Consider the following 144,179-nt stretch of genomic DNA (forward strand, 5'->3'; position numbering starts at 1 on the left):
CTTTAATTAATCTTCAAATATGTAAAGCGACAGAAAATGTCAACTTGCTCATTCCAATTACAAAGCCTGGAAAGTGTCTGGTTTTGTTATTTTTCATCCCTACCACCCGTAGTCGGGATTGGGTAATTTGAACACTTGCTGCCTTCCTTGGATGTGGTAGCCATTTCTCAGGCTCACACTCCGGACTCTGACTACTACTCCGGTCTCAAACCCTGATTCCCCGTTACCCATGGTCACCACAGTGGAAATCCAAACATCCTACAGGAAACAAACTTTATTTCTTGAATCAAGCTTTCAACTTGATCAAATCTTCTTACATATTTCCATTTTAACACACACACACTCCTACATTTAAAAAGATTTCACTTTATTAAAAAAGGCAGCATAATTTACATGTCCTTTTAAAAAAAAAATTGCATTCATTTAGGCTAAAAGCTTAACAGAGCCACTTTAATTCTTCTTCAAAGTTGTTAAGCGACAGGAAAGGTCAACTTGCTCATTCCAATTACAGAGCCTGAAAAGAGCCCCGTATTGTTATTTTTCATCCCTACCACCCGGAGTCAGGAGTGGGTAATTTGAACGCCTGGTGCCTTCCTTGGATGTGGTAGCCGTTTCTCAGGCTCCCTCTCCGGACTCCGACTCCCACTCCAGACTCAAACCCTGATTCCCCGTAACCCGTGGTCACCACAGTGGAAATCCAAGCATCCTACAGGAAACAGAATTTATTTCTTGTACCAAGTTGTCAACTTGATCAAATCTTCTTACATATTTCCATTTTCAAAAACACACACACCTACATTTTAAAAGATTTCACTTTTTCAAAACAGACAGCATAATTTACATGTCCTTTTAAAAAAAAATGTTGCATTCATTTAGGCTAAAAAGCTTAACAGAGCCACTTTAATTCTTCTTCAAAGTTGTTAAGCGACAGAAAAGGTCAACTTGCTCATTCCAATTACAGAGCCTGGAAAGATTGCCCAGTATTGTTATTTTTCATCCCTACCACCCGGAGGCGGGAGTGGGTAATTTGAGCACTTGCTGCCTTCCTTGTATGTGGTAGACGTTTCTCAGGCTCCCACGCCGGACTCCGACTCCCACTCCGGACTCGAACCCTGATTCCCCATTACGTGTGGTCCCCACAGTGGAAATCCAAACATCCTACAGGAAACAGACTTTATTTCTTGTACCAAGTTGTCAACTTGATCAAATTTTCTTACATATTTCCATGTTGACACACACAAACACCTACATTTAAAAATATTTCACTTTTTTTAAAACAGGCATAATAATTTACATGTCCTTTTTAAAAAAAAATTGCATTCATTTAGGGTAAAAAGATTAACAGAGCCACTTTAATTCTTCTTCAAAGATGTTAAGTGACAGGAAAGGTCAACTTGCTCTTTCCAATTACAGAGCCTGGAATGAGCCAGATATTGTTATTTTTCATCTCTAAATCAAGTTCAAGAATTTATATAGCGCACTACTCACCTTGAGGGTCTCAAGGCGCTTGGGGAGGGGGTTCATTATTTATCTACCACCCGGAGTCAGGAGTGGGTAATATGCACACTTGCTGCCTTCTTTGGATGTGGTAGCCGTTTCTCAGGCTCCCACTCCGGAATCATACTCCCACTCCGGACTCGAACCCTGATTCCACGTTACCCGTGGTCACCACGGTGGAAATCCAAACATCCTACATGAAACAAACTTTATTTCTTGTACCAAGCTGTCAACTTGATCAAATCTTCTTACATATTTCCATTTTGACACACACAAAAAACCCTGAATTTAAAAAGATTTCACTTTTTTAAAAAGGCAGCATCATTTACACGTCCTTTTTTACATTTTTTAAGAATTCATTTAGGCTAAAAAGCCGAACTGATCCACTTTAATTCTTATTCAGAGTTGTTAAGCGACAGAAAAGGTCAACTTGCTCATTCCAATTACAGAGCCTGGAAAGAGCCCGGTATTGTTATTTTTCATCCCTACCACCCGGAGTCAGGAGTGGGTAATTTGAGCAATTGCTGCCTTCCTTGTATGTAGTAGTCATTTCTCAGGCTCCCACTCAGGACTCCGACTCCCACTCCTGACTCGAACCCTGATTGCCCGTTAGCCGTGGTCACCACAGTGGAAATCCAAACATCCTACAGGAAACAGACTTTATTTCTTGTACCAAGTTGTCAACTTGATCAAATCTTCTTACATATTTCCATTTTAACACACACACACTCCTACATTTGAAAAGATTTCACTTTATTAAAAAAGGCAGCATAATTTACATGTCCTTTTTAAAAACAAATTGCATTCATTTAGGCTAAAAAGCTTAACAGACTCACTTTAATTCTTCTTCAAAGTTGTTAAGCAACAGGAAAAGTCAATTTGATCAATCCAATTACAGAGCCTAGAAAGAGCCCGGTATTGTTATTTTTCATCCCTACCACCCGGAGCCGGGAGTGGGTAAATTGCGCGCTTGCTGTCTTCCTTGTATGTGGTAGCCATTTCTCAGGCTCCCACTCCGGACTCCGATTCCCATTCCGGACTCGAACCCTGATTACCCGTTACCCGTGGTCACCACTGTCGAAATCCAAACATCCTACTGGAAACAGACTTTATTTCTTGTACCATGTTGTTAACCTGATCAAATCTTTTTACATAATTCCATTTTGACACACACACACCTACATTTAAAAAGATGTAACTTTTTTTAAACAGGCGGCATAATTTACATGTCCTTTTTAAAAAACATGTTGTATTCATTTAGGCTAAAAAGCTTAACAAAGACACTTTAATTATTCTTCAAAGATGTTAAGCGACAGAAAATGTCAACTTGCTCAGTCCAATTACAAAGCCTGGAAAGTGTCTGGTTTTGTTATTTTTCATCCCTACCACCCGTAGTCCGGATTGGGTAATTTGAACACTTGCTGCCTTCCTTGGATGTGGTAGCCATTTCTTAGGCTCCCACTCCGGACTCTGACTACCACTCCGGACTCGAACCCTGATTCCCCGTTACCCATGGTCACCACAGTGGAAATCCAAACATCCTACAGGAAACAAACTTTATTTCTTGTATCAAGCTTTCAACTTGGTCAAATCTTCTTACATATTTCCATTTTAACACACACACACTCCTACATTTAAAAAGATTTAACTTTATTAAAAAAGGCAGCATAATTTACATGTCCTTTTTAAAAAAAATTGCATTCATTTAGAATAAAAAGCTTAACAGAGCCACTTTAATTCTTCTTCAAAGTTGTTAAGCGACAGGAAAGGTCAGCTTGCTCATCCAATTACAGAGCCTGGAAAGAGCCCAGTATTGTTATTTTTCATCCCTACCACCCGGAGTTGGGAGTGGGTACTTTGAGCACTTGCTGCCTTCCTTGTATGTGGTAGACGTTTCTCAGGCTCCCACGCCGGACTCCGACACCCACTCCGGACTCGAACCCTGATTCCCCGTTACGCGTGTTCCCAACAGTGGAAATCCAAACATCCTACAGGAAACAGACTTTATTTCTTGTACCAAGTTGTCAACTTGATCAAATCTTCTTACATATTTCAATTTTGACACACACAAAGACCTACATTTAAAAATATTTCACTTTTTTTTAAAACAGGCATCATAATTTACATGTCCTTTTAAAAAAAAAATGGCATTCATTTACGCTAAAAAGATTAACAGAGCCACTTTAATTCTTCTTCAAAGTTGTTAAGCGACAGGAAAGGTCAACTTGCTCATTCCAATTACAGAGCCTGAAAAGAGCCCGATATTGTTATTTTTCATCTCTACCACCCGGAGTCAGGAGTGGGTAATTTGCAAACTTGCTGCCTTCCTTGGATGTGGTAGCCATTTCTCAGGCTCCCACTCCGGACTCATACTCCCACTCTGGACTCGAACCCTGATTCCACGTTACCCGTGGTCACCACGGTGGAAATCCAAACATCCTACAGGAAACAAACTTTATTTCTTGCACCAAGCTGTCAACTTGATCAAATCTTCTTACATGTTTCCATTTTGACACACACAAACAACCCTGAATTTAAAAAGATTCACTTTTTTAAAAAAGGCAGCATCATTTCACAACCTTTTTTACATTTTTTTGCATTCATTTAGGCTAAAAAGCCTAACTGAGCCACTTTAATTCTTATTCGAAGTTGTTATGCGACAGAAAAGGTCAACTTGCTCATTCCAATTACAGAGCCTGGAAAGATCCCGGTATTGTTATTTTTCATCCCTACCACTTGGAGTCGGGAGTGGGTAATTTGAGCACTTGCTGCCTTCCATGTATGTAGTAGTCGTTTCTCAGGCTCCCATTTAGGACTCCGACACCCACTCCTGACTCGAACCCTGATTCCCCGTTAGCCGTCATCACCACTGTGGAAATCCAAACATCCTACAGGAAACAGACTTTATTTCTTGTACCAAGTTGTCAACTTGATCAAATCTTCTTACATATTTCCATTTTGACACACACACACACCTACATTTAAACATATTTCACTTTTTTTAAAACAGGCACCATAATATACATGTCCTTTTTTACATTTTTTAGCATTCATGGAGGCTAAAAAGCATAACTGACCCACTTTAATTCTTCTTCAAAGTTGTTAAGCAACAGGAAAAGTCAACATGCTCAATCCAATTACAGAGACTGGAAAGAGCCCGGTATTGGTATTTTTCATCCCTACCACCCGGATTCGGGAGTGGGTAATTTGCGTGCTTGCTGTCTTCCTTGTATCTGGTAGCCATTTCTCCGGCTCCCCCTCCGGACTCCGATTCCCATTCCGGACTTGAACCCTGATTACCCATTACCCGTGGTCACCACAGTGGAAATCCAAACATCCTACTGGAAACAGACTTTATTTCTTGGGCCATGTTGTTAACTTGATCACATTTTTTTACATAATTCCATTTTGACACACACACACACCTACATTTAAAAAGATTTAACTTTTTTTAAACAGGCGGCATAATTTACATGTCCTTTTTAAAAAAAAGTTTGTATTCATTTAGGCTAAAAAGCTTAACAAAGCCGCTTTAATTATTCTTAAAAGATGTTAAGCGACATAAAATGTCAACTTGCTCATTCCAATTACAAAGCCTGGAAAGTGTCTGGTTTTGTTATTTTTCATCCCTGCCACCCGTAGTCGGGATTGGGTAATTTGAACACTTGCTGCCTTCCTTGGATGTGGTAGCCATTTCTCAGGCTCCCACTCCGGACTCTGACTAACACTCCGGACTCGAACCCTGATTCCCCATTACCCATGGTCACCACAGTGGAAATCCAAACATCCTACAGGAAACAAACTTTATTTCTTGTACCAAGTTGTCAACTTGATCAAATCTTGTTACATATTTCCATTTTCAAAAACACACACATCTACATTTTAAAAGATTTCACTTTTTTAAAACAGGCAGCATAATTTACATGTCCTTTTTAAAAAAATGTTGCATTCATTTAGGCTAAAAAGCTTAACAGAGCCACTTTAATTCTTCTTCAAAGTTGTTAAGCGACAGAAAAGGTCAACTTGCTCATTCCAATCACAGAGCCTGGAAAGAGCCCAGTATTGTTATTTTTCATCCCTATTACCCGAAGGCGGGAGTGGGTAATTTGAGCACTTGCTGCCTTCCTTGTATGTGGTAGACGTTTCTCAGGCTCCCACGCCAGACTCCGACTCCCACTCTGGACTCGAACCCTGATCCCCCATTACGCGTGGTCCCCACAGTAGAAATCCAAACATCCTACAGGAAACAGACTTTATTTCTTGTACCAAGTTGTCAACTTGATCAAATCTTCTTACATATTTCCATGTTGACACACACAAACACCTACATTTAAAAATATTTCACTTTTTTTAAAACAGGCATAATAATTTACATGTCCTTTTTAAAAAAAAATTGCATTAATTTAGGGTAAAAAGATTAACAGAGCCACTTTAATTCTTCTTCAAAGATGTTAAGTGACAGGAAAGGTCAACTTGCTCTTTCCAATTACAGAGCCTGGAAAGAGCCAGATATTGTTATTTTTTCATCTCTAAATCAAGTTCAAGTTCAAGAATTTATATAGCGCACTACTCACCTTGAGGGTCTCAAGGCGCTTGGGGAGGGGGTTCATTATTTATCTACCACCCGGAGTCAGGAGTGGGTAATATGCACACTTGCTGCCTTCTTTGGATGTGGTAGCCGTTTCTCAGGCTCCCACTCCGGACTCATACTCCCACTCCGGACTCGAACCCTGATTCCACGTTACCCGTGGTCACCACGGTGGAAATCCAAACATCCTACAGGAAACAAACTTTATTTCTTGCACCAAGCTGTCAACTTGATCAAATCTTCTTACATATTTCCATTTTGACACACACAAAAAACCCTGAATTTAAAAAGATTTCACTTTTTTAAAAAGGCAGCATCATTTACACGTCCTTTTTTACATTTTTTCGGTTTCATTTAGGCTAAAAAGCCTAACTGATCCACTTTAATTCTTATTCAGAGTTGTTAAGCGACAGAAAAGGTCAACTTGCTCATTCCAATTACAGAGCCTGGAAAGAGCCCGGTATTGTTATTTTTCATCCCTACCACCCGGAGTCAGGAGTGGGTAATTTGAGCAATTGCTGCCTTCCTTGTATGTAGTAGTCATTTCTCAGGCTCCCACTCAGGACTCCGACTCCCACTCCTGACTCGAACCCTGATTGCCCGTTAGCCGTGGTCACCACAGTGGAAATCCAAACATCCTACAGGAAACAGACTTTATTGCTTGTACCAAGTTGTCAACTTGATCAAATCTTCTTACATATTTCCATTTTAACTCACACACACTCCTACATTTGAAAAGATTTCACTTTATTAAAAAAGGCAGCATAATTTACATGTCCTTTTTAAAAACAAATTGAATTCATTTAGGCTAAAAAGCTTAACAGACTCACTTTAATTCTTCTTCAAAGTTGTTAAGCAACAGGAAAAGTCAATTTGATCAATCCAATTACAGAGCCTAGAAAGAGCCCGGTATTGTTATTTTTCAACCCTACCACCCGGAGCCGGGAGTGGGTAAATTGCGCGCTTGCTGTCTTCCTTGTATGTGGTAGCCATTTCTCAGGCTCCCACTCCGGACTTCGATTCCCATTCCGGACTCGAACCCTGATTACCCGTTACCCGTGGTCACCACTGTCGAAATCCAAACATCCTACTGGAAACAGACTTTATTTCTTGTACCATGTTGTTAACCTGATCAAATCTTTTTACATAATTCCATTTTGACACACACACACCTACATTTAAAAAGATGTAACTTTTTTTAAACAGGCGGCATAATTTACATGTCCTTTTTAAAAAACATGTTGTATTCATTTAGGCTAAAAAGCTTAACAAAGACACTTTAATTATTCTTCAAAGATGTTAAGCGACAGAAAATGTCAACTTGCTCATTCCAATTACAAAGCCTGGAAAGTGTCTGATTTTGTTATTTTTCATCCCTACCACCCGTAGTCCGGATTGGGTAATTTGAACACTTGCTGCCTTCCTTGGATGTGGTAGCCATTTCTCAGGCTCCCACTCCAGACTCTGACTACCACTCCGGACTCGAACCCTGATTCCCCGTTACCCATGGTCACCACAGTGGAAATCCAAACATCCTACAGGAAACAAACTGTATTTCTTGTATCAAGCTTTCAACTTGGTCAAATCTTCTTACATATTTCCATTTTAACACACACACACTCCTACATTTAAAAAGATTTAACTTTATTAAAAAAGGCAGCATAATTTACATGTCCTTTTTAAAAAAAATTGCATTCATTTAGAATAAAAAGCTTAACAGAGCCACTTTAATTCTTCTTCAAAGTTGTTAAGCGACAGGAAAGGTCAACTTGCTCAATCCAATTACAGAGCCTGGAAAGAGCCCAGTATTGTTATTTTTCATCCCTACCACCCGGAGTTGGGAGTGGGTACTTTGAGCACTTGCTGCCTTCCTTGTATGTGGTAGACGTTTCTCAGGCTCCCACGCCGGACTCCGACACCCACTCCGGACTCGAACCCTGATTCCCCGTTACGCGTGTTCCCAACAGTGGAAATCCAAACATCCTACAGGAAACAGACTTTATTTCTTGTACCAAGTTGTCAACTTGATCAAATCTTCTTACATATTTCAATTTTGACACACACAAAGACCTACATTTAAAAATATTTCACTTTTTTTTAAAACAGGCATCATAATTTACATGTCCTTTAAAAAAAAAAATGGCATTCATTTACGCTAAAAAGATTAACAGAGCCACTTTAATTCTTCTTCAAAGTTGTTAAGCGACAGGAAAGGTCAACTTGCTCATTCCAATTACAGAGCCTGAAAAGAGCCCGATATTGTTATTTTTCATCTCTACCACCCGGAGTCAGGAGTGGGTAATTTGCAAACTTGCTGCCTTCCTTGGATGTGGTAGCCATTTCTCAGGCTCCCACTCCGGACTCATACTCCCACTCTGGACTCGAACCCTGTTTCCACGTTACCCGTGGTCACCACGGTGGAAATCCAAACATCCTACAGGAAACAAACTTTATTTCTTGCACCAAGCTGTCAACTTGATCAAATCTTCTTACATATTTCCATTTTGACACACACAAACAACCCTGAATTTAAAAAGATTCACTTTTTTAAAAAAGGCAGCATAATTTCACGTCCTTTTTTACATTTTTTTGCATTCATTTAGGCTAAAAAGCCTAACTGAGCCACTTTAATTCTTATTCGAAGTTGTTATGCGACAGAAAAGGTCAACTTGCTCATTCCAATTACAGAGCCTGGAAAGATCCCGGTATTGTTATTTTTCATCCCTACCACTTGGAGTCGGGAGTGGGTAATTTGAGCACTTGCTGCCTTCCATGTATGTAGTAGTCGTTTCTCAGGCTCCCATTTAGGACTCCGACACCCACTCCTGACTCGAACCCTGATTCCCCGTTAGCCGTCATCACCACTGTGGAAATCAAAACATCCTACAGGAAACAGACTTTATTTCTTGTACCAAGTTGTCAACTTGATCAAATCTTCTTACATATTTCCATTTTGACACACACACACACCTACATTTAAACATATTTCACTTTTTTTAAAACAGGCACCATAATATACATGTCCTTTTTTACATTTTTTAGCATTCATGGAGGCTAAAAAGCATAACAGACCCACTTTAATTCTTCTTCAAAGTTGTTAAGCAACAGGAAACGTCAACATGCTCAATCCAATTACAGAGACTGGAAAGAGCCCGGTATTGGTATTTTTCATCCCTACCACCCGGATTCGGGAGTGGGTAATTTGCGTGCTTGCTGTCTTCCTTGTATCTGGTAGCCATTTCTCCGGCTCCCCCTCCGGACTCCGATTCCCATTCCGGACTTGAACCCTGATTACCCATTACCCGTGGTCACCACAGTGGAAATCCAAACATCCTACTGGAAACAGACTTTATTTCTTGGGCCATGTTGTTAACTTGATCACATTTTTTTACATAATTCCATTTTGACACACACACATACCTACTTTTAAAAAGATTTAACTTTTTTTAAACAGGCGGCATAATTTACATGTCCTTTTTAAAAAAAAGTTTGTATTCATTTAGGCTAAAAAGCTTAACAAAGCCGCTTTAATTATTCTTAAAAGATGTTAAGCGACATAAAATGTCAACTTGCTCATTCCAATTACAAAGCCTGGAAAGTGTCTGGTTTTGTTATTTTTCATCCCTGCCACCCGTAGTCGGGATTGGGTAATTTGAACACTTGCTGCCTTCCTTGGATGTGGTAGCCATTTCTCAGGCTCCCACTCCGGACTCTGACTAACACTCCGGACTCGAACCCTGATTCCCCATTACCCATGGTCACCACAGTGGAAATCCAAACATCCTACAGGAAACAAACTTTATTTCTTGTACCAAGTTGTCAACTTGATCAAATCTTGTTACATATTTCCATTTTCAAAAACACACACATCTACATTTTAAAAGATTTCACTTTTTTAAAACAGGCAGCATAATTTACATGTCCTTTTTAAAAAAATGTTGCATTCATTTAGGCTAAAAAGCTTAACAGAGCCACTTTAATTCTTCTTCAAAGTTGTTAAGCGACAGAAAAGGTCAACTTGCTCATTCCAATCACAGAGCCTGGAAAGAGCCCAGTATTGTTATTTTTCATCCCTATTACCCGAAGGCGGGAGTGGGTAATTTGAGCACTTGCTGCCTTCCTTGTATGTGGTAGACGTTTCTCAGGCTCCCACGCCAGACTCCGACTCCCACTCTGGACTCGAACCCTGATCCCCCATTACGCGTGGTCCCCACAGTAGAAATCCAAACATCCTACAGGAAACAGACTTTATTTCTTGTACCAAGTTGTCAACTTGATCAAATCTTCTTACATATGTCCATGTTGACACACACAAACACCTACATTTAAAAATATTTCACTTTTTTTAAAACAGGCATAATAATTTACATGTCCTTTTTAAAAAAAAATTGCATTCATTTAGGGTAAAAAGATTAACAGAGCCACTTTAATTCTTCTTCAAAGATGTTAAGTGACAGGAAAGGTCAACTTGCTCTTTCCAATTACAGAGCCTGGAAAGAGCCAGATATTGTTATTTTTTCATCTCTAAATCAAGTTCAAGTTCAAGAATTTATATAGCGCACTACCCACCTTGAGGGTCTCAAGGCGCTTGGGGAGGGGGTTCATTATTTATCTACCACCCGGAGTCAGGAGTGGGTAATATGCACACTTGCTGCCTTCTTTGGATGTGGTAGCCGTTTCTCAGGCTCCCACTCCGGACTCATACTCCCACTCCGGACTCGAACCCTGATTCCACGTTACCCGTGGTCACCACGGTGGAAATCCAAACATCCTACAGGAAACAAACTTTATTTCTTGCACCAAGCTGTCAACTTGATCAAATCTTCTTACATATTTCCATTTTGACACACACAAAAAACCCTGAATTTAAAAAGATTTCACTTTTTTAAAAAGGCAGCATCATTTACACGTCCTTTTTTACATTTTTTCGGTTTCATTTAGGCTAAAAAGCCTAACTGATCCACTTTAATTCTTATTCAGAGTTGTTAAGCGACAGAAAAGGTCAACTTGCTCATTCCAATTACAGAGCCTGGAAAGAGCCCGGTATTGTTATTTTTCATCCCTACCACCCGGAGTCAGGAGTGGGTAATTTGAGCAATTGCTGCCTTCCTTGTATGTAGTAGTCATTTCTCAGGCTCCCACTCAGGACTCCGACTCCCACTCCTGACTCGAACCCTGATTGCCCGTTAGCCGTGGTCACCACAGTGGAAATCCAAACATCCTACAGGAAACAGACTTTATTGCTTGTACCAAGTTGTCAACTTGATCAAATCTTCTTACATATTTCCATTTTAACACACACACACTCCTACATTTGAAAAGATTTCACTTTATTAAAAAAGGCAGCATAATTTACATGTCCTTTTTAAAAACAAATTGAATTCATTTAGGCTAAAAAGCTTAACAGACTCACTTTAATTCTTCTTCAAAGTTGTTAAGCAACAGGAAAAGTCAATTTGATCAATCCAATTACAGAGCCTAGAAAGAGCCCGGTATTGTTATTTTTCAACCCTACCACCCGGAGCCGGGAGTGGGTAAATTGCGCGCTTGCTGTCTTCCTTGTATGTGGTAGCCATTTCTCAGGCTCCCACTCCGGACTCCGATTCCCATTCCGGACTCGAACCCTGATTACCCGTTACCCGTGGTCACCACAGTGGAAATCCAAACATCCAATTTGAAAAAGACTTTATTTCTTGTACCATGTTGTTAACCTGATCAAATCTTTTTACATAATTCCATTTTGAAACACACACACACCTACATTTAAAAAGATTTCACTTTTTTTAAACAGGGGGCATAATTTACATGTCCTTTTTAAAAAAAAAATTGGTATTCATTTAGGCTAAAAAGCTTAACAAAGCCACTTTAATTATTCTTCAAAGATGGTAAGCAACAGAAAATGTCAACTTGCTCATTCCAGTTACAAAGCCTGGAAAGTGTCTGGTTTTGTTATTTTTCATCCCTACCACCCGCAGTCGGGATTGGGTAATTTGAACACTTGCTGCCTTCCTTGGATGTGGTAGCCATTTCTCAGGCTCCCACTCCGGACTCTGACTACCACTCCGGACTCGAACCCTGATTCCCCATTACCCATGGTCACCACAGTGGAAATTTAAACATCCTACAGGAAACAAACTTTATTTCTTGTATCAAGCTTTCAACTTGATCAACTCTTCTTACATATTTCTATTTTAACACACACACACTCCTACATTTAAAAAGATTTGACTTTATTAAAAAAGGCAGCATAATTTACATGTCCTTTTAAAAAAAAAATTGCATTCATTTAGGATAAAAAGCTTAACAGACCCACTTTAATTCTTCTTCAAAGTTGTTAAGCAACAGGAAAAGTCAACTTGATCAATCCAATTACAGAGACTAGAAAGAGCCCGGTGTTGATATTTTTCATCCCTACCACCCGGAGTCGGGAGTGGGTAATTTTGCGCGCTTGCTGTCTTCCTTGTATGTGGTAGCCATTTCTCAGGCTCCCACTCCGGACTCCGATTCCTATTCTGGACTCGAACCCTGATTACCCGTTACCCGTGGTCACCACTGTGGAAATCCAAACATCCTACTGGAAACAGATTTTATTTCTTGTACTATGTTGTTAACTTGATCAAATCTTTTTACATAATTCCATTTTGACACACACACACCTACATTTAAAAAGATGTAACTTTTATTAAACAGGCAGCATAATTTACATGTCCTTTTTAAAAAAATGTTTGTATTCATTTAGGCTAAAAAGCTTAACAAAGCCACTTTAATTATTCTTCAAAGATGTTAAGCGACAGAATATGTCAACTTGCTCATTCCAATTACAAAGCCTTGAAAGTGTCTGGTTTTGTTATTTTTCATCCCTACCACCCGTAGTCCGGATTGGGTAATTTGAACACTTGCTGCCTTCCTCTGGATGTGGTAGCCATTTCTCAGGCTCCCACTCCGGACTCTGACTACCACTCCGGACTCGAACCCTGATTCCCCGTTACCCATGGTCACCACAGTGGAAATCCAAACATCCTTCAGGAAACAAACTTTATTTCTTGTATCAAGCTTTCAACTTGGTCAAATCTTCTTACATATTTCCATTTTAACAAACACACACTCCTACATTTAAAATGAATTCACTTTATTAAAAAGGGCAGCATAATTTACATGTCCGTTTTGAAAAGAATTTGCATTTGTTTAGGCTAAAAAGCTTAACAGAGCAACTTTAATTCTTCTTCAAAGTTGTTAAGCGACAGGAAATGTCAACTTACTCATTCCAATTACAGAGCCTGGAAAGAGCCCAGTATTGTTATTTTTCATCCCTACCACCCGGAGTCGGGAGTGGGTAATATGAGCACTTGCTGTCCTCCATGTATGTAGTAGTCATTTCTCAGGCTCCCACTCAGGACTCTGACACCCACTCCTGACTCGAACCCTGATTCCCCGTTACACGTGTTCCCCACAGTGGAAATCCAAACATCCTACAGGAAACAGACTTTATTTCTTGTACCAAGTTGTCAACTTGATCAAATCTTCTTACATATTTCCACTTTGACACACACAAACACCTACATTTAAACATATTTCACTTTTTTTAAAACAGGCACCATAATATACATGTCCTTTTTAAAATTTTGTAGCATTCATGTAGGCTAAAAAGCTTAACAGACCCACTTTAATTCTTCTTCAAAGTTGTTAAGCAACAGGAAAAGTCAATTTGCTCAATCCAATTACAGAGTCTGAAAAGAGCCTGGTATTGGTATTTTTCATCCCTACCACCCGGAGTCGGGAGTGGGTAATTTGCGTGCTTGCTGTCTTCCTTGTATGTGGTAGCCATTTCTCAGGCTCCCACTCCGGACTCCGATTCCCATTCCGGACTCGAATGCTGATTACCCGTTACCCGTGGTCACCACAGTGGAAATCCAAACATCCTACTGGAAACAGACTTTATTTCTTGTACCATGTTGTTAACTTGATCAACTTTTTTTACATAATTCCATTTTGACACACACACACACCTACATTTAAAAAGATTTCACTTTTTTTAAACAGGCGGCATAATTTACAAGTCCTTTTTAAAAAAATGTTTGCATTCATTTAGGCTAAAAAGCTTAACAAAGCCACTTTAATTATTCTTAAAAGATGTTAAGCGACAGAAAATGTCAACTTGCTCATTCCAATTCCAAAGCCTGGAAAGTGTCTGCTTTTGTTATTTTTCATCCCTGCCACCCGTAGTCGGGATTGGGTAATTTGAACACTTGCTGCCTTCCTTGGATGTGGCAGCCATTTCTCAGGCTCCCACTCCAGAATCTGACTACCACTCCGGACTCGAACCCTGATTCCCTATTACCCATGGTCACCACAGTGGAAATCCAAACATCCTACAGGAAACAATCTTCATTTCTTGTACCAAATTGTCAACTTGATCAAATCTTCTTACATATTTCCATTTTCAAAAATACACACACCTACATTTTAAAAGATTTCACTTTTTTAAAACAGGCAGCATAATTTACATGTCCTTTTTTAAAAAAATTGTTGCATTCATCTAGGATAAAAAGCTTAATAGAGCCACTTTAATTCTTCTTCAAAGTTGGTAAGCGACAGAAAAGGTCAACTTGCTCATTCCAATTACAGAGCCTGGAAAGAGACCAGTATTGTTATTTTTCATTCCTACCACCCGGAGGCGGGAGTGGGTAATTTGAGAACTTGCTGCCTTCCTTGTATGTGGTAGACGTTTCTCAGGCTCCCACGCCGGACTCCGACTCCCACTCCGGACTCGAACCCTGATTCCCCATTACGCGTGGTCCCCACAGTGGAAATCCAAACATCCTACAGAAAACAGACTTTATTTCTTGTACCAAGTTGTCAACTTGATCAAATCTTCTTACATATTTCCATTTTGACAAACACAAACACCTACATTTAAAAATATTTCACTTTTTTTAAAACAGGCATCATAATTTATGTGTCCTTTTTAAAAAAAAAATTGCATTCATTTAGGCTAAAAAGATTAACAGAGCCACTTTAATTCTTCTTCAAAGATGTTAAGCAACAGGAAAGGTCAACTTGCTCATTCCAATTACAGAGCCTGGAAAGAACCCGATATTGTTATTTTTCATCTCTAGTTCAAGTTCAAGTTCAAGAATTTATATAGCGCACTACTCACCCAGAGGGTCTCAAGGCGCTTGAGGAGGGGGTTCATTATTTATCTACCACCCGGAGTCAGGAGTCGGTAATTTGCACACTTGCTGCCTTCTTTGGATGTGGTAGACGTTTCTCAGGCTCCCACTCCGGACTCATTCTCCCACTCCGGACTCGAACCCTGATTCCACGTTACCCGTGGTCACCACGGTGGAAATCCAAACATCCTACAGGAAACAAACTTTATTTCTTGTACCAAGCTGTCAACTTGAGTCAAGTCAAGTCAAGTCAAAGAATTTATATAGCGCGCTACATACCCAGAGGGTCTCAAGGCGCTTGAGGAGGGGTGGGGAATTACTTGTCAAATATCCACCTTTTAAGTTGCTTTCTGAATGCTAGGTGGTTCTGGGTAAGGCAAAGGTAAGTGGGAAGTGAGTTCCAGGTTTTAGCTGCCAGGTAGGAGAAGGATCTGCCTCCCATGGTGGTTTTGTTGATGCGAGGTACAGTGGCGAGGGCTTGGTTGGATGATCGTAGCTGGCGGGAGGGGGTGTAGAAGGACAATGGTGTGTTGAGGCATTCTGGTCCAATTTCGTAGAGTGCTTTGTGTGCGTGGGTTAGGAGCCGGAAAGTGATCCTCTTATTGACGGGAAGCCAGTGGAGGTTTTTCAGGTGACCAGAGATATGTTCTTTACGTGGGATGTCTAATATGAGCCTGGCTGAGGCGTTTTGGATTCGTTGGAGTTTTTTCTGGAGTTTAGCGGTAGTACCGGCGTAGAGGGTGTTTCCATAGTCCAGTCGGCTCGTGACCAGAGCGTGGGTGACCGTTTTCCTGGTTTCGGTGGGGATCCAACGAAATGTTTTTTTGAGCATGCGAAGAATGTTGAAGCAGGATGAAGAGACGGCGTTGATTTGTCTGTTCATCGAAAGTGAGGAATCCAGGATGACGCCCAGGTTCCGTGCGTGGTCTGTCGGGATGGGTGCTTTTCCGAGGGCTTCTGGCCACCACGAGTCGTCCCATGCAGAGGGGGAGGTACCTAAGATGAGGACTTCTGTTTTATCTGAGTTCAGTTTCAGACGGCTGTGTTTCATCCATTCGGCTACTTCTTTCATTCCTTCGTGTAGGTTAGTTTTGGCGGTGCTAGGGTCATTGGTGAGTGATAGGATCAGTTGAGTGTCATCCGCGTAGGAGATGATGTTGAGGTTGTGTTGGCGTGCGATGGCCGCGAGGGGGCTCATGGATACGTTGAAAAGGGTGGGGCTGAGTGAAGATCCTTGTGGTACGCCGCAGATGACTTCAGTGGCCTCTGACTTGAATGGTGGAAGGCGGACTCTCTGGGTTCTTCCGGTGAGGAACGAGGTGATCCATTCTAGTGCTTTTCCTTGGATTCCGATGTTTCTGAGGCGCTGTAGAAGGGTGCTGTGGCAGACTGTGTCGAAGGCTGCGGAGAGGTCGAGGAGGATGAGGGCGACTGTGTCTCCATTGTCCAGTAGAGTTCGAATGTCGTCTGTTGCTGCGATGAGGGCGGTCTCCGTGCTGTGTTTTGCTCGGAAGCCGGACTGTGAGGAGTCGAGGGATTTGTTGGCTTCGAGGAAGGCGGTGAGCTGGTTGTTGACAGCTTTCTCAATGACTTTGGCCGGGAATGGAAGGAGCGAGATGGGACGGTAGTTTTTGAGTTCGGTGGGGTCCGCTGTGGATTTTTTCAGAAGGGCGCTGAGTTCAGCGTGTTTCCAGCTTTCCGGGAAGGTGGCGGAGTTGAGGGAGCAGTTGATGACGTCTCGGAGGTGCGGTGCTATGATGGAGTCTGCTTTGTTGAAGATGTGGTGAGGGCATGGGTCTGTGGGGGATCCTGAGTGGATGGAGTTCATCAGGCGGATGGTGTCCTCAGTGGAGATTGGGTTCCAGTTGTTAAGGATGTTCGAGGGGGGTGAAGGTCCAGCATGCGGTTGGGTGGGTTGGTCTCCGGGTTGGTTGTCGAAGCTGTTGTGGATGTCTGCAATTTTGTTGTGGAAGAATGAGGCTAGGGAGTCGCAGAGGGCTTGAGAGTGGGTGATGTCGTTAGAGTTGGCCGAGGGATTGGTAAATTCCTTGACGATGTTGAAAAGTTCCTTGCTGTTGTGGGCGTTGCTAACTAGTCGGTCCTTGAAGGCGGTTTTCTTGGCCTTTGGGATCAGTTGGTGGTGTATGCGGGTGGCGTTTTTGAAGGCGTCCTTGGTGCTGGTGGTTGGGTCTTTTTTCCAGGCCTTCTCAAGGGAGCGGCAGAGTTTCTTGGATTTCTTAAGATCATCGTTGAACCAGGAGGCCTTCTTGCTGCCAAGTTTGATTTGTCGTTTTTTCAGTGGTGCTAGGATGTCGGCGCTGTTGGATAACCATAGTGTGAGGTTGGTGGCGGCTTGGTCGGGGTTTGAGGAGTGGGCTGGGGGGTTTAGAAGAAGCGATGAGGAGATCTGGTCGATGGTGATTTTGTTCCAGTTTCTTTTCAGAGTTGGTTGGGGGTGGTTGTTGGGTTTGGGCTTGTTGTAGGTAAAGTGAACGCAGCTGTGGTCGGTCCAGAGGAGAGCCGTAGTGTGGCTGAAGGAGACATGATTGCTGGAGGTGAAAATTGGGTCGAGTGTGTGACCTGCGATGTGGGTGGGGGAAGTGACCAGTTGTTTAAGTCCGAGGTTGGCGAGGTTGTCCAGAAGGGTGGTGGAGTTGTGGTCGTTGTTCTTTTCAAGGTGAAAATTGAGGTCTCCCAGAAGGATGTAATCTTTGGAGGGGAGCGCGTGAGGAGTGATGAAGTCCGTGATGTCCTCACTAAATTGTGCGCGGGGTCCTGGATCTTCTTACATATTTCCATTTTGACACACACAAAAAACCCTGAATTTAAAAAGATTTCACATTTTTAAAAAAGGCAGCATCATTTACACGTCCTTTTTTACATTTTTTCTGATTCATTTAGGCTAAAAAGCCTAACTGAGCCACTTTAATTCTTATTCAAAGTTGTTAAGCGACAGAAAAGGTCAACTTGCTCATTCCAATTACAGAGCCTGGAAAGAGCCCGGTATTGTTATTTTTCATCCCTACCACCCAGAGTCGGAGTGGGTAATTTGAGCAATTGCTGCCTTCCTTGTATGTAGTAGTCGTTTCTCAGGCTCCCACTCAGGACTCAGACTCCCACTCCTGACTCGAACCCTGATTGCCCGTTAGCCGTGGTCACCACAGTGGAAATCCAAACATCCTACAGGAAACGGACTTTATTTCTTGTACCAAGTTGTCACCTTGATCAAATCTTCTTACAAATTTCAGTTTTGACCCCCACAAACACCTACATTTAAAAATATTTCACTTTTTTTTAAAGCAGGTAGCATAATTTACATGTCCTTTTTTAAAATTTTTAGCATTCATGTAGGCTAAAAAGCTTAACAGACACACTTTAATTATTTTTCAAAGTTGTTAAGCAAAAGGAAAAGTCAACTTGCTCAATCCAATTACAGAGACTGGAAAGAGCCCGGTATTGTTATTTTTCATCCCTACCACCCGGAGTCGGGAGTGGGTAATTTGCACGCTTGCTGTCTTCCTTGTATCTGGTAGCCATTTCTCCGGCTCCCAATCCGGACTCCGATTCCCATTCCGGACTCGAACCCTGATTACCCGTTACCCGTGGTCACCACAGTTGAAATCCAAACATCCTACTGGAAATAGACTTTATTTCTTGTACCATGTTGTTAACTTGATCAAATCTTTTTACATAATTCCATTTTGACACACACACACCTACATTTAAAAAGATGTAACTTTTTAAACAGGCGGCATAATTTACATGTCCTTTTTAAAAAAATGTTTGTATTCATTTAGGCTAAAAAGCTTAACAAAGCCGCTTCAATTATTCTTAAAAGATGTTAAGCGACAGAAAATGTCAACTTGCTCATTCCAATTACAAAGTCTGGAAAGTGTCTGGTTTTGTTATTTTTCATCCCTACCACCCGTAGTCGGGATTGGGTCATTTGAACACTTGCAGCCTTCTTTGGATGTGGTAGCCATTTCTCAGGCTCCCACTCTGGACTCTAACTACCACTCCGGACTCGAACCTTGATTCCCCGTTACCCATGGTCACCACAGTGTAAATCCAAACATCCTACAGGAAACAAACTTTATTTCTTGTATCAAGCTTTCAACTTGATCAAATCTTCTTACATATTTCCATTTTAACACACACACACTCCTACATTAAAAAAGATTTCACTTTATAAAAAAAGGCAGCATCATTTACATGTCCTTTTTTTAAAAAAATCGCATTAATTTAGGCTAAAAAGCTTAACATAGCCACTTTAATTCTTCTTCAAAGTTGTTAAGCGACAGGAAAGGTCAACTTGCTCATTCCAATTACAGAGCCTGGAAAGAGCCCTGTATTGTTATTTTTCATCCCTACCACCCGGAGTCAGGAGTGGGTAATTTGCACGCTTGCTGCCTTCCTTGGATGTGGTAGCCGTTTCTCAAATAGCCAAAGGGCAAAGCTGAAGCTGATGAATCTTCGATTTGGAAATAGCCACTCTTCAGGACGAGGTAGTTTCTAGAATCCTCATCATTAATTGTGAGGAGTCTGTCTCGGCCTCTACCGTCAAAGGAGAGCCACACAATTGCTGCCCACTGCTCCTGAGAGATCTGCTGTACTCTGCAGGCCCTCTCAAGTGCAGTCATCCATTTTTAGATGTCATCCCCAGCTTTGTTGGGGGGCACAATCTTACTCAGGTTTCTATTGTCATAGGACCGGTCTTTATCCTTAGGGATAATGCTGCCACCAGTGGATCCTAATCCACTCTCCCTAGGCTGTCTTGCTCTAGCAAGTTTCTCTTGGGCCAGGGCAACTTCTAATTCTCGCTTCTGGATCCTAAGCTCAGCCTCTCTCATGTTGGCCTCATGTTCCCTCCTCTGAGGGGATGTCATTCTCCTACTGGAGTGACCATGAGTACCTCTAGAAGCTTGGGATGTGTTGGATTCACCTGAGTGATTCCTCCTCCTCCTTTGCTCCTGGTTAAGTCCACTTGGGGGTCTGAATGGGTTTAACACTTACTCAGTCCCAAGTAGGCTTAAGTTAGCCTGACTCTGCCCTCTGGCTGGCACCTGACTATTTCTGCCAACATCGGAATAACTCCTCTCCCCTCTGTCTACTCTTCTTCCTCCTCCTCCTCAGGTTGAGTATCTCCAGTGACTTGGTCTTCCTCATCTATCTGGACAACAGGGACAGGGGGGTCAGTATTATCATCTTCAGTGGGAGAGCCTCCTTCAACATTCCCTGTGGGGTCTGCTTTAGAGGTCTTTAGAGCTTCAGACTGGTCTAAAAGCTCTCTGAGGTGGTCTGTGGTAGGGGTTGGACCCGTCTTGAGACCTCTTAAGGTACAGAGTTGCCTCAGTTCTTTAAGGTTTAACATAGCAAATTTAGATGGTGCCTTTGGAGGGTCACTCTCAACAGGGGCAGGTCCAGTGGACCCCTCTGCTCCAGACATTGCTCTAGTGTGGGTGGATGTGTTGAAATCTACCTACCCTGGTGTTTACCTACTAAACCTATCTAGTAGTTGTAGTCAGGGTGTGCTACTCCCTATCCTCTACAACAACTAAGTCCAGTAGAACTTAAGTACACTAGTCTTGTTTTATATGTACCTAGCAGGTACCTGTATGATCTTTCAAATGATACTCTCAAAGATTGTAATGGTAAAACAACAGCAAGCTCAAATCCCAACCGCTGCTTACCAATGTGAGAAGTTGTCCTGGTAAATGATGCTCACTAGTTCTAGTGATCACCTTGTACCATGCCAAGCAACCCTTATGATGATTGGTTGTAAGTCAACCTTATAGACCAGCTATCCTAGTAGCGTGGACAAAGCAGTCTTAAGCTAAACTTTGTAAAGGCATGTGAAGCAAGCAGTTTTACCATACACAATCCCCTTGAATACCAAATGAAAGGACACCACACAGATATATATTGAAAATATATATATATTTATTTACTACAAATATCCCCTATACTCTTTATGATCACAGAAGCAAATGCGTTAAAACAAAACACTGTTTAAATATACAAAAGTTGCACAATATGGATGAGCCCTAGGGGCCACCTAAACCATTTACTAAAATAGTGGTATAAGTATCACCAATCAAAAAGGAAGTAGGCCTAGGGCCTGGGGAATTTCTGGAGCTGTTCGGGATTAGCAGTGACTAAGGCCCGCGGGACTCGGGTGCAGCGCTTAAAGCACACGCATGCACCAATACAAAGTCAATGGTGCGTAAAAATTACAAAGTTACTGAAAAGGGAACCTTCCGGATGACCTAGAACCTAGCAACTTGGAACATAGACACTAGAGGTGTATTGCTACACAGGAGCACCAGAGTGCCAGGGTTACCTCACCCACAGGAAGCTGTTGCATATGTCTCAACGTTTGTCGGGTTTCGTTGCGCTTTTCTATTGATCCTGAAGATGAAGATGCTGCAGGCGGGCCGTCGAGGAGAGTTCCGGTGGATCCAAGGGTGGATCTGGAGAGGTGAAGACCTGAAAGCAGAGGGGACAATGTTCAAAGCCACTAGCCAGTGACAACCGTGGAACCAGGAGGGAACCAGGCGATGTCAGGTGCAAACAGGCGAAGAAGGGAAGATTGTCTCTGCAGCCACGTGGACACGAAGAGGTCGAAAACGTCCAGTCGTCTATCATGAGCTGTCCCACAAAGGCTCTAGCTGATGGCGGTATTGGCTTCTTGATTGAAGCAAACAGGCCTTGGCTAATGCAAGCCACGCAGGAAACAATGCAAGCTACTCACTCGGACCAAAAAGGTCAGAGGAGGTGCTCCTTTTTACAGGAGCAAGGGCCCGTCTGAAGCAACCAGAACAGCAGTGTTGATTTCAGATTGCTGGGGGGCTGATCTTCGGTGCAGATGCTGCTCGGTGGTGGGGCTTCTCAAACCCCAAAGCACAGTGTCGAGGGTGCCTCGGGTGCTGCGCAGTCAGCTTCTCGTGAGTCTTTCAAGATGGCCGGTCCCTCGTCTCTCTGTGCCTCCACGGGTCTCTTCTTTTCAGGGACTGTGGATCGGCTCTGAGATATCTGGGAGTCTGGGTCTTGTTGGGCGCTGGGCTCCGGCGGGAGGCAGCGGCAAAGCAGACGTCGAGTTGCTGGATGGTGCCTGTATTCACAGGGTGGTCACTCCTTGGCCACAAGGGAGATGCTCTTCAGTCTTCTGTGCAGCAGAATGTCGAATTCCAGTTTTCTTCTTAGTTTCAAGTCGAGTTCAGGATGATCTGAAGTCTTGGGACACAGCTCCTACTCTTATTCCAAATCTGGGGGCCGGATCACCTGTTAGGTCCCTCCTCTGGGTGGGACCAGGAAGGAGGGCGGTTACACCCCCTTTCCTTTGTCCAGCTCCGCACCAGGACTGGGGCTGAAAAGCCCCAGTACCGGTTTGGACTGGCTTATGCATGGGGACACCTTGTGTGCCCCAGGCATGTCTCATTCTATTCAGCCCTGTCCTACCCAATACACAAAATCCTGTCTGGGGTGGTGCTCGCACCTCCCAAGGCAGGAAACCCTTTGTCCAAGCCTCCCTCGCTGGAAGGGCTCCCATCAGCAGGAGGTCAGACTTGTGTCTGTGGTGGCAGCATCCATTTTGTGATGCTGAGGCTCGAGTTTAACTTTAACTGGGGTTCAGCTTATGTACATGTCTAGAAGGGTGGAATGCTACCCCCGTCACCAGAATTGACAAGGGGGTAGTATCCCAATTTGTATGACACCTTACTCGACATGTTTTGATAAAGCCAAACCAAAGTTAGCAAGTAACCACGAGGATTATAATGCACTTAAGAGTATATGGTACGGCAATATCCCGGAACAGCTAAGGGAGTTGTTCCCGACAGCTGTAGACGGGCTCAGCTCGTGCCAGAGCATCATCTCACATGAAACCAAGCCCTCTGCCTCCAGGATTGTCGAGGCCTTCCATAGGAGTGGCTTTTAGGTTAACATGTGTCCAGTTAGGTCAGACATATGTATACTATATCTAAGTAAGAGGTGATTACACCAACTTACCCCAGCTTATCGATCAGCCAGTTGTGTCAAATATGGAGGCCAGGCCAGGCCAGGGGTGGCACAATACATGCTGCAGCCCCTGGTAGGCCTTGGATACACCTATGCCCTGGGTACCTGGAGTACACTGTTACAGGTGAACCAGTTCCAATTCGTAATGCACCTAGAGTGCATTGGCAGTAATTTATAGAGAGCACAGCAGGCTGTGGGTCTGATTAGCAGGCCCACAGCCACATTAAGTCATAAACCAGTGAAGCAAAAAGCAAAAATTTGGGGTGACCATAGGATAGCAGACCCTACTCTCCTACATTTTGCTCAATTCACATAATAGGAAGCCCTATCTGCCTCAGTCATGCTTAATCCATAATATTCTTAATTCATGCATAATGGATCAGTCAATAGAGGTAATTGCATTTATTAGTTTATTTGTTTTTTTGTACTTGTACTTTAAGTGATTTTAGTGAGGCATCGGGGTACAGGCTAAATACTATGTGAGACTACAAATGGAATTGAATGAGAAAATAACATTATAGGACATTTTACTACTCACAGCAGGTCCTTGATGTACTTCCCCTCAGGTGTAAAGGTTTTAGGTAGGGACTGTTGGTAGCACACAAAGCCCCAACTAAAAGGATGTGACCATTATTCACAAATTTAAACAAACTGCGAAAAAAAGTCCTGCAGGCTGTTCATAGCTTGTGCAAGCTCTCATGATCCATACATCTTGAAGTGGCTGATCACTGATTCAATACAGATTTGTGTACGGCTCAGTCTATTATGAGGTGGCATGGTGGGCTAAAGATCGATTTGTTGGTATACTACGCCAAGCAATTGCCAGTTGTTAAACCTATTGCAAGCATTCCTCCTTGTGTGAGTTTGATATCACTCTCTAAGTTGCCAAAGGTATGGTCAGATGTGTTTATTGTGCCCACTGTGCCACAAAACCAAGCTACACCTGACTGATGAGCTGCAGTCAGGGCATACCTGGTCTTAGGTTCCTGGTGCTTCGGTTCAGGGAGAACCTGGACTGTAAGGTCGGTCTAGACTGCTCCTATGAGTTCAGGATCAAGAATGATTTGTAAAGGGCTGAATCCAAACTGAAGGGGCATGGTGGGCAAAAATAACAATGGGCTGGGATGCTGCCTGTTGGACTTGACCCTATTTGCAGGTTCATCCCTTAACTTTTTGCCTTCCTCGTGTATTTTGTCTGATCTTTTTTTGTAGGTATTATGACTCTGGGCACTTTACCACTGCTGATCAGTGCTAAAGTGCGTATGCTCTCCCTGTTGTAAATTGATGTATGGATAAGTGATTCCACGATTGTCTGATTTGGTTTACTTGTCAGTCCCTAGTACAGTACACTGAGTGTGCCCAGGGCTTGTAAACCAATTGCTGCTAGTGGGCTTGGAGCACTGGTTGTGGCACACACAGAAGCAGCCTATAACAGTGTGTCTCAGGTCTGTCATTGCAGAGCCTGTGTGCAGTCTGGTACTGCCATGTTGACTAGACAAGTGCACCCACTTACTAGTTCCTAAAACTTTCCTTTTCTTCATATCAAACACCCCTATGGCAGGTGCATTGTAAGTATAAGGTAGGACAAGCCCTGATATGTGTGGCACATCCTAATAGTGAATGACGTTTATCACTATTACAAGGCTACCTATTCCTCATAGGCCAGAATGGGCAGTTTGATTATTATATCTAATAATCCTAACTGACTTAGGGAACAAGGTAGAAATGATAAAATGCATATTTTACTGAAGATGGTTTTAACATTCCGTGTTTGAAAATACCATTTTTAGAAAGTAGGTATTATCTTGTCTAACTATCCAAGCCTGCCTCTGCTAGGTTGTGTATTCCTTGTTTGGAGTTTGAGTGACAGGGGCTGTGGGATTCCAGGAGACAGAGTGATCAGCACAGGGCTGAAAAGAGAGATCTACATTCAGATGGGTGGGAGGAGTTGCACCTGGGACCTGAATAGGGCTGAGCCGTTCCTCCACACTGCCGGCTCCAGCACCTGTGGTGCATCTGATGTCCCTGTCCTGCACTGTGAAAGGAAAGAAGGAGTCATGTAAAAAAGTGTGCCAGGACTGACCAGAACTGGTTTGGACTACCTTCAGAGAACAAGGAGAAACTGGGTATAAAAGAGGGGACCCAAACTTAGATCACTTTTGGACAACAAGAAGAAACCTTTGCTGAGGAGTGGAACCAGAGAGACTGAGGAGAGACTATTCCTGAGGTGAAGTGCTGCTTGGGGGATTTGCCTCAACCAGTCAACAACCATTGAAGTGGTTGCCTGACTGCCAAAGAAAGGAGAAAGGAGCTTTGTGTGCTTTATTCAACTTGTAATGGATCTCTAAGGGCTTGAAAGAAGAGCTTACCTCCTGCTGAAGTCTCAGAGACAACAGACTTCAACCAACAGCTCCCCAAGATTTCTTTGAAAGTACCTGCAGCTATTTTGGGCCTTCTGAGGGACTGCTTGTTGCAAGGAGGTGGAAGCGCGACTCACGAAGAAGACGCTTGTCGCTGTCGCAGCCGCTGCAGTCGCACACTGAACAAAGGTGTCGCAGCTGTAACTGTCGCATTGCACCGCAATGTCGGTTCAGAAATTATAAAAATCACCTAAAGCCAGAATTGGTTCCTTTATTAATTTAAACAGTAAATTGTAGAAGAAAATAGCTTAAAATGTGTTCTCCAGCTGTCCTAGTGAGCCCTGATTGAAATTAAAAGTACACAAAGAGATTATCCATACTAATATAATAAGGAGAGAGCCCAAACCTTTGAGGTGGGTAAACTCAGGAACCACAGCACCAATCACAACACCCAGTACAGCGCTGGAAAGGGCAGTTGCAGCAGAAGGACATAGGCTATGCAGACGCCCACCATATACATTTAAAAGGTAAAAGAACAGTGCCAGCAATGTTGTCCCTTGTGGGTCTGTCTGCGATGTGCTGTGGGCGTGTGCTGGGGCGTGACAATTGCTGGGGGCGTGCGGTACGTTCTGCCCTCCATGCCATGTCTCATATCGTGTGCTGGGGGCATGTGCTGGGGGCGTGTGCTGGGGGCGCTGGCGTGTGCGGGCGCAGGATTATGGGGGAAAAAAGCTAGCGTTGTGCCCAATATTTCATTGTTTTTTCTTCCCAGGTTCTGTACATTCCAGCTCCGGGTGTCACCCTGCATCCTTTAAATACCCCTTCCCCCCCTAATCATAACCCACCCTTACTCCTTAAAATACCCCAACACCCTTAAACACTAACCCAACTTAACCCTATAAATATACCATGTACCCCAAAATCCAAACCTATCCCTCAACCCTAAAAATACCCCTGAACCCCAAACCCAAACCTAGCCCTGAACCCTATGAATACCCCTGTACCTCAAAACCCAAACCTTCCCCTGAACCCTAAAAATACCCCTATACCCCAAAACACAAACCTAGCCCTGAACCCTAAAAATATCCCTGTACCCTAAAACCCAAACCTACACTGAACCCTAAAATACCCCTGTACTCCAAAACCCAAACCTAGCCCTGAACCCTTAAAATACCCCTGTACCCCAAAACCCAAACCTACCCCGGAACCCTAAAAATACCCCTATACCCCAAAACCCAAACCTAGCCCTGAATCCTAAAAATACCCCTGTACCCCAAAACCCATACCTATCCCTAAACCCTAAAACTACCCCTGTACCCCATAACCCAAAACTATATCTGAACCCTTAAAATACCAAAACACCCCAAAACATATACCTCAGTACCCCAAAACATATACCCCTATACCCATACTTACCTTATCCAAACGTGGTAAAAGCATATAAAATGTAATGCCATGCGTTATAATGGCATTGCGGAGTCATGGTACTTTCGTAATGAAAGCATGCGTATTAATGGTATGCGGAAAGAAAGTTGCGGAATAATGGCTGTTTACCCTCCCCCGGTAAGTACATTGGTGACACGGCGGCCCACATCTCCAGCAACACACTCAAATTTTTTCACCACCATTTTTGAAAAATGCACAGGTCTCTCTCATTGATGGCGAGCACCAACATACACTTTTAGACACACCTCCCACCACAAGTTCTAGAATTGCGAACTTTAGAGCTGGGGAGCTACGTTCGAATTTCGGCAGCAGCTCAATATTCTGTGATTCCAGGCAAATCGTGTTGTCTCCCCGTGCCTACCACAAATTAATGTGTTCTTCTGTAATGTAAATTGTGCTCATGCCATGTTGTCGAGTTCGCGCTATATAATATTGCAAGGAAAAATAAAGTAGCGAAACTCGAGTTCACACACTACTAAACGCGCGACTCCTGGTGGCCGGAAGCCCTCGGAAATGCACCCATCCCGACAGACCACGCACTGAACCTTGGCGTCATCCTGGATTTTTCACTCTCAATGAACAGACAAGTCAGCGCCGTATCCTCTTCCTGCTTTAACATTCTTCGCATGCTCAGAAAAAACATTTCGCTGGATCCCCTCCGAAACAAGGAAAACAGTCACCCACGCTCTAGTCACGAGCCGACTGGACTACGGAAACACCCTCTACGCAGGTACCACCGCTAAACTCCAGAAGAAACTACAACGAATCCAAAACGCCTCAGCCAGGCTCATATTAGACATCCCACGCAACGAACACATCTCTGGTCACCTTAAAGACCTCCACTGGCTACCCGTCAATAAGAGGATTACTTTCCGACTGCTTACCCACGCACACAAATCACTCTACGACATCGGACCAGATTGCCTCAACTCTCGACTGTCCTTCTACACCCCCTCCCGCCAACTTCGCTCTTCCAGCCAAGCCTTCGCCACTGTACCTCGCATCAACAAGACCACCATGGGAGGCAGATCCTTCTCATACCTGGCGGCCAAAACATGGAACTCACTCCCCGCTTACCTTCGCCTCACCCAGAATCACCTAGCGTTCAGAAAGCAGCTTAAAACGTGGATATTTGACAAATAATCCTCCTCCCCTTCCTAAGCGCCTTGAAACCCCCTGGGTATGTAGTGCGCTATATACATTTTATGACTTGACTTAAGTGCATCAGCAGTGCACTGTGAATCGAAGCATTTCACAGGCCTGCCACAGATAAGAAATGCTATCAGAACGAAATCCTACAAAACAATATACTACTGGCCACAAGCAGTTCATACCCGGACAACGTCGGGACGGGCTGCTAGTTTCATATAAAGTCCTAATAATCTGGTCTGTGCCTTAACAGAATCTTAAAATGTGAAAAAATGGCATACATGGGAACATTTTAGAAGAGGAAAGTTTGAGATTTTAAAATAAATATTCAGGCAAATGCAATTTCCCCAGTGTTTTGTACTGAAGTAGAGGCAATTTCACGTGAGAGACAGCCAAAATAAAGACATTTTTGTCTTAAAAAAACAGGAGTCTCCTGAATTGGGTCTACTGACATGTATGAGATGGGAGAGGTGCCAATTCCAGACTGATTCCACTAGAATTGCTGTAAGTGAACTAAGCCTTGTCTTATTCGGTAACGGTACAGTCACCTACACACTCATCAGCAGCAGACTCAACTACGCTAAAACACTCTATGCCGATGTCACCCAGAAACTCTTCCGGAAACTACATAACACTCAAAATGCTGCAGCCAGGCTGGTCCTCAACATCCCCCACTGCAGCCACATCACCGAACATTGGTGAGAAATCCACTGACCAGTTAACAAAGGAGTCACTTTCAATCTCCACAACACAGGACCAGGATATCTGAACCCCTGCATCTCATTCCACATACCCACCAGATACCTCGCTCTTCACAGCTGGCCCTGGCCACCGTCCTACAGATCCGCTAGATCAGGGCCAGAGGAAGATCCTTCTCAGGCCTCACTGTCAAGGATTGGAGCACCCTGCTTCTCCACCTCGGCAAGCCCTGTCACTGACCTAATTCGGGAATAATCTCAAGAACTGACTCTTTTCTTCAACGGAACACCAGTGCCCAGATGGATCAACAGCCCCCCATTCTCCCCGAAGAACCTAGAGAGCCTTACGGAGAAGGAGTTCTGTTGAATACACCCTGATTGGTTGATTGATTGGGCCCTGACTATGTCGTCACTACGCCTTGGCTGTGCTTGCACTGTGTCTGGTCTGTGCCTGCTCCTCGTCAGAACTGTGCTGTGGCTATGCTTGCATTGTGCCTGGGCTATGCTTGCACTGTGCCTGTTCCTCATCAGAACTGTGCCTGGGCTATGCTTGCACTGTGCCTGTTCCTCATCAGAACTGTGCCTGGGCTATGCTTGCACTGTGCCTGTTCCTCATCAGAACTGTGCCTGGGCTATGCTTGCACTTTGCCTGGGCTATGCTTGCACTGTGCCTGTTCCTCATCAGACCTGTGCCTGGGCTAAACTTGCACTGTATCTAGACTATGCTGGGATTCTCCCTGGAAAGTGTCTGCTCCTTATCAGAACTGTACCTGATGTGGACTGTGCCTGGACCTTTCAAGGGCCAAAATTGATTATATATCTACAATATATATCAACAAAGCCTGGTCTGAAAATGCTTTGTATCTGAACTATGTTTGCTGTGTTACTGAATTGTTACTGAATTTGATATGTGTATAAAGTGTCTCAACTGTATCTGAACTATGCCTGGACTGTGATAGCGCTGCGCTTAGGAGGGGCCTCAGCTGGAACCAACCTGTGCTTAGTTTGGAATGGGCCATTTATTGTGTAGGATTGAGTGTGAACTGTGTGTGAACATCCACTTAGATAAGCTTGGACGGTGTCTGCAGTGTGTCAGTTCTGTATATGAATGTGCTTGCAAACTTTGTTGACTGTGTATTAGCGGTGCTTGAACTCCATCTGTACTGTGGTTATACTGTTCTTCGACTAGCAACTATTAAACATCTGGAACATAACATAGTCCCACTAACTGATACTTTGATGCAGTTAATTAACAATACATAACAGGGATAATTGATATGGTAATTGAGTCCCTAGTCCATATGAGTACAAGTAAACAGCGTTTCACCTCATTATACATTTTTGGGCCAGAAAGCAGGACTGCAAGAGAACGGAAGATAGAAAAATACGACACTTTGGTTCCTAACTGGATTCAGGCTATATGAAGACAACAACATATGCACATACATAAATACATGGCTTCGCTTCAGTGCTACTATGCATTAAACTGGACAGTACCACCACTTCAGAACTGGTGGCTTAGTAAGGGAAGCTTTGTCACCTTCCAGCACAGCTCCCATACTTTGAATGAGACAGAACTACCGGAGCTGTCAGAGTGTCATGAAGTGTCATGAAGTAGGACTTGGTTAGAACTGCTGGTTCCACAGCTCACTTGGCTCATGAGCCAGCGTATCTTTGGTAAAGGAAAACCCCACCTCTTTCCCGTGCACCAGCACTCCTTTAGTCAGTGTGTTTTAGTGATACCTATCATGTCTGAAACTGTATGCAAAGGACTCAGTATGTGACTTCAATGTTTGATTGTTTGCGGTGTGACTTTTGATGCGCACTATATGCTGCCTTAGAATCTATGCTTGTTTTTTTTACAATGTAGCTACTGCTTTGAAAAACTGTCAGCAGTAGAGCCACGTTTCTCTTTTGCCGCTTTTCTTAAACTCATGGATACTTGAAGACTAGTAGTGGATAGCAGAGCAGAGACTGTGCAGGTAACACACTCTAACCCTACGCACGCCGCCTGTACAACGTGACGGTGCACGTAAGCACTGGGCAGGGCCGGACTGACAATGCCGGGCACCGGGCAATCCCCCGGTAGGCTGCCAGGGTTGGGGGCCGGTTTTTTGGCCGGGGGCCGGTTTTCTTGCTGGGGCCGATTTTTGGTCTGGCCGCGCGTCACCGTCAAGTTCGAATTAAAAATCGGAGAAGTTCCCTAAGAGTAATCAGTCACTACTCTGCGTCTTTCCTCGCTCCGTGAGGGGGTAAAAAAAGCACAACTATCATGGAGTGGCTTCTCTCCTGCAAAAATCCATAAATAATGGAACTGTGCACCATTCAATAGGGGGAGGGTCTCTGCTGCCACGCTGGTGGGGACATGCGCATAGTGGCTCCAGTAATAAAACGTGCGCGTGCGTGACCCGTTGAGTACAGGTCGAGAGGAGCATTCCAAACTGTCTAAGACAAGTCTTTTTATTTATTTCTATAAGTTGCAGAGAGGCTCCCCGTAATTCAATTATTGATAGTCCCCCCCCCCCCCCCCCCCCTTCTGCAGCCCACCGCCTGCAGGTCGGACTGCAATTTCAATACTGGCGGCCCGGGCCCGAGGAAGTCGGAGAGAGCAGTGAGTGAGCCCTGTTGAACTTGAAGGTGGCCGACCGGGGCACTGCAGTTTTACAGAAGCCTTAATCCGGAGTTCCAGGGTTGCCGTGCTGTGTGTCACCATCGACTGAGAGTGGCGAGCGTGAGCGTCTCTTGGTGGCAGCATGCATGGGCAGTGACACTGACAGGGCCGGACTGGGAACTGAAAGCAGCCCTGGCAAATTTTGCCAGACCAGCCCCCGTCCGGCACTAGCGAGCGAGCGAAGCCGAATGCTACTAGGAGGATTTGGGGGGGTTAACCCTCCAAGAAAATTTTGGAAAACGACAGACCAAAATAGTGAATTTTACAGCACATTTTTCATTACATATTCAAATTGTATCAACTTTCAAAGCACAGTAAATAGTAGATGATGACCTTAAAGAACATCAGGTTACCCACCCAGTCATATATACCCATAGACATTCTTCAGTTCTACCCTCTTACTTGAACCATACATAAACCTGACCTACTCCCCTTTGTAATAATAGATGTAGTGTTTTTGATGGTTAATGTAAAGCTGCCTTCTCCATACAACTTTAAATTGGCAGCCGGAAAGAATATGTACAAAATTGGCAACATTCTCAGCTTGAATATTAAGTCTATTAAACCATGTGCCATGTTTTAAAAATCATATCCACGTGCCATTGTTCTCCAGAACCACCCATCCTTCTTAAGTCACGGTGCCTTGTCACTGCAGCACAATTTGTTCCTCGTCTGACTCCCAGTTGTTTTTCTTCTATGCTCTGTGTGCTACAATGCCATACTACCCAAAGGCTGTGCGAGAAAGGCTCTGACAATGTTCACTTGCAATTCCACGCCTTCCTGCCTTTATTTTAACAGAGAGCCTTAACTGTTTATAATACATCTCCTTTCACATCTTCAATTGCATTTTTGGCAGATAAGCCAACCAAGTAACTTCATGAAATTTACATGCAGAACATATGCTTAAGGCTCAAGTCACTCAATTAAGATTTATGCCAATTAACTCTGTAAGCACAGTATTATTAAATCTTAAATTTAGTGGTGGTAATTAAACACTATTCAGAACTCGAGTTCATTTGCTGCATGGCAGCCACTGGGAGATTTGCTGTTATGAGCTTGGTATTTTAGTACAAAACACAATGATTTGAATGGTGTCATTGCTGGTTATATAGTAAATGCTGATCTCCACCATACATTTTTAGGTGAAGTAATATAAGTACCTTATCTTAGATACTCTGGCTGGTAAGAATGAAACTTAGGGGTGGTCACTGGCCAGGAGTAGCAGCTCCTACCACTGGCTTACCCTTGGGTACTCGTGGTGTGGCACTACCCTTGTTGGTTTCTACCCCTGCACCAGGTGTAATGAAGAAGGCAGGAGCAGAAATAGAAACTAAGGAGGGTTTTAAAGGGCTTATTAGTGTGTGAAGTGCCCCATACCTGACGACTTTTAAAACTTTTGACTATATGAGAGTGGAGGAGGAGGGGGCATAAACAAGGAAAGGTATGTCTAGAGAGTAGGCTGAGAGCCACACCTCTCTCTCCTCTAAAACTCTAGCAAAAGCTTCAGAGACTACCACTAATTTCCTAGGGAGGCTGCTTGCAACCCCCTTTATGGACATCAGCAATGCAAAGCCTCCACACACAAGCTGGAAGGCTGCTCTGTGCAAGGGTTTCCAGCTCACCTTGTCTAGCACTATGATAACAGCTCTTCCCAGGGTGACCATGCGAAGGGAGCCAATAGTGCGACACACGTTCACACCGTGTGAGGTAGCAGTTCTAGCTTCCACATCTTGCCCTTGCTGTCCCTGGGCCCTTAGGAGCAAGTAGGACTAGGAGGCTGTTGAAGGGCTTGGGCTGGGATCAGAGATCAACTTTGTGATGTCATCAGAGGATTGGTGATGTAATTTGCCTTACACTGTGCCTTCTGTGGAAAACTCTGTGCAGCTAATTTGTTACAGATTGGATTCGATGCAAGGCAGACCCAGCCTTTTCAGCTTTCTGAGGCCAAAAAACACGAATACTATTCAGATGGATAATCTGTTCCTTAGACATTAAAAACGAAACATCATAGAACACAAGAATTGGGTATTAGGAAACAGAAAGTATTTGTATTTGTATTTGTATCTGGGTTTTATATCGCGCCAACTCACCGACATGTCTCAAAGCGCTTCTGACCAAGTACAGCAACAAGAAACAAGATGGAAGAGTGTGGACATATCGACCTATCTTACGGGGATTATAGTCTCTTTCTAAAACTTGTGTCAGATTGCACACTGGGAACTGCAGCTACCATACCGTCACTGTGGCCCGATTGCATCTTTTAGAAGTTAACCATCTACTGAACACACAAGTGTGCGCATTTTAGCAGTGCAAACTCCTTTCTTGTGAAATCCGGACTGAAATCCGGACAATTAAAAAAAATATAGAGGTCACGAGCCAACTGAGCCAGCGTCAAGGGAACGCACAGAGTGCTCCTAGAAATGTACACATTAGCCTAAGTGGCAAGTGCCAGTGGCAACAACACCAGTGGCCAGTGGAAAACAAAACAAAAGGACTCACTTGTGTAAAAAAATAAATACAATAAAAAACACTAGAAAGTCCTGTTGTCTGCTTAAAATATATTTTTCAGCACATGTTCCAAAATGGGGCTTGTGATGAAAAACATATTTTAAGCAGACTTGCTGACTCCAACCTTCAACCCAGTTACAGCCCCTAAGAGTCAAGCAGCACAGCACCACCAAAGGGAGCAGCACACATATCCTGCCTGATGGCTCGGAACATCGCAGCTGGCCTGGCCCTGCCTAGAGACGGACACACACATGAACAACACCTGACGAAAAGAAAACCCATTTATACAGAATCTGACCTGAGATCATGCACTGGTGGGGTGGCGGCCCATGGGCTGTGGCAGGAGGAACCAAAGGGATGCCACTGCCATTGCAAGTCCAGCTCTGATCCACACTCATGTAGTTAAATCATTCTTTTTAAAATATGTACTTGACGTTAAAATAGATAACATCCTATCCCTGTCTTTTCTTACTGACATGCTGTGCCTGTTAACCCTAGGGCTGTTTCCTCAAATCATCCTCATCACTGTAATACCGAATGTATATGACCTCGTATGTACCCTAACCTAATTACCAAACATTTTCTAGTGTATTACAAGAGGTCACCTCAGCCAGCATCTCTGGTATTTTTACAACAAAACTGTTTTGTAAAATGGAGTGCCTTTTAAATGCCAGGTGGCCCATGTCACTGAAGGCAAAACAAGCAGGAGAAGGTGGCTGTAAAGAACTGAAAGAAGGAGGAAAAGAAGTATAAGTAGAAGGCACGATAAAAGAATTAAATACCGAGTAGGAGAGTGGAGGTGTCCTCCTGAGTTTTTATTAATTATACAAATTTACTATATTGCTCGAAAGCATTCGTACTCACACAGGTGTCAACAGTTTTGTTAATATGAAAATGATAAATACACATGACAAAGAATGTTACCCATCAGAGAGAAAATGTGAATAAAATCTATTACTAAAAATGAGTGCAAAGCTTATGGTGTTTGAACTAGCTTGTCGAGCACCCTGCCACTGCCTTAAAAGGGTCAGTGTGTGGACCGTGTATGTGTTGTTTATCCTGTCACGGTCCACAGGGCAAAAAAACTGACTCATTCACTGGCTCTTTCAAACCGGCTCATCTGAGAGCCCCAGGTAGCCAGATAGGCCTATTATCCTTAAAGAACGCCTGAACTAAAGCAGTCTGAATCGAGTGAGTCACGTGCTCTGGCTGTTTCAAGACGTACTCCACTATAAATAAAGCCTGTATTTAATAGTATCACAATTTCATTTTCACACTTTTCGAACTTCCTCGCTTGCGTCCCACACACCCTTGCCATTTGTATTGCCTTGTCACAGTGATAGTGGACTTTTAAGTCACTGGATACCATTAAAAAATGAGACCCCCTCTTGTGCAATGGTTTCGCCTCCGTGCATGACGTTGCTTCAATGCTAGTAGAGAATGATGTGTGCCAATGTCTGAGCAGTTCTTTTTTTATCGCAGATGGAAAATGACCCCTCATACTCACCCTGGAGCCTCAAATGAAATTCACCAGCGATATCCATCACTCGCTCTCCTCCTAACTCTTCAGACAGCATCAGTGTGTTTATATGGGCTCCGTCAGGCCACAAAAGATTACAAACACCTGTGGAGTCAAGAGACTTCATAGTATGCTGTGCAGAGGATGTCGTGTCTGCAGTCGTCAGAATCAGTGTTTTGTCATCTGGCAGAGATAGTAGTTCAAAGTACCTCTGTCACACACGGTTGCAACACAGCGAAATTGCGGAGCAGGTCAGTGTCACTGCCCATGCATGCTGCCACCAAGAGACGCTCACGCTCGCCACTCTCAGTCGATGGTGACACACAGCACGGCAACCCTGGAACTCCGGATTAAGGCTTCTGTAAAACTGCAGTGCCCCGGTCGGCCACCTTCAAGTTCAACAGGGCTCACTCACTGCTCTCTCCGACTTCCTCGGGCCCGGGCCGCCAGTATTGAAATTGCAGTCCGACCTGCAGGCGGTGGGCTGCAGAAGGGGGGGGGGGGGGGGGGGGGGGGGGACTATCAATAATTGAATTACGGGGAGCCTCTCTGCAACTTATAGAAATAAATAAAAAGACTTGTCTTAGACAGTTTGGAATGCTCCTCTCGACCTGTACTCAACGGGTCACGCACGCGCACGTTTTATTACTGGAGCCACTATGCGCATGTCCCCACCAGCGTGGCAGCAGAGACCCTCCCCCTATTGAATGGTGCACAGTTCCATTATTTATGGATTTTTGCAGGAGAGAAGCCACTCCATGATAGTTGTGCTTTTTTTACCCCCTCACGGAGCGAGGAAAGACGCAGAGTAGTGACTGATTACTCTTAGGGAACTTCTCCGATTTTTAATTCGAACTTGACGGTGACGCGCGGCCAGACCAAAAATCGGCCCCAGCAAGAAAACCGGCCCCCGGCCAAAAAACCGGCCCCCAACCCTGGCAGCCTACCGGGGGATTGCCCGGTGCCCGGCATTGTCAGTCCGGCCCTGGACACTGACCTGCTCCGCAATTTCGCTGTGTTGCAACCGTGTGTGACAGAGGTACTTTGAACTACTATCTCTGCCAGATGACAAAACACTGATTCTGACGACTGCAGACACGACATCCTCTGCACAGCATACTATGAAGTCTCTTGACTCCACAGGTGTTTGTAATCTTTTGTGGCCTGACGGAGCCCATATAAACACACTGATGCTGTCTGAAGAGTTAGGAGGAGAGCGAGTGATGGATATCGCTGGTGAATTTCATTTGAGGCTCCAGGGTGAGTATGAGGGGTCATTTTCATCTGCGATAAAAAAAGAACTGCTCAGACATTGGCACACATCATTCTCTACTAGCATTGAAGCAACGTCATGCACGGAGGCGAAACCATTGCACAAGAGGGGGTCTCATTTTTTAATGGTATCCAGTGACTTAAAAGTCCACTATCACTGTGACAAGGCAATACAAATGGCAAGGGTGTGTGGGACGCAAGCGAGGAAGTTCGAAAAGTGTGAAAATGAAATTGTGATACTATTAAATACAGGCTTTATTTATAGTGGAGTACGTCTTGAAACAGCCAGAGCACGTGACTCACTCGATTCAGACTGCTTTAGTTCAGGCGTTCTTTAAGGATAATAGGCCTATCTGGCTACCTGGGGCTCTCAGATGAGCCGGTTTGAAAGAGCCAGTGAATGAGTCAGTTTTTTTGCCCTGTGGACCGTGACAGGATAAACAACACATACACGGTCCACACACTGACCCTTTTAAGGCAGTGGCAGGGTGCTCGACAAGCTAGTTCAAACACCATAAGCTTTGCACTCATTTTTAGTAATAGATTTTATTCACATTTTCTCTCTGATGGGTAACATTCTTTGTCATGTGTATTTATCATTTTCATATTAACAAAACTGTTGACACCTGTGTGAGTACGAATGCTTTCGAGCAATATAGTAAATTTGTATAATTAATAAAAACTCAGGAGGACACCTCCACTCTCCTACTCGGTATTTAATTCTTTTATCGTGCCTTCTACTTATACTTCTTTTCCTCCTTCTTTCAGTTCTTTACAGCCACCTTCTCCTGCTTGTTTTGCCTTCAGTGACATGGGCCACCTGGCATTTAAAAGGCACTCCATTTTACAAAACAGTTTTGTTGTAAAAATACCAGAGATGCTGGCTGAGGTGACCTCTTGTAATACACTAGAAAATGTTTGGTAATTAGGTTAGGGTACATACGAGGTCATATACATTCGGTATTACAGTGATGAGGATGATTTGAGGAAACAGCCCTAGGGTTAACAGGCACAGCATGTCAGTAAGAAAAGACAGGGATAGGATGTTATCTATTTTAACGTCAAGTACATATTTTAAAAAGAATGATTTAACTACATGAGTGTGGATCAGAGCTGGACTTGCAATGGCAGTGGCATCCCTTTGGTTCCTCCTGCCACAGCCCATGGGCCGCCACCCCACCAGTGCATGATCTCAGGTCAGATTCTGTATAAATGGGTTTTCTTTTCGTCAGGTGTTGTTCATGTGTGTGTCCGTCTCTAGGCAGGGCCAGGCCAGCTGCGATGTTCCGAGCCATCAGGCAGGATATGTGTGCTGCTCCCTTTGGTGGTGCTGTGCTGCTTGACTCTTAGGGGCTGTAACTGGGTTGAAGGTTGGAGTCAGCAAGTCTGCTTAAAATATGTTTTTCATCACAAGCCCCATTTTGGAACATGTGCTGAAAAATATATTTTAAGCAGACAACAGGACTTTCTAGTGTTTTTTATTGTATTTATTTTTTTACACAAGTGAGTCCTTTTGTTTTGTTTTCCACTGGCCACTGGTGTTGTTGCCACTGGCACTTGCCACTTAGGCTAATGTGTACATTTCTAGGAGCACTCTGTGCGTTCCCTTGACGCTGGCTCAGTTGGCTCGTGACCTCTATATTTTTTTTAATTGTCCGGATTTCAGTCCGGATTTCACAAGAAAGGAGTTTGCACTGCTAAAATGCGCACACTTGTGTGTTCAGTAGATGGTTAACTTCTAAAAGATGCAATCGGGCCACAGTGACGGTATGGTAGCTGCAGTTCCCAGTGTGCAATCTGACACAAGTTTTAGAAAGAGACTATAATCCCCGTAAGATAGGTCGATATGTCCACACTCTTCCATCTTGTTTCTTGTTGCTGTACTTGGTCAGAAGCGCTTTGAGACATGTCGGTGAGTTGGCGCGATATAAAACCCAGATACAAATACAAATACAAATACTTTCTGTTTCCTAATACCCAATTCTTGTGTTCTATGATGTTTCGTTTTTAATGTCTAAGGAACAGATTATCCATCTGAATAGTATTCGTGTTTTTTGGCCTCAGAAAGCTGAAAAGGCTGGGTCTGCCTTGCATCGAATCCAATCTGTAACAAATTAGCTGCACAGAGTTTTCCACAGAAGGCACAGTGTAAGGCAAATTACATCACCAATCCTCTGATGACATCACAAAGTTGATCTCTGATCCCAGCCCAAGCCCTTCAACAGCCTCCTAGTCCTACTTGCTCCTAAGGGCCCAGGGACAGCAAGGGCAAGATGTGGAAGCTAGAACTGCTACCTCACACGGTGTGAACGTGTGTCGCACTATTGGCTCCCTTCGCATGGTCACCCTGGGAAGAGCTGTTATCATAGTGCTAGACAAGGTGAGCTGGAAACCCTTGCACAGAGCAGCCTTCCAGCTTGTGTGTGGAGGCTTTGCATTGCTGATGTCCATAAAGGGGGTTGCAAGCAGCCTCCCTAGGAAATTAGTGGTAGTCTCTGAAGCTTTTGCTAGAGTTTTAGAGGAGAGAGAGGTGTGGCTCTCAGCCTACTCTCTAGACATACCTTTCCTTGTTTATGCCCCCTCCTCCTCCACTCTCATATAGTCAAAAGTTTTAAAAGTCGTCAGGTATGGGGCACTTCACACACTAATAAGCCCTTTAAAACCCTCCTTAGTTTCTATTTCTGCTCCTGCCTTCTTCATTACACCTGGTGCAGGGGTAGAAACCAACAAGGGTAGTGCCACACCACGAGTACCCAAGGGTAAGCCAGTGGTAGGAGCTGCTACTCCTGGCCAGTGACCACCCCTAAGTTTCATTCTTACCAGCCAGAGTATCTAAGATAAGGTACTTATATTACTTCACCTAAAAATGTATGGTGGAGATCAGCATTTACTATATAACCAGCAATGACACCATTCAAATCATTGTGTTTTGTACTAAAATACCAAGCTCATAACAGCAAATCTCCCAGTGGCTGCCATGCAGCAAATGAACTCGAGTTCTGAATAGTGTTTAATTACCACCACTAAATTTAAGATTTAATAATACTGTGCTTACAGAGTTAATTGGCATAAATCTTAATTGAGTGACTTGAGCCTTAAGCATATGTTCTGCATGTAAATTTCATGAAGTTACTTGGTTGGCTTATCTGCCAAAAATGCAATTGAAGATGTGAAAGGAGATGTATTATAAACAGTTAAGGCTCTCTGTTAAAATAAAGGCAGGAAGGCGTGGAATTGCAAGTGAACATTGTCAGAGCCTTTCTCGCACAGCCTTTGGGTAGTATGGCATTGTAGCACACAGAGCATAGAAGAAAAACAACTGGGAGTCAGACGAGGAACAAATTGTGCTGCAGTGACAAGGCACCGTGACTTAAGAAGGATGGGTGGTTCTGGAGAACAATGGCACGTGGATATGATTTTTAAAACATGGCACATGGTTTAATAGACTTAATATTCAAGCTGAGAATGTTGCCAATTTTGTACATATTCTTTCCGGCTGCCAATTTAAAGTTGTATGGAGAAGGCAGCTTTACATTAACCATCAAAAACACTACATCTATTATTACAAAGGGGAGTAGGTCAGGTTTATGTATGGTTCAAGTAAGAGGGTAGAACTGAAGAATGTCTATGGGTATATATGACTGGGTGGGTAACCTGATGTTCTTTAAGGTCATCATCTACTATTTACTGTGCTTTGAAAGTTGATACAATTTGAATATGTAATGAAAAATGTGCTGTAAAATTCACTATTTTGGTCTGTCGTTTTCCAAAATTTTCTTGGAGGGTTAACCCCCCCAAATCCTCCTAGTAGCATTCGGCTTCGCTCGCTCGCTAGTGCCGGACGGGGGCTGGTCTGGCAAAATTTGCCAGGGCTGCTTTCAGTTCCCAGTCCGGCCCTGGCACTGGGGCGTGGCTGGCTATAAAAGTCACACCCAGTGCTTTGCTTCCACTTGCTTCCAGGAAAGGATCGCTGCAGAAAACCTCCAGGCTTACCTGCATCTCTGGAACCATCGCAGCAACCTCAGTTTCTTGACAACCGATGCCTCCTCTTCCACGGCAGGACCTGTAAAAAGGAAAACGAGGGAAGGAGTTAAGTACTTTTGATTTAAGGCGCCTGAAACAAGAAAGAGCTTAATCATTTTTGGAACTTGTGATACAACTTTAGGATTTGAAAAACTGCTCAAAGGACTTATATAAATACTAATGTGGAATTTGTGCATTATTTTACATTCATGTATATTCAATTTAATTCTGTACATGTAGATTTTCGGAATGTTTTCTATATCTTTGTCTCTTAGAATTAAACAAAAGGCATTAAGTGCAAGACAAGTTTACAAAACAAAAAGTTAGTTAAAAGGCTACTAGCTGACTAGGGAAGGATACTAGTATTAAGGAAAAGAAGAGTCATCTTATGTTTCACGTCTAATGATGCACATGCAAGAACATGTCATTTTTCATCAATCAACACAAGACAAGAAATACTGGACCTAGGCCAGACAACCACTGATCGCAGGTAGGCGAAAAGACAGACTTTTAAACCGACTTCAAAAGTACTTGAAAACTGCTTTATTTTTTCTCAAAAAAACTTAGAAGTTTGATAGATCTTCACTTGTTGCTTTGTAGGTCGACAGCAACACTCCTATCATGTCCAGTATCCGGCCCTCCTCTCTAATTCCTAATTTTACATTATAGTACGTAAAATCACAAGTTTAAAATTAGTTTTTTTGGGAAGTTGGTCCCTTACGTTCCTGCAAAATTCTACTACGTCACAGCAAGCAAAGTAAGGTAAGAGACGACATAGTAATCTGACAGAAGGCAAAGCCTAGAAAACTTTGCACCTGCTTCACTGAAGTCGGACTTGGCCAAGCACTTACAGCTTTTATCTTTTTAGGATTCCAGAAGGACTAATCACATATCCTAGGGAGTCTACTTTTGAGACTTGTAACAAACTTTTTTCCAATTTTACATATAGAGATATTGTCAGCAATTTTTTAAGGATGGCACAAACTTGTTTTACATATTTAAGGGTCATTACCCCATAAGGTTTTGTGGGCTATGCAAAGAGATTTGAACTTTATTCTATCTGACATTGGAAACCAATGTAAGGTCTTCAAGGCTGGCTTATCCGACTGAGTTTTGGACGTACCAAGTAGTAGCCGAGAGAAACAGTTTGAACAACTTGAATTCTCCTTATCTTTGAGTTAGGAGCTCTCAAAAAAGGGAGTTCCCGATCAATCGAGAGCGTACTAAGGCATGGACCATAATTATTCTTGTTCTCAAGGGAAGGAGGGGTAGGATTGTCCGCAGGAATCTGAGAATGCATAGCAGGCCCCCGCCAGCTTCACAGCTTGGTGGTCAAATTTAAAATAATTTGTCCAGCCAAACACCTAGGCTTTTAATATTGGAAGTAGGATTGGCTCTGGCAATATGGGAAAGCATGTGGATGCAGTATTTACCACTACAAATTCTTCATGTTTTTCTTTTTCTCTGATAAATTTCAGCTTCATTGACTATTCAAAATTTGTCAGCAGAAAACTGGCAGAGATGAAGTAATTATCCTGTGCAGCCAATTCCGCTTGTGAGTCAATACCCTAAGAAGAAAATTTATATTACTCATAATTATGGTTCTTTTACACATTATTTGTAAAGTAACTAGAATTCAGCCCTGCACTTACAGTTGTGGCTTCAGTACAATTTGGTATGAAAAAAATTCACATTACATCATATCATAAGATTATTTTAGTATATCTCTAAGTGCATCCGTTCACAAGGCAGTCAACAATGAAAAGTTCTGCAACATTAAGATTTTTCCTGTGTACAGAGCTCAAGCATCCTGTGCCCTGCCTCGTCTGTAAAAGTTTAACCCCATCTATGCTCATGATGGAGCCGCTCCGTCATGAGCCTCGGTTGAGCTGTGCTCCTGACGGAGCGGTTCCGTCATGGCCGGCTCGGCGCGCCTGCGCGGCGCGAATCCCACGCCTGCGCTGGACGTTCCATTGAGCGGGCGGGGCCATGACAGAACCGCTCCGTCATGAGCACAGCTCAACCGCGGCTCGTAATGGAGCGGCTCCGTCACGAGCATGCGAGCGCCGCTCGGCCCCCCCGCCCCCCTTAGCGCTGCGGTGGAATTCCCGCCGAAGCGAAGGGGTTAAAAGACATAACCTGAGCATGAGACGTACAAAGGACACAGGAAGGTGATCAGGCGCAGAGACTCCATCACCCAACTCCTTACTCTCCTAGCACCATGAGGGCCATCCTTGCAGCAGTCATCGTGCTCCAGGCACTGATAACTGGAGGTAAGATGGTCATAACCTTCTGTATTTTTGAAGTGTGTCAATGCGCAAAGGTGCACACTGATATGAAGAAGGTAGTGTTCAGAATAGGGCTTACCTCTCTCCAGAAATCTGCTGTAAAGTGACATGGTTCAAGTTAGCTCTTACTACTATCACATTATTGCATTTTCCTCTCCCCCCTGTATTTGTCTTCTTTAGCTCAGTTTTAAACATTCTTTAATTGCAGTGGATGTCTCCAAACCTACATTTTAGCGTTCTCTAGGTTCACTCTTCATGCACTCTTGAGTAGGCTATGACTCAACCTTGTCTCAGTGACTTGTAGTCCTTAAAAGATGTCCCACTTTACAGAGGTTCGGCCCGGTTACACCTTGCTACGGTTTTGGGTTGCAGTAACTTTACCCGGGGATTATTCCTGTATCTCTCTGTGACATCAGAGTCTGGTGACCTCATGTAAACTAAGCACTGTTTCTAATGAATGTAAATCATCATTGACACAATTTTGATTGTGTTTCTCAACAATGATCCAAAACATTGCAATAGGTGCAATGGAAGTATGATCACAATCCCCTTCAGGGTACCTGTTGTCATGGTGATCATAAGATTGTCACTAACACAGTTGTGCATGAAAGTTGACTGTAAGATGGAGGATGGCTGCTGCCAGCAGAGACACAACAGATTCTGTAGTTTCACAGCAGCTTATTCCTGCCTCATGCTCTTTTGTCCCCAGCGTATGACAGATGGAAATACACAAGGGTCCTTCTAGATTTACAATGCACTCTTGGAAGCAGAGTAAACATGCGATACTTAGGAAGGACGGTCTCCTCAGAGTGCATTGTTGGATATTTCTACTGTTAGAATGGACCTACACTGATTCGTAAATAGTCAAAACAAGAGAGATGCTGCTTTTCCACTTTGCTGTCTTGGAATAAACTACTTGTTTGTCTTTATTTCATTGTTGTATACCTTCCATTAGCTTTTCATTTTAAAACAGTGAGCCTGACTCATTAAGACATTAAACAGAGTAGCTGCATTTGTGGAGATTTCTGATGTATACAAATTGACAAACGTTTCCAACAGTACTGTTATAAACATGTGACATTCATAAGATTCCAAGAAATCAGTTTGTACATTCCAATTTGACATCAGAAGCTATACCTGCCTACGTATGTTCATGAGAAAAAGCATTTATTAAATTCATGTTTTGCATTTCTCCATGAGTAAAACAAAAAAAGTCCAGATTCAACATGGCATTGGGCTTCTCTAAAGCAGCAGATGCTACCTTTCTTCAGTTGATATTGTGTCCTTCCAGACATAACCAATAGGGTTCAGAGGATCAAGCTAGAGGAACGTTTACATTCCACCGGTGAAGTAGTTCTCATCTGGTGACCACAGCTTCTTCAGGACCTTTTATTATCTCCATCTTGACATGTCAAGGGTATAAGCAGGCTTAACTGGCAGGACCTAGACACATGTATGTTTGCGTGTTAGCGCGTGTCTACTGCAACTAGCCAATGGATAGCATCTCTGTCCCCTCAGGGTCAAGACACAGCTGCAAACAACTGTTTCCACAGTCCTCTGTCAGGCATATAGGAGTCAGTAACGTCTCCATCTATCCCAGGTAGATCCATGCTGGGGGTGTGTCACATTTTAAGTGGTGTAACCAGTCGGCCATTGCTGATAATGTTGAATGGAAACGAATTACAATTGTCAGGCTTTTCCTCACAGAACTTGCATCTGTTTGACTCAGTTTGTTTCTGGTGAAATAAATCGTATTCTCTCATTTAGCCCAGCCGTGAGTTGGTGAAATTGTGTTCCTGAGTTTGGCTCTTCAAATAACAAAGCTACTCGCTATGATGGTAGTTACCCTCGTGAAGTTTGAAACATAATCTGTTCCAATACCCAGAATTATACATTCTTGGACTGTTTTTCTGCTTGTTGGCTATTGAGCTGATGCCGAGCTTGGTATCTTGTGCTCTGTTTTTTTTGTATATTTAGGGCCTCATTTTTTAAAGGTGTTGCATCGCTGGGGGAAATAGAGATGCAACACTTTTCAGTGCGTCCTCCTTGCGACTCCATAGATGAGCCGTATTTACTGTACGGCGCTCCATGTGGCAACGATTGATAGATGCGTCCGGAATCTTGACCTTTCTGTCGGCTCAAAATCCATTTACTGCTGGAGTTGTGCTGTAAGCATGACGCAACTCCAGCAATGCATGGGGGAGGGCTATATGTTTTGCACTGCATCACCCTTATGCCTGCAGTGAGGCAGAAATAAGGATTTGACCCAGTGGCATCCTAGAAATGGTGCAGTGAAGTCTGATAAATTTCACTGCGTCACTTCTACAAGTCTTTCTTGAGTTTGATCGCCCACCTTGCATACATTATACCTGGCCCAGGTATAATGTATTCAGGGGTTTACAAAGTGACACATCTGCACTTTGTAAATATGACGCAACATGGCACGTTATTAACAATGCCACTGCATCAAAAAATGGATGCAACAGTGGTGCAAATGTGTTGCAAAATTGTAGCAAGGGACCCATAAATAAGCCTTTTACTTAATTCGTGGCCTGAGACTAGTGTTTATGAATTTAATAAGGAATGTTTTTATTGAGCTCTTTGTAAGCTTTATCTGTGTGACTCTTTTATGAATAGTGTTGAACCAAATAAAGATTTATTGATTGATTGGAAGATGTATAAGGCTTGTGTCCAAACTCAACTTCAAAGAGGATGTGAAAAATATTCAAAGCCAAACATACTCACACTTTTACCATCCAAGGCAACTTTGTATGTAAAACCGGACCTTGGCTGGACCGTGACCAGACAGACAGGGAAATCTGATCCATGCAGCACTACAGCTGAGCTTTGGCAGACTGTAATGTGCAAAGTGGCGGAATATATAGATAATCTATGACTAGCCCATTCATTGTTCTATACTGGATGACCTGGCTGCTGCAAATTCTCTCCTATTGGAAATTTTATCAAAATGTAACATATAAACACGGTAATCAAGATTATATTTTGAAAAACGTTTTGGCATCCTTTCACCAGAAAGCATACACCTCTAACAGCAAGTTACAGTTCAGGTGACAAATGTTTTACCTTCACACTAACAGTTTACTTAGGAAAGTATGATAATAAACTAGATTTGGTTCATTGCTAATTGGGTTCAGAATGTGCAACTGTTGATTGATCAGCAGGTCTGACCCACAGAAGAGGTCTGAAGTTCTGTTGTGATCCTGTGTCTTACAGGACAGGACTGGCTACCGGGTGCTTCAGTGGGCTGGCAGGGTTGTGGCTCCTTTCACTGCTGGGGCAGGTTTACCAGCAGGGGTTCTGCGGGCCATGTTCCCTCTTGCAACGCTTTTAACCCCTTCACTGCGGCGGCTATTCGGCCGCAGTGCTAAGGGGGCAGGGCGGAAATGCGGCGGGCTCATGCTGATGATGGAACCGTTCCGTCACCAGCGTCAGTTGCGCTGTGCTTATGACGGAGCGGTTCCGTCATGTCCCCGCCCACTCAATAGAACGCTCAGCGCAGGCGTGGAATTCGCGCCGCGCAGGAGCGTCGGGCGGGCCATGACGGAACCGCTCCGTCATCAGCACAGCGCCACCGCAGCTGATGACGGAGCGGTTCCGTCATCAGCAGGGGAGGGGTTTAATAAACAATGCAACAACAAATAGTTTTAAACTATGTTTTCCCTTGTTATTTAGAAAGAAATGCCCAGTAGCCAGTCGAGGCGTGGCGTCTTCCAAAGCAGAGACACCTTTCATTTCAGCATGGAAACATGGTTTATTGAACATGCAGCAAGGGATGAACTGTTATTCCATCAAATGCATTTTCATAGCATGTTCTTCACTTCTGTAAATTTGTCATGAAGTTATGATAAACCAGAATATGCAAAAACACAATCACTGATTGTTTATTTCAGAAATCATTCTAAGCTATCATAAACACTACATCCGTGCCTCTTTATAATTCTATTATTTCATTTTCTTTTCAGGTTTCTTACTTTTTATATTTGGTAGAATATTTGAGGTTCTTAAACACATGCAGTCCAATGTACTAAAGTGAATGGGGGTAGATCATATCGAAGGGCGGGCAGACATTCTCTCCGCCGGCAGAGTTTTGCCCTCTCTGCATTACACTTGTGATTCAGAGTTGTGGCACCATTTTTTTCATGTGCATTTCACCAATTTATAATTGTCTAGTGCGAGCGAGACTTTGTGTCCCCATAGCATGATTTTCTGAGGTTAAAACGCCACCAGGTGAGATTTTCCTAAAGTTGGGAGTCGTTGTAGGTCGCAGCCATTGGTGTTGAGAAAGCTGCCTCTTCAGTAGGAAATCTATTGAGCAGCAGAAAGAAGCGGCGCTCTCTGGTGCACTGTGTGGTGCCATTCACACTGTGTTCAATGCGCTGAACAAGCTTCGGTGATAGAAATCAGTGCACACAGTGCGACGCGCCAAAATCTGCCAATGTGCTGAACTCTGAGGAATCTTGCACAGTTTACATATCTGTGCCCAATTTCAGCATGGAACTCAGCATACTCCACCCACCATTAATCATATCCTAGTAGATGTGGCCCTGTTCTGCTTTCTCCCTTTGACACAAAGCAGCACATGAACTTTGGTTGCTGCTCTTTGTTGATTCAAATGTTAGTAATTCCATCCCTAGTCTTTACCTGTCTCTAAGTCTGTCTGTCTTTGTCTCAGTGTATTTGTATCTCTTGCTATCTGCCTCTGCCTACCCATCTCTCTGTATCTGCCTGACACTTTCTTTCTCTTGTAATCTTCATTCAGTCTCAGTTCTTTCTTGTCTCTAGTCTTTGACTCTTCCTCATGTGCCATTCTGGGTTTACGCCCCATGTCTTTTCTACGCCCCAAAGAATGTAACTCCCTGCTACATTAAATTTCCATCCTCTCACATCCCCTAGTTGCTGCTGCATTTGTTTTGTTTTTATTCTTGCAATATACTGTGCACCAGAACTTTCTTATCTTCTCCTTTGCCCCAAAACATTTCAACCCAAAGAGTGAAAGTCCCCCACTCTAGGCTCTCAGACTCATTCTTACACCTGCATTTTTTGTTTTTATAAAATCAAAGTGATATACAGAACTTTCTATTGAATTTCTCTTTCCGTCAGATTGCCTATCATGCAAACAGTGCTTTGCTCTCCACACCAGCAGCTGCTCGGGTATCATGACGCAGTGCCCTCCTGACGTCACTCACTGCTCATCAGGCCTAGAGAACAGCACACTGGGTGAGTGCAAAGTGTCACGTATTTGTAACATGTGTCCCTATTGGAAGCATTTTGGCCATTGTTGAAGGTGCCTGAAAGCTTCCTGTTTGACGTCCAGAATGCCCCTCCCTTATGTCCACAGGGAACAAATTTCTGTTTGGCTAATATGTGCCATCCGGTCTAAATTCCACAATCCTCACACCCATCCTTCAAACTCATAATTTGCAAACACCCTATGGAAGAAAACAAGCTTAGGAAGTGCAGATTTGTGAAATGGATACAAAAGGACATGACAGAAAACTCAGCAGAAGAATGCCATGGAGTAAGCAGCAATGTGGGTAGAGGGAAGTGTGACACCCAATTCATAAAACCTTCAGAAAAATGTATTGCCTAATTAAAATGATCATGTGATGAAAAACATAGACCTATGTTTTAAAAAAAAAAATATTAACACATGAACACTTTAAAGATGAACAAGTAGTGGCTGCACCTGTTTCACCGCAGGTAAATCACCAGACTCCTTCAAGATGACCATGTATGTGCTGCAACTTATGCTCAGATCTGCTTTATGTTACATCAAAGTATGCATTTTTCCAACAGGGAGTAAAATTATTCTAACTGCGTTCAAGGACTGTCTGGATCCTTCTCAAAAAGCAGCCCAAGGAAGAGAGTTCTCATTAAAAAAACTCAGTGCTTTCATTCCAGCTCACCAGAACATGCTGCGACTCCGACTTCTGCAACGGAGGGGATGTGCAGGGTAGGTATGATTTGTGACTCGGAAAACCGTAAAACACAGGGATGGACATGGTACAAGACGCCTTCGGGTATACGTTGCGCTCTATAAATGGCAATAAATAAATAAATACATGCAATCTGTGACTCCCACATCAGTAATGAGGAGATGCATAGGGTATGTGCAGTCTGTGACTCCAACATCTGTAACAGTGGAGTTGTGTATGATACATAAGTTGGTGACTCTGAAAACTTTAACACAGGGGATGTGTAGGGTACATGCAATCTGTGACTCCCACATCTGCAATGGAGGAGAGGTGCGGGGTACATGCAGTCTGTGACTGTGATATCTATACCAGAGGGGATGTGTAGGGTACATGCAGTCTGTGACTCCCACATCTGCAATGGAGGAGAGGTGCGGGGTACATGCAGTCTGTGACTGTGATATCTATCAACAAAAAGAAATACAGAGTTCCCCGGGTACAGTCAACTAGAAGACTGTCATTGGCTTCTCTCTAATTAGGTCAAAACAGGTGAGAAAAGTGAGTGTTGTGAACCCTCTCTCGGAATTTATTTATTTATTTATTCGGGCAATTCCTTAGGATCCGGAGAAACTGTAGCTCCGTCCAGGACTTCAGACAAGAGGCCCAGACCCTACAACATAAGCTCCAAGACAGAGGGTACCCTACCCGGCTGCTGAAGAAATCGTTCAAAAGAGCATTGAACAACCATAGAGATGCCCTTCTAGAGGTACACCCCAAAGAACCAGATGACACAATCACCTGTGTCACCTCCTACACCAGACATTCGTCATTTATCAAGAAAGCTGTGATGACACATTGGGGGATTCTGAATTCCACAGGGATGGCACTGGCACGACCACGTTTTGCTTTCAAAAGGACTGCCAACCTTAAGGACACATTGATCCACACCCGCCCAAAGAAATCACAAACTCGACCAGTCAGGACCCTATGGGATCTTCCCCCTGTCACTGGACACTACAGATGTGGCTCCTGTGTGGTATGCCCCCAAACTATTCAAAAACAACAGGTGATGGACCGAATGTGGATCAATGTCACACACTCAACCCAGTCCAAAGATCTGGGCCCAAATCCATCGTTTTTTTGCACTCCACACCACCCCGGGTTAGACAATGGCGATGTGCAAATCAGCTCTGACCCTGTGCCCCATGGGAACAGTCCAGTCCGAACTACAAAAGCCATGTCCTTCCCAGAACGGAATCAAGCATCCGAGGACCGGACCGGTTTCGAGGTAACACCTCTCATCAGCCCGGCTAGCTTGACTCCAGTGGTGTGGAGTGCCTGGGACCCACGTCTGGGCATCCCCAGCGCACTTAGGGCGGAATTTGCAAAAACAACAGGTGATGGACCGAATGTGGATCAATGTCACACACTCAACCCAGTCCAAAGATCTGGGCCCAAATCCATCGTTTTTTTGCACTCCACACCACCCCGGGTTAGACAATGGCGATGTGCAAATCAGCTCTGACCCTGTGCCCCATGGGAACAGTCCAGTCCGAACTACAAAAGCCATGTCCTTCCCAGAACGGAATCAAGCATCCGAGGACCGGACCGGTTTCGAGGTAACACCTCTCATCAGCCCGGCTAGCTTGACTCCAGTGGTGTGGAGTGCCTGGGACCCACGTCTGGGCATCCCCAGCGCACTTAGGGCGGAATTTGCAAAAACAACAGGTGATGGACCGAATGTGGATCAATGTCACACACTCAACCCAGTCCAAAGATCTGGGCCCAAATCCATCGTTTTTTTGCACTCCACACCACCCCGGGTTAGACAATGGCGATGTGCAAATCAGCTCTGACCCTGTGCCCCATGGGAACAGTCCAGTCCGAACTACAAAAGCCATGTCCTTCCCAGAACGGAATCAAGCATCCGAGGACCGGACCGGTTTCGAGGTAACACCTCTCATCAGCCCGGCTAGCTTGACTCCAGTGGTGTGGAGTGCCTGGGACCCACGTCTGGGCATCCCCAGCGCACTTAGGGCGGAATTTGCAAAAACAACAGGTGATGGACCGAATGTGGATCAATGTCACACACTCAACCCAGTCCAAAGATCTGGGCCCAAATCCATCGTTTTTTTGCACTCCACACCACCCCGGGTTAGACAATGGCGATGTGCAAATCAGCTCTGACCCTGTGCCCCATGGGAACAGTCCAGTCCGAACTACAAAAGCCATGTCCTTCCCAGAACGGAATCAAGCATCCGAGGACCGGACCGGTTTCGAGGTAACACCTCTCATCAGCCCGGCTAGCTTGACTCCAGTGGTGTGGAGTGCCTGGGACCCACGTCTGGGCATCCCCAGCGCACTTAGGGCGGAATTTGCAAAAACAACAGGTGATGGACCGAATGTGGATCAATGTCACACACTCAACCCAGTCCAAAGATCTGGGCCCAAATCCATCGTTTTTTTGCACTCCACACCACCCCGGGTTAGACAATGGCGATGTGCAAATCAGCTCTGACCCTGTGCCCCATGGGAACAGTCCAGTCCGAACTACAAAAGCCATGTCCTTCCCAGAACGGAATCAAGCATCCGAGGACCGGACCGGTTTCGAGGTAACACCTCTCATCAGCCCGGCTAGCTTGACTCCAGTGGTGTGGAGTGCCTGGGACCCACGTCTGGGCATCCCCAGCGCACTTAGGGCGGAATTTGCAAAAACAACAGGTGATGGACCGAATGTGGATCAATGTCACACACTCAACCCAGTCCAAAGATCTGGGCCCAAATCCATCGTTTTTTTGCACTCCACACCACCCCGGGTTAGACAATGGCGATGTGCAAATCAGCTCTGACCCTGTGCCCCATGGGAACAGTCCAGTCCGAACTACAAAAGCCATGTCCTTCCCAGAACGGAATCAAGCATCCGAGGACCGGACCGGTTTCGAGGTAACACCTCTCATCAGCCCGGCTAGCTTGACTCCAGTGGTGTGGAGTGCCTGGGACCCACGTCTGGGCATCCCCAGCGCACTTAGGGCGGAATTTGCAAAAACAACAGGTGATGGACCGAATGTGGATCAATGTCACACACTCAACCCAGTCCAAAGATCTGGGCCCAAATCCATCGTTTTTTTGCACTCCACACCACCCCGGGTTAGACAATGGCGATGTGCAAATCAGCTCTGACCCTGTGCCCCATGGGAACAGTCCAGTCCGAACTACAAAAGCCATGTCCTTCCCAGAACGGAATCAAGCATCCGAGGACCGGACCGGTTTCGAGGTAACACCTCTCATCAGCCCGGCTAGCTTGACTCCAGTGGTGTGGAGTGCCTGGGACCCACGTCTGGGCAGCCCCAGCTCACTTACGGCGGAATTTGCAAAAACAACAGGTGATGGACCGAATGTGGATCAATGTCACACACTCAACCCAGTCCAAAGATCTGGGCCCAAATCCATCGTTTTTTTGCACTCCACACCACCCCGGGTTAGACAATGGCGATGTGCAAATCAGCTCTGACCCTGTGCCCCATGGGAACAGTCCAGTCCGAACTACAAAAGCCATGTCCTTCCCAGAACGGAATCAAGCATCCGAGGACCGGACCGGTTTCGAGGTAACACCTCTCATCAGCCCGGCTAGCTTGACTCCAGTGGTGTGGAGTGCCTGGGACCCACGTCTGGGCATCCCCAGCGCACTTAGGGCGGAATTTGCAAAAACAACAGGTGATGGACCGAATGTGGATCAATGTCACACACTCAACCCAGTCCAAAGATCTGGGCCCAAATCCATCGTTTTTTTGCACTCCACACCACCCCGGGTTAGACAATGGCGATGTGCAAATCAGCTCTGACCCTGTGCCCCATGGGAACAGTCCAGTCCGAACTACAAAAGCCATGTCCTTCCCAGAACGGAATCAAGCATCCGAGGACCGGACCGGTTTCGAGGTAACACCTCTCATCAGCCCGGCTAGCTTGACTCCAGTGGTGTGGAGTGCCTGGGACCCACGTCTGGGCAACCCCAGCGCACTTAGGGCGGAATTTGCAAAAACAACAGGTGATGGACCGAATGTGGATCAATGTCACACACTCAACCCAGTCCAAAGATCTGGGCCCAAATCCATCGTTTTTTTGCACTCCACACCACCCCGGGTTAGACAATGGCGATGTGCAAATCAGCTCTGACCCTGTGCCCCATGGGAACAGTCCAGTCCGAACTACAAAAGCCATGTCCTTCCCAGAACGGAATCAAGCATCCGAGGACCGGACCGGTTTCGAGGTAACACCTCTCATCAGCCCGGCTAGCTTGACTCCAGTGGTGTGGAGTGCCTGGGACCCACGTCTGGGCATCCCCAGCGCACTTAGGGCGGAATTTGCAAAAACAACAGGTGATGGACCGAATGTGGATCAATGTCACACACTCAACCCAGTCCAAAGATCTGGGCCCAAATCCATCGTTTTTTTGCACTCCACACTAAGTGCGCTGGGGATGCCCAGACGTGGGTCCCAGGCACTCCACACCACTGGAGTCAAGCTAGCCGGGCTGATGAGAGGTGTTACCTCGAAACCGGTCCGGTCCTCGGATGCTTGATTCCGTTCTGGGAAGGACATGGCTTTTGTAGTTCGGACTGGACTGTTCCCATGGGGCACAGGGTCAGAGCTGATTTGCATATCGCCATTGTCTAACCCAGGGTGGTGTGGAGTGCAAAAAAACGATGGATTTGGGCCCAGATCTTTGGACTGGGGTGAATGTGTGACATTGATCCACATTCGGTCCATCACCTGTTTTGTTTGCAATTGCCGCCCTAAGTGCGCTGGGGATGCCCAGACGTGGGTCCCAGGCACTCCACACCACTGGAGTCAAGCTAGCCGGGCTGATGAGAGGTGTTACCTCGAAACCGGTCCGGTCCTCGGATGCTTGATTCCGTTCTGGGAAGGACATGGCTTTTGTAGTTCGGACTGGACTGTTCCCATGGGGCACAGGGTCAGAGCTGATTTGCATATCGCCATTGTCTAACCCAGGGTGGTGTGGAGTGCAAAAAAACGATGGATTTGGGCCCAGATCTTTGGACTGGGGTGAATGTGTGACATTGATCCACATTCGGTCCATCACCTGTTTTGTTTGCAATTGCCGCCCTAAGTGCGCTGGGGATGCCCAGACGTGGGTCCCAGGCACTCCACACCACTGGAGTCAAGCTAGCCGGGCTGATGAGAGGTGTTACCTCGAAACCGGTCCGGTCCTCGGATGCTTGATTCCGTTCTGGGAAGGACATGGCTTTTGTAGTTCGGACTGGACTGTTCCCATGGGGCACAGGGTCAGAGCTGATTTGCATATCGCCATTGTCTAACCCAGGGTGGTGTGGAGTGCAAAAAAACGATGGATTTGGGCCCAGATCTTTGGACTGGGGTGAATGTGTGACATTGATCCACATTCGGTCCATCACCTGTTTTGTTTGCAATTGCCGCCCTAAGTGCGCTGGGGATGCCCAGACGTGGGTCCCAGGCACTCCACACCACTGGAGTCAAGCTAGCCGGGCTGATGAGAGGTGTTACCTCGAAACCGGTCCGGTCCTCGGATGCTTGATTCCGTTCTGGGAAGGACATGGCTTTTGTAGTTCGGACTGGACTGTTCCCATGGGGCACAGGGTCAGAGCTGATTTGCATATCGCCATTGTCTAACCCAGGGTGGTGTGGAGTGCAAAAAAACAATGGATTTGGGCCCAGATCTTTGGACTGGGGTGAATGTGTGACATTGATCCACATTCGGTCCATCACCTGTTTTGTTTGCAATTGCCGCCCTAAGTGCGCTGGGGATGCCCAGACGTGGGTCCCAGGCACTCCACACCACTGGAGTCAAGCTAGCCGGGCTGATGAGAGGTGTTACCTCGAAACCGGTCCGGTCCTCGGATGCTTGATTCCGTTCTGGGAAGGACATGGCTTTTGTAGTTCGGACTGGACTGTTCCCATGGGGCACAGGGTCAGAGCTGATTTGCATATCGCCATTGTCTAACCCAGGGTGGTGTGGAGTGCAAAAAAACGATGGATTTGGGCCCAGATCTTTGGACTGGGGTGAATGTGTGACATTGATCCACATTCGGTCCATCACCTGTTTTGTTTGCAATTGCCGCCCTAAGTGCGCTGGGGATGCCCAGACGTGGGTCCCAGGCACTCCACACCACTGGAGTCAAGCTAGCCGGGCTGATGAGAGGTGTTACCTCGAAACCGGTCCGGTCCTCGGATGCTTGATTCCGTTCTGGGAAGGACATGGCTTTTGTAGTTCGGACTGGACTGTTCCCATGGGGCACAGGGTCAGAGCTGATTTGCATATCGCCATTGTCTAACCCAGGGTGGTGTGGAGTGCAAAAAAACGATGGATTTGGGCCCAGATCTTTGGACTGGGGTGAATGTGTGACATTGATCCACATTCGGTCCATCACCTGTTTTGTTTGCAATTGCCGCCCTAAGTGCGCTGGGGATGCCCAGACGTGGGTCCCAGGCACTCCACACCACTGGAGTCAAGCTAGCCGGGCTGATGAGAGGTGTTACCTCGAAACCGGTCCGGTCCTCGGATGCTTGATTCCGTTCTGGGAAGGACATGGCTTTTGTAGTTCGGACTGGACTGTTCCCATAGGGCACAGGGTCAGAGCTGATTTGCATATCGCCATTGTCTAACCCAGGGTGGTGTGGAGTGCAAAAAAACGATGGATTTGGGCCCAGATCTTTGGACTGGGGTGAATGTGTGACATTGATCCACATTCGGTCCATCACCTGTTTTGTTTGCCCAAACTATTCAAGGCAAAACGATCGAACTTCCAGGAGATTTTGTCTGGACTTTAAACAAACACACCAATTGTAACAGCTCAAGATGTATATATATATTGATGTGCCCCTGTAGACTGCTGTATATCGGGATGACGATGCGCCCGGTTAAACAACGTATAATGGAGCACAACAGTAACATCCGATGCTCCAAAACACACACCGGGCTCTACGAACACTGTAAGGAACACAAACATACCACTGATGACATACAGTGGACAGTTCTAGAATGCCAACCAGGTATGAACCAACAATCCCAGTTCAGACTGGAGCAGAGATGGGTACATCGTCTGCATACTGACGAACACGGCCTTAACGATGCGGTGCCTTGGACAATGCTCACCAGATAGCTGATTGCTGGACCTCTTTGTCCTAATTATGCCAGGCACTGCTTGAAATCACAAAACAGAATGATCTTAGTATCCATTGTTATCTTGGATAGATCGGTAAGAGTGCTCATACCAGCACCCGAGCAGGATGAATACCATGTTAACGATCCCCACCCCCTTCAAAGATGGCGCCCATCTTTCCTTCCCTCCATGTCCTCGAGTGAGGGCTTTCTTCAATGTCTATTACCGGCATCCCATCGCCTGGCAAACACGCCTTGGCCACCTACTTTTCCTTCCCTCCGCGTCACCGAGCGAGGGAATCTTAGATGTCAACTACCGGCATCCGATTGCCTTGGCCACTTACTTTTCCTTCCCTCGCGTCACCGAGCGAGGGAACCTTAGATGTCGACTACCGGCATCCGATTGCCTAGCAACACACCCTGGCCACTCCCACCCCACCTCATTGGCCACACTTATCCGTCTTAAACAGAGCTCCCGGTTAGCCACAGTTCTACCGGCTGACCTGCGGGATCGTCCGTAGTGGGATGGGTAGGTGACTAGACGCCCTTCGCCAGGAACTCCAAGGTAAGGCACAACTGCTCCGTTCTAAACCACCGCGTGCGTTCCTTCCTGAGCGCCGCGACGGGACCAAGCTCCAAGTGGTTAGATGATAAGACTAGCTGACCGCCTATCTTTAATCTGGCGGTGACGCTTCCTCCTTGCAGGTGGTTCTCACCAAGTCCTGGCCCCACCAGGTCAGCTCGAGGAAGCCTCCCGAGTAAAATATACGGGTAAGATTGCTCCCTCATTCACCAACACTAGAGTATCCCGGCCTCTTGATATGGTTGACGTTAAGGGTTAGTCACCTGCAATACACTGACGCCATCTAGTGTCCTTCTTTGAATTTCTCGAAGAAATGTTTGGATATTGTTTTTTCTCTCCACAAATGTTGTCTCAATTACTACTCGCAACCACGCATGCCATTGGCACAGTGATAGCCCTTGATATTTCAAGGTTTTTATTGCATGACAAGATTTCAGCCAAACCGGTTGGCCATCACTAAGCATGCTACCTCCTAAGGCAGACCACAGGCATGCCCACCCACTGTACTATTTACACAGTCACAAAACGCGAGTTTTTCCACGTTTTTCACAATGGCTTGTGGCCTCTCTCTGATGATACCTTTCTCTCCCCTCTCTCCCATGCAGTTCTGGGAAGGGCCCTGAGGAAGGATTGCCATACGACACCTACCAGGTCGTATACTGGGCCCCCTGATCACTGGGGGTCCCCCTGCAATTATATGAGCACTTTCTGGTCCTGACGAATTGCCCCCGTGGCAAGAAACATGTTGACCATTCACCCACTAAGGGTTGAATGAGGCTAACTACCTTGAGCGTTCCGCCTCTATTCCCCTTATATATTTTTAATAAAGCAGTGAGCCATACCATTAATAAACTTACATTTTGGACTCTACTGACTTTTTTTATCTCACCCACGCTCACTTTTGCACAAACACACATTACCCCCTCGCGTAAGGCCCCTTACATCCATACACCCTTTGGCGAAGGAATAGAAGATCCCCGCCAAAGAGCAGCATTTATTGTTGCCCGACAGGCATTGCACCGCCAGTCTGTCGCAGGGGCAGGGTACCAATGATGACGCTGGACGATCGCCGGGTGGGATTACAAATGTAGTCCAACCGGCGACCTGTGTGAGGTACCCCTATAAATTCCGAGAGAGGGTTCACAACACTCACTTTTCTCACCTGTTTTGACCTAATTAGAGAGAAGCCAATGACAGTCTTCTAGTTGACTGTACCCGGGGAACTCTGTATTTCTTTTTGTTGATAGTCTTTCCAGGACATATACATTGGACCCCTTTAACAATTGTCCTAACCCCATGTTCCACCTTGTTGATACAATTCTTTGCGTGCCCCGTGCACGGGAACCCCTTTGTACATAGGTTACCAAGTGGCGAACATATTACTCGCCCTATTGGACCACCCTGAGACAACATTTCTAGTGGGAGAATCACACTCATCCTGACGATAACCTTACTCTGGCCGGCAGACATCCTTGGCACCGCATCCGGATCTCTACACGACCATGGAGGACGTCCCTGGACTTAGTTTCAATGAGGACACCATAGCCGAGGCCTTAAGAACGACGCCATCCCTCCTTACAAATCCGCCAACTGCATCATCCGGCGCTTCCTCCGATGAATGGTCCACACTATCGGAGATGAAAAAGGAACTCATCAGGATTACCATCCATGGAATCATGATGACTGAATACTTGAGGAGCAATATAGCTCCGCAAGGTTTGATTGTGAACATAATTCCGAGACTATTTCTAGACGACAAATGGTTTAAAGTAGAGTGGTGTCAAGTTTCGTGGAAATGTACCAAGGATCTTCTCTTTCTCATCAGTCAAACAGCGAAGCGTCTATCGGATGCATTACAAGAGAAGATCTCCGCCATGGAAGCCACCATGAAAAATGCCATATCCAAGAACAACAAAACAGCGTTCACGACCAAACTCTCGGAAATAAACCAAGAAATGGCGGATCATCATGAGTTTCTACTGAAACAAAAAACAACCAAACTCGAGAAAGATATTGCAAAATTTGCGAAAGAAAAAGTCTACCCCTACTTGAAGGATGACTTTAACGGGAAAAAGAAGACTTATTCCTCCGATGACAACTCAGGGAGTGATGCCAGACGTGGATCGGATAGCAGTGACTCCAGTGGTGGATATCCACCGAAAAATTCCCGACCACCACGTGCATGGCCACAAGGCTACTATCAAGGTCCATCCTTCCACGGACCACCGCAGATGGCACCCCCCTGGCAGTACCCCTTCTACCCACAGGGCCCCCCGCAATTCTACCCCCCCAATCCGCCACCTTTTCAAGGCAGAGGTTGGGGCAGAGGAAGAGGGCGAAAGCGAGGCGGGCAAAAGGGTGTACAGTGGCAGGACCAGACACCAGCACCAGCAGCAATGGAGACCAGGAGCACGACGTCCAGGGGGAGAAGAGCTTAATTGTCAATCTATCAAATAGAACCCTGACACCAACCGAAACGCAAGTCCTAGAGAAAGGTCTTGGATTTGTTCCTACACCGAGCCCAGATACATTCCAAGAGATGATTGAACTTAAACAATTTTTTAGGAAAATCCGCCTCCGGGCGTTCTTTGAAAACCAACCTGAGCCCCCGGATCTCGACACAGGTCTGAGAAAACCTTCCACCTTTACCCCCACTGACGGGATGGTACCACCCGAAGTCCTTACTTTTGAACGGGCGGTCCTGAGGAGCATGCGGGACATACCCCCAACCAAAACTTTTCACAATCTGTCAAATGCAGAACGACAAGCATCTAACAAACTAGGTCAAGACGCGTCAATCGTCATAAAACAAGCAGACAAGGGGGGCGCCACGGTCATACAGAATTACGAGGACTATGATCGTGAGTGCAGGAGACAACTGGCAAACACCAATCATTACAGACCTCTCCTGGAGGATCCAACCAAACGACTAACAACCACCATCACGGGCCTTGTCATTGAGGGGGAGACTAATGAGTGGATTAGTAGGAAGGAAGCAGACTTCTTGGTCACACCGGATCCTGTCACCCCTTACTTCTATACTCTCCCGAAAATACACAAGGGCGTCTCTCCTGTTCCAGGGAGACCCATTGTCTCTGGAATTGGATCTCTACTAGAACCACTTTCGCAATTTTGCGATGCTTTCTTTCAACCTTACGTCAAGCAGATACCATCTTACCTGCAAGACACCAGGGATGTACTCCGTCTGATCGCAGACATAGATGGCAGAGAAGACACTGACTTGCTCCTTACCCTCGACGTGGAGGCACTATACACGAATATTCCGCAACAAGCGACTCTGGAAGCAGTTGATTCATTGATGAGAGAAGAAGAATGGCTGTCCCCAACACCAATAGCATTCATTATGGAACTTGCTCATATCGCCCTGACCGAGAACTTTTTTAGGTACGAGTCCCAGTTATACCACCAAGTCCGGGGGACTTCTATGGGTTCTACCTTCGCGCCGAGCCTGGCATGCATTTACATGGCTTCGTTCGAAAAAAAGTACATCTACCCTCCAGAGCACAACCCATACCGAGAGAATCTCACCCTCTGGCGTCGCTTTATTGACGACATCCTCATCTTTTGGAAAGGGGACCGTCCGAGCTGTGAAGCCTTCTGTGAATGGATCAATTTACAGGACCCCTTCCTGAAATTTACTGGAACCATCTCGGAGACATCAATACCGTTTCTTGATCTTACCATCAATCTAGAATCTGAAGCCATAACCACCTCGCTGTACAAGAAGGACACGGACAGAAATAGCCTTCTTCTCTACCAAAGCCACCATACTAAAGCTCTGAGAGACAATTTGCCCTTCGGGCAATTCCTTAGGAACCGGAGAAACTGTAGCTCCGTCCAGGACTTCAGACAAGAGGCCCAGACCCTACAACATAAGCTCCAAGACAGAGGGTACCCTACCCGGCTGCTGAAGAAATCGTTCAAAAGAGCATTGAACAACCATAGAGATGCCCTTCTAGAGGTACACCCCAAAGAACCAGATGACACAATCACCTGTGTCACCTCCTACACCAGACATTCGTCATTTATCAAGAAAGCTGTGATGACACATTGGGGGATTCTGAATTCCACAGGGATGGCACTGGCACGACCACGTTTTGCTTTCAAAAGGACTGCCAACCTTAAGGACACATTGATCCACACCCGCCCAAAGAAATCACAAACTCGACCAGTCAGGACCCTATGGGATCTTCCCCCTGTCACTGGACACTACAGATGTGGCTCCTGTGTGGTATGCCTCCAAACTATTCAAGGCAAAACGATCGAACTTCCAGGAGATTTTGTCTGGACTTTAAACAAACACACCAATTGTAACAGCTCAAGATGTATATATATATTGATGTGCCCCTGTAGACTGCTGTATATCGGGATGACGATGCGCCCGGTTAAACAACGTATAATGGAGCACAACAGTAACATCCGATGCTCCAAAACACACACCGGGCTCTACGAACACTGTAAGGAACACAAACATACCACTGATGACATACAGTGGACAGTTCTAGAATGCCAACCAGGTATGAACCAACAATCCCTGTTCAGACTGGAGCAGAGATGGGTACATCGTCTGCATACTGACGAACACGGCCTTAACGATGCGGTGCCTTGGAAAATGCTCACCAGATAGCTGATTGCTGGACCTCTTTGTCCTAATTATGCCAGGCACTGCTTGAAATCACAAAACAGAATGATCTTAGTATCCATTGTTATCTTGGATAGATCGGTAAGAGTGCTCATACCAGCACCCGAGCAGGATGAATACCATGTTAACGATCCCCACCCCCTTCAAAGATGGCGCCCATCTTTCCTTCCCTCCATGTCCTCGAGTGAGGGCTTTCTTCAATGTCTATTACCGGCATCCCATCGCCTGGCAAACACGCCTTGGCCACCTACTTTTCCTTCCCTCCGCGTCACCGAGCGAGGGAATCTTAGATGTCAACTACCGGCATCCGATTGCCTTGGCCACTTACTTTTCCTTCCCTCCGCGTCACCGAGCGAGGGAACCTTAGATGTCGACTACCGGCATCCGATTGCCTAGCAACACACCCTGGCCACTCCCACCCCACCTCATTGGCCACACTTATCCGTCTTAAACAGAGCTCCCGGTTAGCCACAGTTCTACCGGCTGACCTGCGGGATCGTCCGTAGTGGGATGGGTAGGTGACTAGACGCCCTTCGCCAGGAACTCCAAGGTAAGGCACAACTGCTCCGTTCTAAACCACCGCGTGCGTTCCTTCCTGAGCGCCGCGACGGGACCAAGCTCCAAGTGGTTAGATGATAAGACTAGCTGACCGCCTATCTTTAATCTGGCGGTGACGCTTCCTCCTTGCAGGTGGTTCTCACCAAGTCCTGGCCCCACCAGGTCAGCTCGAGGAAGCCTCCCGAGTAAAATATACGGGTAAGATTGCTCCCTCATTCACCAACACTAGAGTATCCCGGCCTCTTGATATGGTTGACGTTAAGGGTTAGTCACCTGCAATACACTGACGCCATCTAGTGTCCTTCTTTGAATTTCTCGAAGAAATGTTTGGATATTGTTTTTTCTCTCCACAAATGTTGTCTCAATTACTACTCGCAACCACGCATGCCATTGGCACAGTGATAGCCCTTGATATTTCAAGGTTTTTATTGCATGACAAGATTTCAGCCAAACCGGTTGGCCATCACTAAGCATGCTACCTCCTAAGGCAGACCACAGGCATGCCCACCCACTGTACTATTTACACAGTCACAAAACGCGAGTTTTTCCACGTTTTTCACAATGGCTTGTGGCCTCTCTCTGATGATACCTTTCTCTCCCCTCTCTCCCATGCAGTTCTGGGAAGGGCCCTGAGGAAGGATTGCCATACGACACCTACCAGGTCGTATACTGGGCCCCCTGATCACTGGGGGTCCCCCTGCAATTATATGAGCACTTTCTGGTCCTGACGAATTGCCCCCGTGGCAAGAAACATGTTGACCATTCACCCACTAAGGGTTGAATGAGGCTAACTACCTTGAGCGTTCCGCCTCTATTCCCCTTATATATTTTTAATAAAGCAGTGAGCCATACCATTAATAAACTTACATTTTGGACTCTACTGACTTTTTTTATCTCACCCACGCTCACTTTTGCACAAACACACATTACCCCCTCGCGTAAGGCCCCTTACATCCATACACCCTTTGGCGAAGGAATAGAAGATCCCCGCCAAAGAGCAGCATTTATTGTTGCCCGACAGGCATTGCACCGCCAGTCTGTCGCAGGGGCAGGGTACCAATGATGACGCTGGACGATCGCCGGGTGGGATTACAAATGTAGTCCAACCGGCGACCTGTGTGAGGTACCCCTACAAATTCCGAGAGAGGGTTCACAACACTCACTTTTCTCACCTGTTTTGACCTAATTAGAGAGAAGCCAATGACAGTCTTCTAGTTGACTGTACCCGGGGAACTCTGTATTTCTTTTTGTTGATAGTCTTTCCAGGACATATACATTGGACCCCTTTAACAATTGTCCTAACCCCATGTTCCCTCTTGTTGATACAACTGTGATATCTATACCAGAGGGGATGTGTAGGGTACATGCAGTCTGTGACTCCCACATCTGCAATGGAGGAGAGGTGCGGGGTACATGCAGTCTGTGACTGTGATATCTATACCAGAGGGGATGTGTAGGGTACATGCAGTCTGTGACTCCCACATCTGCAATGGAGGAGAGGTGCGGGGTACATGCAGTCTGTGACTGTGATATCTATACCAGAGGGGATGTGTAGGGTACATGCAGTCTGTGACTCTCACATCTGCAATGGAGGAGAGGTGCGGGGTACATGCAGTCTGTGACTCTAACATCTGTAACAGAAGGAATGTTCTGTCTGTCACTCTCATATCTATACCAGAGGGGATGTGTAGGGTACGTGTAGTCTGCGACTAACACATTTGCAACAGAGGGTGTGTGCAAGAAACATGCAGACTGTGACTCCAACATCTGTAACAGAGGGAAGGTGTAGGGTACATGCAGTCTGTGACTCCAACATCTGTAACAGAGGGAAGGTGTAGGGTACATGCAGTCTGTGACTCCAACATCTGTAACAGAGGGAAGGTGTAGGGTCATGCAGTCTGTGACTCCCACATTTGTAACGGAGGGTGTGTGCAGAGTACGTGCAACCTGTGACTCTGATATCTGTATCATAGGAGCTGTGCAAGGTACATGTAGTCTGTGACTCTGACATATGTAGCAGAGAGAATATGCAGCGGATGCACAGTAACAGAGGGAGTATGCAAGGCATAAATAGTATGTGACACCGATATCTATAACAGATCAGATGTGTATGGACCATAATGTTTGTGTAACTGTGACACAGGAGATATACAGGGTGCATGCAGTCAGTAACTCTGGCATCTGTAATAGGGGAGATGTGCGGGATACATGAAGGCTGTGACTATGATATCTATAACAGAGGGTATGTGTAGGTACATGCAATCTGTAACTCCTACATTTGTTACAGAGGGTGTGTGCAGGGTACATGCAACCTGTGACTCTGATATCTGTAACATAAGAAATGTGCAGGATACATGAAGTCTGCAACTTTGAAGTATGTAACTTAAAGAATGTGCTGTACAGGCACATCAACAGAGGGTGTATGCAAGGTACAAACAGTCTGTGACTCCGATATTAATAACATATCAGATGAGTATGGTACGTACAGTTTGTGACTCTGAAAAATGTAACACAGGGGATGTATAGGGTACGTGAAGTCTGTGACTCTGACATCTGTAACAGAAGGGATATGCAGAGAACAAACAGTTTGTGACGGCATCTGTAACAGAGGGCACGTGAAGGGTGAATATACTTTGCCCCTCTGACGTCTACAGCAGAGGGAGTAGCAGAGTAGGTACAGTAACAGAGGGAATGTGCAGGGTAAGGACAGTCTGTAAAGGTGAGTGAGGGTGTGTTTGGAAGGATGCAGCATAGGGATGCAGTGGGGCTGATGTTTGCAGTGTGTCTTATGTGTGGTGCATTCAGAGGTTTTCAGATGGTGCAAGAGACACAGGAGAAAGGCCCTATGGTGTTGTCTGGGGGGTCTTGGCCATATTTCAGGGACAAACAGCTGGGACCCTTGAGAGACATGATGTGATTAGGACCTTGGGATGCCTCACAGAAGGGACTCTTGAGACAAGTGCCTCAACAACGTCCCTGGGATGCCGTCAGGCAAGAACACTCGAGACAAGTGCCCGGACAAGGTCCTTGGGATGCCTTACAGCAGGGACTCTTGAGATAAGTGCCCGGACAAGGTCCTTGGGATGCCTTATGGTAGGGACAAGTAAATTGCCCAAAAAAGGTTCTTTGAATGCCCCACCGCAGGGACTCTGGAGGCCAGTGCTCGGAAAAGCTCCTTGGGATGCCTCATGCCTGGGACTATGGTTATGAGGGATTTATAGAGCTGTTGGCTGCCCGAGGGCTTTCCAGCACTAGGAGACTGAATGCTAGGGGAGTTAGTGGTTCTGCTTTAACATCCACATTTTGACCGACTTCCTAAGTTCTCTTGCCTTACTCGAGATTTGCGCATCACGTGATATTGAGGCATGAAAGGGACACTTGTGACAAGTGCCCGGACAGGGTCCTTAAGATGCCTGATGCCTTACAGCAGGGATTCTTTAGACAAGTGCCTTGACAAGGTACTTTGGATGCCTTACGGGTGGAACTCTTAAAACAAGTTCCCAGATAAGGTCCTTTGGATGCCTCAAGACAGGGACACTTGAGACAAGTGCCCTGACCAGGTCCTTGGGATGCCTCACAGCAGGGACTCTTGAGAAAAGTGCCCAGACATAGTTCTTGGGATGCCTTATAGCAGGGACTCTAGAGACAAGTGCCTGGACAAGGTCCTTGGGATGCCTCATGGAAGGGACACTTGATACAAGTGCCCGGACAAGGTTTGTAGAATGCCTTACGGATGGGACTATTGAGCCAAGTGCCCAGTGCTGCAGATGCCTTACGGCAGGGACTCTTGAGACAAGGGCCTGACAAGGTCCTTTTGGATGCCTTATGGCTGTGACTCTTGAGAAAAGTATCCAAACAAGGTCCTTCTGGATGCCTTACCACACAGACTCTTGACATACATGCCCAGACAATGTCTATTGTATGCCTCCATTTAGGGACCTTTGAGAAATATGCCCAGACAAGACCTTGAAATGCCTCATGGCAGGGAAACTTGAGGGCACACAAAAGGATAAGAAATGGTCACCGCTAGGCGGACACAGTACTTGTCGCCTAGGCAAGGCCACAGGGACATGAACACTTCTCATTTGGTAGCACGTTGAAGCCCCGAAGATGCAGCCTGGTGGACTAAGTGACAGAAGTAGAGCTATCACAGCAATTGAAAGCGATTTATGACAACCTTGAAGGGACAGCATGACTGTAAGGTTGATGCATTGCAGGATTAGGCAAGTATTGGTTATTAATATGGAATAAAGTATAGGATGTACACTGTATAACTTGTTATTAGATGACTTGCGTTGCAATCCAAAATAAGCCAGCAATGAGTATGTTGAAGACCAATACCATCATGACAAGTGTGTACCAACTAATGATGTGAATAAACTGTGGCAGTTCTAATGCCAGAAAGGTCTTGGTCTCAAGAATCGATGGGAAAGAAGGAATGACTGGAAGGACCGTGAGATGCTCGCACAGCTGGTGGGGGGAGGGTGTGTTAGTGGGAAGAAGGCACCAGTCAGCAGCATAAAAAGGTGGCAAAGAGAGACTTGGAAAAGCAGTGCGGGAGTAACAAAGAGAGATAACGCTTAGAGCAAGTAGGCAGCAAAGGGTGAGTGTGAGGAGAAACTGTTAAAGACTCTAGAAAATAAGGAAAATTTGGAGATCAAAGGGCAACAAGAGTGGAGAAACAAAAGGGTGCAAGGGAGTGAGAGGGAAGATGAAGTAGAAGGTGAGAAAGAAAAGGAGAATAAGCTGGGGGGCCTTCAACAGCACTGGAGCTGGGCACAAAAAGGTGTTGGCCCCTAGGGCCCGGGAACTAGACAGGCAGGGGTCATCGGCTTTATGGCTGGTTCCCTCTGAGGCTGCAAGTAAGTAGAAATGAGGGGAGGCTTCGCACATGGTGGAAACCACCCCTGGGCTAGAAGGAAGACACAAAGAAGAGCAAGATGGGGGAATGAAGAAAATGTGTAAAAGAACATAGATGGTGAAACAAATTGAAAGAAACGTCAATGAAAATGTAACATTAGATGGGAAGTCTTCATTGGCCTGATTCACAAAGATAAATTACATTTTAAGTAACTGTACAACTTTTGGCAGTCACATGATCTGAGTGGAAGTTACTAATGAAAAACAAAAAATTAAAACATTAATGAGGTCAGCACCTCACAGGCCCAACCACTGCTACGGAAACAACCTCCATTAGAAAATAATGGAGGTAGAAGTTTAAGATAAAACCCCATAGAAAATAATGTTAATTCAATCATTGAAGGTGCAATAGTTCAACATGCAAATACATATTCATTAAGTTTATTTTTACCTCAATTTCTAAGTTACAAATTAGTGTATTAAATCTTCCTAAAATTACTTTTTTATATATACTATTTGCATATGTGTGTGTGTATTGTTGGCCTTACTACTCACATACATGAAGCATACAATCAAGCTAGTAAGCTTCTCAAACCACACACAATTCTACAGCACTCACTGATAACAAATCCTTTTTTATAGACAAACATTAATTTAAAAAATCTGGTACTCAAGAGAGAAATCTAACATTTCTGTAATTGCATACAAAGTGGGGTGTCTAAAGCTATTCTTGTGAGAATATGGTGATTGAGACATGACTTAGCACCATTTTTAAGAACAGAAATATGCTTCTCAATTCCTGTCCTTGGTTGTTTCTCCTTCAGACAACACACCCAATGGATACATATGTGAAGATTGTTTCAATGACCATTACACGGACCCCTGCACAGCAACTGGAGTGGTTCAGTGCACCGGGAAGCAGAACACCTGTGCCGGCTACTTTGGAACTGGCTCCAGACCTGGTGAGATTTATTAATTCTTGCAGTTAAGAGTTAAATATCCCGCAGCACTACTCTTCATGATTTCCAACTACTTCTTTAGATTGTAATTCAAGCATAATTATTTGCAACTCATAGAAACTCACTGAATGTATTCACTAAGCATCATCATTCTACAAAGCACAAAGCACACATCATGTAGATGTACCTTATGTTTGTTTACGGTTATGTTTATAACCTGGTATCTGATCAGACGGTCTTCATATGGTGCCAATGACCTTCCAAAAAGTGTTGTTTTTTGTGAACTGCAGTGTTTGTGAAATGTAATTCAAGGCTCCCGGGATGTGTGTGTCTTGTTAGATCCATCCTACCCCTTGATAGCTGTCGCTGCACTTCAACAGTTCATCAGACTCCTTCATCAGCTTGGCCTTCACTGCATTGGTTGGCGCTTGTCAATGTCTCCCAGTAAAGACTATGGGCTAGATGTAGGTAATTCCCATTTACAGACTATTAAATAATGAATTTCACCAATTCGGTATTTAAGAGTCTGTAAATGGAAAGGGGGCAGATGTAGGTAATTTTAAAATCTGAATTACCGAATCTGTAAAATTCGGTTTTTACCGATTCTGTAAATACAGAATCTGTATTTTCCCATTGATTCCTATGGGCTGTAAAGCCCATAGGAATTAATACAGAATCTGTATTTCCCATTGATTCCTATGGGCTGTACAGCCCATAGGAATTAATACAGAATCTGTATTTCCCATTGATTCCTATGGGCTGTAAAGCCCATAGGAATTAATGGGAAATACCGATTCTGTATTTACAGAATCGCTAAAATACCGAATCCTGCAAGGGTGCAGGGGGTGTCACTTTGACACCCTCTAGCACCCCAAGTACAGGCTTGTGTGCAATGTGGCACACATACATGCCCTAAGGGCATGTCTGTGTGTCACATTGCACAGGTGTGCATGCACAGATGTGCATGCACACCTGAATTCAGTATTTTACCACACAATAGGATTGTGTGGTAAAATACTGACTCTTAGGGGCCTGTGGCACTGTAAACTGTGCCACCTACATTTGTAATTACAGAATCGGTATATATTCACCGATTCGGCAATTTACCGAATCAGTAATTTTACAAAATAAGTAAATATACCGATTCGGTATTTTTCAGCACCCTACATCTGAAAACCCTAATACCGGTCTGAAACGGCCGAAATCAGCCGTTTCCGATCGGTATTAGGGCTCCTACATCTGGCCCTATATGCATAGCTGATAAAGCGTTTCAAACGGACATGGATAACCCTTGCTTAGAATAAAATGTAATCTATACATCACAGCGGTCAGCTTTGTTCCTTTAACATTTGTCCTGCAGGTCTTAATCTAAGTAAGTCTCCTATTGTGCTGGGAAAGATCAGTTCTTACTGCCAGAAGGCCACCTATTGTAACATTCTTGTGAAATACCCATGTGAACAGTTGGCCTGGTATATGCTGTCCACTAATTTAAGTGGGCACCTTGTGCCAGTCCAAACATGCTTTATTGATGATTAGGTTAACGACAACCTTAATTGAAAGCTATCCTAGTGGTAGCTATGGAGAGCAGCCTTCATGGTAAGTCTTGAAGGAATGTAAAGTAACTTGTTTTACCGATCATAACCTCCTGAATGACCAAATGAAAATATATTTTCATTACTAAACACTCTCTACTACTAATCTCTTTAGGAGTTTAGAGCACAAGATACATAATATTAAATCACTAGAACAACAGTAAATAGCACAATACACAGTGGGCTCCAGGGGGAGACCAAACCATATACTAAGAAAGTGGCATAACAACTGCGACTTGACTAGACACAGAGCCTCGAGCCACCCAAGATAGTGACACAGGGGACCCACTGATGACGTGTGCTGTGTGAGAACACAGGCGCGAGCTCCCTACAACTCTATGGGAAAGTTGCAGTTGGAATATTAAAGATTAAGGACACTTAAGAGAGGAACTCAGATCCTCATCATGTGAAGAGATACATTACTGTGTTTGATATGTCTCATATTTTCCCAAAACTCCAAAATGCCATTTTATGCACAACCCTATAACTACAAAATCTAAGCACCCCATAAATCCACAAAATTACTTTTAAATGTCCTGCCTGTTGGGGGAAGAGATGATAGGATGGGCGAAAGACTAGAACCTAGAGTTCTTCGATTCTCTCTTCCCCACACTTAAGATGTCCACTATCCATTACACCCACAAAATCACCCCCTCCCCACCTATTAGCTCCGTACAAACTCCCAGTCCTCAGAGCATATCCCCGCCACCCTGACATCCCCTCACTACTCTACTCAGTCACTCCACCAATCAGACGTCACCATCAGCCCTAGCCCCAATATTTCACAACTCCCATCCTCCACCCCTCACTCCCAACCCCCCAATATTCAGCCATCCTCTCATCCCCAAAGGACCTCCAACCCCCCTCTCCCCAGCTCCCAAAGCACGCCTAGCTACCAATCCTCTGCCCTTAGAGATCCACCCCAGTTTCCCCAACCTTCCTTGCTCTTTCACTCTGCCAAACCTCCGCCCTCTCCCTCCCCAGCTCCCCCTTTCCCCCTACCCCGTCCTCCCCCATCACTCCCTTACTTCCACTATTTAGCCCCCCACTCATCCCCGAAGGACCCCCACACCCCCTCTCCCCAGTTCCCAAACCACAACTAGCTCTCAGCCCCTTCCCCTTAGAGATCCTCCCCCCACAGAGATCCACCCCTCCTCTCCCACTCACCCGAGATGTTGCATCGCCTCGACCTTATTGAGGCGCAGATCGCGACCCTGATCTTATGCCTGAAGGAAACCCTATCTGCCCTAGGGAATCTCCAGCTGCCCTCACCTCTGTCCCCACAACTCCACATTCCTCCTCCTCCCCCCAGGAATCACTATCCTAACACCATCCGGGCTCATCCACACCCAGGTTCCCTGCCTCCTTGCACTAAGAGCCTGACGGAACCACGAACAATCAATCCCAGAAGAATTATAAACTCCCTCTCCCCCCAGGAAGTGAACGCACTCGTCGCCTCGTACAAACTCCGCCTGAACCAGTGAGCCAAGGCCCCACTCACGAACTCGACTCTCACCTCTTCGATACAAGTCATCACCGGAGTGGGTAGATACTTCCCTCCCGTCGAGCCACTGGACCTCCACCGTCTCTTTCCTCCATACCCAGAGCCAAGCCTGACAAGAAAAAAGCGAATGAAGACCCCCCATGAACGGTATGCTCATCAACAGCCGGTCCGCAGTCAAACATGAAACGGAAATAGCCGAAGCCAACCTCTCCCATGACCTTGATGTAGCCTTCATCACAGAAACATGACTAAACACCCTATCCCTCCCCATTCTGGACTTGCTGGTCCCACCCGGTTTTTCAATCATCCGCAAAAACAGGCCCCTACACAAAGGTGGGGGCATAGCAGTTATCCACAAAAATGACCTCTCCATCTCCGAAGCTCCCTCTGGCCTGTACAGTTCCTTTGAATGCCTATCGGTCAACATCAAATCTCACTGTAAGAGCTCACGTCAATGCCATCTCCTTTACCATCCCCCAAGCAACTCCAATGAATTTAGAACTCAGCTGTCGGATCTCATTACCCAATCAGCACTTAACAGCGATGACAGTTTAATTCTAGGCGACCTCAACCTCAGATGGAACGAATTCAATAACCAACTGATTCAATCGCTCAACACCCTTCTGCAAGCCAACAATCTGATCCAACACTGCTCAGAGGAAACGCACTACAGAGGAGCGACCCTGGATGCCATCATTGCGAACAAAAATGCAATCTCGATTGATCACATCATCCCGGTGGATTGGTCAGACCACCACATCATTCTCTTTAATAATATTCAGCCAGCCCTATACCTCCCACCCACCCAAGCTCCACCTAAGTGGGTCAGGAACACTTCCAGAATCCCCCGAGACAAGCTAGAAGAAGGTCTCAGCTCACTCCTCCCGAACACGACGGAGTCCCTCTCAACCTCGGATCTCACCTCGCTCTATCATTCCAACCTGGAGCTCGCCCTGGATCAGCTGGCACCTCTGAAACTAAAAATACCCAGAAGCATGCCCTCCAGGTCTTGATTCTCAACTGACATTAATAAGGAAAAAAGACATCTAAGATCCTTGGAAAGAACGTGGAGGACCAACCCCACTTCCCTCCATCGGGACCAACTCAAGACAGCTTGCAAAAACTATTATACCCACATCAAAAGCAAAAAGTCATCCTTCTTCTGCTCCACCCTAGACAATGCCAAAAACCGCCCCAAAGAACTCTTCGACATCATGAGGAACCAAACTTCCATCCCTAAGGCAGCCAACCTAGTAGCATCCAAGATCCTGTGCGAAAACTTTTTTTCAATGAAAAAATCACCAAAATTGATCGCTCATTCAGCACGAGTCCTACACACAACCACAACCCCCCTGTAGCCCCGTCTATCCGCTGGTCATCCGTCCAGCCGATTAAGGAAGAATTGATAAGCAATCTTATCGCCGCCGCTAAACCCTCATCTCATTCCCTCGATCAACTGCCCCTGAGACTGACAAAGGATTTGAAGCTCACTCTAGCCCCTATCTGGGCAAAGATCATCAACAACTCCTTGAACGAGGGCTTCATCCCCGACTGCCTTAAACTAGGTCAAGTCACACCACAACTAAAAAAACCTAGCCTTGATCTCATTGACCTGAACAACTTCCGGCCTGACTCGAACCTTCCGTTCCTAGCCAAAATGTTGAAAGATGCGTGCTGTCACAATTAACCCAGCATCTTGAGAATTCTAATCTATTGGACCCTCACCAGTCAGGGTTCAGGAAGGGCTGCAGCACTGAAACCGCAATCCTAAATGTCCTAAATGATCTGCACACGTCACTCGACTCCAACCAATGCAGCCTTCTCATCCTCCTTGACCTCTCGGCCGTGTTTGACACTGTGGATCATACCCTCCTACTTAATGCCCTCTGAGAGAGCGCGGGCATCAAAAAGACAGCCCTAAAATGGTTCACCTCTTTTCTTAACAACCGCACTCAAAAAATAAAGATAAACAGCTTCGAATCTGACCCCCTCCCCGTCAGCAGAGGAGTCCCTCAAGGGTCAGTACTCTCTCCACAACTCTTCAACATCTACATGGAACCCCTCACCTCACTTCTAAGAAACTCCAACATCCCCTTCCACCTTTACGCGGATGACACACAACTATATTTGAAAACCACCTCGATAGCAGACATTTACAGACTAAATGCGACACTCATGGAGGTCCAACAGTGGCTCACAGCCAACCACCTCAAACTGAATGAAGAAAAAACAGATGTTTTCCTAATTTCGAACAAAGATGAAAACCCACAAATAGTGGAATGGCTCAAAGCCTTAAATGCTCTCAATGTCTCTCTAACACCAACAAACTCCGCAAAATCTCTAGGAATCACCCTCGACTCCAAACTGGACATGAACAAACACATCTCTAAAACCGCCAAAAGCGCGTTCCTGAACCTGAAACTTCTATACACAATTAAACCCTTCCCCCCACCCCCCAAAGACCTGAAACAGGCCACTCAGGCACTTGTGCTTTCCAGAATAGACTATGGCATCGCAGTGCTGACTGGAACTGCCAAGGCACACCTGGGACCCTTCACCTTAGTAAGCACCAAACTAAAAACATTAGTGATGTATATATGGCCAAGCTCACACAAAAAATTGTAATGTGGTATATTCATATGAGTGCACAAAAACTTGCTTTTGCCAACAAAAAATAAGCACAACTCCTCCTTCTTTCCCTGCGCTGCCATCTTGTCTTTCAAAAAGTTTCAGATGTCAAAATGTCAAAGCAGACCTTGCTCTGGTAGCCCTGCCAGGCTTCTAAATATAGAACTGACTTTTAACTCTTCCCAGCTGTCCTATTCTGTGTGCAATGGTTTCCACGTGGCTTGCCCAATTCAAAGGCACCCCTATTTGTCGGTTTAATAACTTCTGCTGGTTTTATACATTTTTCAAATATAAGCAGTGTGCAATATACTTGTCTAACCATATAGAAGTCAGCTATTTGTATTATACCTAAATGTATGGATTTACTGAATCCTAAGGCATTCTAAAAGCTACTCTGAATGCAGATTTTTTTTTTAAATTAGTGAATTTTACCCAATTTCGGCATTGCATATTTGGGGAACTTAAACATGAATATGCTATAATTTATTTGCATAATAGTCATCCTCAGAATGTTCTCTAGATAGACCAGGAGTGAGAAATCAAAAATACATCATATATACAGTTATAAAAATGAGTTTATCACGCCAGCGCAGAGTGATATTTCACATGCAAAATTCCTCATTATGCAGTACAACACAACTTAAATGTAATTTTAATGCTAGGAGGTCACAGTATGAGTACTAAGCTTTATAAATATTAAAAAACAAATTTGAATGCGCTTAATTTTTAACAATTTTTTTCTTTTATAAAACCTATCATTTTTTGATAATTCCGCTTATGAAAAGCAAGCTGCATCCTTTGCCTATCATATTTAGACACATTCATTCATAACCCTAAGCACAGAAGCCTAAAGTGAAACATGAAAAGTTTTGTGCCACTTTTTTAAAACGACAGTCATTATTTAACATCAGAACTAAGAATGTGCTTATGTAAAAGCCTATCCTTACTTTGAATGTTTTCCTGTTATCCAAAATAATGAACCTGTTTTTTGTAACTTTTTAAAACAGCAGTCTGAAATGCAGGGTTTTACCCCATGTGTAATTAACAAAATCCTAGCTTAGTCAACATTCCTGTCTCTCCGTGGCCTACAATCAAAATGACAACTGTTCCTGCAGGGGAGTAAAAACAGAGCTGCTAGAAAGCTTTATTTTTCGTGCTGAAATGGAAGCACTGTGACAGTCTATCTAAAACTGAGGCATTTCAATGCATGTTCTATAATATGTGTTTAGTTCAGCAAAATCAAATTTACTCAGATGATGTGTTTGCCTGTTTATCTCTAACACAATGTATGTAAGAAAAATGTTGTAACATTTTATAATTATTTATTTATTGCAAAAACACACAATTTTGTTTTTTTTGTTTGCCTATTTTATTCCTATTCAATGTGAATTCTAATTTTATTTTTTAAGCATTAGCAGTGCGTACATGTGCATAGTTGCTTACTCTTATCAATGTAATGGTAACATGCAGTTATTTAGCATATCAGATGGTTCATTTTCTGGATTTATATTAAATTTTTGTTTAATAATATCTAAATGACATTTTGCATAACAGACTGATGACAGCAAGAAAACACAAACACACATTGAGCTCATCCCAGACATATACAGAAGGGGTCATACACTCAGAATCACATAATACAGCGTGCTTAAGGCTAGCAATTCTTACAAAAAGAGCGCAATGGCTATTTACTTACAGAAGTATCACTAATGTACAAACTACATAGACATTTAAACACACATTTAACCCACAGATCAATACCTAGGACAGAAACAAAGGATAGCCCACAGACTGTTCTTAAACCAAACCATTTGTAAATACTAGTAGTAAGTCATATTTACAAGAAGCGCTTCTCAATAGTATTCCAAAAGAATGCAAAAAAAACCAGCCCAACAAACTGTTTTATTTCCAAGAAGTCAAAATACACTCAATTCACTAGCTTTATTTAGCAGAACAGCAAAAAATCGCTCTGCATATCTCCATTTATAAACGTGCGTAGAAAAGGATCCTTGTTTGTATTATGTCCATATTTGAATTCCATGGGGATACAGAATCACCAAGGTAAGAAATATGTTTTTATACCTAAACCTATTTTGTATTCCCTCATGGGAGCTGGCAAATTCACTTCACATCTCACTATGGTACATCCAAAAAGCAACACGTTCTTCGATGTGTGCTTGAAACAGGCATGCCAGAAATAGTGCAAAAAATGCAGTATTCTAATCAAAGTAGCGCTTAAGGTACTCTTTGTACGTTGCGCCGTTCAAACAAATTCAAATAGAGAATAATCTCCTCATTACCCCCCGACATAAATTGCAATTTACATATTACATTCATACTAATCAAGAAGTTGGCCATTGCAAATCTAAGCCACAGTAAGTGTTACTAAACTACTGTACCAATCCATGGCGTCAAAACCAACAGCAAGTGCTGCAGAATGACTTTTTCCAAACAAATGGCTGTCCAAATTCTAACTTCCAAGTTCTGAATGACCTAGCAGTCTTTTTTAGAATACTCACGCCAAAAAGGTTCTCAGTCAGGAGTGACATCATGTGGAGGATCAAAATCAGGAAGATTAGAAATATAGTGGGCTGCAGAGACAGAGAATCCCCAGAATCTCCGTGCAGAGAGTACCTCCTTAGTAGAATCATGTCCTGTCCTCCTCAGTAGATTTCTGTCTCCTGACAAGATCACTCCTTAGATAGCTACTTCTCTGATCAGGTCCACGTTGGAGCGCCATTTGTAAATGTAAATGTAAATGTACAGGGATTTATATAGCGCAAATCACCACTGGTTTCTAAGCGCTTGCTTAGGGAACCCGTCCTGGTATTCCCCTGTGAGATAACCTCGGCAGGGATCCGCAAGGTGGAAGCCAGGCATCCCGCCGCGAGGGGCCGTTGTGGAGATTAAGCAAGCTATTTCCCAGAGTCGCAGAGTGTGAACCCATGAATCGAGTAGGCACCGGAGATTTTAGGACTCAAGACCCCGCCGAGCCGGGAATTGAACCCTGGTCCCGGGCTGACCTCTGCTTCCAGGTCTGCCTCCTCTAACCAGTGAGCCACACTTCTCCACAAATAGAAAATAGAAACCTTCTCAGGGGTCCCACTCATACTTGGTCCTTTTAAACCAACAAAGAAGAAATTGTCACAAAAGCTGAAATATAAAAGTAACATCTTTATTAACCTCAAAAGAGGGAGACTACGTCAAACATAAGCATTAGCAACTGAATGAGGCAGTCTGAGGAGTACAGAAAACAGAGGCCTTATATATGCTTAGGGTTACACAGTTAGCATAAGACCAAGGGGCAGTCCTGGTACATGTAAGCATGCCAAATGCCTAAGATGGGCATGCAAGATCTGCTTGCTCAACAAAGTGGGAGGAGAGTTACTTCTCCATACCGCAGCAAAAATAGCCGGACAGTTCTACAAGATGAACAGGTGCATTCTACTAGCCAGGCCCTTCTGAGCATGTGCAAAGGTGAAAGATGCTAAATATAGTTTGTTTTTAGGCAGATTACAAGAGCAGTCAACACTGAAGGAGGACAGAGCACATGGCGAGCATGTGGCAGCACATGGCCAACAATATGGCTGCCAGAAAAACAAAATGGCTTTCAGCTTATGCTAACAAATCCCTGCAATATTTAGCAAGGATGCAGCGTCAAAGGAAGACCTTCAATGAAATGCAGGCAACAGAATGAAGACCCAGAGTCTGATATTATCAGTTAGACCTGCCCATGCTAAAGACCTCTTATGTAACCCTCCCTGTCGTCATTCCTTGGTGGATGCCTTGGTTGATATCACGGTGGAGTCCAATAGAGGGCATGTTGCACCAAAGTAAAGATCACTGCTTATCTGGAAAAAGAAACACAGAATGGAGTGTTAGAGCATGTCTTTTTTTACACAGCATGATCACCTGATCTATTTGTTTAACAAGAACTTCTACACTTGGGTGTTCACTTGATAACTTTTTCATGAGCATCAATGTATGTCACCCCAGGGCTGATAGTGTTTTTGAACTCTCCACTCTGTTTTTCTTGTTCCAGATATGCAGTGAAGTTACAGCTTTCTTTTAACATCAACCTTACGTATGTCATGTGAATCTGGATGACAACCTAATTATTGTGTTCCTATACAGGAACATTTAGGAGTGGAACAACTAGAACTTTGTGTCCTGTAGATCCTGATGAAGAGCCAATAGGGGGCAAGGCTCGAAACATTTTTACCAAATTGAAGAGATACACTTGTTGTTACCTATTTCTTCCTACCAAAACCGCTGATCTTAACTATACCGACTAGAGGCAGGGATAAAGTAGGGGTCCTACTAGTCAGGTATTTTAAACTTGATAGCATTCGCATTCCAGTCGCCTCACAAACAATGTCTATATCATAGACTTCATCTACAAGTGCTCCTGTGTTTTTGCCTGGTCACAGCATGACTCAATCCGCAGCAGATCAGGAGGAACCCCAATGAGGAAGCATGCCAACTAGGGCCAACCCTGGTGGGTGACGCTTTTCTAAGAAACACTATGGGGCACATTAGGATGGCGGGCAGACTTTGTCCTTGTGGTAAATGGGACCACCCACGATGTGAGCGGCGGTCCCACTATGCACATTATGATGTGCCTGCCACACTGGCAGGCGCATCATCTACTTTTAATATTGCAGTGGGCGGTGCTTACACCAGCACCTGCCGCAATGTGAACAATGCATGTTATGCATACACAAAGCGGCACGCACCCCGCAGTGCCTGCCACATTGTGTATGCAAATGCCGGGGGTTATCACATGTACCCCCCATGTGAACCCGCCCCACCTTGCCTTCACCATGGGGGCCTGCAATGGGCCCCAAAGTAAACACTGCATGCATTTCCAAGGAGACTGGTGCGGAAAATTGACGGACGGTGTTTCCACCCGCTGCGGCCCCCCGCCATAGCAATATGGCGGGGGGAAATGGGTGGGGGGTGGGCAAGGATGTCGGGTGAATCGCCAGCGTCCACATGGCGGTGGCGATCCACCCAACATCCTAATTGGCTCCTATGTGTTTCTACAATTTCTATTGTGGTAGAGAGTTTGCCTTCTTCTAGCCCCTTCCCCATGCTGGGTTTTTCTAATATTGAGTATAAATAAAATAACAACAATCCAGTTAATAGCTGTAGTGGACCATGACATAGATGGGATTAGAGGCTGACTTCAATGGACAATGGCTCTAACTTCATCTTTTACATCCACATCAACCACCAGAGTACAATTCTAAGGCCCTAGCATCCCAGGGGAGGCACCCGGAGACTTACTAGGTAATTCGAGGAAAATACCTCTTGCAGCTTTTAATCTCTTTGCAGACTGTCAAGAAGTCAGCAAAATGACTATTGAAGTTCACTTTGTAGCACCAGGCACAAGAGTGATCAGGTCCAGTCTTTCAGAGCTTCTCACAGGTCACAGACAGCATGGTCATTCCTCATTTGATCTTCTGCAATTCCAGTACGAATTCTGAAGAGGGTTCCTGAGGATGCCACATTTATGTCTGGTACGAGCTAGTTGGTATGAACAACTCCTGGCACTCCCTAACCAATGAGGTAAAAATTCAAAGTAGTCACTCCAGCCTACTTTTACAGCAGTTGTTTTCTCTACTGAAACAGGCCCAAAATAGCATGTGACGGCATTTTCAAGATGTCAAAAGCCTTCGTTGACGCTCAACTTAGGCTCCGAGAGATGGTGTGTGTGTGTGTTTGGGGTTGTGTAATTTGGTTATTACAGTGTTCTCCCACATTTAACAATATAATCCAGCTTGAAGCAGGCACTGTACCCACAACAAACCCAGAGATAGAAATCTGCTCTGAAAAAAGCAGAGTCCTTCAGCAACTGGACTGGGGATCCCAAAGAATTTTCAATTATTAATGGTAAACCAAACTTAGTAATATGCATTATTCTTTGATAGTAACAAGATGGGCTTACTCGCCTCCGGGGATGAATAACTGCTGTTGTTAACCAAAGAGAAAGTGTTTTGGTCCCAAAAAACTACATTTCCCAGGATCTCTGGAGGCATTAACTAAGGACTTCCTGACATATATGTGCATTAACCCTATGAGCCCTGCAATGCAAGAGCTGCTGCACCTGAAAAGGGGAACTGAGCGCCACAGTCCGCTTTCTCTAAATGACTAGTTCCACGTAGATGCCACATAGTTCTGAACCACTAGGGGGCCTTGCTGTCAGAAGCACCCGCTATGGCTTTACACAACTTTAACAATGTCAGTTCGATATCACCAAGTAAGAGCGTATCTTTTATGGCACCCACCTTGTGTCAGTTGTAGGACCCATTACTCTAAACAGGGCTTGTTTGTCTAAAATATATATTTTTTGATTGTTTTTAGGCCCACAAGATTGTGCATCCCTTTTTGTTCAGCCTTAAGTAATTTGGGGATTTTTCTCACAGGTGTTGGTACACCACATGGGAACAATTCATTCACTTTTCTCACCTTTTTTATTTTACAGACCATAACTGTTGCAGCGCAAGCATTTGTGGTACATGAAAATATGGTTATGTAAGCATGTTTTATACACCTGTTCAAGAACAAGTAGCAGGCAATTAGCTTTTTCACTTGCTCTAACCCTAAAGGATGTTTATGTCTTTTTTGAGGTTAAGCATAGCAATAGGAATCGGCCTCTTGGAATCACTCTGGATTTCGAGCAAGCTCGTGCTCAAATTAGTGACATTTCATTGGCCTTTGCGTGTGGGTTTCACACGCAATTGGCCAAAGGCGGCTTTTTGTCCCACCTTTTCTAAGAATATTGACGCCCATGGCCTAGACCTTGCGGTTACGTCCAGAGGTCAGCAGTGTGCCATCTGTTTCGGGTCACATTTCAAATCTTGTTTTTCATCACTTCCAATTTCGGAGCCGTGTGGCCGCACTTAATTGAGTTTACAAGTGCCCTTTTCCTCACCCGGCTGCGTGGGACCCCATTTGTCTGGTGTTGTAGCTCTCACTCTAAAATGGAGACTGTATTTTTGCAGATTCTCTTGCGAGTCTCTGGAACTTTGCCTCACTGTAGTTTATCTTTGTCTCTGTCCCCTCCATGTTTGTTTTGGCTGTCCTTGGCTATAGATGCTCTTCTTGGTTCACACATGCAAGCAGCCCGGGCTTAGCCCTGCCCCTTCTTTGTGTGCGAGCCGGTGCCGGGAGAGCGCAGCAGCCTGTGTTCAGATTAGAGATTCTCACTGCAAACAGCAGACAGAAGCAGTAGGTTACCCTTTCGACCCCACTGTATAAATCAAGTATGTTTTTATCTTAGAGCGTGACTGTAAAGCTCCTCACACATTATCCCATTGATCCTTAGTGCTGGGCGCCTCAATCTAACACTTCCACTAAAATGAGAGGACGCTGAATGTGTTACAGCTTCATGTTCTAACTGTTCTTAGAAGTCAAAGTCTCAGACTGGAGATGCATACATTGCCCTGTTTTTCTTCCCTCTTTCTAACTTGTACAATAATGACTTATGCTTCTTTTTGGAGTGGACACTTCGCAGTGCATTAATATACTAGGGCTCATTTTTGGTGCAGTGCACTGAGATTTACATTCACAGGGAGAGCAGAGACGCGTCTAGCTTGAAAGAATCGTTATAGCGTAAACTACCTCAGCATGCCTCCACAGCATAAAACTACATTCTTGTTGAGAAAGCTGCCCGGGCTAAGAGAATGCCGAAGGGGCAGAAGCCAAGCAGTGAGCTTAAGTGGTTTCTGCTGCTGTGCCGACCACTAACTGGCCATTGTGCTCAGAGAAACTCTGCATAGAATAGGGCAGCTAAATGTAGCACTCTTTGAAGTAACTTTATTTGCACTGGCAAATGAAAGTTTTGTGCCTCTCCCCTCTATTTCCCCGCCGTTGTCCCCTTCTCAGTACTCCCATTACACCCCCTTTGTCACATGTTTCCTGTCCTCTGTAATCCTCCTTTTGCCTATTTTCCTTCCCCAATCTATTCCAAATGTTGTTCACTCCTTTCTTTCTGCTCCATTCATCCTCCACTAATATTTTTTTCTTTTATCTTCTTTTGCCCTTTCTACCGCTTGTCTACTACTAATTTCCTGAAATTTTTCTTTATTCCACTTCATCACATTTTCTGCTCTCCATTCAATTCTCGCTCCACTATCTCCTTTCGTTCTTTATTTATCCTGTGCTCATTCATGCCTCTCTTCATCCACCGTTCCTCAATTCCACACCATCAATTGCCCTCTCTTTTCCCTCACGTCAATCAATCAATCATGACATTTGTATAGCGCGCTACTCACCCGGAAGGGTCTCAAGGCGCTGGGGGAGGGGAAACGTTACTGCACGAATAGCCAGGTCTTGAGTTGCTTCCTGAAGGAAAGATGGTCCTGGGTCAGCCGAAGGTGGATGGGGAGGGAGTTCCATGTCTTGGCTGCCAGGTAGGAGCAGGATCTTTCTCCGGCGGTGGCTCTGCGGATGCGTGGTACGGCGACGAGGGCGAGGCTGGTCGAACGTAGCTGGCGGGTGGGCGTGTAGAAGGTCTGGCGGTTGTTGAGGTTTTGGGGCCCTGGTCGTAAAGAGCCTTGTGTGCATGGGTGAGGAGTCTGAACGTGATCCTCTTGCTGATGGGGAGCCAGTGCAGGTCCCTCAGTTGGCCGGAGATGTGTTTGTGCCGGGGGGTGTCCAGGACGAGTCGTGCGGAGGCGTTCTGAATGTGTTGAAGTTGTTTCTGCAGTTTGGCTGTGGTTCCAGAGTAGAGGGAGTTTCCGTAGTCCAGTCGGCTGGTGACAAGTGCCTGGGTGACCGTCTTCCTGGTCTCGGTGGGGATCCAACGGAAGATCTTACGGAGCATACGCAGGGTGTTGAAGCACGATGTGGAGACGGCGTTGACTTGTCTGGTCATTGAGAGGGAGGAGTCTAGGATGATGCCCAGGTTGCGTGCGTGGTCCGTGGGCTTGGGAGTGGAGCCCAGGGCAGGGAGCCACCAGGAGTCGTCCCAGGTGGAGGGCGATGATCCCAGGATGAGGACTTCCGTCTTGCCTGAGTTCAGTTTCAGGTGGCTGCTCTTCATCCACTCAGTGACGTCTTAAATCCCTTCGTGACGGCTGGTTCTGGCGCTGGTGGGGTCGTAGGTGAGGAAGAGGATCAGCTGGGTGTCATTGGCGTAGGAGATGAGGTTGTGTTGTCGTGCGATGGCTGCGAGCGGGCTCATGTAGACATTGAAGAGGGTTGGGCTGAGTGATGATCCTTGTGGTACGCCGCAGATGACTTCGGTGGCCTCGGATCTGAACGGGGGAGGTGGACTCTCTGGGTTCTTCCGGCCAGGAACGAGATGATCCACTCCAGTGCCTTCTCTTGGATTCTGATGTTGCTGAGGCGCTGTATTAGGGTGCTGTGGCAGACAGTGTTGAATGCTGCAGAGAGTTCCAGGAGGATGAGGGCTGCTGTTTCCCCGTTGTCGAGCAGGGATCTGATGTCATCGGTGGCTGCGATCAGGGCGGTCTTGGTGCTGTGGTTGGCTCGGAAACCGGCCTGCAAGGGGTCGAGGGATCCGTTCGTCTTGAGGAAGGTGGCGAGCTGTCTATTGTTGGTCTTCTCAATGACATTGGCAGGAAAAGGAAGGAGCGGATTGGGGCGGAAGTTCTTGAGGTCGGTAGGGTCCGCTGTTGGTTTCTTCAGGGGTGCGCTGAGCTCGGCGTGCTTCCAGCTCCCCGGGAAGGTGGCGGCGTGAAAGGAGGTGTTGATGATGTCCTGCAGATGGGGTGCGATGATGGAGTCAGCCTTGTTGAAGACGTGGTGGGGGCACGGGTCGGTTGGTGATCCAGAGTGGATGGTGTTCATCGTGCCGGTGGTGTCTTCGGTGCTAACCGAGGTCCAGTTGCAGAGGGTGCTGGTAGGGGGTGTTGGTTCGGCGGGTGGGTGTGTGGTTGGTGCGCCGAAGCTGTTGTGTATGTCAGTGATCTTGCGGTGGAAGAACGAGGCGAGAGAGTCGCAGGGGTCTTGTGAGGGGGTGATGTCGTTGTTTCCGGCGCTGGGGTTGGAGAGCTCTTTGACGATGCTGAAGAGTTCCTTGCTGTCATGGGCATTGTTGTCCAGTCGTTCTTTGAATGCTGTCTTCTTGGTGGTGCGGATCAGCTGGTGGTGCTTGCGGGTGGGGTGCTTGAGGGCGGTCATGTTGTCTGTGGTCTGGTCGTAGCGTCAGGCTTTCTCGAGGGTGCGGTAGTTTTTCTTGGAGTCCTTGAGTTCGTCGGTGAACCAGGGAGCTTTCTTGCAACCGGGCCTGTTGGGAGGGTTCTTTAGAGGTGCGAGGTCATCGGCGCAGGCGGTCAGCCACTGTGTGAAGTTGCTGGCTGCTTCCTTGGGGTCCGTGGTGCTGGCGGGAGGGTTCTGGCTGAGGGAGGTGGTGAGCTGTTCGGCGGTGATCTTGCTCCAGCTCCGGCAAGGAACTTGTTGTGGGTGGTGGTGGGTTGTGTTTCTTCTGCAGCTGAAGTGGACGCAGCTGTGATCGGTCCAGTGAAGTCCAGTGGAGTGGCTGAAGGAGATGTGCTTGCTGGCGGAGAAGATAGGGTCAAGCGTGTGGCCGGCGTAGTGGGTGGAGGTGTTCACCAGTTGCTTGAGTCCAAGGTTGGCGAGGTTGTCCAGCAGTGTGGTGGTGTTGCTGTCATTGTTGTTCTCCAGGTGGAAGTTGAGGTCCCCTAGGAGGATGTAGTCAGGGGAGGCGAGGGCGTGCGGGCTGATGAAGTCTGCGATATCCTCGCTGAATTGTGCGCGTGGTCCCGGGGGTCTGTAGATGAGGGGGCCTCTAAGGGTCGTCTTGGGGTCGGTGTGTATCTGGAAGTGGAGGTGTTCGGCGGCGGAGAGGGTGTCGTTGGAGTTGGTCGAGATGCGGATGGTGTTCTTTTTTTTTTTTGTCCTCATTAGCCAAAAAGTCGATCCAACTATGCTCTTGTCCTCTCAGACACGAGGACCGACCCCCACCCCGTAGCCCCCCGGAGCCCAATATTGAGCTCCAGGTGCCCCGAGAGTCAGCCTCAGTGTCACCAACAGAGCTTGGACGGACATACTCCCTTCAGACCAGTTCGGCCCGATGTCCCGTAGCTATACGATACCACCATATAGGACAGAGAGATTTTAGGCCTAATCATCAGACCCGGGGAAAAAAGAAACGAAAACAAAAAAAAAAACCCCGGTTGTCTAACTATCTCTCGTCCAATCAATCAAAAGGTTCCAAAATTTAAGAGATTGAGGGCTGCATGTTCTCGATAAATCCAGCCTTGATGTTGCATAAAGTGAAGACAGCCACTCTGCATGTGTTGGGGGATTTATGTTAACCCAATTTTTACAAATTTCACTTCTTGCCAGTAAGATGGCATAAAACAGACAATCTCTCTCTAATCCCTTAATATTGTGGTTTAATCCAAAAATAATTAAAGACCATGTGCACGGAATAGTGATACCAAGAATAGATTCAGGTGTTGTTCTGACTTCATGCCAAAAAGTGGCAATATTTGGACACTCACAAAACATATGAAGGTCTGAGGCTGCTGGTGAAGAGCATTTACAGCAGCACTTCCCTGTTTGAAATTTCGACAGCCTTTTAGGGGAGTAATACGCTCTGTGGAGTGTAAAGAAGTGGTTGCGCCTCAACCATGCTGGCTTGATGATTTTGTAAAGGAGGGTGAAAGATTCCTCCCAAATAACCTCTCTATCTGGTTCTCCCTCCGCACCCCAAAGTTTTTCCGGGAGGTTAAAATCACGCTCTCCATCCTCTATAATATGCCAATAGAAGAGTGCAACTTCCTTTTTCCCTGCAGGTTTTTCAACTAGGATATTTTCTAAAGGACTCTCCTCTCCCATCATTCCTTTTTTCTTAATTTGAGTCCGAAACCAGCTTCCTATTTGTAGATATACTATCCAGGAGAGTGATGATGTTACTTTTAGCTTGAAGATATCCCAGTCGATGATTGATCCTTCCATCAGCATATCTCCCCACTTTGTGATCCCTGCATCTAACAGGACTCTTTTGACTATATTGACTTCTTGTGATGCTAGCCCAGGTAGGTCCCAAATTGGTGCATGTTCAGATAGGTATCCTATCCCGGCCTTAGATTTTATTTGAGACCATTCTTTCAAGATGCTCAATAGTGTCTTTAGCCTGATTTTTTTGAAAAACTTCTGGTGGCCGAACTTGAAGAGAAAGCCATTAACCGGTAGGTCCGAACCCAGTAGCATTGCCTTGTACATAAGCCCATTTGCATTTTCCCAGGGGAGCTTAAGTAACATCCTAGAATGGGTCAGATGAAATGCCCAAGCGTAATATTCCAGGTCTGGCAATGCGAGCCCTCCTTTTTCTCTTCTCCTTCTCAATTTTTTCCAAGCTAATCTGATGGATTTATATCCCCAAATGAAAGAATTAATATTCTGCTGACATTTTGCAAGCTGTTTGGTGTCAAAAACTAGCGAAATGGAATTGAAAATAAAAGTAAATTTCGGGAGAATACTCATTTTTATCAGGCTAGTTCTCCCATAGATGTTAAGTGGGAGGAAGGACGAGGCTTTCATCAAAATTTGGGATTCTCGCGAAACACGTGCTAGGTTATTTTGCGTCAAGTGTTCTAGGTCATTAGTTATTGTAATTCCCAGGTACCTCATTGATGATTTCACAGGGAGTTGAAGATTTTGAATGTTCCAAACCATAATTTCGGTTTTTCCTGCGTTAATTTCGTAACCCGAGAATTTCCCAAACATCTCCGCCTTCTGTATAATTATGGGGAATGCCAGTGTGGGGTCAGTTGTATAAATAAGTATGTCATCGGCATAGAGGCCAATTTTCTTTTCCCAGTCCAAAAAAGTAAAATGTGGAATGTTGGTATCCTCCCTGATGGATTGTGCAAACGGTTCAACATATAAATTAAAGAGGAGAGGGGATAGGGGGCAGCCCTGCCTTGTTCCTCGGCTAATTTTAAAAGGAGTTGTTTGTGTACCATTTATTAATAAAGATGCTCTAGGGTTGTTATATAATGAGCCTATGGTCCTACAAAATTTGGGTCCCAGATGAAATTTATTCATTATTGAATTTAGGTATGCCCAATTTACCCTATCGAACGCTTTAGTGGCGTCGAGGGTCATGATGGCCAGGGGTAGACCAAAAGTTGAGGCAATGTCCGTGGCTCCCACCAGATCATAGGCAAGATCAGCCAACTGCCGGCCTCTAATAAACCCCTTTTGATCAGAGTGGATTATCGACCCAATCTCGCTTCCCAATCTCGCAGCCAAAATTGAGGTAAATATCTTGTAGTCACTGTTGAGAAGCGAGATTGGGCGATATGATCCAGATTCAGCTGGGTCCTTACCTGCTTTTAATATTAAGGCTATATTTGCCTCCCCCCAGGAGCTTGGTGGTGTCTGCCCTCTGATCATTATGTCATTAAAAGGTTCGTAAGGACTGGGGTAAGCGTAGTATTGAGTACTCTATATAATTCTCCGGGGAGGCCATCTGGTCCCGCGGCTTTGCCCTGTGACAATTGCTTGATGGTGTTAGAGACTTCTAGTTCCGTTATGTCTTTATCTATTTTTTCAGTTTAGGAGCTCTCCAGTTCCGGGAGAATTATATTATTCAGCCATTCGTTCCTTTCCTCTACATTAACGTTCAGTTCCTCCGTGTATACATTCTGGAAGAACTCACTGAAGGCTTCCCCTATGGCCGTGTTCGTTGACCTGCTATTAGCTTCTCCAGCGACCCTCACTTCTTTAATAAAATTTCTAGATTGATCAGCTTTAATTTTCCAGGCCAACAATTTTCCTGCAGATTCACCATATTCGAAGTGGGCAAGTTTGCTTGCCTGCCATCTTTTATTTATCCTCTCCTGTAGTAGTGTGTCTAACTTGGCTTTAATTCTGTTTTCTCCTCTTGATTGTCTGAAGGGAGCTGATCTAATGATTCTAGATGAATTAATTCTTGCTCAATATGTCGAATTCCCTCATCATATTTCTTTCTCCTGTATGAGGCCCTTCCTGTAATGCAGCCCCTAATGAAGGCCTTCCAAGCCTCCCATACTGTGACCAGAGAAGTAGAACCTAAATTTTGCTCTAAAAAGGAGACTGTTTCATGCATCAAATGATCTTTCTCCTCTTCCTCTGAAGGACTGGGCTATTTAGAACCCAGCGGTGCCAGGGCACAACACCTGAAACCTTCGTGGGTAACCTGCTCCGGCGTACGAATCACAGAGACACGGGACACTTCCTTCGGCGTCAAAGATTCAAGGTTTATTTGCTGCAGGGAAACACAGAAATCACGGAAGTACAACCAGTGTAGTTCAGAGTGACTGCTTCAAATTGGTTCTGCGGATCGCTCCTTTTATACATGTTTTTCCCATAGAGTTGCATTGGACACAAAAGTTTATGACCCGGTTCCCATAATTATCCCCCAGAGGGGTCGTTTTGGTCACTTTGATACACACAAGGTGAGGTTCCGTGACAATTGTAAGTGGTGCTTTCGACTCGCACGAATATGGTCGAGTCTGGTATCTATGAACCGCAAATGACGAGTTTAGTAAGTGTGCGCAGTTTCGCTGTGCTAGCTTAAACCGTTCGTTTGTTAGGTGGGTTTTTCATCTGTACCCACGGGTTCCATCTTAGATACGGCATCCATTTTGTCTCTTGCCCTCAAGTAGCCAGCGAACGGACGTTGTCCGCTTCGCGACCCTGGGACTCCCAAGATATTTGCGGAAGACACATGTTCTTTGTAAGTGTCTTTATGACGAGGGGGATGCTACTGTAAGGCAGATGACGCCGCTCGAGGCTCATCTTGCCGCACGGGCTTATTGTCTCAGCCGTGCATCCCATTAGGCACGTCCCTTTGATGCCTGCATCTCGTGTTTCCCGTTACCTCCCCTTTTACACCCTTTCCGATCTCCCCACTGTCTCCGTCTTCCTCTACACCTGTCCTTGTTCCTAATTCAATCTGTTTTATTGCTGATTGGAATTTGCTAATGGTGGGAAGATGGGTTTTTACAGTTGGGAACCGCCAAATGTTTCCGCACTTATGTTCCGGACCTTATGTGTTTCAAAGTGACCAAAGCGACCCCTCTGGGGGATAACTGTGAGAACCGGGTTGTAAACTTTTGTGTACCATGTTATCCTACGGGTAAAAACTGTATAAAAGGAGCGATTCACAGAACCAATTTGAAGCAGTCTCCCCAAGTTGCACGCTGTGTACTTGTCGTGATCTCTGTGTTCCCTGCAGCAAATAAACCTTGAATCTTTGACGCCGAAGGAAGTGTCCCGTGTCTCTGTGACTTGTACGCCGGAGCAGGTTACCCACGAAGGTTTCAGGTGTTGTGCCCTGGCACCGCTGGGTCTTACAGAACCCAGTCCTTCAGTTGGCGCCCAACCGGGGGCTGCATCAGTGGTACCGGTCCAAGCCCGACGATCGTGAGGAACTTCGTGTGAAATCTCCGAGGGAAGGTGCACTCCGCTTCATCGATCCTGTTGTCGAAATAAGTGGCCCGCGAAGATTCCCGCCTCCGGACGGCTGCGACGGACTGCTGCCCTGACTGTAGACCTGTTTTGGCGCCTGGCGTAGACCTTGGTATAGCGAGACGATAGACGGGCCTTCCTGGTGACGCCATTGATCTTTGAGTTAAGTATTTGTGGGTCGCTCCCATAGTTCTTGGTTGTTGACACTTTAGCGAGTGTTTTTGTTGTTAACGCTGTGTGAGTGTTTTTTTGTCGGTGACACTTTGCTAGCGTACTTTGTTGTGTTGTTTGACGACTGCAGCCGCCAAAGACCGAGGGTTTTGTTCTTTGCTGGGACTTGGTAAATCCCGTAACCCTTGAAGTTTGTGAAACTCGGCTAGTGTGCAAGATGCCTGGTCGCAGTACTTTGTTTAGTTGTTTCAGACCTTGTGGTGCGGATTCCCTGCGGGAGGACTCGTGTCCGATACCTCCGGTTGGAACTCCTACTTATGATCTATATAGCAAACATGGGCTAGGCCCGATTACCTTTAACGATTATTGGATTAAATATACGAAGAAAGACGGCGACCTTCGTTGGCCACCTCACGGTAGCTTCGAGGCGTCGATCTTAGATAATCTAGAAATGAAGTTGTTCGAACGAAAATCAAGGCCGGCCATGTTTGATGCCTTTCGGTTGTGGCGCAAAGAAGCCCGACAGAAAGAAATCAGACAAAATAAACGTAGTCAGCGAGATAATGTTGCTACCATAGTGAAGAAAGCTGAGCAGTTCCAGCGTGATAAGGAGGATAAGGATAAGGAAGTGTTTGAGAGACTACAGCGTATGACCATAGATAAATGTTATCCTGCTTTGCCTACGGAGTCGGACAAGAAGGAAGAGGTAGTTGAGGATCCTTTAATGTCCTATCTTATGAAGTCGCCACCTCCGTACGTACAGGGTACCGCAGCTCCTGTGGTCCCTGCCGTACCTGTCCTTCCACCTATTCCTCCTCCACTTGTTCCTCAACCTACACCCGTTCTTCCGACTGTTCCTGCTCCTTTGTCTGTTTCTATTCCTACTGCTCCTCCGCTTCCTCATACTCCTGCTCCCGCTACTGCTCCTGTTTTGTTAACCCCTGCTGTTGCTACTGTTTCTACTCCTTCTCTTGTTAGCCCTGTGTCGTATCTCTCTCCCTCTACTCGTAGTCGTAATTCTCCTCTTGCAGCCAGTTTCTTTCAGTCGCTTGGGCCTGTTCATGGGTCTGCTAGCTCCGATGGTCCTCAGAGACGTAGTCAGCTTCCTGGAAACAGAGAACGTGTTGCGCTATATAATATGGCGATGGGTTGGATGGTAAACCCCCTTAGAAATCCACCCCGTGTTGTCCTCGAAACGTTTAATCAATTCAACATACCAACCCAAAGGGACGTGTTTGATGAAATGTGCAAGTTCCTACATGATCAGATAGCGGCCGATGCGCCTGACGAGGTGCTGACCGCCCTGTCTGAGCTTCGGCTTCAGTTCGCAACTGGACTGATAGTAGATACCAATGTCCGACGTGCTATTGAGCGGTTATTGTCTCTTCGTCCTGCTCCCATACCTCATGCGTTGTTTGTTGAGGATATTGAAAACCAACCAGACGAATCTGGCCAATATCCTATGCGTGAAGTTCCACCGGTTTGGATACCAGCAGATGCTAATGCTAATCCTCCGGTACTAGCGCACTTTGAGAGAGTGTGGATACACCTCCCATGGAAACGATCGGAAGTGCTTCAGGTGAAGCAATCTTTGCCCGATCCTCGTAAAAATCCTACTGGGTATTATAAGGAATTATCGCAGCTAGTAGATGCTACGGTAATGAATCTTGCCGATATCGATATGTTGTTTGGCAACGTTGTACCGCAACCGGTATGGGCTAAAATTCGTCACCAAGATCACGCAAATGAATTAGGCGGTGATTGGGCTGCCATCACAGCGGCAGATGCTGGACAAGTGGCTGCTACTAAACCCGACCAATTGATTACTGCTCTTCCCCAGCGTATAATAACATTGATGAAGACTCTTATGCCAGCTATGAAGGTAAATTGGGACAAATTGTCAGCTTGTAAGCAAAAGAAAGATGAGAGTGTTTCCGACTTCTTTACGAGGTTTGAGGAAGCATTCATTGACCACAGTGGACAGGATATGGGTACTGAGGGTGGACAGAGGTTGTTTGTGGATAAATTTGTGTCGAATTTATTGCCCGACTTGAGCAATAAATTAAAGAATTCGGAAAGTGCGTGGGCAGTTTCTACCTCAGCTCAAATATTGGCTACAGCACAATATTATGAGAATAGAGAGAAAGAAGAGAATGACCGTGCTGACAAAAAGACGAAAGAGTTGAAAACTAAAGTGTTGTTGCAACAAGCGTATCCTCCGCGATCAAATCAGAACAATTCACAACAAAATAGATCGCAGTCGCAATCGAATCGATCGCAGCCGCGTAATGATTCCTCCTCCCAAAGATCATCGTTAGGGTACAATCAATGTGCTTATTGTAGACAGGAGGGACACATTAAATTTGATTGCCCCGTTTTGAATGAACGTAATAGTGGTAATTCATCTAAAGGAGGTCGTGGTGGTTCGCAACAGGCGTCACGTGGTAGAGGTCGTGGTGCTCAGAATGATCGCTCAGATAACTCATCTAATTCTAATAACTGTTTCGATCAACGTGGATCATCGCAAGGACGATCTGCACAGTACAATGTGGACGATTATTACGTCGATCAGGGAACTGACGACAGTAATTACTAGGACAGCCAAAGACGAGGAGAGGGAGTGGTATCAGTTCCGGTTGATCAGAGAGGGCCTTACGTCGCAGTTGCTACATCGGGCGTCGTTGAGCCTTTTCTGTTGGACACTGGTGCAGCGAAAAGTTCTATCATGCATTCGAAACTCCCTGGCGCACCTTTGTCTGGCTTAACAAATGTTTCCGTTGGATTCTCTGGCGCCCCCGTTAGCAATCCAGTTTCACGCCCTTTGCCCCTTCAAATTGGGCCACGTGAGCTAGAAGCTCCGCTGATTCTAACCACGGGTTGTGGTGAAAACCTATTGGGCCTGGATTTGCTTAAACGTCTGTATGCAACTTTGTACTGTTCTCCTGCGGGTGTAAAGCTTACGTTAGGAGAGAGGGTTGTCTCTCCCATGTACTTGTCTCTCGACAAGCTCCCACCGGAATTGAGTTCTCTTCCTGCGTCTTTGTGGGCGACGGGTCCAAATGACGTGGGCCTACTTGATATCTCCCCTTATGTTGTTCAGTTGAAATCTAATGTGCGATTGCCACGTATTCCCCAGTATCGTATCTCCCTTGATGGTGAGCGAGCGCTGTTGGCGATCATCTATGATTTGATCGAGAAAGATGTTATTGAGGAAACTCGGGGAAACGTGTGCAATAGTCCTGTGTTGCCCATTCTTAAACGCACAGATCCTACGAAACCGCCTGTCTATCGCTTTGTTATCGATTTACGGGAAGTGAATAAAATTGTGGTTCCTCAATTCCCTGTTGTGCCTGACATTACGGCGCTACTGACTCTGATTCCAGCCACTGCATCATGGTTTTCGGTGATTGATTTGAAAAATGCGTTTTTCAGCATCCCGATTGCCGAAGAGAGCAGGGACCTTTTCGGTTTCTCTCTTGGTGGACGCAGCTTCCGGTTCAAACGCGCTCCTCAGGGCTACTGTGAAAGTCCATCGATTTACAGTCAAGCCTTGAAGGGTCAACTGGATGCGTTTCGGTTGCCGGTTGGTGCGGCTTTGATCCAATATGTTGATGACTTATTGGTGGCTGCCGATACTCAGGACATTTGCAAAATTGCTACGGTGTCATTGCTGCAACATCTCTGTGAGCTAAATCATAAGGTGTCACCTTCTAAACTCCAATATTGTTGTCAAGAAGTAACCTATCTAGGTCACTTATTGTCAAAGGAGGGAAGGAGATTGACCCCAGAGAGAATTGCAGCGATTGCGCGAATGGCGGTGCCTAAAACCCAAAGAGATGTGCGTGCCTTTCTAGGTATCACGTCGTACTGCAGGCAATGGATTCCAAATTTTTCATTGCTAGCGAAACCATTGGTGGCTCTTACGTGCAAGGATGTTTCGACTCCTTTACCATGGACGGAAGAATGTCAGAAAAGTTTTTCTGAACTACGTGATTCATTGTGTTCGGCTCCTGTGTTAGGTACTCCTGACTATAGCAAGCCGTTTACGCTATATGTTCACGAGAGGGAAGGTTGTGCTTTGAGTGTTTTAACGCAACCTTTTGGTGGTAAGCAACGTCCATGTGCATATTTTTCCTCGACCTTGGACCCAGTAGCTAGAGCATTGCCGAGTTGCTTGAGAGCAACAGCGGCAGCTGCGGTCTCCATCCGACAATCAGCAGGATTGGTCATGGATAATATGCTTACGGTGATGGTTCCGCATGCAGTCGATACTCTGTTGAATCGTACGAAAACTCAGCACTTGACGAGTGCGAGGTTATCTGGGTACGAATTGACGCTCTTGGCAAGCCATATTCAGATAAAACGTTGTAATGTCCTAAATCCGGCAACTTTGTTACCAATTAGCGCAGAGTCAGATGAAGTAGCAGAACATGACTGCTACTTGAGGACTGAAGAAGAAACAAAAGGTCGAGTGGACCTTAAAAACACCCCGTTGGAAGATCCGGATGGCACTCTGTATGTGGATGGGTCATGTTTTAAGTTGCCGAATGGCGATGTGACTACCGCTTATGCTGTTGTAACGTTGACTACTGTTGTTGAAACTGCAAGATTGAATCAGAATTCTGCCCAAGCTGCGGAATTGATTGCTCTCACTAGAGCATGTGTGTTAGCAAAAGGTAAACGTGTGAATGTGTACACCGATAGCCAATATGCTTTTGGTGTAGCGCATAGTTTTGGACGATTGTGGCGAGAGCGTGGTTTCCTGACGTCGCATGGAACGAAGATTCAGCATGGCCAGCTTGTGAATGATCTTTTGGATGCATTGACTTTGCCTACGCAAGTTGCGATTGTTAAGTGTAGTGCACATCGTAAAGTTACGGATGATGTTGGTCGTGGTAATGCGTTTGCAGATGAGATTGCTAAGGAGACTGCCCGGAACCTTAGCACTCGAATGTATGTGACGAGTTCGGTTAGGTGGCCTACTGAATCGAGTATGTGTGAAGACACCATCGAAAGTGTGAAAGAAATTCAGAATGAGGCCACCGAGACTGAAAAGGCGAAGTGGAAAGAAAGTACGGGAAAGTTGGATGCGAGTGGTTGTTGGATTGATTTGTCAGATCAGAAAAGATGGTTGTTGCCTGACGCGTATGTACTGGCCGTTGTGACAATGGCACATGGGTTAGCACATATTAGCGCGAAAGGTATTTGTAAATTGTTGTCGCCTGTGTGGAAGAATGATGGAATTACGAAATGTGCTGAACGTCTGGTGAAGAATTGTATGGTGTGTATGATGTACAATCCTGGGAAAGGAACCCCAACTCCTCCTGGCAGTTTTGCTCCCCCTTCGTATCCCTTTGAGGTGATTCAATTGGACTTCATCCATATGGAGCGATGCAATAACCTGAAATACGTTTTAGTTGTGGTTTGCGCATTCTCTCGATGGATCGAGGCCTATCCCCTCAAAGACAATACTGCTTTGTCTACTGCGAAAATCCTACTGAAGGAATATTTTCCTCGGTATGGAATGCCTAGAGTCGTGTGGTCAGATAACGGAAGTGAGTTTGTTGGAAGTGTGATGAAGAGTGTGTGTAAGGGCCTTGGAATAAATCAAAAATTCCATAGCGCCAATCATCCCCAGTCAGCTGGATTGGTTGAAGGGTACAACGGCACCCTTAAACTAAAGCTAGCGAAGATTCAGGCTACGACTGGTCTTTCGTGGCCTGACGCTTTGCCCTTAGCATTACTGTCAACTAGGGCGACTGTACACTCCCGAATAGGGCTTAGTCCCTACGAAATAGTGTTCGGCCGTCCTGCGAATGTGTGGGGGGTTCCTAGGCCAGGAATATTCTCTGATCTTGAGTATCCAATGCTGATTGACTATTTACATGACTTGACTGCTAAACTGAGGTTAATTCACCAACAGGTTTACGACGCATTGCCGACGCAGACAGAGGGTCCAGGCCACCAGCTCCAGCCCGGAGACTGGGTGGTAACACGCAACTTTTCACGAAAGAACAATCTGGACCCCAGGTTTACCGGACCTTACCAGGTGCTCCTGGCCACGAGAACTGCCGTTCGTCTTGAGGGGCGCAAAAATTGGGTGCACGCTACGCACACCAAGCGAGTCCCTATCCCTTTGCCGGCAGACCCGTGGGTAAGGAAAGGCATTGCGTCAACAGAAACAGAAACATTGCCGGCGTTTGTGCCTTTTAGCGACGCACAGCTTGTTGGAGAATACTCAGAGCAGCAGAAAGACACTGTTGAACAATTGTCAGAGAAAAACTCAAGCCCAGAGCAATCGACTGATCAGCAGGACGCTGTCTCTTCAACGGATCCTTTGTTCGACGAGCAGACACGTCCCGGGAAACACCGATATTCTTTGCGATCTCGCACTAAGGACAAATAAAAATTTTTTTGCTTTGCTGAAATAGAAAACTGCATTATCCCCGTTTCCCGTGATCAGTTTTGAACATTCGTATCATTGCAAATTTTTGTATACATCTATATATTGAGCTTCCTCCCTGTATCTCTTTACTTCCACAGCTGAGAGACATTGTGCTTGTATATACATATTGTGTATTGAAGGCCGTAGGGCCGCGCGCGTACTTCCTTCTGGTTAGTAGGTCTTGACGCTAGGTTAAAGGCCGTCGGTTCCTAGGAACTCCTAGGGATTGACTATTGCTACACAGAACGAAGTGCGTCAAGAAACGTTGCGGACGGTCGTAGGGAATGGCATTTTCGAAGCTGAATGATTTGGAAGGAGCTCAGGCTCATCGATTCGAGCTGCAGCAACTCAGTCGTACCAAATGTTTTATACTTCAATTGTTTATATTGTTTTTGACTGCTTCTGCATTATTGGCGGGTGGGGTGTACTATACGATGTCTTACTTCTTACCTGCTACACCTACTCCTACCCCTTACCCTAATCTCACCTCTACTGCTTCTCCACATTCCTTTCACATGTTACCGGAACACGAGCAGGCTAGACGTGTAGAATTCCGCAACAATTCCTTTATTCAGCTCCTCCATCAGCATCAGTTAGTGGTTAATACTACTAATTGTTGGGTGTGTGGGTTGATGCCACATACTACGGATAAGGGAACTCCATATCTGGTGTTACCGTATAGTTCCCAAGGGTCAGCTCGAGCATTTCAAACAATGTTTCGAAGCGCACTGGGTTTCCACCCCATTCGAGAACCACGTTCCCCCTACTCTGGTCCTACCTCGTATCAGAAGCCTTTGTCAATAGCTATAGAGGATCTAGATAGCGATATCTATGATCCTTCGCTTATCCCTGAAGAAGAGGTACAAGCTTATAGGGTCCTAAGTAGAGGTGAATATAGTGTGTTCACTAGCGAAAAGCAGCTTAAAAGCTCGCCTCCAATATGGGTCGTACCCCACACTGGTAATTTTTGTCTTATGGGTCGTGGCCGAAGATCGCAAGCCCGACTTGGAGCAAGTGCTTGCACCGAAAATTACATTCTGCCGATGTTCTCGTCCCCTGTGTTTCTGGCTGCCAAGGGTACATACTTTATCTGTTATGATCGTGCATATGCATGGTTGCCCGCTGACTTCATGGGCTCATGCTTCATTGCAAATTTGTTGCCTCCGACGTTCACTGTAGATGCTGATTATCACAAGACTAGAGTTGTGCGAGGCGTAGTTAGCGAAGAGGATACTGCCGGTCAAGAGGCAGGAGACTTTTTCAAGGGTTTCCTCCCGTTTTGGGGACCTATGGTTAATAGTAGGAACCTGAGACAGTTGACTCGAGTGGTAGAATCGACAGCTAATATTACTGCCAGTGCCCTTGGTAATATTACCACAGAACTTCAGGCGGAGAGACTTATGACGTTACAAAACCGTATGGTTTTAGATGTCATTTTAGCAGATCGCGGTGGGGTATGTAAGGTGATCCATTCGAGCTGCTGCATTTTCATTCCAGATAATGCTCCAACTGTCTATCAAGCCATCTCGAGGTTGCATAAGATCTCCGAATCCATACACGTGGATGTAGGGGATTGGACGCTGCTAGGATGGTTTTGGAGCCTGATGTCGACTTGGGGTTGGAAAATTCTGATGATCATTGGGGTTGTGGTAGTGTTCCTGTTCACGTGTTGCCTTTGTGTGCAGTGTGGTCCTGCCTTATGTGGCCTTTGTGCTACAACGTGTATGAGACAACCATCTGTTACCAAGGGGACTCGATTGGACAGAGCTATGCTACAGCAACATCTCGGTGGTCTGATGAATATCGAATATGATTCCGACTAGTGCTTGCCTACATGAGGGCAAAAGGAGCGTCTGAGGTTCCGTGACAATTGTAAGTGGTGCTTTCGACTCGCACGAATATGGTCGAGTCTGGTATCTATGAACCGCAAATGACGAGTTTAGTAAGTGTGCGCAGTTTCGCTGTGCTAGCTTAAACCGTTCGTTTGTTAGGTGGGTTTTTCATCTGTACCCACGGGTTCCATCTTAGATACGGCATCCATTTTGTCTCTTGCCCTCAAGTAGCCAGCGAACGGACGTTGTCCGCTTCGCGACCCTGGGACTCCCAAGATATTTGCGGAAGACACATGTTCTTTGTAAGTGTCTTTATGACGAGGGGGATGCTACTGTAAGGCAGATGACGCCGCTCGAGGCTCATCTTGCCGCACGGGCTTATTGTCTCAGCCGTGCATCCCATTAGGCACGTCCCTTTGATGCCTGCATCTCGTGTTTCCCGTTACCTCCCCTTTTACACCCTTTCCGATCTCCCCACTGTCTCCGTCTTCCTCTACACCTGTCCTTGTTCCTAATTCAATCTGTTTTATTGCTGATTGGAATTTGCTAATGGTGGGAAGATGGGTTTTTACAGTTGGGAACCGCCAAATGTTTCCGCACTTATGTTCCGGACCTTATGTGTTTCAAAGTGACCAAAGCGACCCCTCTGGGGGATAACTGTGAGAACCGGGTTGTAAACTTTTGTGTACCATGTTATCCTACGGGTAAAAACTGTATAAAAGGAGCGATTCACAGAACCAATTTGAAGCAGTCTCCCCAAGTTGCACGCTGTGTACTTGTCGTGATCTCTGTGTTCCCTGCAGCAAATAAACCTTGAATCTTTGACGCCGAAGGAAGTGTCCCGTGTCTCTGTGACTTGTACGCCGGAGCAGGTTACCCACGAAGGTTTCAGGTGTTGTGCCCTGGCACCGCTGGGTCTTACAGAACAAGGTCCGGAACATAAGTGCGGAAACATTTGGCGGTTCCCAACTGTAAAAACCCATCTTCCCATCATTAGTGCATTCCAATCAGCAGTAAAACAGATCGGAATAGGAACAAGGACAGGTGCAGAGGAAGATGGAGACAGTGGGGAGATCGGAAAGGGTGTAAAAGGGGAGGTATCGGGAAACACGAGATACAGGCATCAAAGGGACGTGCCTAATGAGATGCACGGCTGAGACAATAAGCCGGTACGGCAAGATGAGCCTCGAGCGGCTCCATCTGCCTTACAGTATCATCCCCCTCGTCATAAAGACACTTACAAAGGACATGTGTCTTCCGCAAATATCTTGGGAGTCCCAGGGTCGCGAAGCGGACAACGTCCGTTCGCTGGCTACTTGAGGGCAAGAGACAAAATGGATGCCGTATCTAAGATGGAACCCGTGGGTACAGATAGAAATACCCACGTAACAGACGAACGGTTTAGGTTAGCACAGCGAAACTGCGCACACCCACTAAACTCGTCATTTGCGGTTCATAGATACCAGACTCGACTATATTCGTGCGAGTCGAAAACACCACTTACAATTGTCACGGAACCTCAGACGCTCCTTTTGCCCTCATGTAGGCAAGCACTAGTCGGAATCATACTCGATATTCATCAGACCATCTAGATGTTGCTGTAGCATAGCTCTGTCCAACCGAGTTCCATTGGTAACAGGCGGCTGTCTCATACACGTTGTAGCACAAAGGCCACATAAGGCAGGACCGCACTGCACACAAAGGCAACACGTGAACAGGAACGCCACGACAACTCCGAAAATCATCAGAATCTTCCAACCCCAAGTCGACATTAGGCCCCAAAACCACCCAAGTAGCGTCCAATCCCCTACATCCACGTGTATGGATTCGGAGATTTTATGCAACTTTGAGATGGCTTGATAAACGGTCGGAGCGTTATCAGGAATGAAAATACAACAGCTCGAATGGATCACCTTACATACCCCACCTCGATCTGCTAAAATCACGTCTAAAACCATACGGTTTTGTAACGTCATAAGTCTATCCGCCTGAAGTTCTGTGGTGATATTACCAAGGGCACTGGCAGTAATATTAGCTGTCGATTCTACCACTCGAGTCAACTGTCTCAGGTTCCTACTATTAACCATAGGTCCCCAAAACGGGAGGAAACCCTTGAAAAAGTCTCCCGCCTCTTGACCGGCAGTATCCTCTTCGCTAATTACGCCTCTCACAACTCTAGTCTTGTGATAATCTGCATCTACAGTGAACGTCGGAGGCAACAAATTTGCAATAAAGCATGAGCCCATGAAGTCAGAGGGCAACCATGCATACGCACGATCATGACAGATAAAGTATGTACCCTTGGCAGCCAGAAACACAGGGGACGAGACCATCGGCAGAATGTAATTTTCAGTGCAAGCACTCTCTCCAAGTCGGGCTTTCGATCTTCGGCCACGACCCATTAGACAAAAATTACCAATGTGGGGTACGACCCATATCGGAGGTGAGCTTTTAAGCTGTTTTTCACTAGTGAACACACTATACTCGCCTCTACTCAGGACCCTGTAGGCTTGTACCTCTTCTTCTGAAATAAGCGAGGGATCATAGATATCGCTATCTAAATCCTCTATTGCTATAGACAAAGGTTTTTGATACGAGGTAGGACCAGAGTAGGGGGAACGTGGTTCTCGAATGGGGTGAAAGCCTAGTGCGCTTCGAAACATTGTTTGAAATGCTCGAGCAGACCCTTGGGAACTATACGGTAACACCAGATATGGAATTCCCTTATCCGTGGTATGTGGCATCAACCCACACACCCAACAATTAGTAGTGTTAACCACTAACTGATGCTGGTGAAGGAGCTGAATAAAGGAATTATTGCGGAATTCTGCACGTCTAGCCTGCTCGTGTTCGGGTAGGACGTGAAAGGAATGGGGAGATGCAACAGTGGTAAGTTTAGGATCAGGTGTAGGAGTAGGTAAGACAGGAGATAGAAAACAAAACATCATGTAGTGCACCCCACCCGCCAATAATGCAGAAACAGTCAAGAATAATACAAACACTTGGAATATAAAACATTTGGTACGACTGAGTTGTTGCAACTTGAATCTTTGTGCCTGAGCTTCTTCCAAGTCCATCAGCTTCGAAAATGCCATCCCCTACGACCGTCCGCAACGTCTCTTGACGCACTTCGTTCCGTGTAGCAGCAGTCAATCCCTAGGAGTTCCCAGGAACCGACGGTCTTTAACCTAGTGTCAAGACCTGCTAACCAGAAGGAAGTACACGCGCGGCCCTACGGCCTTTATTTCACAAATATATATATATGCGAAAACAATGTCTCTCAGCTGTGGAAGCAAAAAGTACAAGGAACGAAACTCAATGTATATATACAAAAATAATCACAATAATATGAATGTTCAAACTGATCACGGAAAACGAGATAATGGAGTTGTCAATAAAGCAAAGCAGGATCTTTTATTAGTCTTTAGTGCTAGATCGCAAAAAGTATCGGGTTTTCCCAGGACGTGTCTGCTCGTCAAACAAAGGATCCGTTGAAGAGACAGCGTCCTGTTGATCAGTTGAGTGTTCTGGTCTTGAGTCTTTTAATGACAAATGTTCAACAGTGTCTTTCTGCTGCACTGAGGATTCTCCGACAGGTTGTGCGTCGCTAAAAGGTACAAACGCCGGCAATCCTTCTGTTTCAGTTGATGCAATGCCTCTCCTCACCCACGGGTCTGCCGGCAAAGGAATAGGGACTTTCTTCGTGTGGGTGGCGTGCACCCAGTTCTTCCGTCCCTCAAGATGAACAGCAGTCCTCTTGGCAAGGAGAACCTGGTAGGGTCCAGTAAACCTCGGATCCAAATTGTTCTTGCGCGAAAAGTTCCGCGTCACCACCCAATCTCCGGGCTGGAGCTGGTGGCCTGGACCCTCCGTCTGCGTCGGCAGTGCGTCGTAAACCTGTTGGTGAATTAACCTCAGTTTAGCAGTCAAGTCATGAAGATAATCGATCAACATTGGATACTCAAGATCACAGAACGCACCTGGCCTAGGGACCCCCCAAACATTCGCAGGACGACCGAACACTATTTTATAGGGACTAAGCCCTACTCGGGAGTGTACAGTCGCCCTAGTAGACAGTAATGCTAAGGGTAAAGCGTCAGGCCACGAGAGACCAGTCGTAGCCTGAATCTTTGCTAGTTTTAGTTTAAGGGTGCCGTTATACCCTTCAACCAAACCAGCTGACTGGGGATGATTGGCGCTGTGGAATTTCTGATTAATTCCAAGGCCCTTACACACACTCTTCATCACACTCCCCACAAACTCACTTCCGTTATCTGACCACACGACTCTAGGCATTCCATACCGAGGAAAATATTCCTTCAGTAGGATTTTCGCAGTAGACAAAGCAGTATTGTCTTTGAGAGGATAGGCCTCAATCCATCGGGAGAATGCGCAAACCACAACTAAAACGTATTTCAGGTTATTGCATCGCTCCATATGGATGAAGTCCAATTGAATCACCTCAAAGGGACATGAAGGGGGAGCAAAACTGCCAGGAGGAGTTGGGGTTCCCTTACCAGGATTGTACAATATACACAGCATACAGTTCTTAACCAGACGTTCAGCACATTTCGTGATACCATCATTCTTCCACACAGGAGACAACAACTTACAAATACCTTTCGCGCTTATATGTGCTAACCCATGCGCCATTGTCACAACGGCCAGCACATACGCATCAGGCAACAACCATCTTTTCTGATCCGATAAATCAATCCAACAACCATTTGCATCCAACTTTCCCGTACATTCTTTCCACTTCGTCTTTTCAGTCTTGGTGGCCTCATTCTGAATTTCTTTCACACTTTCAATAGTGTCTTCACACATGCTCGACTCTGTAGGCCACCTAACCGAACTCGTCACATACATTCGAGTGCTAAGGTTCCGGGCAGTCTCCTTAGCAATCTCATCCGCAAACGTATTACCACGACCAACATCATCCGTCACCTTACGATGCGCACTACATTTACCAATCGCTACCTGCTTAGGCAACGTCAGTGCATCCAAAAGATCATTCACAAGCTGGCCATGCTGAATCTTCGTACCATGCGACGTCAGAAAACCTCTCTCTTTACACAATCGTCCAAAGCTATGGGCGACGCCAAACGCATATTGGCTGTCGGTAAACACATTCACACGTTTCCCTTTCGCTAACACACATGCTCTAGTGAGAGCGATCAGCTCTGCAGCTTGGGCAGAATTCTGATTTAACCTCGCAGTCTCAACAACAGTATTCAACGTTACAACAGCATAAGCAGTAGTCACATCGCCATTCGGCAACTTAAAACATGAACCATCCACATACAGCGTTCCATCTGGGTCTTCCAATGGGGTGTTTTTGAGGTCCACTCGACCTTTTGTTTCCTCTTCTGTCCTCAAATAACAATCATGTTCTGTTATTTCATCTGACTCTGAGCTAATTGGTAACAAAGTCGCCGGATTCAGAACATTGCAACGTTTTATCTGGATATGACTTGCCAGCAACGTCAACTCGTACCCAGACAATCTCGCACTTGTCAAGTGCTGAGTTTTCGTACGATTCAAAAGAGTGTCGACTGCATGCGGAACCATCACCGTAAGCATATTATCCATGACCAGTCCTGCTGATTGTCGGATGGACACCGCAGCTGCCGCTGTTGCTCTCAAACAACTCGGCAATGCTCTAGCTACCGGGTCCAAGGTCGAGGAAAAATATGCACATGGACGTTGCTTACCACCAAAAGGTTGCGTTAAAACACTCAAAGCACAACCTTCCCTCTCGTGAACATATAACGTGAATGGCTTACTGTAATCAGGAGTACCTAACACAGGAGCCGAACACAATGAATCACGCAATTCAGAAAAACTTTTCTGACATTCTTCTGTCCATGGTAAAGGAGTTGAAACATCCTTGCACGTAAGAGCCACTAATGGTTTCGCTAATAATGAAAAGTTAGGAATCCATTGCCTGCAGTACGACGTGATACCTAGAAAGGCACGCACATCTCTTTGGGTTGTTGGCACAGCCATTCGCGCAATCGCTGCAATCCTCTCTGGGGTCAACCGCCTTCCCTCCTTTGACAATAAGTGACCTAGATAGGTAACTTCTTGACAACAATATTGGAGTTTAGAAGGTGACACCTTGTGATTTAACTCGCAGAGATGTTGCAGCAACAACACCGTAGCAATTTTGCAAATGTCCTGAGTATCAGCAGCCACCAATAGGTCATCGACGTATTGGATTAAGGCCGCACCAGCCGGCAACCTAAACGCATCCAGGTGACCCTTCAAGGCTTGACTGTAAATCGATGGACTTTCACAGTAGCCCTGAGGAGCACGTTTGAACCGGAAGCTGCGTCCACCGAGAGAGAAACCGAAGAGGTCTCTGCTCTCCTCTGCAATCGGGATGCTGAAGAACGCATTCTTCAAGTCAATCACCGAAAACCACGATGCAGAAGCTGGAATCAAAGTCAGTAGCGCCGTGATGTCAGGCACAACGGGGAACTGAGGAACCACAATTTTATTCACCTCCCGTAGATCGATAACAAAACGATAAACAGGCGGTTTTGAAGGATCAGTACGTTTAAGAATGGGCAGTACAGGGCTGTTGCACACGTTTCCCCGAGTCTCTTCAATAACGTCTTTCTCGATCAGATCATAAATGATCGCTAACAGTGCTCGTTCACCATCAAGAGAGATACGGTACTGGGGAATACGTGGCAATCGCACATTAGATTTCAACTGAACAACATAAGGGGAGTTGTCAAGCAGGCCCACATCATTGGGTCCTGTTGCCCACAAAGACGCAGGAAGAGAACTCAATTCCGGTGGAAGCTTATCGAGAGACAAGTACATAGGTGAGACAACCCTCTCTCCCAACGTAAGCTTTACACCCGCAGGAGAACAATACAGAGTTGCATACAAACGTTTAAGCAAATCCAGGCCCAAAAGATTTTCACCACACCCAGTAGTCAAAATCAACGGAGCTTGAAGCTCACGAGGCCCAATTGTAAGGGGCAAAGGGCGCGAAACTGGATTGCTAACGGGGGCGCCAGAGAATCCAACGGAAACATTTGTTAAGCCAGACAAAGGTGCGCTGGGGAGTTTCGAATGCATAATAGAACTTTTCGCTGCACCAGTGTCCAACAGAAAAGGCTCAACGACGCCCGATGTAGCAACTGCGACGTAAGGCCCTCTCTGATCAACCGGAACTGATACCACTCCCTCTCCTTGTCTTTGGCTGTCCTAGTAATTACTGTCGTCAGTTCCCTGATCGACGTAATAATCGTCTACATTGTACTGCGCAGATCGTCCTTGCGATGATCCACGTTGATCAAAACAGTTATTAGAATTAGATGAGTTATCAGAACGATCATTCTGAGCACCACGACCTCTACCACGTGATGCCTGCTGTGAACCACCACGACCTCCTTTAGATGAATTACCACTATTACGATCGTGTAGAACAGGACAATTGAATTTTATATGACCCTCCTGTCTACAATAAGCACATTGATTGTACCCTAATGATGATCTTTGGGAAGAGGAGTCATTACGAGGTTGTGATCGGTTCGATTGCGACTGCGATCTATTCTGTTGGGGAGCATTCTGATTCGAACGTGGAGGATACGCTTGCTGTAGCAACACTTTAGTTTTGAGCTCTTTCGTCTTTTTATCAGCACGGTCGTTCTCCTCTTTCTCTCTATTCTCGTAATAATGTGCTGTGGCCAATATCTGAGCTGAGGTAGAAACGGCCCACGCACTTTCTGAATTCTTTAATTTATTGCTCAAATCGGGCAATAAGTTTGAAACAAATTTATCCACAAACAACCGTTGACCACCCTCAGTACCCATATCCTGTCCACTATGGTCGATGAATGCCTCCTCGAACCTCATAAAGAAGTCAGAGACACTCTCGTCTTTCTTCTGTCTACAAGCTGACAATTTGTCCCAGTTCACCCTCATAGCTGGCATAAGAGTTTTCATTAGCGTTATTATTCTTTGAGGAAGAGCAGTAATCATCTGCTCAGGTTTAGCTCCACCAGTTTGTAAACCATCCGCCGCTACAATGGCAGCCCAATCACCACCTAATTCATTGGGATGATTTTCCTGGCGGATCTTAGCCCACACCGGTTGCGGTACGACATTGCCGAACAGCATATCAATATCGGCAAGATTCATTATCGTAGCATCTACGAGCTGCGATAATTCTTTGTAATACCCGGTAGGATTTTTGCGAGGGTCAGGCAATGATTGCTTCACCTGTAACACTTCTGAGCGTTTCCATGGGAGATGTATCCATACTCTCTGGAAATGTGGCAAGATCGGTGGAGCAACAGTAGCGTCGCCGGGCATCCATACCGGTGGAACTTCGCGCATAGGAAATTGACCAGACTCATCTGGCTGTCTTTCAATATCCTCAACAAACAAGGCTTGAGGTATAGGAGTGGGACGGAAAGATAGCAACCGCTCAACAGCACGTCGAACGTTGGTATCCACTATCAGTCCAGTCGAGAACTGAAGCTGTAGATCAGACAAAGCGGTCAGCACCTCGTCAGGTGCATCGGCCGATATCTGATCACGAAGGACCTTACACATTTCCTCGAACACAAATCTTTGGGTTGGTATATTGAATTGGCAAAATGTGTCGAGTACTACACGGGGTGGATTTCTAAGAGGATGTGTCATCCAACCCATCGCCATATTGTATAGCGAAGCGCGTTCTCTGTTACCAGGAAGCTGACTACGTCTCTGAGGACCATCGGAACCAGCGGACCCAAGAACAGGTCCGAGCGAATGAAAGAAGCTAGCCGCAAGAGGAGTAGTACGAGTACGAGTAGAGGGAGAAGTATAGGACACAGGACTAACAAGTGAAGGGGTAGAAACAGTAGCAACAGCAGGAGTTAACAGAACAGGAGCGGTAGCGGGAGCAGGAGTATGTGGAAGCGGAGGAGCAGTAGGGATGGCAACAGGCAAAGGAGCAGGAACAGTCGGAAGAACGGGTGTAGGTTGAGGAACAAGCAAAGGAAGAACAGGCGGAAGAATAGGTACAGGAGGAACCACAGGAGCTGCGGCACCCTGTACGTACGGAGGTGGCGACTTCATAAGATAGGACATTAAAGGATCCTCAACTGCTTCTTCCTTCTTTTCCGACTCCGTAGGCAAAGTAGGATAGCATTTATCTATAGTCATACGCTGTAGTCTATCAAACACTTCCTTTTCCTTAACCTCCTTATCACGCTGAAATTGCTCTGCTTTCTTTACAATGGTAGCAACGCTATCTCGCTGATTTCGTTTAGTCTGTCTGATTTCTTTCTGTCGGGCTTCTTTACGCCACAACCGAAAGGCATCAAACATGGCCGGCCTTGACTTTTTCTCGAACAATTTAGCCTCTAGGTTATCTAAAATCGGGGTCTCAAAGCTACCATGAGGTGGCCAACTAAGGACACCATCCTTCTTCGTATAACGGATCCAGTAATCATTAAAAGTAATCGGGCCTAGCCCATGCTTACTGTACAGTTCATAAGTCGGAGTTCCAACCGGAGGTATCGGACACGAGTCCTCCAGTCGGGAATCCACACCACAAGGTCTGAAACAACTAAACAAAGTACTGCGACCAGGCATCTTGCACACTAGCCGAGTTTCACAAACGTCAAGGGTTACGGGATTTACCAAGTCCCTGTAAAGAACAAAAACCCTCGGTTTTTGGCGGCTGCAGTCGTCAAACAACACAACAAAGTACCAAGAACTACAAATGCAATGGAACCATGCAACCACTAAGCAACCACAACCAAGAACTCTGGGAGCGACCCACAAATACTTAACTCAAAGATCGATGGCGTCACCAGGAAGGCCCGTCAATCGTCTCGCTCTACCAAGGTCTACGCCAGGCGCCAAAACAGGTCTACAGTCAGGGCAGCAGTCCGTCGCAGCCGTCAGGAGGCGGGAATCTTTGCGGGAAAAGTCTTCGGGCCACTTGTTTCGACAACAGGATCGATGAAGCGGAGTGCACCTTCCCTCGGAGATTTCACACGAAGTTCCTCACGATCGTCGGGCTTGGACCGCTACCACTGATGCAGCCCCACGTTGGGCGCCAACTGAAGGACTGGGCTATTTAGAACCCAGCGGTGCCAGGGCACAACACCTGAAACCTTCGTGGGTAACCTGCTCCGGCGTACGAATCACAGAGACACGGGACACTTCCTTCGGCGTCAAAGATTCAAGGTTTATTTGCTGCAGGGAAACACAGAAATCACGGAAGTACAACCAGTGTAGTTCAGAGTGACTGCTTCAAATTGGTTCTGCGGATCGCTCCTTTTATACACGTTTTTCCCATAGAGTTGCACTGGACACAAAAGTTTATGACCCGGTTCCCACAATTATCCCCCAGAGGGGTCGTTTTGGTCACTTTGATACACACAAGGTCCGGAACATAAGTGCGGAAACATTTGGCGGTTCCCAACTGTAAAAACCCATCTTCCCATCATTAGTGCATTCCAATCAGCAGTAAAACAGATCGGAATAGGAACAAGGACAGGTGCAGAGGAAGATGGAGACAGTGGGGAGATCGGAAAGGGTGTAAAAGGGGAGGTATCGGGAAACACGAGATACAGGCATCAAAGGGACGTGCCTAATGAGATGCACGGCTGAGACAGTAAGCCGGTACGGCAAGATGAGCCTCGAGCGGCTCCATCTGCCTTACAGTATCATCCCCTCGTCATAAAGACACTTACAAAGGACATGTGTCTTCCGCAAATATCTTGGGAGTCCCAGGGTCGCGAAGCGGACAACGTCCGTTCGCTGGCTACTTGAGGGCAAGAGACAAAATGGATGCCGTATCTAAGATGGAACCCGTGGGTACAGATAGAAATACCCACGTAACAGACGAACGGTTTAGGTTAGCACAGCGAAACTGCGTACACCCACTAAACTCGTCATTTGCGGTTCATAGATACCAGACTCGACTATATTCGTGCGAGTCGAAAACACCACTTACAATTGTCACGGAACCTCACCTCCAGTAAAATTGTTCGGTCGAAAGACCAAGAATGGTGAGTGAAGTTCTGATCTAATTTTACAGAGAAAAAAATAGCAGAATGATCTGACAGGTGTAGAGGGAGGTATGTTATATTTTTAACCCGATCTTTAATGGAGCGACTAAATAGAGCGTAGTCAATTCGTGATTTATGTCTGTATTTGTAGTTGTGGTAGGAGACTCCCATAGCATTGCCGGACCTTTGCCTCTATAGGTCTATTAAGCCAAGATTCGACATACATCTGAGTAGTGTGTCCCTCATATTACTATGAGCAACCGCTCTGGAAGTAGGGGATTTATCTAGCTTTCGGTCTAGGACAAGATTGAAATCTCCCACCCATACTATAGGATCGGAACAGGTAATCAAATGGTTCTGCAGGATGTTTAAATAAGAAGGATCATCCTGATTAGGTCCATAATAGCTGATAATAGTAATGTCCTTCGAATGTAATTGAACATTAACTATCAGCCATCTGCTACTCGCATCCATTTCCCAACTCGTAATCTGGGCCCTAGCTGCTTTTTTAAAAATGAAAGCTGTGCCGCGGATACTGGTGTTGTGGTCCGTAGTTATAAATTTATCAACCCATTTGAGCTTTTTAAGTATATCTGTAATTTCCTGTTTATTCAAGTGTGTTTCCTGGATCGCAATGATCTGCGCGGGTGAATCCCTTAGGTATTGTAAGATTCTATTTCTTCTAGCCCTAACACGCAGGCCATTTACGTTCCAGGATATGAATTTAATGCTGCCATTAATATTTAGCCAAGTTTCCCGCCCCCCTCCTCTAATTCTTATACTATTCAATGGAAGTGATGATACTATTCAAATGGAAGCGATGATACTATTCAAGCCATACTTCTTAGCATGAGGAAAGAGATTAGAAACGGATTTGAGGAATCAAAGCGATGTTTCGAGGAATCCAGACTCACTCAATCAGAGATCCGTACAATGTGTGAAAATCTAGAGTCTAAGGTGGACGGTCTCCCACTAAGAACAGGGGGTCTAGAGAATTGTGTTGAAGAACTCAAGGCAAAACTGGAGGCTGCCGAGGGAAAGATTCAAACATTAAGACGAGAAGGCAATACAGTAAAAGAGAGGGTTGAATCCCTAGAAAGCTTTTCTAGACGAAATAACTTAAGGCTCCTAAAAATACCGGAGGGGAAAGAAGGTGGAGACTTAAAGAACTTTGTTGCAACTATATTAAAAGACTCTCTAAATATGGATGAATCTTTGTCCGAGATAGAAACAGACATTCAGAGGATACACAGGGATCCGTTCCGCCTTAAACCTGGTAGAGATAAGCCAAGGAAGATCCTGGTGAATTTCTTAACATATTCTCTAAAAGAGAGGATTTTGACTTCAGCCCTCAAAGACAAGACTTTGAAAGCTTTAGACTTCTCTTTTGAAGTGAGGTCGGACCTGTCCAAAACTACACTGAATAGACAGTGGGAACTAGGCCAAAGGATGGAAAAATTCAGAAGTCTAGGAGCGACTGTTCAAATGAGATTCCCTGCCTTTCTAAGGGTAATGTACAACAACAAAATGTACAATGTCAAGTCTCCCTTTAAAGCTGATGAGCTACTTGTTACTATTAGCGAACATGCAAACCCTCCGGATCAAGTGTGAAAAATAATATAATACAATATAAATAAATAACAGAGCAATTTGTTAAATGAGATAATAACAGAAAAGGAATTAAAATTTAAAAAAAAGGGCGTGAAAATAAAATAGATGTGAAAAACAAGAAAAATAACAAAATTCACAAAGGGAGAGGGTAAAAAAAAAAAGTAAAAGCAGGGAAGAAGGGAAAAAAGGGAAAAAAAAGGGGGAAAGAAAAAGGAAGTAAAGAAAAAGGAAAAAGGAGGGGGGTAAAAGGAAAAAATAAAAAAATAAAAAAATTTAAAAAAAATAAAGGGACAAATAAATAAATGTGAAAACACAAAGTATCTAAATTTGGGTGTGGATATATAATTTCGAGATTAAATTCAGGAAAACTAAACAGTAGTGAGTGACAGATAAACATTAGTTAATCAACCTCAGAACCTTACTATAGATCTTAAAACCCCTAGCAAATTTATTCTCAAAAGTTTGAGGTATAACGTGTATCGGAACTATTTTCAATCCCCATACTTGCGCCCAAATCCACCCTTGGCCACCCGAGAATCTTCACTAGGAATAAAAAGATATAAGATAAATAATACATAAAGGACTAAAATTAGGGCTTTAGGAGTTACCACTGCCTATATCTTAAATATATCGACCAACAAAATAGATATTAGGGCATGGAGCAGGAAAACGTCAGAGACGACAAGCTGGCAATACATCAAGCCAGAGTAAGTTGAGGGGGGGGGTTTCCAGGGGAGGGGGGTTGGGAAGGGAAAAGCAAAATATAAAAGTCCTCATAAACCGAATCCAATAATTATGAAGAATATAGATCCATCAGTTTCTCAAAGCGGCTGTTTGGTCAAAATAGCTAAAGATAAAATTAACAATAGGCTTTTTAAAAAAAAATAAGCGGATGGTGTTCTTGTGTATGATGGCGATGCCTCCTCTGTTCTGGTTGATGCGGTCCCTCCAGATGATCTTGTACCCGTCGGGGATGGCTGTGGCGATGTCGGGCGCTGAGGAGGCGTTCAGCCAGGTTTCAGTGAGGAAGGCGACGTCTGGTGATGTTGTGTCGAGCAGGTTTCAGAGTTCCACGGCATGTCTGTGGACGGAGCGGGTGTTGAGCAGGATGCACTTGAGGTGGTTGCTGCTGGTGCTTGGCTTGGTGGGTGCGGTGCAGGTCCGGTGGCAGGTGAACCTGCAGGCCTGGCAGTTGAAGGATCCGAGGGTGCGTTTTGGGGTGGCACGGTAGCAGGCGGGGTTCCGGCTGGTGTTGAGTGCATTGAGGGCAGTGGTGTTGTAGGTTTGTCGTGTAGGCTGGCATCTTCGGGGGCCACGGGTCCTGGTGCTGGGCGCGGTCCAGGCGCGGATGGGCGCAGACGGGCTTGCCTTTGGCGTACCTTCGGTGTACACTCGGCGTGCCCCCTGTGCGTACGAGTGGACCTTATAAGTAAGGAGCCGGGAAGGAGGGTCAGCTTGGTGGTGGGAGCGGGGCAGCGAATGGGCTGGTGGGGGGGGGGGACCACAGGGAGGCTGCGGCGGGAAGAGTCTAGGGTGGGCGGGCGGCTCAGCAGCGGCTGGGTCGTCCGGATCAGAAAAAAGGAAAGTGGCAAAACCAGGAAGTGTGGAGGCTACCTAGAAGGTAGCAGGCAGCAGTGGAGCGTGGGGGTGACCTAGCCTGGTCCCAGGCTCAACGGTCACCTGGGACCTCTCCCAGGCGACACTTCTGTTAGTTTTTCCCATTCTCTTCATAACCTTGGCCTATTCCACTCCTTTTCCCAGTCTTATTGTATCATTCTTTCTCTCTCTCCTAATCTTCCTCTGTTTGCCCCTTCTTTTCTGAGTGGCAGTTCACTTTCCTTTTCTCACCCCCCACTCTCCTTGCCACCCAACCCGTTCCTCATGGACCTTGTTTACAATAGCTGACGTTGATCTGAGTGCATTGAGGTTGTAAACAAGAAACAGGAGAGGCTTTCCAGTCCTGATCCTCGCTCGTCCATCTCAGAATTTGTTAGGGTCCTTCATTGTCCATGGTGGCAGCCTCGACCTGAGTTCAAAGCACATCAACACTGCTGTGGCAAATATTGACTCTCAACAGGACCTAAAGATTACATGGTTAATATGCAGATCTTGCTGTGGTTCAACTGATGCCCCATGTGTACCTTTTCTTTTAGTTGAATTTCACATGTGCAATTATGATAAGCACTTATTATTCATATTGTAGGTCATTCCTTTTCATTCTCACTCAGGTGTAACACTGGTGCCCTCAGCTACTCTTCTTAGTTGTAAGTTAAGAATTAGTCCTATGCATTTCCACTCTGCAACAGTTTTACCAGACAATAATGCAGTAGGGCTTTTTGATTATGTCATACAAACACAGGCAACATTTGATTGTAAACAATTTTTTTTTATTACAGTCAGAAATTATGACGACAACAGTAGGTTATGTAGCTGCAATAAATTGTTAGGTCATTGACATTTAGAGTAGCATCACACCGATATACAATCAAGTAATGCTTGATCAATAAGTCTGGTATTGCCAGCTTTCCCATTGTTCCATTTTCTATCTCCTACTGCCTGGACACCCTCTAAAGATAAGCCACATACTTACACTGTACTCAATTCAGCATAAATACACTCCACATACCACTCTGTACCACATAATTACATGCCATATAATTACACTACGCAATCCAACATAAATACACTCCACATAATACCACTTAATGCCACATAATTATATGCTACATAATTACACTGCACTCAATGCAACATACACTCCAAATAATACTACTGAGAACCATATAATTACATGCCACTTAATTACACTCTACTGAATGCAACATACACTCCACATAATACCACTCAGTGCCACATAATTATTCTCCACTCAATACAACATAAATACACTCCACATAATACCACTTAGTACCATGTAATAACATGCCACATAATTACACTCTACTCAATGCAATATAAATACACTCCAAATATTACCACTCAGTACCACATAATTACACACAACATAATTACACTCTATTCAATGCAACATAAATATACCACGCATAATACCACTCAGTGTCACATAATCACACAATAATATTACTCTATTCAATTCAGTATAAATATAATCCACATAATACTACTCAGTGCCACATAGTTACACACATGTAATATCACTCTACTCAATGCAACATAATTACACGTCACATAATTACACTCAATTTAATGCAACATAAATACAATCCACATAATACCACTGTGCCAGATAATTACATGCCACATAATTACACTCTACTCAATGCAACATAAATACACCCCACATACCACTCAGTGCCACATAATTACATGCCAAATAAATACACTCTACTAAATGCCACCTAAATACACTCCACATAATGCCACTCAGTGCCACATAATTATATGCTACATATTTATACTGCACTCAATGCAATATACAATCCAAAAATACCATTCAGTACCACATATTTACACACCACATAATTACATTCTACTGAGTGCAACATTCACTCCACATAATGCCACTCAGTGTCACATAATTACACGCCACATAATTACACTCTAATCAATACAACATAAATACACTCCATATAATACCACTCAGTGTCACATAGTTACACACCTCATAATTACACTCTACTCCATGCAACATAAATACATTCCACATAATACAGCTCATTACCACATACTGTTAAAATCTTTTTTAATCAGGTTTTTCAGTTGTATTTCATGTTGTCTTGGTTTGTATAAAGGTAACAAAATGATTAACACTTTGTATCATAACTTTTCAACATGATGCACAGCAGCCACAATGCTTTACAACATGGACAAAAGGTCTGGCCAAAAAAATCATGTCCCAAAGGTGAGTCCTATTGGCTATGCCAATGCTTGCCTTCATTCTAGTGTCCAGACTTTATAAAGCAGTCTCGCCCGAACCACCGCATTTTTTTTATTTGTTCTCGCATTTGGTTTGAGGGCTAAACTATTCTGTTAATACCTTAAGGAATCTTTGTGGTGGAAAATGGACACCTGAAAAAAGGATAATTCCCCTTATTGTAGGATTTGGATTCAGAAAACATACTCTTCCCCCTATCCTTGTATGGGACTTTAAGAATAATGCTACGCAAACATGAAGAATAACTTGTGCTGCTAATTTCTTTGTGATCAATCACATCTGGACCATTTGTGTTACTTTGTATAACAAGGAATGTTCAAACTATTTAATGTTTCTGTATAATTGATTTTCATATTCATATATTACCAATATTTAACCTACTGGCGGTCGCCAGTAGGTATATATAGTTAGGACCTAGTTACCATAGGAAATTCCGAACATTCTATTGGTATCTGCCTGTAATTTTCCTTAAATTTGCCTCGCTGCGCTCCGCTCCTTCCCTGCAGGTTTCGGGGGGGATTCGTCAAGCGGGGGCCGAGAAAGAAGGGGGGTCCCAAAACGTGTTTTCCCCATGTTAATTTTCATAGGGACATTCTGACAAGGCTACAGCTGAACGGAATTACACCAGATTTGGCAAAATGGTAGGGACTGGTATGCATATATCTATGGGTGGGGCACCGTGAGTGCACTGTAAGCTTACTGTACTCTGTACCTTCCCGAGTACGAGCTGCATGATGATTGGTTGCTACTGCATCGTATTATCACATGAATGATATCATCAGTGATGTGATCGGTGATGTCAAATGAGATGTCATCAGTGATGTCATCAGTGATGTCATCAGTGATGTCATTTGAGATGTCATCAGTGATGCCACTGACCATGTCATGAATGATGTAATATGTGACATCATCAGCACTGGATTGTAGGTGCGCGAAATATAGTTAGTACAACTAACTATATAGGAGCAATTTCAATGGTTTTTTAAATGCTTAATTCCTAACTATATAAGGACTGAAACCTATACTTTTTTCAGTGAATATGTTCTATATTTATAGTTCACATGATTGTCCGTCTTTTTGAGATTATTGATTTTGTTGTCACGTTGTTTGTCCTATTCACAATCAGTCCTAACTTGAACAAAAAACCAAGTTAGAAAAATTATTTCAAAAACCAGGATTCATGGCCTTAGTTGTGATTAGTTAAAATTGATCTTGATTAATGGCAACTGGGGAGGCCTTTTAGGATCAAACCACAGCTGGTTATTTGAGTTTTTGGAGAAGCACACAAGGGTTTATTTAATATAACGTATATACTTAGGGATCATTCTGCCTATTGACTGATTAGCACTGAAAAGTAATTTCATTTGGATACACTCTCACCCATCTATGTGAAATATCTGTATTGCAAACACTCTGAAGATGAATATGGTGAACTACTAAGAAGACTGTCTGCATTTAACCTAGGAGGGGAAAATCTAACTGGACAAAAAGTGAATAGGAAAAACATACTCTTGTAAAGAAACAACAGATAGGCACCTTCATGGGGAAATCCTTCTGGAACACTGATGAAATTGAACCATTCCTTTAGCTCGTCAAATAAAAAATTTGCTTGTCATTTTCATAGATGACCCAGAGTGCCTTGGTGATTGTAGCTGCACAGGAAGGAAGTGTTCCAGAGACTGGATGTTCCTGTCTATAAAAACAGCGGAACTTATAAGCAGGAAGCTATTGGAAGACATCAAGGAACTGGAGGAAGCCCTCAAAACTAACTCTACCACCTCAGATGCGAAAGCCTCATTAGCTCAAATTGAGAAAGAGATTGGCAACTTCAAGTATAAATATAAATCAAATTGGATTTGTAGATTGGTGCTAATCACCTCTGATGGTATCTAGGCACTGAGTTCTTAGTGGGATCAGTCAAAAAACAGAAGGAGAAAACAAGAAGAAATCAATACAAATCAGGGTAAAGTAAGGAGAGATCATTAAAAAATAGGGGGAAAAGCAAGATAAAAGAAGTGAAAACACGGAAAAGCAAGGAGAAGGCACTCAAACTATGGGTGAAAAGGCAGGAGAAAGCAGTAAAAAGGAGGGAAAGCAAGAAGCAGGCATTCACAAAATGAGGGGAAAAGCAAGGAGGAAGCAGCGAAAATGAAAGAAATGCAAGGGGAATACAGGAGCAAGAGTGATGCAATGGTACATGGAGAGCAGCATGTGGGACCTGTTCCATGGGGTCACTGTGGCCTCCATTAACTAGGTTGTATGAAGAGGGAAGGGCACTGGGATGAGGTGGGCAGGAAAAACAGGTAGAAGGTGGGACTGGCAATGAGGGAAAAACAAGATTAAAACAACGAGAATGGGAGACAGCAAAGATAAGGCACACCAAAATGGTGGAGAGCGGAAGTAGAAAGCAGTAAAAATGAGGGGAAAGCAAGGAGAAGACACTCAGAGGGAAAAATCAAGGAGAAAGCAGTGGAAAAAAGAAAAAAGCAAGAAAACAAGAACAAGAGTGATGCAACAGCATGGGGAGAGCTGGGCATGGGACTAAAACCAATAAGCAAAACAAACTACAGAAGAACATAGTAAATTTCTTGAAGGAAACAGTATATCCATATTTGAATATAATGTTTTATAACTAAGAACACATCTACTACCAGCCCCAAAATCATGGCAGGAGTAAGAGGTGATACATTAGCTTTTCTAAAAGTTTATCCTACTCTGTCACTAATACAGGTGATTGTGAACCATCAACTAGTGCCCATGTAAGTCGCTCAAAGGGCTTGTTTTTTTGAAAGAAGACAAGGGAGAGGAACAGGAAAGAGAGAGTTGAACCCCAACTAGGGGAGCAGGGAGATACATGTGAGGCAACACGTTTCCAGGTGGGTGATTCACAACTAATACCCCTCTACAACTTAACAAAAAGGCCTTTGTGTGGACATGAGAAAAGTGTAGAGATTGACATTTGTCACTTCTGGAAAGCCAGATTATACTTGACCAAGATTCGTAGACATACAATGTTTTCGTAAAATGAGTTGAATTGCATCAGATTGAATAAAAAAACAAAAACAATAGACAGATTAATGGATGATGATGATGTAAGCCAGCTGATAGAGGTGGGGCTATAGAGGTGGGGCTATAGCTTTAAAGGACAGAGTAAAATATAAAAATGACAAATATCAGCAACTCCAATAGGCGATCCATGTACAGAAAAACTGTTGGAGATCTCTCACCTGCAATCACAGGTGAAATAAAGAGATCCATTATTAAGGTATTAATGGTGACTGGCTGACAGATAATTAAAAGTTATATTTCTGATAACTAAACCTCCAAGAACTCCTGTTTTGTACTTTTTACCAAAGATTCACAAAAATCCCTGCTAATCCAACATCTCGACCGGTCATTTCAAGGGTCAAATTGATCCTGGAACCATTGGCCAAATATGTGGATGTCTTTACCTAAATATTAGATACATCAGATTGCTAGTTATTTGAAAGATACTAGGGATATATTGAAGAAGTTGAATTTAATTGATTTTGATACCAACAATGATCTCCTTCCCACCCTCGAGAACTATAAAATAACATTCCACAAGAGGCCGGCCAGGAGGCCACAGAATCCTTTCTGGGTTAGTGGATGTGGTGTGGCTCACTGGTTAGAGGCGGCAGACCCGGAAGCAGAGGTCGGCCCGGGACCAGGGTTCGATTCCCGACGCGGCAGGGTCTTGGGCCATGGTCAGCGGACTCGATAATTCTCGCCTTGGTGCCTACTCCAACCATGGGTCCCACTCAGCAACTCTGGGCAATAGCTTGCTTAATCTCTACTAACGGCCCCATCAGCGCCGGGGATGCTTGTCTTCACCTTGGAGATGCCCAGGAGGGACCATCTCACAGGGAAAGCCAGGATGGGTTCCCCAGCGGTATACAGCGCCGGGACGCCCCTTTGCTGGGGCAGCTGTGCGCTTTACAAGTATACAACATTTAACATTTTAACAGTTAGTGACCGGTCTCATCGACAGGTGGGTATCAGGACTTAGATGTAGTATATGAAATACACCCTTATTTACAATCAAGACCGGACAAGAGAGGGTAGAATCATATATGGTTCTTACCTTAGCATATGTTTGTCAGTGTTCTACTCCTCCAATTACTGCTTCACACATTCAGGAAACAAGAAAGGATTCAGTATAATTGAACTTCTTCACATGGGTGGCAGACATGTTGTGTTTACCTTCGGATCTGCGGTCTAGTGGTTCAGTCTGCAGTCACATATTCTATTTTGGTGACTATTTAAAAGCAAATTTGGAGCCGAGAACTGTGCAATTGCTGTGCCAGCTGTTGAAGTAGGATGCCTTAACTTCTGCCCTTTCTGATATTCTGTTTCAATGATTCTTAACTGCTGATCAGAAGAAAAATAGATATTTTGTGTTTATTTTGTGGGAGTTAAAAAGACTGGAACTCAGGAAGGGATGTTATTTACTCAAGAGATAGATGCAGCTTGCCCATACTCTTTGTATTATTTTTTATGATTTAAAGAGTGGATCTAAGTGTTATGAAATAAGTTGATTCTATTTCTGTTGAGGGAGGATCAACACTGCCATCTAGTAACTAAATATGGAACCGCTCTAAGAAAAATTTAGTGTGAAGTAACAGTTCTGCAATTATTGTGAACATAAAATAAATGTCACGGACATAGGAAATTATATTCCAATCACCAGGTAACTATGCACAGAAATTCCTGCATACGAGATTTAGATGAACATAATAATGTCACTTTCATATTCTAAGTTTATTATTCATAATAATACATTTGTTTTCTATATATAAAAACCTGTATATGCATATCTCTACAGAGAGACAGTCATTCAAGAAATATTGTGTTAAGTAATAGGTGGGTTTCGTTCTTGGTTTGTAAAACAACTGAAGTAATACAGAACAATTAATGAGAGTTTATCTTCCTATTTAGGCATTGACCACTGGATCCATTACTGGCTGCTGTCTTCTCTACCACTTACTCTTGAGTGGGTGTGCCTGCCCTATAACATTGTTATTGGAGGTTGAGAATCAATAGGGCAAGGAGTTAATAATCTCCAGTAGTCCATGATAGCCCTGCGGTGGAATTCAGGTGTGATAGTCTCTATAGCCAGGACAGATTGTGAAGCCTAAAATACAAACCACCACCTGGTATGATGGTGGTGTGGGAAACTATTACAACAAAGTCAAAGATCTCTCAGACCTTTCCCATAGAAGTGACGGGCTACATGCCTCCCATCAGCCTGCTCCTGTTCCATCTTCATTAGGAGGGCAAGATAGTTCTAGTAGTGGCAGAGACACCTATAGTTATGCCAGCTACTCCAATTTATTTGACCCCATAGGAGAGATATGGAGGGATCCCCAGAAATTAGATGTCGTTTTTACACAATGGATTTTACATTTTACTTGTAAAGCTATTCAATTCCTTACCTCACCGTCTAAAGTTGCATTCATTTTCTAATAACTTACTGGAGACACAGCTTTGTGGTCAATGCCTTTAGTCTCTCAGGGCAGCCATCTGCTATATAATGATGATGAATTCTGTAAAGAAATGAAGAAACTGTTTGACAAAAGACCTCTAACTCAATCTGTGTGTTATTATTGGAGAAAAGCAAAAGAAAGAAGGATTTATTACAATATATGAATCAATGTAGGTGTTTTGTGTTTATGGCCGAATGGGCTAAAGATGAATGGGGTGCACTGTTCTGCCATGGGTTGAATGATAATTTAAACATTTGATATCTCAGGTTGCAAACAGACCTACCAAACCCAAAGAATTAGTGGATTTGGTTCTTCAGATTGACCATAGGCACAATGAAAGAAAGATGGGTTAAAACATAAAGCTAGTATAAGACATTTTATCGAACGCCAGAAAAGACTGATACCAAATCTTGGTTTTCTTCCCCAGAAGCAGTACAAATCAAGGTACCCTTTGACCCAAGATGAAAGAGAATGAAGACATAAGTTTCACCTTTTTGTACATTGTTGTTGTACAAAGAATCCAGTAAGAAAGAGGTAGGTAAACAATTCTGCCCAGCATTGAAAAGAATCCCAGTATTTGAGGATACTTCTGATATTCCTTCTGATGTTATAGAGTTACCAACTCCACATAAGGATACATCCTTATCCCTTGATAAAGAAAAAGAATACGTGGTGTTTGCAGTCATAGATTCTGTAGCTACATGAGTTTTAGATGATAGGGGTTCGCTAAAAAAATGGGGTTGTCTGAAATCAAGAAAGATAAGATGTGCCACTTTAGGGCAGTTGATGGTAAAGCATTAACATCTGGACCTATCACTCTTTTTCCACCCCCGTTTACAATTGTGTGTAAGGGTGGTTAAAAAGAACACATTAGTGTTGATTTAATTGATGCACCTCAATATCAAATCATGTTGGGACTACCATGGTTAAAACAACATAATCCACACATAGAGTAGGAACATAGAGCTGTGACATTTTGAATTCAAGTTTCTGTAAATCTGTATGTTTGACAGAGATAGTACAGGAACTAAGAGAAAGATAATACATTCCAACACTGTACTTTCAGAGAACTATCTTACTCACTCACGTATTCCTTTAGAAAATTGGCATTATTCTGATGTTTTTAATAAGAAGAGGGCTAAAGCCTTACCCCTGCAACTCCCCTATGATTGTCAGGTAGATCTGATACCTGGGGCTCAATTGCAATGTTGTTGCATTCATGCACTTAATGAAAAATAAATCATATACTGGTATAAATATCTCACTCAGTACCTGGTCAATGTTGTATCTATCCATTTAGCTCCCCAGTGGCAACAGCCCTTTTCTTCATACTCAAAAGAGGAGTTGAGGTGAGGACTTGCATAATCTATCATGGATTAAATGCAATCACAGTCAAGAACAGGTACCCTAGTTCATTGATTTCTGTCTCACTGGATTGAGTAAAAGGGGCTTGAATCTTCCAAAAATTGGATCTGAGGGGTGACTATCATTTGGTAAGGATAAGACAGAGTGATGAGTTAAAGACAGCCTTTAGGACCAAATTTGATCTCTACGAATGCCAAGTCATGCCCTTTGGGCTGTTAATGCTCCAGCAGTTTTCTATCGTCTTTTATCAATGGAGTATTGCACACGGTTTTGGACAAATTTCCCATTGCATATCTTGATGATATCTCGTTGTACTACACACCAAATCAGGAACATCAGCAGATGTTGTATATTTTTATGAGCTTTTATGGCTGTAATAGCCGAAATAAAGTTTCAGTGAATGAATGATATTCTGCTTCACTGATTCCTAACTTCTTGTCAGAAGGAAAACAGTATTTTCTGCTACTTATTTGAAGGATCACTCCAGTTTTGGGATGCAGATATCCTTTGTGTTTTTCTTGTGAGTGATTCAAGTTGATTTTATTTGTATCCAGGAAGTGTCAACATTGCCATCTAGTGACTAAAGATAGAATTTTTCTAGAAATGAACTTAATGAACTGAAAGATCAGCATTCAGATCCATGTGTACATAGCTTTGTGTTTGCAATTACCTCATAGCGATTACCTCATAGACCCAGTGGGTCTCAAAAAGACCTTCCAAATCAATAATAATGAGGTAGGTTTCAGTTTGCGACCCATTGGGAACTGTTAAAATTACAGGACTTGTGGCCTCCTGAGGTCAGCAAATCACCATGCCAATGATTGCTTTTATATAAAGAATGTGTTTTTGTTTTAAATAGAGCCAATTTCCCTTTCAAAATGTTAAATGAAAAGTCTTCCTTTAAATTGTTTTAGAGTAGACAGTGGTCTCTGGAACACTGCCTGCTTTTCAAAAAAGTTTTGCATACATTCCTGTTTGCAAATGGTTACAACCAACTCGGAGTTGGTGGTAAATTGCAAATGCGTTGTGACTGCTTTTCTGTTGCAAGCCATTCACACATACCACTGCAACTCCCTATTAAGAAAGAAAATCCTAAACATGCCCCTTCCTGAAGCTGAATCGCAAACCCATTTTCGCAAACTTCTCCCAAGCCAGGTTTAATGAGGCACTTATGACGGGGGTTGACCCGGGGGGTGAGGATGTTGAGAAATCTAATAATACCTTGAACCAGCGCATTATGGCTGCCCTGGACCAGGTGGCCCTACTCGCCCTGATTAGAATGGAGGGACGTGCCCTGAAAACGGCATCTTGGTATACGGAAGAGGTGCGCATGGCCAAGAGCGCATGTAAACGCGCCTCATCAGCATCTTGTTTCTTCAGAACGGGGTTTCCTGATCAATGCTCGTTCATTGATCAAGAATAATATAGCCTTCCATGATTTTGTTGTGGCTAGGGACCCTTCCTGGGTTTTTGTGACGGAAACCTGGGCTATGGAATCTTCGGGTCCAGATCTTTTAAATGCAATCCCGGAAGTATATGCGTTACAGAGATCAGACAGATATAGACGCAGAGGGGGAGGCTTAGCCATTCTCTATAAAACCTCTGCTGTCTGTTGCATTCAGGCTCTTACTGAGCCCTCCGACTGCTTTCAGGTGCTGCATTTTGTTACTACCTCTTCACCCTCGACTTCCTTTACAGGTCTTCTCATTTATAGACCTCCTGGCCCTAGATCTCACTTTAGCCTTGATCTCTTCAGAATTCTGGAACCCTACTTTGGTAAATCTCAGTTTACCATTCTGGGGGATCTTAATTTCCATCTAGATGATATGACCTCGAAAGATACTCTGTCCCTGACGGACCCACTCTCCACATATGGTCTGCTTCAGTTGGTGAACAGCCCTACTCATCTGGCTGGCCATATCCTGGATGGGGTTTTCTCCAATGACCCGAGGCTCTCCATGGGTCCCCCAGTACCTTTGGCTTGGTCAGATCACTTAGCTGTACCCTTAGAACGGACTTTTCCCTCTGAACAACGGTCCATGGTGGTCCATGTCAAGAAAACGCTTAAGAGATGCTATGGGAACATCTCAAATAATGCCCTTGCCCCACTTATAGCGGCTGTTGGCATCCTGGCTTCTAGGGATGCCAGTGCTGCTGCACAGGAACTTCACAATTCCATCTCCAGAGCAGTGGATGTGATAGCACCAGCATCTCTTCGCTATTCAGCAAGGGCAAAACCCACGGCCCCCTGGTTCACGGAACCCTTGAGGCTCCTGAGACAGAGCTGTAGGCGTCAGGAGAGAAAATGGCATAAAACCTGGGAGCCCTCTGACAGATATTCCTTCAAGCAGATGCTGGCAGGGTATAAGACCAGGATTATTAAAGAAAAGCAGGAATATTACACTAAGATGACGACGTCCCTCACTTCATCAAGGAAATTTTTTAAGATCGTCGACTCTCTGTGCTCCATGCAGGAGACTGACCCTGTCGTGGCCTCGCAGGAGCTCTGCGACAGGATTTCAGACTTCTTTCACACTAAAATATCCATCTGACATTAGAAGCACAAAGAAAGACGCTAGCGGCTAGCCCCAGCCCTTCCCAAAGTAGCCTAGTTCCCTGGACTAGAGATCCATCTAAGACTCTTACAATCTTTCCACCTCTTAATAATGAAGATCTGGATTACCTTCTGAATAAAACTAAATCTGGCTCTCCTTTGTAATCCTGTCCGTTGAAAGTTTTGAAGGAGTGTAGGGACACTTTGCTACCGCCAATATTGGAGGTGATGAATGGAGCAATATCTCCCGGTTGCCTGGAAAAAGGCAATAGTTAAGCCCTTACTTAAAAAATCCACCCTCGACCCGAATATACTCAAAAATTTTAGACCTATTTCCTTGCTGCCAGCACCAACTAAAATGTTGGAAACCCACCTTAATTTTCATCTTTCCACCTTTCTTGACTCCTCTGGGTTCCTGGACCAGTCCCAGCATGGGTTCAGGAAACTCCATAGTACTGAGTCAGCGCTTACGGTGGTGATTAACAACATTCGAGTGAAGGTGGACCAAGGACAGACCACATTGTTAGTCCTACTTGATCCGACGGCTGCATTTGATACCCTATCTCCCTCGATTTTAACAGCTCGTCTGAGGGAGATGGGAGTTCAGGGCCCAGCGCTTGGCCTCCTGTCTTCGTTTTTAGCTCTAAGAGAGCAGAGGGTCAAGCTTTGAGAGTTCCTCTCCCCTGCCAAACCAGTGCAATGTGGGGTGCCACAAGGGTCGGCTCTAAGCCCGACCCTGTTCAACATCTATGTGGCCCCACTTGCTAGGTTCGTAAAATCGCAGGGGATGGAGGTGGTATCATATGCAGATGATACTCAGATCATGGTGTCCTTGGCTCATTCGGTTGACACCGTTGCATTTAGCTTCAGGAACTGCATGCAAGCAGTTTCTGAATGGATGATTCAAAATTCATTAAAGCTTAACGGTGATAAAACCGAGGTGCTGATTTTCGGCAAGGACAGGGATGCGTGGTCCAGTGAGTGGTGGCCCCCTTCATTGGGAGCCTGTCCAACTCCATTGCACTCAGCTAGGAACCTTGGTGTACTCATAGACAGGTACACAGAACTGTGGCCACATGCTGGGGAGTCATTAGGATTCTTAGAAGAATCGCTCACTATTTGTCCCCCCAGGCTCGAAAACAGACCGTGGTCGCGCTGGTCTCCTCCCGGCTAGATTATTGCAACGCTTTGTATGCAAATATCAATAAGGCCCTAATCCAACGCCTGCAGAGTGTTCAGAACACGGCGGCTAGATTTGTTCTGAACATTCCCATCTCTTCCTCTGCCACGCTAGCCAGGAAGGACCTTCACTGGCTCCCAATCCAGTTTAGAATTTCATTTAAAATCTTGCGTATGGTCTTTGGAGCCTTATTTGTGTGTGCCCTTCGGATGCCTTAGGCTCCTTGCTTACATGTTATACTCCCAGCAGGAACCTTCGCTCTTCCAACAGGAATCTTCTGTGCGTTCCTCGCATTAGGAAGGTCAGATGGGGAGGAAGGGCTTTTGTTAATGTGGCTCCCCGATTGTGGAACTCCCTGCCTGTGGAGATTAAGGCGCAACCGTCGCTGTCCCTCTTTAAAAAGGCTTTAAAAACTTGGTATTTCAAAGAGGCCTATTAGCAAGCTTTCACCGGGCATAAGACAGGTTATTTGGATTAGGCGCCTTGACGCCCTTTGGGCTAAGTAGCGCAATATAAAACGCTTTTCATTCATTCATTCATTCATTCAAAGGCAGTGGAGATTAGATTTTGCCGCTCAAACTTGAATTGACTATGTTGTAAGTAGGCGCAACTACCATAGATTAATCAGAAAGGCTAAAAAGGTGTATTATGACACCAGGATCAAGGAAGCAGAAAATTCCTCGAAGGAACTGTTTTTAATTTACAAATCTCTCTCAGTCGGGAAGCCTGCAGCAGTCCCAGAAGAATTCTGTACGGTGGATAGTTGTAACCGAGTAGCAGAGTTTTTTGCTAACAAGGTGGCAACTATTTATTCGGCCTGTCCAAGGCAAGCCACCATAGACTCCGAGACTGCAGATGAAGGCGGGGTAAGGGGAGGACACCAGATGTTAATTACATTTGTCACCCCGCCTACTGAAAAACGTATTCAGATCTGTGGCTCGATAAAATCAGGCTCCCCAAGAGATCCCACTACTCCTAGGCGCCTGATGGACAGTCTGCATATTCTGGAGCCGTATATTCGTCACCTCTTGAACATCTCTTTTGGGACCCATACTGTCCCTGAGGCCTGGAAACGGGTGTTATTCCTTCCTCTTCAAAAGAAGCCCAATATCAGCTATGATAGGCTGGACAATCTTCGCCCTATTTCTCTTTTGCCATATATGGCAAAGGTTGCTGAAAAAATTGCAAACCTCCAGCTGATGGGCTTTGTAGAGGAAGCCTCCCTACTCCATGACTCTCAGTTCGGCTTCCGCCCATGGCATTCGACGGAGTCAGCGTTGCTAATGGCAGTAGAGTCTTTACGGCAGGGAGTGGATGAGGGCCAGACTATGGCTCTGATCCTCTTGAACCTAAGCACAGCATTCGACATTGTAGCTCATTCCACCCTGCTACTGTGTCTGAATGATGGAGGGGTTTCAGGGGCTGAAATTGGGTGGATCCGGTCTTTCCTGACAGGCAGATGCTTTCAGGTCCGCCAGGGAGAGTGCTACTCTAGGGAGATTGGGTTGGGCCAGGGCGTGCCGCAGGGCTCGTCCCTGAGCCCGACTCTGTTAATCTGTATGTCTCCCCGCTGGCGGCCATAGTTGAAAGCTATGGACTATGCCTGGTGTCCTACGCCGACGACACGCAGCTGGTCATCTCCCTCTCACGTGTGCCTGGTCTGATGGCGGACAATTTCAGAGTGTGCATGCAAGAACTGGCAACCTGGATGTCTGCCACCTGCCTGAAACTTAATGGCAGTAAGACCGAGGTGCTCGTGGTGGGAGGATGCCCATCTGTATGGTCGTCGGCTTGGTGGCCACCCTGCCTAGGAGAGACACCTGTTCCCTGCCAGGAAGTAAGGAATCTTGGGGTGTGGTTGGATGTTGACCTTGCCCTTGGCCCCCAGATTGGCCGAGTGGTGGGGGCATGCTTCGGAGTTTTAAGAACTCTGAGAAAGTCTTGGATCTTCTGCCCATTACTGCTCGTCGGACGCTGGTGCATGCCTTAGTCACTTCACGCCTGGATTACGGCAATTTGCTGTATCTGGGGGCCACGGGAAAGGTTCTCAATCACCTCCAGGTGCTGCAAAATGCTGCCGCTCACCTTATTCTGAGGCTTCCAAGAAGATCATCCTCAAAGGCAGCACTCCAGGCCTTGCACTGGCTTCCTGTTAGGAGCAGGGTGGAATTCAAAGCTCTTGCCACGTGTCACCGCATTCTGGGTGGCAAAGCCCCTGCCCCGCTACAGAGTCTGGTCACCAGGTATGAGCCCACAAGGACTCTGCGCTCCTCCTGCACAGGTCTCCTGAAAATTCCAAAAATTAAGAAAGCGCGTATGGGGGGAAGGTCTTTCAGATATCTGGTAGCGAAGCAGTGGAATGACCTTCCATCACAGTTACGTTTGGAGTCCTCCGAATCCATGTTTAGAAGAAAACTTAAGACTCACTTATTCAGATGGTAGACGGTTGTGTTGGCTGCTTGGACTGCTCACCCCACTTCTCATAGCGCGGGGACACGCCTGTGGGCGTAAACCAGGCGCTTTACAAATCTCCCTCATAATAATAATAATGATAATTTTGCAATTTGTTAACAGGTCCATCCGCTCTCTCTTCATGGAAAATGGTGGGTAAGTTGCTCTATGACAGAGGGGAGGAGTTCTCCCTCCCCCGTCAGCATATGGGGTATGGGTCTGCCTCAAATAATCAATCAATCAAACTAGATATATAAAGGAAGGCTAATCACGCACAAGGGTATCCAGGCTCTGAGAACGTATCTGCTAAGAGGTCCCGTTGAACAGCTAAGACTTGAGTCCTTTCATGCATTCCAGAAAAGAGGATGAGATCTGTGGGTGAAGGGGGAGGTCGTTCCAGGATTATGCCTCAAGGTTTGAGAAGAAACATCCTCCACTGTTGCTTCAGCAGATGCAGGGTGTGTAAGAGGGAGATGTAAGTGGAGTGCAGGTGTCTGGATGGTTGGTGGAATTTCAGACGGTGGTTGATGTATGCTAGTCCTTGATTGCGAAGTGCTTGTAGGTCTGGAACAGCAATTTTGAATTGATATAGGTGGAGTTTTTTGAGGAGAGGGGTTGTGTGGGTCAGTTTGGGAAGGTTGAGGATAAGTCTGAAAATTGAATTCTGTATGGTGCGTAGTCTCTTCTGGAGGTTTGTGGTGATTCTTTCTTAGAGTACATTTCTATTTTCCAGCTGGCTGTTGACTAGGGCTTGAGTAACAGTTCATCTGGTATTGACAGGGAGCCATTTGAATATCTTAGAGAGAATGTGATGGGTGAGAAAGCAGGTAGAAGAGATGGTGTTGATCTGGCTTTTCATGGTGAGCATGGTCTGTCGGGGTTGTTGCTGATCCTAGTTCCAAAGGCCACCAGGAGTCGTTCCATAGGGAGGTGTTGGCCCCTAAGACCAGCACTTCTGTTTTGTCTGTGTTGAATTTTAGGCAGTTATATTCATCCAGTCAGCAATACCCACCATGCACCTGTGGAAGTTGTCCTTAACGGGGGAAGGGTCTTCTGATGGTGATAGGAAGAGCTGAGTGTCATCTGGAGCAGTCTGAAATACAACTTTACTCAAACCTTTGAACCAACAACCTGGATAAAAAAGCATTCCTTCTTTACTCTTCTTCCCAGGGAATTTTCTATTTTTCACAGCATTTGTCTTCTACCATTATTCTAATTCTTCACCCTTGGCTTTGCTAATCAGTCACTATTCAAGTTGTACACCCCCTTTATCAAGTCTTAAATATGAACACTAGTACCATCCATCCAAACATGGCTATCATTCTCAACAAACCTTGCACCAAAATGCATTTGTCATTGCTTTGGCCCATGACTCTGGCCAGAGGATTCCTTTCACCCATACACTTTCACACACACAAGCAGGCAAAACGTCTTTCACATTTCACCCATTCTTCAGCCACCAACCCATGCATGCATCCCTATCTGCCACCTATATCCATCCTTTCACACACACATCCTTCTCTGCCAGTCATATTACATTTTACGCATCATTCCTCCTTCCATCCTTCTTCTCATCAAGATCTGACTCTTCTTCATGAAACATTATCTGCTGAGTTGAAGATAGAAGAGGCCTTTAGTTACTCAATTCCTGCTGTATATGCTAATGCTAAGTAATTTCTGAAAACTGTCACATCGCTGCGTGAAAACAGTGATGCAACTGTTTTCACTGCGCCCTCCTTGCGACATGATGGATGCACTGTATTTTATGTACAGCTCTCTATATCGCAAGGCGTTCAGTATTTCTGTTGTATCTGTAGGCACAAAAGTGGCTCTTTGCAGGGGGGTATCTATAAACAGATGCAACCCCAGAAATGTGTTCTTTCACATGGGGAAAGACCCATGTGAAAGGGGCTGCATCAGTCTCACACCTGCTGTGAGGCATGCATAAGATATTGAAACAATGGCATCCTAGAAGTGGTGCACTGAAATCTTATAGATTTCAATTCGCCTCTTCTGCTAGGCTTTTTGCAGGGGAACGCCCACCCTACATACATTATTCCAGACGCAGGTACAATGTGGCACAGGGGCTTACAAAGTGGCATATCTGACTAGATGCAACACTTTGTAAATAGGGCGCAACATGGTGCATTTTTTACACTGCAGTTGCGTCACAAAAAGTGATGTACTGGCTGCGAAAAAGTGTTGCAAAGCCCCATGAATAAGGCCTTTGGTGTATCAACTCTTCACAACCTAGGAGTCGATTATGATGCTGGTCGGAAAGCATTTCAACTGAATTGGTCTCAGAAGAGTTTCCAACCAAATCGGATCCAGGCTAGTCTGACCAACTGATGACTATGTTTCCGAATACGATTTGGTCGGACTCCAATTGACTTTAATGGGTGCCTGTGTTCCGACCAAATACACAGGCTCCAATTGGAAAAAAAGGGGTGGTTAGGGAAAAAAATTAAGCTTGTGTTGGGCACTCCTTGGGCATGGTTGGAAAGGGGGTTCCCTTGGGTACCTGCACAGGCCTCATTCAGAAGGCTATCGGTGAAAGGATGCCTGCAAAGGGCCCCCAAAGTCAGATTTTAACAGCAGATCTGAGTTAGAACAACTGATTTGGAAAGGATATCCAAATCTGTCATCGAAATTGCTCGGTCAGAAACGCGGTCTGTAAGCCTGTATGAGTTGGCTACGAATTACTTGATTCCTCCGAATGCCATCCGGAATCGACTTGGTAAGTCATAATGCTTTAATACCATAATAATCGGTCATTGGGAAACCTTTCCTAATAGGTCAGAAAGACAGATACTGAATCAGATTTCCCAGACCCAAATACAATTTGGAGCCTTTCCGAACGGCATTGTAATCGACCCCTTAGTCTCACTCTCAATAGTACAATGTGCACCCTTGCAGCAAGTATATACATTGTCAATAAGCAAGCAATATGGCTTACGACCGACTGCCACTGGATCACCAGCTGCAGCTGCCTGCATGCTTTCCCTGGATGGTGGAAACATTTTTTAGATGCCCTTTGCACCTTCCCCTATTTATTTTTTCCATAGCAAAATTGAAAATGCATACCCCATCACTGGCAATTCAGGTACAGTCACAGTATGTCCTGTCAAAAATTATAAAATATCTGGTTGGGCATTTTGTTTTTGTTGGTGGCAATGTTTTAAAAGCCTCTCAAGAAGACAACCTGTAGCGTAAAGGACTGAACTGAGTGACTAGACAAATGGTGTATATGAGTTTTCAAAAAGAAAAACGTGTGGCCAACCGGCCAGAAAAATAGACATAATGTCTTCTTTGTTGGCAAATGTAATGGTGCCATCCTCCTCCTGCTTAGATCTCCTTCCAGCCGTTGTGTATGGTAATCAGTTCACCATCAACTGCTGCTAATAATACAAGGCCTAGATAAGAAGAAGACACAACTTTCAGGTGTCCACCATGACAATGGCCACTCTCACATTTTACTGATTGAGCATTAGAAAGTAAAAATAAAAACTTTATTCTCATCTCAACAAACATTTGAAGAATAGCTTACTTGGGCATGCATTATGCATGGTAGAGTAGTGGTATTGGTAGTTGTACTAGCAGAGTAGTAAGGACCAACAGGTTCTCTGAGTCTTACAGTACCACCACTACCAGTCCACAAAATATAGATGCGGAGATGTAAAGCTGACTGAAAAACCAGAAGAAAGGAAGCTACAGTCAGATGCAGTTTGAGGTGAAATACAGACTTTAGAAAGACAAAATAACATAGTAAATATTAAGATAATGCATGGATAACAATAGTTTTGAACAGATAGGGCAAAGACGATTTGGGAAAGAAATTAAACTAGGAAACAGATAGAAAATAGTTCAAATTAAGGAGCAATAAATGTTAGTAAAATACATTAAGATTAACAACTGGAGTATTTATTGGGACCAGCAGAGACATCGGCCAAGGAGGGGCGTTATACCTCATGGGAGGCATCTCCAGCTCCCTCACTGCCTCCGACAAACTCTTGCCCTTAGATGCTGATTCATTTAAGGCATATTAAACAGACAAAAAATAATTGGTGATGAAAAAATAATCGCTCCAAAACAATTAGACTGGAAATGGCCATTGCAATAACATTGAACTTTCCTAAATCATATCGACTAGCAGTAGACTAGTATCGCGGATCGTCCTATCGATTCCGCTTTTCAACAAACTTACCTAGCCTAGCCTGTATAGTTCAAAGACTTTGGAATACATTTCAACAATCATATGTGCTTCAAATTTCTAAACTCATTTAAAATTCTTTTTTTTTAAACCTTTATTTTCGGTATGCGCAATACACAGCGTCTGCCTACAACCCAACGGGCCGGCCGCTATGACAGTTAGCATCCTAATTTCGCATACTGAAGCAGTACATTGAGCACGGAAATCAGCAACTTATCAGTGTTCAGGCGCATATAGGAGGATAAGCAAAAGGATGAGACAGGTTTCATTTTAAAATTTTGGTGAAAAACATCTAACTAAACAAACCACACAAACACATGGCAAAGAACGATACTAGGGGCTCAAGTAGAGAGGGCAAGGGAACCAATCTCTAAAGAATAGTGTGACTTATATCCAGGGACGGGGGAGGGGTATACAGTTCGATGAATAAAATGTACCATATACAAACATCCGGAACGACAACTACGGGGACAATGTGACATCTATGGTATAATCAAATGGAGGAGTGCAAATATTCCCACGATATGCATTCCACTGGGACCAAATCCTGCCCCATTTCTTCTCCCTGAACATGCACCAGTCCATGTTCTCCTTCCAAGCAGTTATCACAGGTGGCCTATGGGAGCCCCAGATTTGAGAAATATCCCTCTTGGCAATCATATTACCAAGAGTGATCCAAAAAGTCTGAGCGGCAGTACAATCAGTGGGCTCCCAGACGTTAAGCAGGCACCGTCGGGCCTCCGGCAAAAGAGAGACCCCGGTGACCCTTTCCATAATTGCATGCACTCTAGACCAGAAAGCGGACACCACAGGACATTTCCAAATGATATGTAGAAAGGTACCATTCATGCCACAGCCGCGCTTACACAGCCCATCAGTCGAGTAACCCATCCGCACCAGCCGAGTACCAGTCATATATACTCGGTGAAGGATCTTCAGCTGCACAAAACGAAGGCGAGCTGGAATGGCCACCTCCTTGGGGGAGGAGACGGCCATTTGCCAATCCTCGTCATCGAGTTCCAAGCCGTCTGCGGTCCACGAAGCCCTGAGTCGCATAAGGAGATCTGCCCTGTTATTAACCCCTTCCAGGCTCATGACGAGCTGGGCTCGTCATGAAGTAGCCTCCTGCCAGGCTGATGACGAGCCCAGCTCGTCATGAACAATGGACTTTTGAAAATACCAGCACAGGAGAAAAATAGCATTAGCAGTGTTGAGGTTAATAAGCTTTTTATATATCAGATAGATTGTACTGTCTGGCACATGGCCATCCAGAATCCGATCCTCAAGCGGCGACGACTGGGGAATCTCCGTCCCTGGAGGGAAAACAGAAATTAAGGCGTGTCGCACCTGAAGGTACAGAAAGTACTCCTTGTCACCAAATTCACATTCCACCTTAAGAGCTTCAAAGGACTTAACAGCGCCCTTGGACCAGAGATCTTCCACCTTGCTAATACCAATCGTGTCCCATTTATCAAACCCTTTCGTTCTCCACAAGCTACTCAGTCTGTCAGAGTCATACAACGGCGTCATACGTGTCAACCTGTCGCCCCATCTCGTAGCAACATTCGCATCCCGCCACACTCGCACAGCACATTTCGTGGGCCAAGTCAGGGCGCGGAATGGTTCCTTGGAATACAATGCCCTGTTGAATCTCCCACCCGGCAGGAGGAGCTTGTCCATCGCAAAGGCAGGAGCAGGACCAGGGGAATAAGTTACATGGTTAACCGCGCTCAACTGGGAAGCCCAGTAGTAGCGCCTGATGTCCGGGAGGGCAATGCCGCCATCGTACCACAGCAAAGTGAGTTTGGATAAGGAGATACGCGCTCGCCCGTCCCAGATCAATTGTCTCTGAAGGCTCTCGACCTCACGGAAATACCCGGAGGGTATAGGAGCGAAGAAGTTTTGCAGTGCGTACAAGAATGTAGGGAGCGACATCATCTTAAAAAGAGCTGCACGCTCCAATGGGGATAGGGGCAGGCGGCGCCACCGCTGAACATCCAGTTTAAGACGCCGGAGGGGAGCATACAAGTTGCGGTCACAGCGGACTAAGGAGTCCAAGGAGACATGAATCCCCAGGTACTTGAAACCAGTCTCAACCACCTGGATCAGGAATCTACGAGGCAACGGAGGGAGCTCCCCTGCGAGAACATAAACACAGGATTTAGTCCAGTTGATGACGAGGCCCGAATTCTTCCCAAAGGAGGTGAGGACGTCAAAAAGCACATTGAGTGACTTCTGGGGTGAGGTGAAGTAAAGAAGAATGTCATCGGCGTATAGCGAGACACGGTCTTCAAGATCAGGGGCCCACCGGATGCCCCTAATCGAGGGCTCCCACCGAAGCCACTCCGCCAATGGTTCCAGCGCTAGGGCAAAAAGCAAGGGAGAGAGCGGACAACCCTGTCGGGTGACTCGCCCGAGTGGAAACGAACCAGACACCCTGCCATTTACCACTACCTGGGCCAGTGGTTTTGCGTAAAGGAGTTTTATCCAGGCAATAAAATTGGGGCCGAAACCGAACTTCGAGAGAGCCGCCCAAAGATACGGCCACTCGATGGTGTCAAAAGCCATCGTGGCATCAAGGGAAGCCAAGATGGTGGGTTCGGTCAGCGTCGCAGCTCTCGCGAGAACTCCATGAAGCCTCCGAAGATTAAGTGCAGTGTTCCGATGTGGAATAAAACCGGATTGATCCGGATGAATCAGGTCGCAGATGACCGTTAGCAAACGGGTAGCAAGCACTTTAGCCAGTATCCTAGGTTCCGTGTTAAGCAAAGAAATGGGGTGATAGGAGGTACATCAGTTTTGAGGTTTACCATCCTTGTGTATGACAACAATAGTGGCCAAGCGCTGATTAAGGGGGAGGAGGCCAATGTCAAAGGCCTCCATGAACATATTGTGCAAGTATGCCGCCATCTTGTCAGGACGCAACTTGTAGAGCTCGATGGGCAGACCATTAGGCCCCATAGCCTTACCAGATCGAAGGGATCGTATAGCAGTAGCGACCTCATCCACAGTTAGAGGTGCTTCCATAATAGACCTGTCCTCATCCGAGATACAGGGTAGCGCAATATCACGCAGGAGCAAACGGGAATCACACTCATCCCTATCGCTCACCGATCGGTAAACAATGTGGAAGTGATCCACAATGCAGTCCACAATCTCACCTGGGTCAGACACGCACTCACCATTCAGCCGTTCAATCACCGGCACCACACGGCTCGCTTTCTCAGATTTATCTAACCACGCCAGAAGCTTACTCGCCTTATCACCCACATCATACAGTCCGCTGTGGTAAATAAAATAATTACCCAGTCAGAATTTCTATACATTAACAAGGATCATGCATATAATGATGGCAGAGTCCGTGGTGTCCGATTCAAAAGGGCTTTAATTCAGTAACTCGAGTTAAGGGAGAATCGGGTTCCATCACCACTAGGGATCAGGAAGGATCGTCATCTGAACTTTATTCACAGAGTTCATTATTTATAGTTAAAACATACATTAACTTGCATAGAGAAGGCGGAGCGCTGCAGGCGGAGCAAGTGAAGGAGAGAGATAAGAGCACGTGGGCGTGAAAAAGGGCGTGTAAGAAGGCGTACACGTGGGTGTTCACTTGATGAGTCATAGGTGTGTCATAGGTGGGTGGATACATGGAGGGGGTCTGCAGGGTCAGCAGGAACCTTTACCCTACTTGTGCGCGCAATTTGGTCATGACGTGGAATTGACGTGTAACTGGGGGAAGCTGGGGGGAGCTGACTTTCGTGCTAGTAGAGGAGTCTTGGATGTCAGGACGACCTGCACTTCTGGTATTATCTGATATCTTGAGTTTAGAGGATGTATTGTCTGAAGTAAAGGTCGCTCGAGAAAAAGGCTGCTCATCACTAAATGCTAGTGTGTGCATATATTTCTTCGTGCATTGCATGGGGCCATGGGCCTTCTATGGATGCGGGTTCTGTAAATCACTTGAATGGAGACAGAAAGGTTAGGCCCTATCTTCTGCAGGCGGAATATGTTTACCCTTTTCGTTAAGCAGGAATGTGTTTCTGTGGAGCAGAGCAGATAACTGTAGGCAAAATACTGTCTTGGCAGACCAAGCTGGGCACCTCTCGGCTGAGCAGGAAGTATGTGAGAGGTCAGGGATACATAGCTAAACTGCAGTTTTCAGAGTGTCAGGAGGTTTGGAGCCTGAATTCGGGTCCTGGCTCGGCTGAGCCACAAAAACGAGTTCATCTCGACTTTTAAACGTGCACCATGTAAATGCATTGGCAACATAGGCCTCAGTACGGAATTAACGTTTCTTTCATGGAGGGCTTGGTAACTGACATGTTAACATTGGACGGAAATGCAGGGGCATTATTATTACAGGCATGAGAAGGGAATAGCATGGTGACATGGACATACATGGGGTACATGTAGGGGACACACTGGCCACGTAAAATGTATGTTTCCTCATTCCCTCCTTGTCCCCTACTGTGCCCTTCAGGACACATCTATATTCATGATACCATATATCTGATCATACAGCATCATTTGCTCGTCTTTTTTCTTTTGTATACGTGGATGGGGAATACAGGCAGTGGCACACAAGCCGCAAATCGCTGGGCCACATTGCAGACAGAGACAGCAACTGAATATAATAAGCAGTATTATTCCTAGGAACGCTAATACTGTCCAGCCCCATCCTAATATTACACTCCAGAGCCAACCGGACCAAGTCCATGGGTCTTGATGCATCTCATGAGCTATCTTGTGGAGCCTTGTTATTGCTGCATACACGGATGGCGCGTTATTAGGAATAAACACGCAACAACTGGAGCCGATCACTCTACAAGCCCCGCCCCTATCTGCCAGGATGACGTCAAGAACAAGGCGATTCTGAAGAACAACAAGTCTCATAGCTGACTGCTCCTCCGTTAAGTTCCCTAAAGCAGAAGTAGTCTCATTCACTACTGCTTCTAAAGTTCTTGTTAACCTGCGTATGAGTTTACTGTTTTGAACGGGACCTATGAACCAGAAGTATCCTTTAATGAAATCTGTATATTGCTCCCAAGCTGTCTCAGTCTGATCAACAACTGGAGAATCGGTCTCCCTTTTGTGTCTAACATGTACTAGTCGTGAATCTCGATGATAATGGGATGGGGCTAAAAAAACGGGTGGCAGTAGGAACGCTATATAACACGTCCCACCCCAGTCTAAGGGCAGACGTACATAGGCTGTCTGACCGCAAATAAAATAAGAATGGCGGGAAGCTTTGAAAGTAGACTTTCCTTTATCGTTGAACTCGACTACAGTATTACAATCACTGTGTCCTAAATGCACGGACCCTTTCTTTCTAACGCATAATTCACCTTTTACTAGTAAGACTGATATGAACGGTGGACCTGTAATTTTCTCGGACTGGACATTCAGAATCATAAGGTTAAGGGAAGCATTTCCTTGTTCGTACACTTCATTTTCTAGATCGGTTCCTTTCCTCTGGGGAAAACCATCTTTGTCTGCTTATTCATTAATTAAGTCAAATCTCCCCAGATCCAATCACTCTGGGAATCTGTGAACTTTCTGTCTTGTGATGACATTAAAGCAAACCATGCTCCGCACGAACTATTGTGCGAGAACGGGAAAGGAAAGAGGAGCAGAACTCCCTTCGTTTTCTGATAAGGTGGGAGTCGGCCACATACCCAGCAATTCGTTACATTGCTGGTCTGATGAGAGTGGTGCAACATTCGAATAAAAGTATTGTTGCGCAGTGCTAGTCGATATGACAGTTCATGGGGTGGCAGATCACTGAATGTGTTCTCTACAGTGTCGTTGAAGGAAGAGTGTATATGTGAAGCAATAGGAGGAAAGAAAACATGTAGCGTCAAGCTGATACATATAATCGATATACTTAGAAAAAACATAATAATCAGTGTTACTATACATCTACTGCGTAAGGTCTTGCAGTACCTCTCTTTCTAATCTCTCTGTCTGCTATTCTGGTCTACGATCTTATACATGTCAGGAACCTGTCTAACCGATTCACCACAGGGTGGACTTAAACAATTAAACGCTGTCTGACTTACTAGACCGTAATTTGGACCTATACTCCTGTTGCAGAGTCTTTTCTAGCAAAGGGGGCTTTGAGTCACTGGTTTCGGGGCAGTCTTTAGTTTCGATCACAGTTCCAGTATTTCCATGGAATTTATTGATGTGTTGGGCATGGATCCAGCCCTTACGTCCCTCGACCTTGACGGCAGTCCTCGTGGTAAGCAGTACTAATTTCGGCGTTCGCCAGCGGGGCTCGAGAGGGCTTGAACGATCAAAATTCCGTACCAGCACTGCGTCCCCTGGAACGATGGTGTGTTCTTTGACTTGGGTGTTGTCGGGGAAGGCGGCTGCAACCTGAGAACGACAAGAGAGGAGTGCAGACATCAAGGAAGCCAGGTAATCTGTCAGCATATTACTGTCAACATCGGTAATTTTCTTTGGCATAGGCGTACCCCACATATTCGGTGGTCTACCAAAAACCACCTCGTAAGGGTACAGCCCTGTTCTGGAATGAGCTACCATACGCATGTAAAAGAGGGCAACCGGCAAGGCTACCATCCAATCCACGCCTTTTTCTGCACAGACTTTCGCTAATTTTGTCTTAAGTGTCTGATTGTGTCGCTCTACAAGTCCGGCTGCCTCTGGGTGACGTACACAATGGAACTTCCACTGGTACCCTAACAGAAGAGATACTTGTTTCATTAATTCAGAAGAGAATGGCTGACCGTTATCTGAGTACACGACATGGGGCAATCCGTAACGTGGAAAGAACTCTCGAACCAACTGCCTGGCAGTTGTTACAGCAGTGTAATCTGGGACTGGGTACGCTTCTGTCCATCTAGATAGTGCACACACAACTACCAGGACATATTTGTATCCTCTACATCTGTCCATCTGGATATAATCCATCTGGAGGACTTCAAAATGGTGGTCAGGAGGATGAAATCCACCTTGTTCCACTGGAATGCCTTTGCCTGGATTGAACTGGCAACAAATCATGCAGGTGCGTACTTTCTGTTTTGCTGCTGCACGCAGGTGCTTGTTGAACTAAATATTCTGTAAACTGTCTAGCATAGCCTTTTCTCCTAAGTGTGCTGGACTATGTGCTGTGTTTATGATGACCTGAACCATAGAGTCAGGGAGAAACCATGTAGCTTTGCCTTTTGTCATCCAACCCTGGTCAGTCTGGACCCCTCTTGTTCAGTCCATTTCTTTATTTCGTCTGGAGTGGCATGTGTCTGTATATCGAGTACATCTTGTGAGGGATCCCTGACTGTCATGCAGTTTGTCAGTGATGGTACTTCTGTCTTTGTTGTGTCCGTTGGAATCTCTGTTGAAGTCTGGGCTGTAAGTTTAGCTGTTCGATCTGCCAGGTCGTTACCCTGGGAAATGGTGTCTGTGACTTTTGTATGTGCTTTGCATTTCATGATGGCTATGGCTGTAGGCAAGTGTATAACTTCTAACAGAGCCTGAATAAGGGGACCATGCTGAATTTTGGCCCCATGAGAGGTCAGGAAACCTCTCTCCTGCCATAACACTCCGAAGTCATGAACGACCCCGAAAGCGTACTGTGAATCTGTATATATGTTTACTTTCAAGTTCTTGGCTCGTATGCAGGCTTGTGTCAGAGCGATGAGCTCTGCTGCTTGTGCTGACAGTGTGTCTATTCTTTGTGTCTCTATGACTTTAGTATCAGTGGTCACTGCATATGCGGCCACTAACTCTCCTGTGCTTGTTCTCATACATGAACCATCCACATAAAGTGTCAGGTCAGGGTCGTCTGGCAATGCAATGTCTGTCAAGTCTTGTCTTGGTTTCGTCACTGTATTAATTACTTCCACACAGTCATGTGGTGCAGTGTCCTCTGTGCTTGAGGGCAAAAGTGTAGCAGGGTTCAAAATGTTGCATCGTCTGATTTCTATGTGTGGCTGAAATAATGTCAGTTCATATCCTGTCAGTCTCGCTACAGTCAGATGTTGGGTCTGTGTTCTGTTCAAGAGAACTTCCACTGAATGTGAAACTTGTACTGTCAGGGGGTGTCCTAATACTATGGAATCACTCTGTCTTATTGCTAGGGCTGTTGCTGCAACTAATTTCAGGCACACAGGCAGAGCCTGGGCCACTGGATCCAATGTACTTGAAAAATAAGCACAAGGCTTGTGTTTTCCTGCATGGTCTTGTATAAGGACAGATAATGCTGTTCCATCTCGTTCAGTGACAAAAAGCGTAAAAGGCTTGCTGTAACAAGGAGTCGCTAAAACCGGTGCTTGACATAAGGCTTTTTTCAATTCTTCAAATGCAAGGGTATGTTCTTGTGTCCAAGGGAGGACAGTCGAAGACGCTGCCTCCTGTGTTGTTACCTGTATGAGTGGTTTTGCTAGATATGCATACTGGGGAATCCATTGTCTGCAGTAAGAAGTGAGGCCAATAAAAGCCCGTACTTCCTTTTGTGTCTTGGGCTGTGAAAGATTGGCGATTAACTGAATACGGTCTTGTGTCAGCTGTCTACCCCTCTTGGACAGCAAGTGTCCAAGGTACACCACTTGCTGTGCACAGAATTGCAACTTAGAAGGGGACACTTTGTGCCCCTTGTCTGCCAGAAAGTATAAGACTGTCAGTGATGCACGTTCGCAGTCTGGTTCTGTACGTGCTGTGATCAGGATATCGTCTACATATTGGAGCAGTGCGGTGTTGGCAGGCATGTGAATACTGTCTAATTGTCTTTTCAATGCTTGGCTGTAAATACTAGGACTTTCTGTGAAACCTTGAGGAGCTCTCGTAAATTTAAAGCTGCGTCCATTTAAACAGAATCCGAAGAGGTATTGGCTCTCTGGATGGATTGGGACACTGAAGAAGGCGTTCTTTAGATCAATTACAGTGAAGAACGTCGCCTCGGAATCAATTGCAGTCAGTAATGAAGAAATGTCTGGGACCACTGGGTATTGTGGAATTATGCATTTGTTCAGCTCTCGAAGGTCAATCACTAGTCTGTAAACTGGTGGTGCATTAGGGTCTGTTCGTTTAAGAATAGGGATGACAGGCGAATTACATACATTTGAGTCAGTTTCTACTACCACTCCTTGTGTAATGAGTTCGTCAACAATTTTCAGTAAGGCTACTACGGCATCAGGTGGTAACTTGTATTGTCGGATGCGTGGCAGTACTACTCCTGGTTTGAGAGTGACAGGATATGGCGTAATGTGCATGTAACCTACGTCAGTCGGACCTTGTGCCCATAGATGCTGTGGTACATTCTGGAGTCTGGGATCAAAATCTCTCAACACATAATGTCCTTTAAAATCACGTAAAAACAATCGCTCTCCTTCCGGAGAACAACAAATAACTGTTCCTAGTTCTTTCAATGTCTTTATACCAAGCAAATTTTCTGGACATGACTTAGTAAGTAACAAGTCTGTGGTACGGGACAATGGACCGACTCCTAGGGAAACTGGCTTTGACACTTTGTTAACAATAGGCTTTCCTGAAAATCCCAGGGAAATATTCTGTGAGCCTGAGAGGGGTGCACCTGGAACCTCGTCATGACTGATGGTAGTTCTGCTCGCCCCTGTGTCAATCAGAAATTTTCTGTCTTTTCCCAATACACAACTATGTACATACGGACCTTCTTGATCTACAGGAACCTCAATAAGGGGCAAGCCAACCTCCCTCTCTAGGCTATTTCATGAGAACTGTTGGAATTCTGGATAGTCTGACTGTGCGTACTGGTACATTTGTTGCGTGACTTGTTGTGTGGCAGCTGCTGGTGGGGGCGGAAAATTCGCTACTGTCTGTTGCGTGTTCTGTGGTGTGCTATTCTGTCTAGGAGGATGCGGTCTTTCTTTTGTCTTGACTGTAGCTATATTGTGTTTCAGGACAGCACATTCATTTACATAGTGACCTAGTTGCTTACAATAATTACAGTTCCCTTTAACAGGTGCCGTGCCCTTTTTATTCCCATCAGCTGGTACCGATTGTGCAACTAGCACTTTCATTTTCGTATCTTTCATGCGTCTCTTTTCATGTTCCTGTTCCTCTCTAATTCTGTTCTGGTGGTATTGTAACATTTGTAACATTTGGGAAGGGCTATTTGCTTGCCAGGTACTCTCAACCTTCAATACTCTATTCTTGATCGGGGGTAAGGAATTCTCTACTAGTTTGCTCACAAAAAGATGTGGATATGATTCACTACTTGGCTTAAGGCCACTATTAATAGAAAAACATTTCTCGAATCTGGAATAAAAATCACTAGTGTCTTCATCTGGTTTCTGTTTACAGGCTGAAATAGCATCCCAATCTTCCTTTTTAGTAATCAATAATCTCGGCAGGACCTGTATCAAGAGTTCAGGTAGTGCTTTAGCTTTTTCCCCAAGACCAACACCAGGGAGCCGTCCTTTATCCTCTGTTTCCAATTCTGCCCAACTTATCTTTTTCTCTCCCACCTCAAAGTCTTTCTCTTTAAGTTTTTCATAAATACCAGCAGGTAACAGTACTTTTAATAATTTAATAATGTCAGCGTACGTGTAATCCCCTATGCGGAGAATGTCTTTTAATTCGCGGTGGAACCCCCCCCGGGTCTTTATCATGGCAAGGCAGCATCCTTTTCATTTCCAGTATTTCTATTTTTGTCAAGGGTGCGTAAACGTATACTCGCTGAAACTCACCCGCTGTATTTTTAACGGGATGAACCTCTCGTACGGGGTTCTGTCTGTCTATGTGTAAATCCTTTCTGTCGTAGTGTGGGGCAGGAATCATGCACGTAGTCAGAAAAGTCAAATACTTATGTCGTTGGTCTAGAATGGCATTAATTAATTCGGTACCTAGGCCTATCCATCTATCTAGTAATATATCATCCAGTAATGTATACAAAGGACCGGGATCAGAATATTGACTCTCGTACAACGTGATCAGATGTTGAACCATGTAAATACCAGCCAAACGCTGTTCGTTCTGTGGAAGGCTCAAAAAGGTCTGAGCCACTACGTCACCGTTATATATGTTGGAATTAGACACCCATTGAACGGCAGATCGTGCTAATTCCTGCTCATGTAGGGTGTGAGGTCTATCGCACTCTACTCGTCTTTTCAGTGCGTTCTCAGTAGCTTGGAATAGATGTTCGAGGGAATATCTTTCTTTTATAGGAGGTCCCTGTTTGCGGTAGTCAAGGCACTTGGGCCTGTCAAACTGTCGAGCTTCGCCTACATAATTTATTTTACCCATTTCCTCTGTTTCATGCTCAGCATCTTCTGATGCTGAATCCTCTTTCTCGTCAGACTCTTTCCTGTGTAAGTTTAGAATCTCTTTTCATATTTTCCTGTACATGCATTCTGTCTTTCCCACTGTATCATGTTTACCGGCAGCTATGTTGTCACTCCAATCAGTCATACCTCTAGTTACTCCTTTGTCTGGCTGGTCTTGTTCCCTGATCAGACAGTTAATCAAAAAACGTAAAATTATGTTTTTAACCTCTACCTTTCTTTGTTCCATGGCCTCTTCTATACTCTCGGGTCCCTCCCCCGTTCTAATGAAATGGTATATTTTGTCTAAATTTTCCTTCATGCCTGGTAATGTGATCAGATACTCTGCAGCACGTCTTAGTCGTAGTGAGAACACGAGCATTGCACCCACACCTGGTACTGGATCGTATATACAATGTGAAATCGTTACATTATGCTTATAGGGTGATGCTGTCATTTGTGGTGTTCGTTGTAGTCCTAACCCTTGCAGTGCTCGGGATGCTGGCGGTGTTTGTGGTGATGCTGGTGGCCCCCCTCCCACTGCCCCTTGTCCTAAGTCGTCTTTCACGGTCGGTGGAGGAAGCAGTTGTGTAAGCTGATCCTGTGGTGGGGGCATAGGGAGAAAAGGATTGTTGACAGAAGGGACAGGAGGAGGGAAGTCTGCGTTAACATAATCCGGAGCGGGCTCTGCTAGATAGGAGGAAATAAAAGCCTCAGCTTCTGTCTGTCTATGCCTACGTACTTTAGCCGGTATCAGTGGTGGTGGCAAATTACCGGGTACTTCTGAGGGGGTCACTTTAGCTAGTCCTTCAGCGAGGACGGGATACATGCCTGTAATGAGGGCATTTCTTTCTCGATCTGCTTGTTCCGCCTTGACCCGTTCCCCCTCTTCCTTTAGTTCTTTTTCTCTGGCTTTTTCTGCTGCCTCTTTACTTCTCTCTGCTTTGTGGAATTCTTTTTCTGTTCTCCTATGCGCTTCTTTATGGCATAACTCAATGGCATCTTTCTGGGACGGTCTTACTTTCTTTTTAAATAGTGCTTCCTCTACTCTCATAATGCATTCAGCATCCCATGTTCCTGAGGCAGGCCATCTATACTTCTCTTCTAGATCCTTCGTGCAATCTACCCATAAGTCTAAAAACAGTATGGCATCTAGCCCATGCTTCTGATACATGAAATGACCAGGTGTGTCTCTAGGCGGGACGGGAACTGACTCTTCGAGTATCCCTTTCCTGGTCCCTCTCTGACGTAGTTTCGAAAACAGTGGCATGTTGGAACTAACTTTAACGAAAACACAATATACACAAGAATAGACTGAAAACAACCATTCACACAACAACACTAAAACATTAAAAACAGATACATCCTAACCAGTACATAGGAAAAAACATGATCCCGAAAAACTGTTTACTTTATGTACTGCAAAACAGTACAACCATACCGGTCTCATAAAGAGACACGTCTTTACCGTGCCCACTGAATGGGACACGTCTTTACCGTGTCTGTGTACCCAGACACGTCTTTACCGGGCTCAAATAAATGAACCCGTCTCTATGCGTTCCCAATAACGGTA

The sequence above is a fragment of the Lissotriton vulgaris genome, unplaced genomic scaffold (genome assembly GCF_964263255.1).
Source record: "Lissotriton vulgaris unplaced genomic scaffold, aLisVul1.2 SCAFFOLD_1829, whole genome shotgun sequence".
Classification (NCBI taxonomy): domain Eukaryota; kingdom Metazoa; phylum Chordata; class Amphibia; order Caudata; family Salamandridae; genus Lissotriton; species Lissotriton vulgaris.